General features: G+C 37.1%; 1 protein-coding gene across 3 annotated transcripts; it reads left to right on the forward strand.

Annotated features, from left to right (window-relative positions):
• Positions 1–5,633: 5,633 nt before the first annotated feature.
• ACVR1C (activin A receptor type 1C) lies at positions 5,634–90,348 on the forward strand (the record flags this gene model as incomplete). 3 transcript variants are annotated; one of them, XM_082657949.1, is made up of 9 exons in its annotated part: positions 5,634–5,706; positions 51,049–51,279; positions 72,146–72,385; positions 77,156–77,386; positions 79,975–80,142; positions 81,479–81,635; positions 83,614–83,738; positions 85,898–86,028; positions 90,223–90,348. In XM_082657949.1, the coding sequence occupies 9 exons, from the start codon at positions 5,634–5,636 to the stop codon at positions 90,346–90,348; spliced, it is 1,482 nt and encodes a 493-aa protein (XP_082514075.1). The 3 variants fall into 3 exon arrangements, with proteins under 3 accessions (XP_082514075.1, XP_082514076.1, XP_082514077.1); XM_082657950.1 differs by lacking the exon at positions 72,146–72,385; XM_082657951.1 differs by lacking the exons at positions 72,146–72,385; positions 77,156–77,386.
• Between the last annotated feature and the right edge of the window lie 33,783 nt (positions 90,349–124,131).

Below are 124,131 nucleotides of genomic sequence, written 5' to 3' on the forward strand. Positions count from 1 at the left end.
CTTGGCAGCAGGTTGGTAAAAGCTACTGGGTCACATAGACAATCCAACAGGAAGTAATTGAGTTTGGATTATTTTTGAGATCTCCCAGCATCCTTCGCATCACTCTCAAGTTTACTCCTCTGAAGCTTTGGGCAGTAATGCTTTCTATCATTGTTCTTTTTGGTTTCTTGTCCTGTTAGGTTATAGAAAAATGCCTGATGTCTCAGTTTAGGAACAAGAGTCTCACTCTTAGGGGATAGAAAGTGAGTACTTCTGATAACTATTTTTGGGCTTTTGTCATTGGCAATCTTTTTTACTTTGTGCATTTTATGTTTTACAGCCAAAAGTAAATAAATAAATAAATATTTTTAGAAACCTGATGCTCTGTTCTCAAGCTTTCCTTGGAGCTACAGTTGGGTGAAGAAAGGCACAGCTAGTGTTCAGATGCAGCAGCAGGAGAGATCCTAGCGGAATCATCCACTGTCCGGCCTCAGAGTGTTGATGGCATCAGATGCACTGTCTGTGCCCATTGGGGGACAGGGCAGAGCACTTCAAAGGCCAGTCCCCCTGGGTGCTTATTATGTGCCAAGTTAATTTCAGTTGCCAATGTCAGAACTGCCAGTGTTAGAACTAGCAATACGTCTTAGGTAGCATTCTGTTACATGAACACATTTGTACTATAAAAAGATCCTTCTGGCTGAAGAGTCCATGAGAATAGATCGGAGAGGAGTGAATCTCAAGGAAGGGGGACCAGCTAGGAGGCATATTTGACATTTCAAGTAAAAGAAGATGATGATTTGCGGTAGGATGGTCGCAGTGAGATGGAAAGAAGTGAAAAAATTTGATAGATTTTTAATAAAAGTTAGAATCCATAGAAACTGCTGATTAACTGGATGTAAAAGATGAAACAGAGGGAAGTGATAAGGGGGAAAGAAACAGGGTATTTGTCTGGGGTTAAAAATAACTGTCCTTTTTGAGTGATTTACTCAGGAAGAGATGTATTTGTACTGAGTCATCTAACTCTCTTACCTCCTTGTAACCTCACTCTGGTAGAGTATAATTACAGGCCCATTTTAAGGAAATGATCCAAGTGGTGGAGGCTTGCTTACTTGGAACTGAATCTCTGACCTGCCTTTTATAGATAGAGCCTGTATTGAATGCACCTAATCAGCTTAGCACACTGACATTAGCCAGTGGAAGAGAAAACAGACAAAGTTTGAGTTTGTTGAAAGACCATATTAATAGTATTAAAAGCATACAAAAATCAGTGAAGGGGGTGCAGTCATTTTGGAAGGTGGTGAAAACACCTAGTGTGAATACTTTACAAAGATATTAAGCTTTTAGAAGTGGCAGTCGAGCTAAGAAACTGTTTGATATCCCCCCATTATCCATGTCCACAGAGCGGGGTCATTATTTTTCTTTTTTATGAGACCTGAGCTGTCTCATGAGGTATAGACACTTTGAAGGTATATATTGTAGAATCTCAACAAAGTTCCTAAAACACATGACTATTTTCATGGGATAGAATTAACAACAGACAAGAGAAGAAGAAGAACCGAAGTGAAACTAAAATTTCCCAATGTAAAACTTTCTGGGATTAAGAGATGAGATGAGTGAAGATGAGTTTGTCATGCACTTCTTTAGAGAGAATGTGAGTTTAGGGAAGGAAAAACGCAGTAAAATGAGAAAAGATTAGACCTTGACAGTATATAGCAAATTATCATAGTATGCCTCCTCACCATATGCTTGTTCCATGACAAGTTCATGTTCCAAGATGAAATGAGAAATTAAGATGCATGGCATTCATGATTCTGGAAAGGATAATAATAAAAGAAACCTGTACAATAAAAAAAATCCTAAACAACCACACCCAACCAATAGTCATTTTCAAAGTTCAGTTATTACACATTTACTTGCCTTATTCATTTGGAATGTTATTCTGCAAATGCATCAAATCTTTACAATTTATACCTGTTTCCCTGGTTATGTAAGATTTACTCACCCGAAGTCTGTTTTGCTGATGGGTTATGAACTCCTCAATTATTTGTTGTTTTTGTTTTCCTTTGATGATGAGAATCCAGGAGTCATGATGTAATGTTGCTATGGTAACGAATATGTACAAATAGATGATTAAGGGTGGGGGGAACCTTAAATCTTTAGAAACATATTTGCATGTAAATTTCTTTCCAGTGAAATTTTTTAAAATTTCACATGTAAATTTTTTTCTGTTATGTACAAAAGTATGAAAGAGGTACTATATTATATCATGTCTTGAACAATGCATTTGTGCTGCTTATATTAGTAACAGGAGTCACTCACTATGCTCCAAGGAGTGTTTTCTTAATAATAGTTCATTTTTAAAGATATTGGATTAAAACTGGATTAATTTCCATAGGTGCGTTTATGTGTGTGTGTACAAATAAAGTATACTCTTTTAAGTAAAAATTGGGACACATTATAAGGGTGAAGCTCTTTTCTTCAAGCCTATCAGAAATATTTATAGTTGCCTAAGAATATACTTTGCCAGCCATTGGAACTCAATACATGCTGAGTGGTTAACTTGTTACTTCAGAGCTGCCATAGAACTGATGTTGGAAGAAGACATGAACTTAGGACAGAGGGAAATGGTATTTGGAGATGTAGTTTAATATAATCCTACAAGTTAAGTATTTAGATTTTGACTTATTAACCTTTTTTTTGTTGTATCACAGAACTTTGCACCAAGATATCAAGAGTTGCTGCTTTCTTCATTGGCTGGCCACATGTTGTCTGGCAAGGTACTTAACAACACTTGGCTTTATTATACTGTGCTTAAGACAAAGGTAATGATCTTTTGCCATTTGAGGAGGATTCATTAGACCAGCATTGTCCAATAGAGATAGAATGCGAGCCACACATATAATTTAAAATTTTCTAATAGCTATATTAAAAAGTAAAAACGAAGAGGTGAAATTAATTTTAGTAACATATTTTACTTGACCCAATGTATCCAAAATATTATCATTTCAACATGTAAGCAATATAAAATTATTAATGATACATTTTTACATTCTTATTTTGTAATAAGTCTTTGAAATCCAGCATGCATTTTTTTTTTTTTTGCGTTGCGCGGGCCTCTCACCGTTGTGGCCTCTCCCGTTGCGGAGCACAGGCTCCAGACGCGTAGGCTCAGCGGCATGGCTCACGGGCCCAGCCGCTCCGCGGCATGTGGGATCTTCCAGACGGGGGTACGAACCCGTGTCCCCTGCATCGGCAGGTGGACTCTCAACCACTGCGCCACCAGGGAAGCCCCAGCATGCATTTTATACTTACAGCACATGTCAATTTGGACTAGACACAGTTCAAGTGCTCACTACTCACATGTGGCTGGTGGATAACATAGCAGACAATGCACCATTAGACTAAGAGGAAAGTGTTGAATTTATTTAGAATATTGAAGTTATTCAGTATCAGACTTCTTGGGATAATAACCTTGCTTTCTTAGAAGATGAGAGCTTTCCAACTTGCAGGGAAATTGCTTACTGTATTCAAGAGACAAAATAAATATGTGGAGGGTAAATACCTGACATTAGCATAATGCCTTGGTTTGACAGTATGTTCACATTCACTACCCTTTTTAATCCTGTCGTGGTTCTGAGAAATAGGGAGGAACGAAGTTCCACTTACTTTTGAGGAAGCAGGCCCTGATCTTTAGGCTCCAAGTCTCATGATCCAATGGTAGATCACCATCTAGGGTATAGTTACCAAATAATGAGCAAGCCAAGTCAGCCAAAATATAATGTGTTCTAGCATTTTCTTTTCTTTTTTTAAAAAAAGCATCTGTTTTGTGGGTGTCTGGAAGGGCTCAGGCTTGTCCCAGATCTCCATTTTTTTTTTTTTTGATTTATTTGTTTGCTTGGATCCAGAATGAAATGAGAACAAAGTCTTTTTATGCTTAGGAATGTTTTGATTCATACAAGGTGGTGGTGGTGGGGGTGAGATCCTCAAGACTGTCACTATTATGCATCAAAGTCCGACAAATATCCCACCCCCAATACTGTGACTCTTTGATTAAGTCAACTGCATACAGCATTTCACCATAGGTCTTCCATAGATGTGCTATTTAGAGCTAAAGTAGGTGAAGAGGCAAGTAATATCTCTTACTCCAAAGCAATTCATTTATATGACAATCACTTTTCAAAGAGGCCCCTAACAGCAGCAATAACACCAGCACTGGATTCTTGGCTTTTTGTGTTGTTCAGTTTAAAATAATCCCATTCAGATTGACATATACACACTACTATATATAAAATAGATAACTAATAAGGAGCTACTATATAGCACAGGAAACTCTACTGAATACTCTGTAATGGCTTATATGGGAAAAGAATCTAAAACAGAGTGGATATATGTATATGTATAACTGATTCACTTTGCTGTACACCTGAAACTAACACAACATTGTAAATCAACTGTACTCCAATAAAACTTTTAAAAAATAATTCCATTCACTTTAATGTACAAGCTACATACCTGGATTAAATTTAGGCTAATTTCTATTAATTGGTAATGCTGCCCTTATATTTTCAAACGCAATCCACATGGGAAGCACACTCATTTGATAAGCCCCAGGGATTTAAACACTACTCAAAGTGTCTAGTGCAGTACTTTCAATCATTCTTCACCTCCCCTTAAAGCTTGTGTATGATTCCAACCCGCCCCTCAGTTTTTCAACTGCTGAAATTGTACTTGCTAAGTATTTTGCATAGGACGGGTCCTCTACTTCCTTCTAAACCTGGATTACACATTGCAGACGACCACATCACCTGGTGCAGGTAGTCCAGCTTCGGTCGCCATTCTTGGGGGGGCGGGTCACTTGAAGGCATCAGATTAGAGACGAAGTTTGTTAAGCCAAAACTATAGGTAGCCTAGGAAGTGAGGCACCTGGTTATTTCCAGGGCTGGACAGAGAGGGCGCCCTTCCACAGACGCGCGCACAGCCAGGACGTGGCGGAGTTAGGAGCCAGGAGGAATACCCAGGATGTTTCAGAGCTCAGTCTAGTTAGAAAACCTTTAGGGCACTGGACAACAAATGAGTGTCGAGACCTGGACGCGTGGATCTTCTGTAGGAAACTATAGAGCGGAGCAACAGGAAGCAACTGCTGCAGGGTTTAAGTCTTCCTGAAGTCTCAGTAGGGCTTTCCCTCCTGTCCCGACGCCCTTCTCAGCGTATCCAGTCTTGGGGACTCCGCGCCACCCCACCTGCTTTCTTTGCCTCCCCCTGCGCCCCCCCCGCCCCCACCTCTCTGCGATCTCACTGCTGCTTCTGCGGGCCGCCCTTGCCCGCCAGCCGGGCTGCGGCAGGCCCCGTGCGGCTGCCGGAGGGCCCAGGGGGCGGAGGCGCGGCAGGGGCGGGCTCTGTCGCCCCCCCGCCCCCCTGCCAGCCGGGCTGCCGGGCCAGTGGCTGGAGCGCCGCGCACCGCCAGCCGCGGGGGCGGGGGATGGGGGAGGCAGGGGAGGGGGGCGCCCGCGCTTATTAGAGCCAACCGCACACTTCAAAAGGGTGTCGGGCAGTGCTTCCCTCCTGCGCCCCGGGAACTTCAAAGCGGCCCGCGCTGCCCCGGCCGTCGCGCTCGGCTCCGGGGCCTCGCAGCCCGGGCGCGGCGCCTGGTGGCCATGACCCGAGCGTTCCGCGCCGCGCTTCGCCAGGCTCTCCTGCTGCTCGTCGCGGCCGCCGCGCTCTCGGCAGGTACTACAAGCGACCCTTTCTCCGCGCCCGTGAGGGTGGGCGTCGGGGGCGGTCTGCGGGTGGGCAAGGGGTGGGGAAAGAAAGTGCTCCGAGCGAACTGACCGTCCTCGGGGCGGAGTGCAAAGCGCCAGTTAGATTGAAGGGGCGCGGGATAGGGCGCAGCGTGGGCACCTGAAGTCGGCCAGCAGGGTAGACAGGTGTGTTGGGGATGAAGCCACCAGGAGGGGGAAGAGCTCCAGGGACGTTGGGGTATGGGATTAGGGGTGAGGTGGGTGACACATTTGGGGGCAGATTGTAGCGGAGGGAGTAGGAGAGTGTTTGTGGGTGTGTGCAGGGCTGGGAGTTGGGTGGCACCGTGAGTTCACTCTGCAGGGGCTTGGGGGACGCTCCGTGCTGAGCTCCGGAGAGCTAAGCAAGGATGACGACACGGTGGTGGTGGGAGAGTGGGGAGTGGTGGTGGCGATTCAGTCAGAGTTTTAGGAGATGAGGGATACCTCAAAAGCCGCTGGTGCCAAGCTCTGTAGGCGGGAGTGGGAGCTTAAATCTGCGTGGTTTGCAAGGCACAATGCTTTCGAGGTATGATCTTTACTAAGAGCTGCAGGGAAAAAAAATTCTGGCAAGAGTCCCAGCGTTTATGACAGGTCTGTGCTTTGATAGGCTAAATAGAGCCCTCGGCCCAAGCTAGAAATTAAACATTTCTTCATAATGTTTACTAGAAACTGGGGCAAATGCATATAGTGTGCTATGATGAAGAGCCCTTTAACTCTAAAATTCTTTTCATTATCACATTATTCTGGGTTATGGAGAGAGACCAGGAGCAGATTCCTTGCTAACTCATTCTTTAAACATGTCAATCAGACATTTAAGACATTTGCACGTAAAAACCTGGTGTTTTTCCGTAGGGCTGTACTTTGTCTGAAGCTGATTTTGATGCATTTTTGTTTTCTCCGATGACAGTCTGTTTGACATTAATAGCTATACTCCAGGGTAGGTAGTTTTCCTCTTAGTGACATGTGCACGAGAACGTTTTGAATAGTATGATTGCTGTCACGTGCAGATTCAGTGTTTCAGATGGTCTGAGAGACTCACCAAATACAATATTCAAATGAAAATTTGATTGTTGGAAGTGATCAGTTGATACAATATTAGAATGAAAACATTTCAGTTATCTTTGAAAAGGCACAGCCTTTTAGGAAGCAGTTACCCAGAGACTTGTCAGGAAGATGATGGGATAAAGGGAAGTATTTGCATTCAGAGTTAGTAAATTCATCACTGGGAAGAAGAATGACTATGGGAAGGTCTTTATGAGAAATGGGCAGAAACTCCACTAACTTGGAATACTCAAAGTGCTCTTGATGACTTAGTAGAATTTACACACACAAAGTCTTCTGGAGATCACAGTTTTAACTGGACACCTGTGAAGTTGCCTCTGAAGGCTATCTGTACAAACCCTGTTTATTTCAGGGAGCTAATAGCTTTGTTGCAGACATTTAAAAAAATAGACTCAATTATTTTTTATCTAGCTTGAAAGGTATATTTTGTTGTATGACAGAATCATTAGAAGATTTCAGAGACTCTGGGCATAGCAAAATAGGAAACACATGCCCTGCCTGCTATGTTCTTAAAAAGGCATGGAAACTTTTGACATTGAAATGTACAATAGATCATCCATTCAAATTTGATTGTTTCCTTAAAATTTGAAGGCTAAGAAAAATGCCTGATATGGAAATAATGTGGCAATACAGTAGAGAAGGACTTATCAAAATTGAACTTTAACGATGAACTTTTCTATGTAGAATGCAATCATTCTGAAACCTGTTTAAGAAATTTTACTCCTCTTTGTGTCCCACAGGAAAAAAAAAGTATATTGCAATCTACATTTTTGATTCTTATTTTTTTATACAAATCTTTGATTATTTGATCGAGGGAGTCAAGGTTATTTATTTATTTAATCTTTTAAATTGTTTTCTCATGTGGCTACCTTCATTATCTTTGACCTGGTCACTTTTTTTTTTTTTTGCGTTACTTGGGCCTCTCACTGTTGTGGCCTCTCCCATTGTGGAGCGCAGGCTCAGCGGCCATGGCTCACGGGCCCAGCCACTCCGCGGCATGTGGGACCTTCCCGGACCGGGGCACGAACCCGTGTCCCCTGCATCGGCAGGCGGACTCTCAGCCACTGAGCTGCCAGGGAAACCCTTGACCTGGTCACTTTTACAAATTGCATTGTTAATCATATTTACCATGTTTTGGAGATGTACGTGCCATTGTTGACATGTTATATGATAAGTTGCTATTGACAGTGACATAGCAAAACCACATGACAGAAAACACTACTTTCCAACTTGGCTCTGTTGAGCACCAAGCCTAGGACCTTAAATATCTGAAGATATTGATGAACGAATAAACCCTTTTTGCTTTGGCTGTTCTTCCCCAGCATCTCTAGCACCTTAGGTATGTCAAGCCTTGACAGCAGAGTAGAAATCATTGCTCCTTGGTGAAAATCTCAAAGGGTAACCGCTGGTCTGGTGGAAACTTAGAGAAACTATTTATTGGTCTGGACTGGCTAAAAAAATTAGGCTGCTCTGTGTTGCTCTAATTATCTAGTTTCTGGGTTCCTTGATGTTGATAAGAAAGACCTGACATGACCTCACAACATTTATCATGTGTATTAAACAAAGAATTGCCAGAAAATGCCCTGGAGTTCTCAAATTTGAAGCTGGACTTGGACATTATACAGATTTACACATTGTATATTTTCTACTAATTTCATGAAACTCCTTTGTCTTCTGGCTAGAAAGGATTATTAAGAGTCCAGAAAGCTAGATGCTGTTACTCTAAAGGTGAAAAGATAACTGTTGCATTTAATAACCAGAGTGGGGTAGGGGTTTCAGGTAGTGAGTTTTTTTTTTTCCCCCACTTAACAGCAGTTAGCAGTTCCTACTATACATTTTAAACTGTGCTGGAAGTAAAAGTGAAAGCCTTGGACTGAGTTTATAATGCAAAAGATGGCACCTTTGCCCTTCTTTAAGCATGGTCATTTATTGGTTGATTGACACAAGTGTAGCAAGAGGCTCCCTGGTTCCAAAAAAGAGACTTCTTTGGACTAGGAGAAACTCTGTGCAGAAGTCCTTGGGAGCGTATTTCTTCATTGATTGTACTGCCTGAACCTGTTTTCTAGCCTCAAACTTACAGAAGTATAAAATAGAGAGTTCCTCCGATTTTCTACAATGACGCAAAAATACAGGATTTGAGGTGTGAGAGTAAGAGAGGAGCAAAGGATGACACAAAATTTTGACCCAAGCAATAGAGGAATAGACCATTAAGTAAGGTGAGGCTGACTGCAGGTGGAGCAGGCCTGGGGAGAGGTGGGGCATGGTGGAGGAGAGCTGGAGCTCAGTTTTGGGTATGTTGAGTGTTAAATGTCTCATCGGTACTGGGGTGGAGATGTCATGTGAGCAATTGGTTTTGTGAATCTGGAGTTCAGTCTGACCTGAAGATTAAAAATCTAAAGCCAAGGGCATTTACAGATAATTTTTTTTACTTATTTATTTTTAAATATAATTTATTTATTTGACTGCATTGGGTCTTCATTGCTGGGTGTGGGCTTTCTCTAGTTGTGGCGAGCGGGGGCTACTCTTCGTTGTGGTGCGCGGGCTTCTCATTGTGGTGGCTTCTCTTGTTGCAGACACGGGCTCTGGGCGTGTGGGCTTCAGTATTTGTGGCTCATGGGCTCAGTGGTTGTAGCTCACAGGCTCAGTAGTTGTGGCACACAGGCTTAGTTGCTCTGCGGCATGTGGGATCTTCCTGGACCAGGGATCAAACCCATGTCCCCTGCATTGGCAGGTGGATTTTTAACCACTGCTCCACCGGGGAACTCCCTTTAGATAATTTTAAAAGACACATTAAATACAGTCACAGATTTAGTGAATCACAGCATGCCCAGTTAAATTGAATTTCAGATAAACAATAACAAATAATTTTTTAGTATAAGTAGGTTACAAATATGACATGGGACATATATATATTAAAAATTAATTGCTGTTTAATTCTAGTTTAACTGGGTAGTCTGTACTTTTATCTGGCAGCCCAACATGAAATAAATATTGTGGTGAGATGAACTGCTTCAGATATATGTATTCCCGGCTCTTGCATTAGAGAATACACTTATTTTCTAGTTCTCATCTCTTAAAACTTCTGTTCTAGCTTTGCTGCCATCCCCATGTGTATCTCTGAATAGATCACTTCCAAGTCTTGGCACTGAATGTCCTTCTGAGTCAACAGAGGGGGATACCCAGCCTTTCCTAATCTTACATGAGTACCTTAACATAAAAGGATGTGTGAAAAAGAAACAATACTCTCTAGACTCTCTGCAAATATTTATTGTTACGTGAAAGCAGTTGGTTTTGCCCAAAGTTATGGTCTTTTGAAAGTGATTGTTGCTTTCAAATGCATTTTTAGAGTACAGGGGGACTGGTTCCAGGACCCCCGGGATACTGAAATTTGAAACTTGAGGATGCTCAAGTCCCTTATGTAAAACGGTGTAGTATTTACATATAATCTACGTACATCCTTCCATGTATTGTACTTTAAATCATCTAGATTACTTATAATACTCAATACCGTGTAAACACTATGTAAATAGTTGTAAATATAATGTAAAACCTATGTAAAGAGTTACCAGTGCATGGCAAATTCAACTTTTGCTTTTTCGGAACTCTCTGGAGTTGGTTGGTTATATCTGCAGATGCGGAACCTGTGGCTACAGAGGGCCAACTGTGTTTTCCTTTTGAATAAACATTCATGTGTTTCTCTTTAAAAAACTTCTAGGCAGCAGCTGAGATCCAGGTTGTTGTATTTTTCTTGGCAGAACTTGCATCTCTTATTGTAAATAAGGAAAGGTTAGAAGAGAGGAGAACAACTAGGGTCACACAGGACCTGATAATCTGACAGTTTATGGTTCCAGAGCATCTTCCTAAAAGAATGATCTTGAGTCCTTCAGGAGAGGGACAGGGATACATAAATATCAGCCAGAGGATGTTTAGTTCCTGCTCTAGCTAAGTCTCGACCTGCTACCAAATAATTAGCATTGGCTTCATTTTGAGGTTTGCACGGGAAAAGTGTCCTATAAGTGAACTGTAGGCATGGATCATTAAAAACTCAAACAGATATGTTCACATGAATAGAAAGAGTTTGTTTTAATAAATAAACAATAGGATTAATTTTCAAATATAAATGGAAAACAGAACTAAATAGGAAAAAAAGGAAAAGTTCTAAGCACAGAGTGTGTATTTATCATTCCTTATCTTTTATATCTTTTTCTGGATTTTTTATCGATTGGGATTTCATGTTTAAAAATTTTCACAGCAAATACTAAAAATCTCAAGGTTTATCTTTACATTGTTTAAGAAATTGGGATAGGACTTCCCTGGTGGCACAGTGGTTAAGAATCCGCCTGCCAGTGCAGGGATCACGGATTCGAGCCCTGGTCTGGGAAGATCCCACATGCCACGGAGCAACTAAGCCCGGGCGCCACAACTACTGAGCCTGTGCTCTAGAGCCCGTGAGCCACAGCTACTGAGCCCATGTGCCACAACTACTGAAGCCTGTGTGCCTAGAGCCTGTGCTCTGCAATGAGAAGCCCACACACCACAATGAAAATTAGCCCCTGCTCGCCGCAGCTAGAGAAAGCCCGCGTGCAGCAACAAAGACCCAATGCAGCCAAAAATAAATAAATAAATTTATTAAAAAAAATTGGGATAATATTGGGATATGTTCATAAATGATATAGAAATTCAAGATAGATGCACAACTATATGAATGTACTAAAGCCATCAAATTACATACTTTGACAAATTGTATGGTATATTATTTTATCTCAATAAAGCTGTTAAAAAGTAAATATAATAATAATAAAAAAAAGAAATTACTCTTTTGTTAAGGGACCTAGGAATACCTAAATACTGTCTTGGTTCAGCTGTGCCTCTCCTCCAGTCTAAGATGGCTTACTAAGTGGGGCATCTAGAAAAGGGAGGGAAAATAAGGCAAGGTAGCTTTTTTTTGTTGTTGCCTGGTACTTTGGCTGCAAATTCCATGGCAGAACTCTAATATTCTCCCTTTTTCTAAACTTTGAACAACTAAATAGCCTAGGATAAAGAAAGGGAGGTTATGATAAGTCAGAATCCTGGATCCTGACACTACGCTACCAACAAAAGGTCTTGCAATGCATGGATGAAGCCAGAGTGACAAAGCAGGGGACCTCTATCTCCAGTAGCTCATGGTAGTTCAACCTTCATGGCAGCTCTGACAGGAGTTCTAGGCCATAATCTCAGGGGTGACTGCTAAGTGGGGAAAGATGGAGTGTCTGTGGAGTTAGGTGGCTGGTTCTCTTCTATGAGGAAGCAGGTCCTGCCCTTCCCACGCTTGCTATGAAAAGAAGTAGGAGACAGGGACATGACCATGAGCCCTGTGCCTTTCATGTTCTTTGAAAGCTGGATCCCTGAAGCGCGTGGGTCTCTCGGTTCCCTGGAACCTGAACAATACAGATCACTACTCCTCTCACTTAGGGATCCAGCAAAAAGTAAAAGAGAGGGAGGAGGTGAGTAGGAGTGTGAAAGAGACAAGGAAGACTTTATTTTCATAGAAGCCAATACTCCATTATTTTTCACTCTTTTGCCTTATCATGTGGCTCTTGAATTCATCTGCTCTGATTGGCCAACCAGGCTAACAAGGTTCTATTCTGTCCTGATGCTTCCCTTTTTCTCCTCTAGAATAATTTCCCATTTCTGTTGTTCTCTTCTGGTTTTTTTAGAGTAGGTATGTGAAGATGCTGTTTCTTCGGAACTGTTTTAAATTAATCCCCTCAAGAATTCATGGGTGAATCATTCCGTATGACTCAAGAGCTTGGCTTATTAGTTTTTTTAAAACAATTTAAATTTGCCAGTGACTTAAGCATCCCAAATTAGATCAGTCTACTTTTTCATTAAACTTTTCACGTCAAGAAAATGATTAGGTTCTCTAATTTTGAAAGTGAAACACATATATTTTCTTCTAATCTGTTTTATCATTCTTGTCTCATGCTAAAGTAAAATGACAGAGATAGATGCTACATCTCTGTATGCTGATTAAGTTCCTTATACATTTTTCATTCAGTGCCATGATTGAATTAATACTTTGGTCAAAAACCAGATTAGAAAAAAATCTAATCCATCAGGATCTGGACAATCATCATTTTAACGCAAAATGTTTAGTTTCATAAGTGCATGCTTATCTTAGAGATGTTAACTCAGAGGGTGGTAATCCAGATTAACACAGCTTTCAGGAGCCAGATTGTTTTCAAACAGAGCCAAAATATATTAAAGAATATTAACTCATCACATCTCATAACTTTATCTGATGACATTTTCCTGGCCTGATCCCCTAGAAATGTGTTTTTTCCTTCTTTCCATTCCCATTATTTCTCTTCAAGAGTAAAGATCTACACTGTGAACCTTTGCCTCTCTAAAATCATAGTGAGACTGCATTCTCACTCAAATTCCACTTGGAATCAAGAGTGTGTATTTCCAGGAAATAGACAATACACTCTAAATTTGAAACACTGAAAAAAGAATAATTATATGATTAGCAGAAGATTCCTTACAGAATAATAAATGCATAGTTGAATGAACCTCTCTCCCTTTTATAGCTGTTCTCTAGATACAGCTGTTCTCTAGATATATTAGCTATATTATATTAAAAGGCATTGCTTTTTTGCACATAGAAGAAAGTTGACTTTGTTAAAACAGCTGGACCTCTTTAAAAGGATTGAGAGTTACTGTGACAAATCAAGATGAGATGCTCCTTTAGAGTTAGTTTTCCTGAACTCTCCTTTGGATATTGTCTTTATCATAGTTTTTCATAATATTTCCTTATTACCTTTTTAATACCTATAGTATTTGTAGTGCTGTCCCTTCTTATATTCTTGACATTGAGAATTTTTTTTTTTTTTTTTTTTTTTTGCGGTATGCGGGCCTTTCACTGCTGTGGCCTCTCCAGTTGCAGAGCACAGTCATCCAGACGCGCAGGCTCAGCGGCCATGGCCCACGGGCCCAGCCGCTCCGCGGCATATGGGGTCTTCCCAGACCGGGGCACGAACCCGCGTCCCCTGCGTCGGCAGGCGGAATCCCAACCACTGCGCCACCAGGGAAGCCCGACATTGAGAATTTGAATATTCTTTCTTTTTCCCTTGATCAGTCTAGCTGGAGGTTTATCGATTTTATTGATTTCTTTCAAATAAAAAACTTTTGGTTTTATTGATTTTCTTTGTTGTTTTTTTCCTTCAATTGTTTTCTGCTCTTATCATCACTGTTTCTTTTCTCTACTTACTTTGAATTTATTCTTTTTTATTCTATCTTCTTAAGTTGGTACCTTAGATCAAGAGTTGACAAACTTTTTCTTATAGGGGCAGATAGTACATATTTTACTCTTATGGACCCTACAGTCTCTGCTGCAGCTACTTAATTCTACCATTGTAGTATAAAAGCAGGCATAGACAATACATAAACAGGTGTTGCTGTGTTTCAATAAAATTTTATTTACAAGTGGGACAGCCAGTGGGCCATAGTTTGCTGACTCTTTCTTAAGTCATTCACTTAAGACCTTCCTTCTTTTCTGCTATAAGCATTTAAAGCTCTAAATTTCCTTCTCAGCAGCTGCTTCAGCTCATCCATAAATTGTGCTGTACTGTGTTTTTGTTACCATTGAGTTCAAAATATTTTCTAGTTTTTGTGATTTTTCTGGGACCTGTGGGTTATTTAGATATCTGTTGGTTAATTTCCAAATATTTTGGGAATTTCCAGATCATATTATTATTGACTTCTAATTTAAATCCATTGGGGATGAAAATACATCAGCTGTATGATTTCAGTTTTTTAAATTTCATTTTTATTTGTTTCAGAACCTAGCATGTGTCTGACCTGGTGAATGTACCACATGTACTTGAAAATAATATGTATTCTGTTGTTGTAGGGTGGAGTGTTCTATAAATGTTATTCAGGTCAAGTTGCTTCACATGTTATTCAAGTCATCTATATCTTTACTGATATTCTGTCTTCTTATTTTATCAATCACTGAGAGAGGATTGTTGACATCTTCAACTTACATTTGAATTCAGCTATTCTTCTTTTTAGTTTTTCCAATTTTTGCTTTATGTATTTGAAAAGTTTGTTAATGGGTACATACACATTAAGATTATTATGTCCTCTTGATGTATATTCAGCATTAGGAAACCACTTGCTTTATCCCTGATAATATTTATTATCATGACATGTCTTTCTTTATCACTGGCAGTATTCTTTGCTTTAAAGTCTACTCTGTCAAAATTAATATAGACATCCCCGCTATGCTTAATATTTGTATATCTATCCTTTTTTTACTATTAATATAGCTATTCCAGCTATCTTGTGCTGAATGTCTGCATGTTATAGATTTCCCATCCTCATATTTTTAACTTTATGTGTACATACATACATTTATACATGTACATATACGTAATATATACATATGTATATATGTATGTGTGTGTTTATGTATGTGTATAGATGGTTACTTGAAGAGAGCAAATGGTTAGGTATTGTTTTTCATCCAGTCTTCCATACTTGTCTTTTAAATGCAGTGTTTAGACCATATACATTTAATGCATTTATCAATGTGGTTATGTTTAAATCTGTCATCTTATTATGTTTATATCTCTCCTTCTCTTTCTTCCTTTTTTTGCCTTCATTTAATTGACTAAATGTTAGTATTCTATATTATTTCTTTTTTAAAAATTAATTAATTAATTAATGGCTATGTTGGGTCTTCATTTCTGTGCGAGGGCTTTCTCTAGTTGTGGCAAGCGGGGGCCACTCTTCATCGCGGTGCGTGGGCCTCTCACTATCGCAGCCTCTCTTGTTGCGGAGCACAGGCTCCAGGCGCGCAGGCACAGTAATTGTGTCTCACAGGCCCAGTTGCTCTGCGGCATGTGGGATCTTCCCAGACCAGGGCTCAAACCCGCGTCCCCTGCATTAGCAGGCAGACTCTCAACCACTGCGCCACCAGGGAAGCCCTTATATTATTTCTAATACTAGTTTATAAGCTACATCTCTTTGTTTTTAGTGATTACTACAAGATTTATAACATCCATCTTTAAATTATCAGAGTTTAATCTAAGAACATTATTATCATATTCTTCCATTTCTGTCTTCTTGTCCTTTGTGCTATTAATCTCATATATTTTACTTCTAAATATTTTATAAACCATGGGACAAGTTATTATTTTGGCTTTAAATATTTAATTTTATTTATTTGTTTTTAGTTTTATTAACTTTTCCATTGAAGTATAGTTGATGTAATTACCTTTAAGTGAATTAAAAAATGAATGTGGGGGCTTCCCTCGTGGTTCAGTGGTTAAGAATCTGCCTGCCAATGCAGGGGACACAGGTTTGATCCCTGGTCCAGGAAGATCCCACATGCCACGGGGCAACAAAGCCCGTGCATCAAAACTACTGAGCCTGAGCTCTAGAGCCTGTGAACCACAACTACTGAGCCCTCACGCCACAACTACTGTAGCTCGGGTGCCTTAGAGCCCGCAGGCCGCAACTACTGAGCCCACGTGCTACAACTACTGAAGCCCGTGCACCTAGAGCCTGTGCTCCGCAACAAGAGAAGCAATGAGAAGCCTGCACACCACAATGAAGAGTAGCCCCTGCTTGCCACAACTAGAGAAAGCCCACACGCAGCAACAAAGACCCAACGCAGCCCCAAAAAAATAGAAGAAAAAAATGAATGTGGTATTTTGCGTTTACCCACCTATTTATCATTTCCATTTATTGCTCTTCATTATTTTGTGTGGATCTGAATTTACAACTGGTGTCACTTTCTTTCAGCCTGAAGAACTTCTTTTAACATTTCTTGTAGCTCAGTTCTGATGACAATACATTTATTTTATTTTATTTTATTGGAGTAGATAATAATGTGTTAGTTTCTGCTCTACAGCAAATTGAATCAGTTATACATATGTATTCACCCTTTTTAGATTCTTTTCCCATATAGGTCATGGCAGAGTATTGAGTAGAGTTCCCTGTGCTATACAGTAGGTCCTTATTAGTTATCTATTTTATATATAGTCGTGTGTATATGTCAATCCCAATCTCTCAGTTTGTCCCTCCCTCCCCTTTCCCCTCTGGTAACTATATGTTAGTTTTCTACATCTTTGACTCAACTTCTGTTTTGTAAATAAGTTCATTTGTACCATTTTTTTTTAGATTACACATATAAGTGATATCATGTGATATTTGTCTTTCTCTGTCTGACTTACTTCACTTCGTATGGCAATCTCTAGATCCATCCATGTTGCTGCAAAATTATTTTGTTCCTTTTTATGGCTGAGTAATATTCCATTGTATATGTATACCACATCTTCTTTATCCATTTCTAATCTATTTTTGTTTTCTGGAAAAGCTTTTATTTTCATTTTTCTCAAAATTTTATTATTAAGCTTTTCATACACTGGAATTGAAAGAATTTTATAGTTACTACTGATACATTCACCAACTAGATTATATTTGCTTTGTCCATATACATCCATTTATCTCTCTATTCATTAATACATATTATTTTTGATGCATTTTTAAATAAATTACAAATAGCAGTACACTATTCTCTAAGTACCTCAGCATGCATGTTATTACACAAATTCAATATTTGCAAACACTTGCAAACACAACACTATCCTCTTTTGATGAAACATTTACATATAATGACATTCACAAGTCTTATGTGGGCATTCTTGGTGTTGAGAAATGCAGTCACTTAATCTTCTTCAAGATGTTAATGTTAAACGTCACCACAATGAGTTTACTCATGTCCTTACCCAGTCATTTCTCAATGCCATACTCCCAAAAGCATTTGCTGTTCTTATTTTTTTCACTGTAGATTAGTTTTGGCTGCTGAGTGTGTTGCTTTGTAAATGCCAATTAGGTAAAGTTTGTTGATAGTGTTGTTCACATCATCACATTTTTACTGAGAGGGGAGTGTTAAAAATCTCCTACTGTACTTGTGGATTTGTCTCTCTCTCCCTTTATTTCTGTCGGTTTTTATTTCATGTGTTTTGAAACTCTCTTATTAGACACATACACATTTAGAGTTGTCTGTCTACCTGATGCAATGACTATTTAATTACTATAAAGTCTCTCTCTTCATCTCAGTAATACTTCTTGTCTTGAGTCTATTCTCTCTGATATTATTATAACCATGCTTCATATTTGCATGTATATTTTCCCCATCCTTTTACTTACAACCCATCTGTATCTTTATATTTGAAGTGCACCCTTTGTATATAATGTTCAGTTGGTTCTTGATTTTTATCCTTTAACGATATGACAATATCTGCATTTAATTTGGTGCAGATATTGCATCAAATTAAATGGCTAGTCCATTAACATTTAGTGTAATAATTGATATGGATTTAAGCCTACCATCTTGCTATTTGTCTCTCTTTCTATTGTTCCTCTGTTTCTTCTCTTTTGCCTTCTTTTCGTTTGATCATTTTTGGGGCATATTCCATTTATTTCCTTTATGGATTTATTTACACTCTGTTTTAATTATTGTTATTTTTAGTGTATCTAGAGTAACCTAAAATTAATAATAATAAATTAGGTTACTCTAGACCTAACTGTATTCTTTCTTAACTTAATGTTTACTTTGAGTCAATATTGTACTATTTCATACTTCACTCTTTATACCTGACACTTCATTCTTCCTACTTTACTCCCCTCTTTATCCCATGACATCTCCTACTTTAATGTAAAGACCATATAATAATATGATTACATTTACCAATAGTATGATTATACTTGACACCAACCAAAAATTATTAGAAACACAAATAATCAAGGAAAAAACCTTACTGTCCGGAGACAGGGCACTCAATAGAACCTAGTTTAGATGTGATGCAGATATTGGAACTATCATACAGGGAATTAAAAATAACTGTGATTAAAAGCTGTGTGGAAAAGGTGAAAAATATGCATGAACATCATTTGCACTCTGAGTGCCATCCCAAGTGAAAGAAAATTGACAGAGTGAGGCACCTTTATCGATAAAGGCTTGTTTTTTCAAAGGATTAAAGCTTAAATGACAGAGCTTGGTTTATGAGTCCTAAATGGAAAAGGCTTCCCAAACAGGTGTTGAATTCCTCCCTATTCACAACTTGCTCAGCTTAATACATGCTTCTTGTGCTCCCTGAAGTGCCTGAAAGTTTTTATTTTTAATTTAGTCTTTTTGCTTTGAAACAGGTTTCATTTACTGTGTGCTTTTGGCATTATTTATTCTTTTCAATTTTATTTTCTAAAATACTGTTGTCCTAGATTCTACTCTACCCTGGAGCCCATTTTTATGTTTTAAAACTGATTAGGTGGTTTATTTCATTTGTTTGCTTCTGTTTCCTGATTTTATGTTTAGTAGAAATAAAGCACCATGTTACGCTATGCCTGATGAGAAAAAAATATGCCTGAACAGATGTGGCATTTTAGCAGAAAGATAGAGTGTAAGAAAATGTCAAATGGAAATGCTAGATGTGAAACATGAGAGGAAGAATGTTCTTGATGTGCTTATCAGTAGACTTAACGCAGCCGAAGAAAGAATCATGAACTTGAAGATGGAACAATAGAAATTACCTTACAATTATGTAATTTTACTATTATAAAGTCATTACACAAAAGTGGAAGGTGTCAGGAGTTAAAGACGGAAGAATGAAAAGAACAAAAACAGGGCATCCAAGAGGTGTAATACAATATCAAGTGGCATAACATATGTGTAAATGGAATCAGGTGGAAAAGAGAATGGGATAGAAGAAATATTTGAAGAGATTGATGAATAATTTTCCAAATATAATGAAAGATATCAAATCATCAATCACAGAGACTCAAAGAAGCCCAAGCAGGATAAATATTTCTCCTTCCAAACCCCACACTATTAGACATATCATATACAAATTGATCAGATTCAAAGATAGAGAGTAAATCTTGAAGGAAGCCCAAATAAAATAGACCTATAACATACAAAGGAACAAAGTTAAGAATTAAAGCAGATGTCTCATCAGAAGCTATGCAAATCAGAAAACAATAAAGTGACAACTTTAAAGTACAGTATAAAACTGTCAACTCAGTATTCCATACCACATAAAGTTATCCTTTAAAATGGAGGAGAAACAGACATTTTCAGTCAAATAAAAACTGAGAATTTATTACCACAAGACCTGCATTACAAGAAATGTTAAAGTAACTTTATCAGACAGAATGAATACAACATCAGAGACTTGTATCCACAGAGTGAAGTAAAGATCTCTGGAAATGGCTAAAATGAAGATAAATATAAAATAAATTTTTCTTTAACTTTAATCACTCTAAAAGATGATTGACTCTCTGAAACAAAAATAGTAGCAATTCTCTGTGATTTTATAGCATATGTATGGATAAAATGTATGACAGCTTCAGCACAAAGGATGGGAAGGAGGAAATGGGAATATACAATTGTTAAGTTTCTCATATGTGAAGGGTTATATAGTATTATTTGAAGTTATACTATAATTAATTAAAGATGTATATTTTACAATCAAGGGCAATGCCTAAAATAGTAAAGTATAAATTAAAATATTAAGGTATAAATAAGAAACAAGTACTGTACATAAAATAAAATGAAAAATTTTAAATCCCAAAACATGATGACAAAATGGCAAAGGCACCAAACATAGATGGAACAAATAGAAAGAAACTAGCAAGTTGGTAGATTTTAATTCAACCATATCCATAATCACATTAAATGCAAGTGGTTTAAATACAGTAATTAAAAAGATGAGACTATCAAATTGAAAAAACAAACAAGAACTAACTATATGCTGGCTATAAAAAACTCACTTTCAATATGAGAAATGCACTTTAACTATAAAGACACAAATAGGTTAAATGTAAAAGAATGAGAAAAGTGGTACCATGCAAACAATAATCATAAGAAAACCGGAGTGACTATCTTAATTACAAAATTGACTTCAGAAAATGGAATGTTGAAAGGGATGTTCCATAATGATAAAGGAGATAACTAACCAAGAAGATATGATAATCTTAAATGCGTATGCACCTAAATACAGAGCTTCAAAATTCGTGTAACAACAATTGATAGAACTGAAAGGAGAAAAGACAAATCCGTAATTAAATTTTGAGTCTTCAACACTCCCCTCTCATAATTGATAAAATAAGCAGACCAAAAATTAGTAAGAATATATAAGGTCTGAAAAATACTTTTAACCAACTTGACTTAATTGACATTTGTGTAACATTCCTATCAACAACAGAATATACATCATTTTAAAGTGCACATAGAATGTTAATCCACATAGATCGATTGTGGGTCATAGAACAAACCTAATAAATTTAAAAGAACTTAAAATATACAGGGTATTTTCTTTGAACATAATGGAAGTAAACTAGAAATCAACAACAGGAGCCTACCTGGAAAATCCCCAAATATTTGGAAATTAAGCAATAAACTTCTGAATACTCATGGATCAAAGTAAAAGTCAAAAGAAAAATTAGATATTTTTAATGGAAGGAAATGAAAACACAACATATCAAAAACTGTGGGCTATACCCAAAGCAGTGATTAGAGTGAAATTTATAGGAACAGCAAATAAAGCAAACAGAAGGAAGGAAATAAAGGTAAGAAGAGAAGCCAAGGAAGTTAGAAATAGAAAAAACGTTAAAGAAAATCAAGGAAACCAAAAACTTTGTTTTTAAAGATCAATATAATTGGTTTACCTCTATCTAGATTTACCAAGGAAAAGGGCAATACACAAATTACCAATGTCAGAAGTGAAAGACGACATCACTATAGACCCTACATACATAAAAATAAGGGAATATTTCAAACATTTTTATGCTCACAATTAGGATATTTAGATAAATGAACACATTTCTTTTTTTTGATTTTTTTTATTGGAGTATAGTTGATTTATAATGTTGTGTTAGTTTCTGCTGTACAGCAAAGTGAATTAGTTATACATATGTATATATCCATTCTTTTTTAGAGTCTTTTCCCATATACGTCATTACAGAGTATTGAGTAGAGCTCCCTGTGCTGTACACTAGGTTTTTATTAGTTATCTATTTTATATGTACTAGTGTGTATATGCCAGTTCCAATCTCCCAATTTATCCCTTCCCACTTTTCCCCCTTGGTAACCATAAGTTTGTTTTCTACATCCATGACTCAGTTCCTGCTTTGGAAATAGGTTCATTTGTACCATTTTTTGGTTCCACATATAAGTGATATCATATGATATTTGTCTTTCTCTGTCTGACTGACTTCACTTCACTGACAGACTCTAGGTCCATCAACCTCAGTACAAATGGCATTATTTCATTCTTTTTTATGGCTGAGTAATATTCCATTGTATATATATGTACCACATCTTCTTTATCTATTCCTCCATCAATGGACATTTAGGTTGCTTCCATGTCCTGGCTATTGTAAATAGTGCTGCAATGAACACTGGGGTGCATGTATCCTTTTGAATTATGGTTTTCTCTGGTTATATGCCCAGGAGTGAGATTTCTGGATCGTATAGATCCAGCTGGATCATATGATAATATCTCTATTTTTATCGATAGTGTTTTTAAGGAATCTCCATACTGTTCTCCATAGTGGCTGTACCAACTTGCATTCCCACCAACAGTGTAGGAGGGTTATGAACACATTTCTTAAAAAGTACAAACTACCAAGTTTACTCAAGAAGTAACTGAATAGTCAGAGGGATTTATTTCATAGCTCAAAGCTTGAAAGCTTTTATCAAAGAAGTATCCAGTCCCAGATGGCTTAACTGGAGAATTCTATAAAACATTTTAAGAAGAATAATGTCTATTTCCACAAATTCTTTCAGAATATGGAAGTAGAGTGAACACTTTTCAGTTCGTTTTATAAGACCAGCATTACACTGAGACCAAAACTAGGTAAAGACATCTCAATGAAAAAAACCTACAGACCAGTATCTCTCATAGAGATGCAAAAACTTCAACAAAATATCAAATTGAATCCAACAATATAATAACAGGGTAATACATCATGATCAAGTGGGGTTTTACCTGGGTATACAAGACTTTCGACATTCAGAAATCTGTTATTACAATTCACCATTTCAGTAGCCCAAAGAAAATAAAAATATGACAATATCAATAGATGCACAAAACCCAGATGACAGCACTCACATCTATAATAAAAACTCTCGGGCTTCCCTGGTGGCGCAGTGGTTGAGAGTCTGCCTGCCGATGCAGGGGACGCGGGTTCGTGCCCCGGTCCGGGAAGATCCCACATGCCGCAGAGCGGCTGGGCCCATGAGCCATGGCCGCTGACCCTACGCGTCCGGAGCCTGTGTTCCACAACGAGAGAGGCCACAGCAGTGAGAGGCCCGCGTACCGCAAAAAAAAAAAAAAAAAAAGTGTAATTAAAAACTCTCACCAAACTAAGAATAGAAGGTGAACTTTCTTAACATGAGAAAGAGCTTTTTCAGAAAACTTACGGCTAACATTGTACTTAGCTGTGAAAGACTGGATGCGTCTCACTAAGTGTGGGAACAAGGCAAGGATGTCTGTTCTTACTACTTCTAATAAATACCAAATGTAAAGTCCTAGCCAATGCATTAAGGTAAGAAAACTGTATAAAAGTCATATGGATTAGACAGGAATAAACAAAAATTCTTTATTCACAGATGATTTGATTTTATATATTAAAATACTAAAGAATCTCCAAAAAATTATTAGAACCAATAAGTTCTTGTTTAAGTTCAAGGTTGCATGATACACAGTATAAAAACATCAATTGTCTTTTTATGTAGTAGCAATGAAAAATTAGAAATTGGAAAAAAGGAACCATTTACAGTAGCATTTAAAAATCCATGTAATATTTAGGTATCAATCTAACAAAATATGTGGAGAATCTGTATTTTGGAAACTGTAAAACACAGTTGAAAGATTCAAAGACCTAAATAAATGGAATGATATACTATATTTACAGAATTGAAGGCTCAATGTTGTTAATAAGTCAGCTATCTACAAATAAGTCTGTAGATTCAGTGTAATCACAGTCAACATCCCAATCAAAATTCCAGCAGGGAGTTTTGCAGAATTCACCAAACTTTAAAAAAAAATTACTATATATGGAAAGGCAAATGAGCTAAAAGAACCAATCAGTTTTGAAAAAGAAGAACAAAGTTGGAACCTCACAATGCCTGATTCAAGGCTTATAAATCTACAATAATTAAGACAGTGCATTACTGGCAAAAGGAGAGAGGAATATTGGTTAATGGAATAGAATAAAGAAATGAGAAATAGATCCACACATTATGATCAATTGATTTTTTACAAAAGTATAAAGGCAACTCAGTAGAGAAAGGACAATCTTTTCAACAAATGATGCTAGAAAAATAGGCAAAAAAAAAGAATAAAGAACCTCAAAACATGACTGACATGGTTATAATTGTTAAGTCAGAATGGGTAATACATGTAAAAATAACATCTAAAACTATAAAAACTTCTAATAGAAAACATAGAAGAAAATCTTGTGATCTTGGGTTAGGCAACATTTTTTAGATGAGAGCACCAAAACCATGATCCATAAAAGAAAATATTGATAAATTGGACTTTATCAAAATTTAAAACTTTTATTCCTTGAAAGGTGCTGCTAAGAGAATGAAAAGACAAGCTGAAAGCCGGGAGATAATATTTGCAAGACACATGTTTGATAAAGCACTTGAATCAGAATATATGAAGAATTCTCAGGACTCAATAACAGGGAAACAAAGAACCCAATAAGAAGTGGGCAAAAGACCTGAACAGGTATAAGGAAGATATCTGAATGGAAATAAGCACACCAAAAAATGAGGAAACGCTTATTAAAACCACGACATGCTGCCACACACCTGTTCCAGTGGTGAAAAAACCAAAATAAAACAAAACAACAAACAAAAAACAAGATAAAAATACCAAGTGCTGTCAGGAAGGCTAAATACCTAGAACTCTCATACATTACCAGTGGGAATATAAATGGTACAGCCACTTTGAAAAACACTGGTAACTTTCTATAAAGTTAAACATACACTTTCTGTAAAATGTACTAATCCCACTCCTAGATATTTAGAGAAGAGAAATGAAACATTTCATATAAAAATCTGTATATTAATGTTTATTACAGACTTGTTCCAAATCAGCAAAAACTTGGGAAATACGTCCTTTAACTAGTGAATGGATCAACAAACTCTTGAGCATTCATTCAATGAACTTTAAACATTTTTTAAAAAATTTTTATTGGAGTATAGTTGATTTACAATGTTGTGTTAGTTTCTGCTGTACAGCAAAGTGAATCAGTTATACATACAGTTTTAGATCCTTTTCCCACATAGGTCATTATAGAGTATTGAGTAGTGTTCCCTGTGCTATACAGGAGGTCCTTATTAGTTATCTATTTTATACATAATAGTATGTATATGTCAATCCCAATCTCCTAATTTATCCCTCCCACCCTCTTTCCCCCCGGTAACCATAAGTTTGTTTTCTACATCTGTGACTCAATTTCTGTTTTGTAAATAACTTCATTTGTATCATATTTTTTTGATTCTGCCTATAAGTGATATCATATGATATTTGTCTTTCTCTCTCTGACTTACTTCACTTAGTATGATAATCTCTAGATCCATCCTCATTCAATGAACTTTGGTTGTATGCAACAACATGAATGAATCTCAAATGCCTTCAGGCAAATGGCAGAAGCCAGACTCAAAAGGCAACATTCATTTGACATTCTAGAGAAGGCAAATGTATAACAGAAAACAACATTGTTTGCTATGGGCTGGGGTAGCAGGAGGAGTTGTCTAACAAGCTGTATAGGGAATTTGGGGGGAAATTTGAACTGCAGTTGTCAAAACTCATAAAACTGTATACTAAAAAGGATGAATGTTACCATATGTAAATTACACCTCAATAAACTGGACCCTGCTTCCCAAATTGGAATGCATGTGTATGAACTAGGGAGTCTTAATATAAATCAGGAAGTCAGCAGATAGTTGTTCAAATTGGTTAATCAAGAACAGCACTCTATTTTTAGAGTTAATGCCCTAAGACAGTATCCTAAAAACAAGAACAAAAATAGTTAAAAATGGGTGCCTCTGGGAAGTGAGACTGGACAGATTCTTTTCATTTTAATTCTTCCTATACTACTTTTTTTTTTATCATGTGCATTTGTAACATTGATTAAACAAACAAAAAATTAAAAATTACAAGTAATTGATTTACTTTTGTTATATAACTTCCATGTAAGTAAGGGATGTCTATACATATTAAAATGTTTTTTTGTGTGTATCATCTTCAATCTGTAAAATAGCATAAGGTAGACAGAAATGAAATCAAATTAGGGTACATAAGGCTGTGTTTCATTCATTAGCGGGGAGTAGTGATTTCTTCTCTTAGCAAAGGAAATTGCAACTGAGGGTTGTTATCCATACACAGATAAAGCCCGTTGTAAATGTGGCATTGCTCACCTGCTTTTTTAGGTGAAAGCATTTGGTTCAACTTGAAAGGTCATTTATCACCTACAAGAGAGCACTTATGGGCTGCTTTGGCTCTTTTTGTTGGTTTACTATAGCATTAAGCTTGCTTATGGAGAATTTTGCTTACATCTGCAGTCTATACACAGACCCATTAATGCATTAACAAACCTTATTTTGCTGAGTCAGGTTAGAGGTACCCCTTGTTTAATACAGTGTCATGCACATAGTGGGCAGTCAGCATTTTCTTGATTGTCTTCTACACAGTCAGAGAAAGTCACCTTGCTGGTTTTGACACTCTTCTAAGACAAATTAAAAGATGAGAGGAAATGTTGTAGAAAGATCATCAGGCTACACTAGTGTGTTGGTTTATGTCCTCGAGATCAGGTAAGATTCCAGTGTAGAGTGGGAGTCATTATGTGATATTCATATATCTGAATTTTCAGGGATAGCCCTGCTTTCAAATATGCTAGCCTATTTTCAGAGCACAAATTACCATTTTTGGACTTGAAAATAGAGTTGCTGTAAGCAATGGGGTAACATGGCAGCACACATGTGGGTGAATGCCAGACTCTGCCATCAGTGTTATTTTAAAGGCATAGGCAGAAGAGCTGACTGAAGATATCCCTATGATATCCTCAGGCACTCCCTATGAACTAAATATTTTAACAGAGCAAAAAGTGATTTTAACAAAACTTTTTTGTTAGTTTCTGATCATAGCATTAATATGTGTTCATTATAGGAAATTAGGGAAAAGTGTTCAAAAATGTAAAAATCATCTTTAGTTTGATACCTCAGAGATAACCACTATTACTATTTTGTTTTCTTTCCTCCTAATCTTTATTTCTATGTAAATTAAGATCATATCCTAGATGTTTTATGACTCTACTTTTCATTTAATATCTATAGTGAGCTACTCTAATTAAATATTATTAAAAACAGAGTATTATGCTGTCATATGTATTATCAAAATTTATTTAAACATTTTGATTTGGGGATATTTAGGTTATTTCCAGTTTTCACTTTTGTGAATAATAATTCCGCAATGGAAATTTTAAATAAAATTTTTTTTTTGATTATTTCATATAGAGGAAGTGGAAATGCAACCGCAAAGATGATAAACATTTTTAGGACTCTTGAGACAGATATGTCAGATTGTACTCCCAAGTTTGTACCAAATGATACTCCATCAACTGTGTGTAAAGGTGAAATTAATTGATCCCCTCTTGTCATTTCTGGTTGTTATAATTTACAAAATAATTTTAAATAAAAATTATGTCTTTGTATTAATTTCCTGTTTTGATTATTAATGAGATTAAAGCTTTTCATGTTTATTGAAAGTTTTTCTTTCTCTGTTCATCTTCTTTGTTCATTTTTCTATTGACATATTTGTCATTTTCAAATTTATTTGTCAAACTCAAGAAATCATTGATTGATATGTGGGAAAAAAATAAGTGTAGCAACCAATATGAGAGTTAACATTCTAGATACTTCTACTCTTTGATCATGCTCAGATGTCAAAGCTTTGGGGTTTTCTTAAGACAAAAAAAGTCTATTTCGAGTTACAGCTGCTGATTTTATCACCTTAGTGGAGCAGTTTCACTACCAAAGAAAAAATTAATCAAAGCCAGAAAGAGTTGTCAGAAACACTCACAGTTATATTCAGGGAGTATGGTTTGGGCTTTGAATGTTGAGCTCTGAACAGCTTATAACTTATAACAGCAGGAACTTAATTTTTAGGTTTTTTGTTTTAACCTCTGTGCGTCAAATGTTTTATATAAAATATCTCTTTTAATCACAAAAACCTTGTGAGATTGGAATTATTATCCCTGCTTCCCCAGTGCGTAGTCACATTTAGAGAGGTGAAGAAACTTCCCGGGCTGTGCAGCTGGTCTAGCAGTGGCTCAGGATTTCAGCTACAGATGTGGAGTCTTCTGAAGCACAGGATGCTTTCCCTACACCTTACTGAATTCCCACAATGTTAAACTTAAACGAACAGAGCTAGAAAGATAAGGGTTGTTTTTATTATTTTGCTACAGTTTTTGTTTTGTACTGTTTTATACTGGCTTATCACGACTGTAGCAGCAAAACTCAGGACTACCTGCCTTAGACTTTCCTTTTCTTTTGGCTTAATATGAATTCTTTGAGGTTTCTGAGGTCCTCTAATTTCTTATATTTCTTCACTTTTATGTCTTGAAATATATTTGCATAGCTGAAAAAGCAAGCAGTTATTTTGTTTAATAATGCTTTGATAAACAAAAGGAAGACATAATTCCAGGGAAAGCCATGTAACCTACCTTCTGTAGCAGCTATGATAATCCCTAGAGGTCTGAGAATTACATATGTTTTAAAAATTATGAATTTAAAAATGTCATCTCCCACTCATCCGCTCCCACTCCTACCCATCTTCTTTGAATAGAGGAAGGTAATGCTGCCCATTTCATGCTTGTACAATGTAAGTTCTTCACAGTATCCAAGCTAAACCTTTGAGTTTTGGGGTCAGTGTTGGAAAGAGGCCCAGTGGGATCAGCCTTAGAGAAAACTTTCCTTTTAAATCACTTGCCCTCCTCTTCCCCTTTCAACTCTTCACTTGCCACTCTATTTTTAGTTAGAGTAGGTTCTTACTTTGTATAGTTTCCTTTTATTTCTAGATTGAGAATTATCTATTCCTTACCATATCTGATCGTAGAAATGAAGAACTGTGGATTGTGATAAAAATTTCTGACAAGTGAGCCCTTAAGAACGCTGAAGACTTTAATTTTTCAATTTTATTTGCCACTTTCATTCTAAACTTGCTACCATTTTGTCTCTTTTTCTATCTGTGTATTCTTTTAGTCCTGTTGTTTGACTATTATTAGTTACATTTTTCTTTATTGATTATTTTAATTGCCTCCTTTAAATAAGTCAGAACCTCCTTAGCTTTTAAAAGTTTATCTTTGTATCAACTTTCTGTATTTTTTTTTTTTTTTTTTTTTTGCTGTACTTGGGCCTCTCACTGTTGTGGCATCGCCCGTTGCGGAGCACAAGCTCCGGACGCGCAGGCTCAGCGGCCATGGCTCACGGGCCCAGCCGCTCCGCGGCATGTGGGATCTTCCCAGACCGGGGCACGAACCCATGTCCCCTACATCGACAGGTGGACGCTCAACCACTGCACCACCAGGGAAGCCCCAACTTTCTGTATTTTGTTCCATTTTTTATAAATAGATGAAATATTTCACACGTTCGTATTCTCCTTTCATCACCAAATTCTCTGTGTTCCTCTCCCACTTGGTTTCTATCTTCTCTACTTCATAGAGATTGAAAAGACAACACTAGCTTTCTATGACTCAGTGGACTTCCAAAGTATGAACTCTGATTATACACTTCAATCTTCAGCAGAACGATGCAATAGTCTCCTGAACAGGTTTCTTCGAGAACTAAGATTCTAGGACAATGACTTCTTTGTTCTCTGGGTATGCAATCACTCACATTGCTCTATCTCATACTGCATGGTGACCATCTATGCATTCACCTCTTGGAGTCATAGATCTTTAGAACTGGGAAGGACATTAGAGGTCATCTAATTGAATTCTTTCTTGGATGGATCAGTTTAGGTCGCAGAAGTCTCAAAGGCCATGTTACTAGAACTAGGATTAACACGCTGCCTCCAAAATACACTGAACTGAATCAGAATTCCTGGGCCGTTCTTTTCTTTACCTAGGTTCATTTCTCCATGCAACAGAGTAGCAACCTGTGCTCATCACTACAAGATATTGCTGGAAATCATATCCTTCAGGAGGTGGTTATAATTGGTAATAATTTCTCATGGAAACAATGTTAAAATTGTACAGTGTGTTCCTGATTAAGAGCTCATCATCAAGTAAATCACAGATTTGAGAAGCAGTATATTGAACACAGGTCTGTAATAATTTTAAAAATACCTTCCTCCAAGTTCAATAAAATAGACCTAAAAGTACAGGTTGATTAAATACAGTGTTAATATCTGTGCCCCAATACTGGTGGAAGCATTTACAAAGTGAATCTTTGGCAGGTGAGAATTTGCCTAGACTGAGCTCATTGAGTTGAGTCCAGAAGGCCCAGCAGTCTGTTTTCTGAACAAAGAAGTCCCTTGTTAGTCAAACACTGTGCTGTCTCCCACTATTAGCTTTCTTTGTAGCTTGGCGTGCGTGGCTTTTATTATTCAGCTTTATTCAGTTTTTTGGAACGTTCCATATTGAATAAAAATAGCACTGTGGATGGTTGCCTCTTGCATTTAAGAGAACATTTCTATGTGGATTGTGGCCATTGATCATGAACAAAACAAAGTACAGGAACAGGTTGAACACTCAAGTTCCGCTTTCTGATGCACAGTTCATCCCCAGATGAACAATCTGTATCAGAAAAAGACAAAAGAAATGTAACATGATAAAATACAATTATGTTTTACAACATCTGAAAATTTTAAAAGATATCCTTGATCTTATTAAGGTCTGTCCTTAAACCTGGGATTTATGTCCTTCCTTACTTCATTGGTATTGTAATTCCCTTTCTTTTTTGAAATGATGCTAATAGAGTGTGCTTTTTTCTTCTTTTTTTAATGTTCTTCCTTGGGAAAGCAAAAATTTAGTTCAACCCTTGACTGAGTCTCAAAATTATTTTCGAAATTTTACGGGTGGGCGATATCCCCAAATCTGGTAACCATTACTATCAAGTGTGATTTTATGTGAACATCAACATAGCAGCTCTATGGGCAATGGGATCTAAATGAATATGCAAATAATAAGTATTAAAGACTTAATTATCTATTTTTCTTTTATTCATTTTATTTCCAATGTCAAATAATAGAAAACTAAGGGTGTCAGATTTTTATGTTTAGTTAAAAGAAATACGGGTTTTAAAAATGCTTGAGAGGGACTTGCCTGGTGGCACAGTGGTTGAGAATCCGCCTGCCAGTGCAGGGGACACGGGTTCAAGCCATGGTCCAGGAAGATCCCACATGCCATGGAGCAACTAAGCCCATGCGCCACAACTACTGAGCCTGCACTCTAGAGACCGTATGCCACAACTACTGAAGCCCGCGCACCTAGAGCCTGTGCTCTGTAGCAAGAGAAGCCACCACAATGAGAAACCTGCGTACCGCAACAAAGAGTAGCCCCTGCTCGCCACAACTAGAGAAAGCCCGTGCGCAGCAACAAAGACCCAACGCAGCCAAAAATAAATAAATAAATTTATTAAAAAAAAAAAAGGCTTGAGAAACGATACTCGGGAGTGGAGGTTATTCTGTAAAAAGTAGCCCGCGTCCTCTCTATGCTGCCACTAGATGGTACCCAGGATCACTGGGAAGGCATCTCTGGAGTGAGACTCTCTCTGGGCAGGCAGGGGGTGAAGCCAGCCGGAGCTGACTGGGTCCGGAATTCACTCATGCCAAAGCCCGGCTGACATCCTGGGGATCTGGGCAACCCGAGGGAGGACCTGCAAACCGTTCAGGTGAAGAGGAGGTAGAAGTCCCCAGGCCCTGTACAGGGGGAGGGCTCTGAGCCCCAACCTGCAACTCCAGGGAAGGTGACTGAACCTTCCCAGTCAGTGCCAGAAGAGTCGAGGGGCCCTTGGGAGGGTGGTGCCCAGGACACTGAGATGCTTGGACTGGGAATGTAGTTCCATCTGGGGAATGGGTGTGACAAGAATATATTGGCAAAGTGGGGACAAGTTAGCGCCCATATATTTCAGCCCCATAACAGGAGCTATTTCCTCACTGTCCAGTGGGTGAGGACTGCCATGCTTTCCCCAGGCTGGTGGGGCTGGCTGGAGGGTCTTTGGGGACTGCTGAGAGTGTGGGGTAGGACTGGTACTCTGAATGGGGGAGGAGAGGAGACTGGGGATGGTGAAGAACAATTGTGCTTCTCAAGACTCACCTCAAAGGAACCTTCCCTATCCACCCCTGCCCCCTCCCCAGCTGAATTAAGCAGCACTCAGCCTCTGTGTCCTAACACACTGTGTACACATCTCTGGCTCCGTTTTCCACATTATAGTACTGTCCTTTAACACTGCAATTTCTTTAGGAAATGACCTTTTTGCTTTCCTCCCTACCTCCTTTCCTTAGCTCTTACCATGGTGTTTGACACATAATAAATACTTGTGATGGTTAATTTTATGAGTCAACTAGACAAGACCATGGTACCCAGTTTTTGATCACCAGTGTGGATTTTGTTGTGAAGTTATTCTTAAGATGAGATTAACATTTAAATCAATAGTCTTAGAGTAAAGCAGATTACCCTCCATAATTGGGTGGGCCTCATCATATCAGTTAAAGAGCTTTTGAGGAAAATTAAGGTCCCAGAAGAAGGAATTCTGCCTCCAAACCATTTTTAGACTTGAGTTGCAACATCAACTCTTCCCTAGGTCTCCATTCTCCTGGCCTATTCTGCAGATTTGGAATTGTTAACCTCTACAATCCAGTGACCAATTCCTTAGAATAAATTTCTCTTTCTCTCTGTAGGTACAGATGTATAGATATATATATATACACACATACGCGCATGTGTGTGTACACATCCTACTGGTTCTGTATCTTTGGAAAACCCTAACTCGTACAATATCCTTTTTGTTAAAGTCTAGTTTATATTTATCACCATATACTATCACAAGATTTTAATTTTCAGATTCTACATATAAGTGAAATCATATGATGTTTGTCTTTCTCTGTCTGACTTATTTCACTTGTCATGATGCCCTCAAGGTCCAGACATATTGTCACAAATGGCAAGACTTCATCCCTTTTTATGGCTGAATAATATTCCAGTGTGTGTGTGTTGTGTGTGTGTGTATACCATATTTTCTTTATCTATTCATCTGTTGATGGACACTTAGGTTCCATATCTTGGCAATTGTAAATAATGTTGCAGTGAACATTATTTACATATATAATGTTCATATACCTTTTCAAGTTTGTGTTTTTGTTTTCTGTGAATAAATATTCAGGAGTGGAATTGCTGATTATATGATAGTTCTATTTAAAATTTTTTTAGGGACCTCCTTTTCCAGAGTGGCTGCACCAATTTATATCCCCATGAACAGTGTACAAGGTTTCCCTTTTCTGCACATCCTCACCACCTCACTTGTTTGTTCTTTCCTTCTTTCTTTTTCTTTTTTTTTTTCTTTTTTTTGCGGTACGCGGGCCTCTCACTGTTGGGGCCTCTCCCGTTGTGGATCACAGCCTCCGGACACGCAGGCTCAGCGGCCATGGCTCACGGGCCCAGCCACTCCGCGGCACGTGGGATTTTCCCGGACTGGGGCACGAACCCGTGTCCCCTGCATCGGCAGGTGGACTCTCAACCGCTGGGCCACCTGGGAAGCCCCCTTTTTCTTTTTTTTTTTTGATAATAGCCATTCTAACGGTATAAGATGATATCTTCTTGTGGTTTTGATTACACTTCCCTGATACAAATTCTTAAAAATTGCAATATTCTTTTAATAATGTTTTAAAAAACATTTTTAACATCTGGGAACTTGGCATAAAATAATTCACTTATCACCTTCCCTGGTGGCGCAGTGGTTAAGAATCTGCCTGCCAATGCAGGGGACATGGGTTCGAGCCCTGGTCCAGGAAGATCCCACATGCCGCGCTGCAACTAAGCCCATGCGCCACAACTACCAAGCCTGTGCTCTAGAGCCCGTGAGCCACGACTACTGAGCCCACGTGCCATAACTACTGAAGCCCACATGCTTAGAGCCCATGCTCCGCAACAAGAGAAGCCACTGCAATGAGAAGCCTGTGCACTGCAACGAAGAGTAGCTCCCGCTCTCCACAACTAGAGAAAGCCTGTATGCAGCAACGAAGACCCAACGCAGCCAAAAATGAATAAATAAATAAGTTTAAAAAATAAACAAAAAAGATTTATGTATTTTTTCATACCACAATCAAATTCCACATGAATTTAATGGTTAGTGTATAAAAAATCATTAGGTGGAATAAAATATTGAACATTTAGAAAACATCTGGATGGGAGATTTTTCAAGCTTGAAGGCAAAGGAGGAAAGTGCCAAGTAAAAGACTGGTAATCCAGAGGAAATATATATATTTTTCAAAACAATGAAGATGGTGCATTAGGAAAAAAGCAAATAAAATGAAAGTGGGAAAGGTTATATGTGACACATATGACAAAGGATTTCTATCTTTATAGACAGCTCTTTTAAACTGAGAAGTTTCAAGATTTATCCAAGAGATAAACGGCATGGACAAAAAATCACCTAAGAGAAAGTCCAGAGGAAATATTAAAAAAAATTTCAACCCCATTAGGAGGGAAAAGCAGATTAAAATGAGATGCAACTTCCACCTGTCATATTATTAAGTTTTTAGTGAGAATATCTAATGCTGAAAAATGTATTGTGAAATAGGTACTTTCATAAGGGCCAATGGAAATCTTAATTAGTACAACTTTTCTGGAAAGCTGTTTGACAATTCTATCAAGAATGTCAGATGTTGTAATTTTGGGGGCTCTAGATTAGGAAATTAAATTTGGTTAAAAATTAATCCACAAAGATGTTCAATAGTGTTATTTAATTGCAAAAATTAGAAACAACTGAAACGCCTAAAAGTAAGGAAATGCTATATGCCATCCATTTACATTAATAATAGGTCTATCAATACCATCGAATTACCATAAAGAAGATATTATAAAGCTCATGATATAATGCTGACAGGCTTAAAAAGCAGCACTTAAAATTGTGTTTATAGGTAGAATTCAACTGTGAAAAACTCTTACGGAAAAAACTAGAAGAAAATATACCACAATGAGAATATTATAGGGTTTTGAGTTGTGTTATGAATTTAGCTATCTTATATTCTTCTGTACTTTGCAGTTTTCTACAATTTTTAATTTAATACTTGTTAATTGGGTTTTTATCATATGCCATACCGTCTTCTAGTTGTTGGAGAATATGATGGTAGATAAGGCAGGAAAAGATCCCTGTCTTCATGAAGTTTTCATTCTAGTGAGGCTGATATAATAAATAAGCTAATTACAGATTGCAGTTAAGTACCAGAAAGGATGGAGAGCAGATGATCTGGCAAGAGGAGTCTGTGAAGATTTCTCTGAGGTGGTGATGTTTGAGCTGAGATCTGAAGAATTAGAAGGAAAGGAGGAGCATGACAGGCAAAGGGACCAGTCTGAGCAAAGACAATGATGTGGGAAAGAACTTGTTATTTAGAACTATAACAAGGAGACCGGTGTGTCCAGGAGGCTTAGTTATAAGAAATGAGGTTCAAGGATTGAGAAGAATTCAGACTTACTAGGCTCTTAGGTCATAATAATGATTGTGGATTTTGTTTTATCCTAAATGTAATTGGAATCCATTGAAATTCACTCTTCTAGGCAGAAGACAATACAAAATCTCAGGACTTGAAGGAACAGTTTGATAAGGAACCACTTAGGCTGCCAACGTAAGAAAACTTCTCAAATTCAATAAGAAGTATATGGGAGGGTAGCAGAAGACATGTGTCCTGTGATTAGGAACAGCCTTTTCTTTGACATGATGCTTTGAGATGGGAGACCCCAAACAGCGTCAGTCCTTTTCTTCCTTACATGACTACAGTCAAGGTCTAAAGTTGTAATCATGTATATACGGTGATTTAGGGATTAGTCAAGAGTCTGGATGTCAAGATCAATTCAGAGAGGCTTTGAACTTTCCTCTACTTCCCCAAAATGTCATGCTGACATCGAAAAGAACATTAGATTCTCATATGATAAATATAGAGCAAGATAAATCATCTTTAATATTGACTGGAGAAGTTTTGTTGGATTACAAACCTGTAGGATCCACTCACCCACTGAAATATGTGTGTGGATTTGGAGGTACAAACCTGTCCTTCACTGGGTGCTCATATTTCTAACCCAAGCTCTCTATCTATGATAGATCGGGTAACCCCAAAATTACTTATATTGAGATTGTGACCTGAGCTCAGAGCAGAAGAGGGCTATAAAATTGGAGGGGTCTTTAGAAATCGAATCTACTTCCTGACCTTATGATATATCGGATGAGGAGTCTAAGATGCGGAGAGGTTGAGAAATTTGTCTGAAGTCTTAAGTGGTTTATGGTAAAGGTGGGCTGAAACCTCAGGTTTCATTTAGTGCTGCTTTATTTTTTAATATTTATTTATTTTATTCTATTTTACTTACTGATTGATTTTGGCTGCGTCGGGTCTTACTTGCAGCATGCAGGGTCTTCGCTGAAGCATGCAGGATCTTTCACTGCCGTGTGGGCTGTTCGTTGTGGCATGCGGGCTTCTCTCTAGTTGTGGCTCAGGCTTCAGGGCGCGTGGTCTCTGTAGTCTGCGGCATGCGGCTCTCTCATTGAGGCGCGTGAGCTCGGTAGTTGTGGCACGTGGGCTTAGTTGCCCCTTGGCATGTGGGATCTTAGTTCCCCAACCAGGGATTGAACCCGTGTCCCTTGCACTGGAAGGTGGATTCTTTACCACTGGACCACCAGGGAAGTCAATTTAGTGCTGCTTTTGGATTGAGGACGTTCAGAATGGCTAATATTAGAATTCAAGATGTGCTGGACTTTTCCTAAATTGAGCTCTACAACTGGAAGTGAAAGTGGTTCACCTAGATAGCATTCCTCCTGTTAGGGTGGTTCTGCTCCTTCTCAGCCATGAGGATGAGGCCTCCTGGAACAGGGAATACAATTGCCACTTGTACAAAGGAATGGTTTTCCGTTGTGCTGGGTATACATTCCTATATTTTAGGAGTTATGAATTTCTTTGGATACAGCCAGGCAAATATAATTTCTAGAAGTTGAATTTCTGCTTAAAGCTCATTTAGCCAAAAAGTTTGCTTTTATATTGCCCATATTTTATTTCTTTATTTAGCATCTTTATTGTAGTATAATTGCTTTACAAGGTTGTTGTTAGTTTCTGCTGTATAACAAAGTGAATCAGCTATATGTATACATATATCCCCGTAACCCCTCCCTCTTGCATCTCCCTCCCACCCTCCATATCCCACCCCTCTAGGTGGTCACAAAGCAGTGAGCTGATCTCCCTGTGCTATGCAGCTGCTTCCCACTAGCTATCTATTTTACATTTGGTAGTGTATATATGTCAATGCCACTCTCACTTCATCCCAGCTTACCCTTCCCCCTCCCTGTGTCCTCAAGTCCATTCTCTACATCTGCATCTTTATTCCTGTCCTGCCTCTAGGTTCATCAGAACTTTTTTTTTTTTTTTTTAGATTCTCTATATATGTGTTAGCATACAGTATTTGTTTTTCTCTTTCTGACTGACTTCACTCTGTAAGACAGACTCTAGGTCCATCCACCTCAATACAAATAACTTAGTTTCATTTCTTTTTATGGCTGAGTAATATTCCATTGTATATATGTGCCATATCTTCTTTATCCATTCATTTATCAATGGACACTTAGGTTGCTTCCATGTCCTGGCTACTGTAAATAGTGCTGCAATGAACATTGTGGTACATGACTCTTTGAATTATGGTTTTCTCAGGGTATATGCCCAGGAGTGGGATTGCTGGGTCGTATGGTAGTTCTATTTTTAGTTTTTAAAGGAACCTCCATACTGTTCTCCATAGTGGCTGTATCAATTTACATTCCTACCAACAGTGCAGTAGGGTGCCCTTTTCTCCAAACGCTCTCCAGCATTTATTGTTTGTAGATTTTTTGATGATGGCCATTCTGACCGGTGTGAGGTGGTACCTAATTGTAGTTTTGATTTGCATTTTTCTAATGATTAGTGATGTTGAGCATTCTTTCATGTGTTTGTTGGAAATCTGTATATCTTCTTTGGAGAAATGTCTACTTAGGTCCTCTGACCATTTTTGGATTGGGTTGTTTGTTTTTTTGATATTGAGCTGCATGAGCTGCTTGTATATTTTGGAGATTAATCCTTTGTCAGTTGCTTCATTTGAAAATATTTTCTCCCATTCTGAGGGTGTTCTTTTCATCTTGTTTATGGTTTCCTTTGCTATGCAAAAGCTTTTAAGTTTCATTAGGTCCCATTTGTTTATTTTTGTTTTTATTTCTATTCCTCTAGGAGGTGGGTCAAAAAGGATCTTGCTGTGGTTTATGTCATAGAGTGTTCTGCCTATGTTTTCTTCTAAGAGTTTTTATAGTGCCTGGCCTAACATTTAGGTCTTTAATCCATTTTGAGTTTATTTTTGTATAGGGTGTTAGGGAGTGTTCTAATTTCATTCTCTTACATGTAGCTGTCCAGTTTTCCCAGCACCACTTATTGAAAAGGCTGTCTTTTCTCCACGGTATATTCCTGCCTCCTTTATCAAAGATAAGGTAAACATGTGTGTGTGGATTTATCTCTGAGCTTTCTACCCTGTTCCACTGATCTATATTTCTGCTTTTGTGCCAATACCATATTGTCTTGATTACTGTAGCTTTGTAGTATAGTCTGAAGTCCAGGAATCTGATTCCTCCAGCTCCATTTTTCTTTCTCAAGATTGCTTTGGCTATTCAGGGTCTTCTGTGTTTCCATACAAATTGTGAATTTTTTTGTTCTAGTTCTCAGAAAAATGCCTTGGTAGTTTGATAGGGATTGCATTGAATCTGTAGATTGCTTTGGGTAGTATAGTAATTTTCACAATGTTGAATCCTCCAATCCAAGAACATGGTATATCTCTCCATCTGTTTGTATCATCTTCAATTTCTTTCATCAGTGTCTTATAGTTTTCTGCATACAGGTCTTTTGTCTCCTTAGGTAGGTTTATTCCTAGGTATTTTATTCTTTTTGTTGCAATGGTAAATGGGAGTGTTTCCTTAATTTCTCTTTCAGATTTTTCATCATTAGTGTATAGGAATGCAAGAGATTACTGTGCATTAATTTTGTATCCTGCTACTTTTACCAATTTCATTGTTTAGCTCTAATGGTTTTCTGGTAGCATCTTTATGATTCTCTTTGTATAGTATGTCATCTGCAAACAGTGACAGTTTTACTTCTTCACTTCTGATTTGGATTCCTTTTATTTCTTTTTCTTCTCTGATTACTGTGGCTAAAACTTCCAAAACTATTTTAAATAATAGTGGTGAGAGTGGGCATCCTTGTCTTGTTCCTGATGATAGTGGAAATGGTTTCAGTTTTTCACCATTGAGAATGATGTTGGCTGTGGATTTGTCAACATGATCTTTATTACGTTGAGGTAAACCCCCTTTCCAGAGGGTTTTTGTCATAAATGCGTGTTGAATTTTGTCAAAATCTTTTTCTGCATCTATTGAGATGATCATGTGGTGTTTCTCCTTCAATTTGTTAATAAGGTGTATCACATTGACTGATTTGCATATATTGAAAAATCCTTGCATTCTTGGGATAAACCCCACTTGATCATGGTGTATGATCCTTTTAATGTGCTGTTGGATTCTGTTTGCTAGCATTTTGTTAAGGATTTTTGCATCTATGTTCATCAGTGATATTGGCCTGTTGTTTTCTTTTTTTGTGGCATCTTTGTCCGGTTTTGGTATCAGGGTGATGGTGGCCTTGTAGAATGAGTTTGGGAGTATTCCTCCCTCTGCTATATTTTAGAAGAGTTTGAGAAGGATAGGTGTTAGCTCTTCTCTAACCGTTTGATAGAATTTGCCTGTGAAGCCATCTGGTCCTGGGCTTTTGTTTGTTGGAAGATTTTTAATCAGAGTCTCAATTTCAGTGCTTGTGTTTGGTCTGTTTATATTTTCCATTTCTTCCTGGTTCAGCCTTGGAAGGTTGTGCTTTCTAAGAATTTGTCCATTTCTTCCAGGTTGTCCATTTTATTGGCATAGAGTTGCTTGTAGTAATCTCTCATTATCCTTTGTATTTCTGCAATGTCAGTTGTTACTTCCCTTTTTTCATTTCTAGTTCTATTGATTTGAGTCTTCTCCCTTTTTTTCTTGATGAATCTGGCTAATGGTTTATCAATTTTGTTTATCTTCTCAGAGAACGAGCTTTTAGTTTTATTGATCTTTCCTATTGTTTCCTTCATTTCGTTTTCATTTATTTCTGATCTGATCTTTATGATTTCTTTCCTTCTGCTGACTTTGGGGTATTTTTGTTCTTCTTTCTCTAATTGCTTTAGGTGTGAGGTTAGGTTGTTTATTTGAGATGTTTCTTGTTTCTTGAGGTAAGATTGTATTGCTATAAACTTCCCTCTTAGAACTGTTTTTGCTGCATCCCATAGGTTTTGGGTTGTCGTGTTTTCATTGTCATTTGTTTCTAGGTATTTTTTGATTTCCTCTTCTATTTCTTCAGTGATCTCTTGGTTATAAGTAGTGTATTGTTTAGCCTCCATGTGTTTGTAGTTTTTGCAGGTTTTTTTCCTATAATTGCTATCTAGTCTCATAGCGTTGTGGTCAGAGAAGATACTTGATATGATTTCAATTTTCTTAAATTAACCAAGGCTTGATTTGTGACCCAAGATATGGTCTCTCCTGGAGAATGTTCCATAAGCACTTGAGAAGAAAGTGTATTCTGGTTTTTTTTGGATGGACTGTCCTATAAATATGAATTAAGTCCATCTTGTTTAATGTGTCATTTAAAGCTTGTGTTTCCTTATTTATTTTCAATTTGGACGATCTGTCCATTGGTGAAAGTGGGTTGTTAAAGTCCCCTACTATGATTGTGTTGCTGTCAATTTCCCCTTTTACGGCTGTTAGCATTTGCCGTATGTATTGAGGTGCTCCTATGTTGGGTGCATAAATATTTACAATTGTTATATGTTCTTCTTTGATTGATCCCTTGATCATTATGCAGTGTCCTTCTTTGTTTCTTGTAATAGTCTTTATTTTAAAGTCTATTTTGTCTGATATGATAATTGCTACTCCAGCTTTCTTTTGATTTCCATTTGCATGGAATACCTTTTTCCATCCCCTCACTTTCAGTCTGTATGTGTCCCTAGGTCTGATGTGGGTCACTTGTAGACAGCATATATATGTGTCTTGTTTTGTATCCATTCAGCCAGTTTATGTCTTTTGGTTGGAGCATTTAATCTATTTACATTTAAGGTAATTATCAATATGTATGTTCCCATTACCATTTTCTTAATTGGTTTGGGTTTGTTTTTGTAAGTCTCTGTTTCCTGCCTAGAGAAGTTCCTTTAGCGTTTTTGTCAAAGCTGGTTTGTTGGTGCTGAATTCTCTTAGCTTTTGCTTGTCTGTAAAGGTTTTAATTTCTCTGTTGAATCTGAATGAGATCCTTACTGGGTAGAGTATTCTTGGTTGTAGGTTTTTCCCCTTCATCACTTTAAATATGTCCTGCCTGTCCCTTCTGGCTTGCAGAGTTTCTGCTGAAAGATCAGCTGTTAATCTTACGGAGAGCCCCTTGTATGTTATTTGTTCCTTTTCTATTGCTGCTTTTAATATGTTTTCTTTGTATCTAATTTTTGATAGTTTTTTTGTTTGTTTTTGTTTTGCGGTACACAGGCCTCTCACTGTTGTGGCCTTTCCCGTTGTGGAGCACAGGCTCTGGACGCGCAGGCTCAGTGGCCATGGCTCACAGGCCCAGCCGCTCCACGGCATGTGGGATCTTCCTCGACCGGGGCATGAACCTGCGTCCCCTGCATCAGCAGGCGGACTCTCAACCACTGCGCCACCAGGGAAGCCCGATAGTTTGATTAATATGTGTCTTGGCGTGTTTCTCCTTGTATTTATCCTGTTTGGGACTCTCTGCACTTCCTAGACTTGATTGACCATTTCCTTTCCCATATTAGGGAAGTTTTCAAGTATAATCTCCTCAATTATTTTCTCAGACTCTTTCTTTTTCTATTCCCCTTTGGGACCCCTATAATTCAAATATTGGTGAGTTTAATGTCCCAGAGGTCTCTGAGACTGTCCTCAATTCTTTTCATTCTTTTTTCTTTATTCTTCTCTTTGGTAGTTATTTCCACTATTTTATCTTCTAGGTCACTTATCCGTTCTTCTGCCTCCGTTTTTCTGCTCTTGATTTTTTCTAGAGAATTTTTAATTTCATTTCTTGTGTTGTTCATAATTGTTTGTTTGCTCTTTCGTTCTTCTAGGTCCTTGTTAAACGTTTCTTGTATTTATTCTATTTCCAAGATTTTGGACCATCTTTACTATCCATACTCTGAATTCTTTTTCACGTAGACAGCCTATTTCTCTTCATTTGTTTGGTCTGGTTTTACCCCTTGCTCCTTCATGTACTGTGTATTTCTCTGTCTTCTCATTTTGCTTAACTTACTGTGTTTGGGGTCTCCTTTTCACAGGCTGCAGGTTCACAGTTCCCATTGTTTTTGGTGTCTTCCCTCAGTGGCTAGGTTTGGTTAAGTGGTTTGTGTAGGCTTCCTGGTGGAGGGTACTGGTGCCTGTGTTCTGGTGGATGAGGCTGGATCTTGTGTTTCTGGTGGGCAGGACTGCACCTGGTGGTGTGTTTTGGAATGTTTGTGAACTTACTATGATTTTAGGCAGCCTCTCTGCTAATGAGTGGGGTTGTGTTCCTGTCTTGCTAGTTGTTTGTCATGGCATGTCCAGCACTGTAGCTTGCTTGTCATTGAGTGGAGCTGGGTCTTAGCATTGAGACGGGGATCTCTGGGAGAGCTCTTGCCAATTGGTATAACATGGGTTCCGGAGGTCTCTGGTGGACCAATGTCCTGAACTAGGCTCTCTCACCTCAGGGGCTCAGGCATGACACCCGGACGGAGCATGAAGACCCTGTCAGCCACACGGCTCAGAATAAAAGGTAGAAAAGAAAGAAAGAAAGAAAAATAAATAAATAAAGTTATTAAAATAAAAAAAACTAAAAATAAAAGAAGAGAGCAACCAAACCGATAAACAAATCCACCAATGATAACAAGCGCTAAAAACTATACTAAAAAGAAAAACAGACTGACAGAACCCTAGGACAAATGGTAAAAGCAACCCTATACAGACAAAATCACACAAAGAAGCATACACATACACAGTCACAAAAAGAGAAAAAGAAAAGAAAAAATATATATATAAAAAGAAAGAGAGCAACCAAATCAATAAAAGAATCTATCAGTGATAATAAGCTCTAAATACTTAACTAAGATAAACATAAAACCAGAAACAAATTAGATGCAGAAAGCAAACCCGAAGTCTACAGTTGATCCCAAAGTCCACCGCCTCAATTTTGGGATGATTCATTGTCTATTCAGATATTCCACAGATGCAGGGTACAACAAGTCGATCGTGGAGATTTAATCTGCTGCTCCTGAGGCTGCAGGGAGAGATTTCCCTTTCTCTTCTTTCTTTGCACAGCTCCCGGGGTTCAGCTTTGGATTTGGCCCCGCCTCTGCATGTAGGTCGCCTGATGGCATCTGTTCTTCGCCCAGACAGGAGGGGGTTAAAGGAGTGTCTGATTCAGGGGCTCTGGCTCACTCAGGCCGTGGGAAGGGAGAGGTACTGAATGTGGGGCGAGCCTGCAGCGGCAGAGGCCAGCGTGACCTTGCAACAGCCGGAGGTGCGCCGTGTGTTCTCCTGGGGAAGTTCTCCCTGGATTACGGTACCCTGGCCGTGGCGGGCTGCACAGGCTCCTGGGAGGGAAGGTGTGGATAGTGACCTGTGTTTGCACACAGGATTCTTGGTGGCTGCAGCAGCAGCCTTAGTGTTTTATGCCCATCTCTGGTGTCCGCACTGATAGCCGTGGCTCATGCCCATCTCTGGAGCTCTTTTAGGTGGTGCTCTGAATCTCCTCTCCTCACGCACTCTGAAACAATGTTCTCTTGACTCTTAGGCAGTTCCAGACTTTTTCCCTGACTCCCTCCCAGCTAGCTGTGGTGCACTAGCCCCCTTCAGGTTGTGTTCATGCAGCTAACCCCAGAGATCCCAACCTCTCCCTGAGATCTGACCTCCAAAGCCCGAACCTCAGCTCCCAGCCCCCACTCTCCCCAGTGGGTGAGCAGACAAGCGTCTCAGGCTGATGAGTGCTGGTTGGCAGCGATCCTCTGTGAGGGGATCTCTCTGCTTTGCTCTCTGCACCCCTGCTGCTGCACTCTCCTCCATGGCTCTGAAGGTTCCTCCCACCCCGCCCCAGCCCGTCTCCACCAGTGAAGGGGCTTCCTAGTGTGTGGAAACTTTTCGTCCTTCACAGCTCCCTCCCAGAGGTGCAGGTCCCATCCCTATTCTTTTGTCTCTGTTTTTACTTTTTTTCTTTTGCCCTACCCAGATACGTGGGGAGTTTCTTGCCTTTGGGGAGGTCTGAGGTCTTCTGCCAGCATTCAGTAGGTTTTCTGTAAGAGTTGTTCCACATGTAGATTTTTTTTTTTTTTTTTTTTGCGGTACACGGGCCTCTCACTGTTGTGGCCTCTCCCGTTGTGGAGCACAGGCTCTGGACATGCAGGCTCAGTGGCCATGGCTTACGGGCCTAGCCGCTCCACGGCATGTGGGATCTTCCCAGACCGGGGCACAAACCCGTGTTCCCTGCATCGGCAGGTGGACTCTCAACCACTGCGCCACCAGGGCAGCCCTAGATGTATTTTTGATGTATTTGTGGGGAGGCAGGTGATCTCCACATCTTACTCCTCTGCCATCTTAAGGTCCTCTGCCCATATTTTATTAAAGCTACTTTCTTTTTCTATTCTATTTTTCCTTACCATTAAGAAAGGAAAATGTTTTGAAATGACCATATGACAAGAAAATAAAATTTTGAAAAGGAATACAAAGGGTCAAAGAATTTCCATTGCCCTGTCTAGCTTTACTTCACAGACAGTAGTGCCAGTTGTCCCGGCTCCTTTCCTGTTGCTGTCCTTTTCATATTCAAAACACTGATGAGCTTGAGTTGTTCTTTTTTTAACTCAGAAGTCTGCAAATGATGAAAGGCAGCAGGTCAAACCTGAGAGTTTTCTGAATTAAAAAAATATTTTGCATTTTATGTCCTGCTCCCAAATTAGGGAAATTGAATCACCTAATTTTTGGAAAAGAGGAAAAGGTATGTGTCAGAAATTTATGTAAGGCACTGGCTAATAAATGTTTTAGCATATAACCCCCAATTGTAGGAAACCAGTTTATTGAAAATAGTATCTAATTCAAAACACTAATATTTCCCAACCAAATATTAGTAAGAATAGCACACAGACACAAGTGATAATTGGGTTCTTTTTTGTAGTCTTATGGTCTTTACATTTCTAGACACCAGGGTGTGCTTGCCACCACATGAAAATATGGATGAACATTTATTTTCTGGTTGATTAGAAATATGCACATCCTTTGGTTTCATGTGGGTAACAGATGTCTTGGCTTTTATAGACTAATTGGCAAAAAGGGGGAAGAAGAGGATAATTAAAAGGGTAGGAGGAGACACAAGAAAAATGCAATCTTCCTTGTGGGGAAAATCTAATAGACCTCCTTATTACGGGTAATTACCTCCTTCTTCTACTTCATTTGCTATCCCTTTCCATATGACTCAAGTACAGTATAATGGGAAAGTATAAAATAAAGAAATGTAAGTCTGACCTGTTGTCTGCTAACAACCAGTTTTATCCTGTCATAGAATATTCTAGTGTAATTGACTCAATAACATAATTTTTTTTAAAAAACAAAATATGAATGCATGTCTCGTCTCTAATGGCAACCTATGTTTTAATTGGTAACACTAGGGATCTATGTTCAGTCTTGCATTTTTCATTTCCCACCAATCCACTATGTGCAAGACTGAATACGTTTGTAGGTTGTGTCTTAGATATACATCTTAGGTTCGTTTTAGTTTGCTGTTTGTTCTCTGTCAGTGCTACAGTACAGCCAATTGACCTGGAATAAATGAGGACATTTAGCAATTGTTTGAAGCCATTATCATCAACAAATCCTCAGTTTTGTCAGTGTTTTCCAGCATGCAAGATTTAAAGTAAATGTGTCACTTAACTATGTCTTAACTGTATCACTTTGGTCTGTATTATTCTTCTGATTGGTACCTTTTACTTTAAATTGAAGGAGTTTTTTTTTTTTGCAGTACACAGGCCTCTAACTGTTGTGGCCTCTCCCGTTGCGGAGCACAGGCTCTGGACTCACAGGCTCAGTGGCCATGGCTCACGGGCCAGCCGCTCCGTGGCATGTGGGATCTTCCCGGACCGGGGCACGAACCCGTGTCCCCTGCATTGGCAGGTGGACTCTCAACCACTGCGCCACCAGGGAAGCCCTGTAATCATTTTTATAAGGAGCTAGTAATGCTTCCAAGAGAAAGTATCAGATTATGTACTTAGAAACTTACACTTAATACAAAACTTAAACAAACTGAAAGGTAAGATTATTTATACTAGATATTAGGCACAGGATATTGACTTTTATTTGACCACTTGTCTCAGAAAATATGTAGGCAGAATTTGTTTAAAAAGATAATTAGGACAATAAAGATCAAAATATCAATTGTCCATTGTTAAGTAATTATTAATTTCTTTTTGCTGTATTAGAATTAAATTTAATTCTAAAAATAAAATATTTTCTGTATATAAAATATAAATTTTATAATAAGTTATATTTTATTCACCATTGCTAGAAACTGGTGAGGTGTGAGGATGGTTTCTGTACCCATCTTTTTTTTTTTTTAATATCAGCTTTGGTAGGATAGAGACAACATTGTTTGAGTAGTCTGATGACTGCCACATAAATTCAGTCACTTGATCTTTTTGAGCCTCATTTCATTATCTGTAAAATGGAGAGAGTGGCAACTAATTCCCATGGTTGCACTGGGAATTATACGCAACGATAAGCACACATGAAACTAACATATGTTTAGTTATTGAGTACTTTATGGTTGTCTCCACTCATTGGACCCATATCCCTTAGTTACTTGCCTTGATTTCCAGGCTAGGCTTCTCATGGAAATAGAAAATTCAAGGAGACTCTGATGAAGAGTCTAGTAACAAATGGTTTGAGACTATGTGTCAGGAGAGTTATTCTTCCCAACTTCAGCCCCTTAAAATATGAGATTGAAGAATAACCACAGTGGGGTAGGTTTTTTAATTGTAAAAGAATTTTCCATATTTTTAAATTTCCGTAAGTTGTAAATTCATAAAATTGTAAAATGTTGGCACTCTATGAGACTTCAGGATTTCTAGACCCACTGCCCTTCCCCTGGTTAATTTCCCATTTTTCAGAGGAAGGCACTGAAGCCCTATAAGGTTAAATATCTTCTCCAAAGCCAATCAACAAGTGAGTGACAGAGCCAGGACTGGAAACTTGGTGTTTTCCTGAAATCTTTATCTGTACTATCACAAGACCACCCTTCTTTGTGACCACTGGGGATCTAGCCTGGACCATTAAAAGAATAAGAGCTTTCAACTCACTCAGCCATGCAGAAAGAGATGCATTTCTTTGTTATGCTTTTTTATTTTTATTCTTTATTGGAGTATAATTGCTTTACAATGTTGTGTCAGTTTCTGCTGTACAATGAAGTGAATCAGCTATATGTATACATATATCCTCTCCCTCTTGGATCTCCCTCCCATCACCTCCCCCATCCCATCCATCTAGGTCATCACAGAGCACCAAGCTGAGCTTCCTGTTCTTTATAGCATGTTCCTGTTAGCTATCTGTTTTATGTAAGGTAGTGTATATATGTCAATCCTAATCTCTCAATTCGTCCCACCCTCCCCTTCCCCCACTGTGTCCACTTGTCCATTCTCTACATCTACGTCTCTATTCCTGCCCTGCAAATAGGTTCATCTGTACCATTTTTCTAGATTCCACATATATGCATTAATATCTGGTATTTGTTTTTCTCTTTCTGGCTTACTTCACTGTATGACAGACTCTAGGTCCATCCACATCTCTCCAAAGACCCAATTTCGTTCCTTCAAATGGCTGAGTAATATTCCATTGTATATATGTACCACATCTTCTTTATCCATTCATCTATCATTGGACATTTAGGTTGTTTCCATGTCCTGGCTATTGTAAATAGTGCTGCAATGAACATTGGGTACATGTGTCATTTTTAATTATGGTTTTCTCAGGGTATATGCCCAGTAGTGGGATTGCTGGGTCATATGGTAGTTCTATTTTTAGTTTTTTAAGGAACCTCCATACTCTTCTCCATAGTGGCTGTATCAATTTACATTCCCACCAACAGTGCAAAAGGGTTCCCTTTTCTCCACACCCTCTCCAGCATTTATTGTTTGTAGATTTTTTGATGACGGCCATTCTGACCCATGTGAGGTGATACCTTATTGTAGTTTTGATTTGCATTTCTGTAACAATTAGTGATATTGAGCATCTTTTCATGTGCCTCTTGGCCAACTGTGTGTCTTCTTTGGTGAAATGTCTATTTAGGTCTTCTGGCCATTTTTTAATTGGGTTGTTTGTTTTTTGATATTGAGCTCCATGAGCTGTTTGTATATTTTGGAGATTAATCCTTTGTCCATTGCTTCATTTGCAAATATTTTCTCCCATTCTGAGGGTTGTCTTTTCATCTTGTTTATGGTTTCCTTTGCTGTGCAAAAGCTTTTAAGTTTCATTAGGTCCCATTTGTTTATTTTTGTTTCTATTTTCATTACTCTAGGAGGTGGGTCAAAAAAGATCTTGCTGTGGTTTATGTCAAAGAGTGTTTTTCCTATGTTTTCCTCTAAGAGTTTTAAACCCAGAGATAAACCCACACACATATGGTCACCTAATTTATGACAAAGGAAGCAAGAATATACAATGGAGAAAGGACAGCCTCTTCAATAAGTGGCTCTGGGAAAACTGGACAGCTGCATGTAAAAAATGAAATTATAACACTAGCTAACACCATACACAAAAATAAGCTCAAAATGGATTAAAGACCTAAGTTTAAGACTAGACACTGTAAAACTCTTAGAGGAAAACATAGGAAAAACACTCTTTGTTATGCTTTTTAAATGGTCTGTGCACATTAGTTCATTCAGTCTTTCTTTATGGATTACAAATGTATTTTGATTGTTTCATAGGACCACCAGCTTTAACTCCTCCAGTAAAAGAAGACAGAGTCACTAATATTTACATAGTAATTCCTATGAGCCAGGCATTATTCTTAGGACTTTATGTAGATTAACTATTTTATTCTCCATAATGACACCGTGAGGAGGTATATCTCACCTTTCATATAAGGGTGTGGAAGCACAGAGGAGCCAAGTAATAGCCAAGATTATTACCAGGATTTGAAGGCTTTTGTCAGATTTGAATCAGAAGATGCTAGAGAGAGGGAGATTCCACTGTCAGAAGATGCCTGGGTGGATGGATCTTTATTATATGAGCTCTCTTTTATGCAAGGAGAGTGACTTAAAACATTTCCAAATTACCTAGATTTTATATATCTAACTCTCCTGAGTCCCAATCAGTCTACATTATTAGGTTCTACCATAGCACATTAATATCAACAAAAGATTATATTTATTTATATTGATAACCACTAGAATAAATAGAAGAGTAAGCTATTATACTTGATCCAATGTTGATTAAAAAAAAGGTATTTTATTTCATGATTGTAAGTCCCTTAGCATGTAGTAATAAAAATGTTTGTAGGGATGGTATTTTGCTGTTCAAGAACAATTATCAAAAGAAGAGGTAATTTCTATTGATCACTATGTGGTTTGTTCTTTCTTACACATGCAGTTATATAGGAATATTATCTATATTGCTTACATTGGTATTTGAAGTTGAGTATAAAAATGGCCATTTCTGTATCAAATATTTTACAGGTATAAAATCAGCTCCAATTTGAGTAATTAGCAATTTAAAGACTTTAATTTGAGAAAAAAGTGATTGTATGGAAAAACGTTGGACATTCAGAAATTGCAGGGTGCTGTTACGATTTAACAAAACCTTCATTAAAGTAATGATACAAAAGGCTTATTCAGCATTGTTCTATTTAAAAATAATTTAAATAAAATTTGAATAAATTACTCACAACCACTGGATTATTCCAGTGGTTGACGTGATGACAGATATTTAACGTCAGAACAGAAGTGCTCTACCACTTTGAACATGTGAGTTAACGTGGGGTGTGTGTGTATATGTGTGTGTGTGTTTATTAAGTAGGGAATGTTGAGAAAACTTGAGAAGAAAACAGATTAATTTAGCAAAGTCTAATTTTTGAAAGTTTTATTGATGCGAATATATTAAATTCTATGATTGATTTGTTTTGCTCTACTGAATAGATGTGTTCATTAAAGAAAATTGCCTGAGGGTCATGGTCTATGTTCAAATGACTCTCGTTCTGAGATGTATTCTTTAGTGAAGAGGGGGAAGTATAATGGCTCATCAATGCCTTAAATGTAACTGTGACAATACAATAATGTTAAAGAATCACAGAATATAAATGTGAAGAGTCACACTATTTTTTAAAGCTGTAAATATCTATGGTTAGGTTTGTGTTTAGCACATTCACTTAACAATTTAAAGGAGAAATTGTAAATGAACAGAATACACTGGACTGTTCAGTTACTCATCTCCTGTAACAACACTTATGTTCTACAAGTGATGCTGGACAGCGCCCCTAGGTTGCTGTGTTACTGTATCCTAGCATTTCATAGGAGCTATTGATTTAGGAAAGAGCTGGTTGAGCTTAAAAAGGAGGGATTTACACCATGGATTAGAAAATTGTTTCAAAATATAGTAGCAACTGAATAAATTGCTTGTAAAAATATAAGCAATAGTAAATGATGATTGGGCAACCCTTTTGATAAAACACATTGCCGAGAGGGAGTAACAGCTTTAGCATGTGTGTCTATCTAGTACTATTTAAACCCTCTCTCAATCTTCATAAAGATTGAATTTCGCTATTCAAGTATTATGAAATAAATTTGCATTATAGCTTCCTAAAGCTTTTTGCCTTACCTTTTCCAGGTTTGAAGTGTGTTTGTCTTTTGTGTGACTCTTCAAACTTTACCTGCCAAACAGAAGGAGCATGTTGGGCTTCCGTTATGTTAACCAACGGAAAGGAACAGGTGATCAAGTCCTGTGTCTCTCTCCCAGAATTAAATGCGCAAGTCTTCTGTCATAGTTCCAACAATGTTACCAAAACGGAATGCTGCTTCACAGATTTTTGCAACAACATAACTCTGCACCTTCCGACAGGTAAAGGGTTTATCTTTGTTCATGCCAAATTTAATTGTACTCTTGGAAAGTTATATACACATGATAGAAATCAAACTGTTTTATGTTTCTTTAAATAAGAAAATCTGTTTTACAGTTCTCTCTCTCCCTTTTTTTGTTTTTGGTAAAATTCTCTAGAGCCTAGTTGAGATTGATTTTTTAAAAATTGCGCAAGACTGTCAAAACATTGACAACAGCATAACAATTTTGAAGAAATCTGTACACGAGTTGTATTTTTTGAAGTGATTAATGAACCTAAAGTAAAATATAAATTTTTATGGATTCTCTTAAAGGAAAGAAATTAAAATGTATACCAAGAAAAAGAAGAGAAAAAAGAGCAAAACAAAAATAGTAGATTGCCAACTTTTATGGAGACAGAATCTTTTTTTCATAGGTAACTTCTGCATATCTTCTTTGCCCACACTCAAGTGAGAGCACTCATTAACAGAAGACAGATAGAATGGAATTTGACCCTTCATTATTGTGCAAATATATTCTTGCCTTTCCCCCAATTTCATGGAGTTTTATCCTAATTTACAAGGTACAAAAATCTTAATCTGGCCTTTTATCAATAATCTGGAGTCTGAAATTTTGGGGGCTAGTAAGGGGCAAGTAATTCAAATTAAAAACTAATTTATGACATGAAAATGTCCTGCTTGTAGATTTTCTTTAGTACGTTAATACCTATACACAAATACATATTCTTCCTCACAAATGAACATTTACATGTACTGTTATCCAATCTCAGATGTTCATATATCACCATATTCTAATATAGTATTTTTAACCTATTATTATTATTATTTTTAATAAATTAACTGCTCTCCCCCTTTTTTACTGGAGAACATTTACTTTATGCAAAAACTTGACATTACTTCTACAAATGAAAAACCAATTTACTTGCCATAAATAAAAGGTAACTACGTAAATAAACAAATGTACTGACTGCATTACAGTTAGGTATTTTGTATTTTCTTTTTGTTTAAAAGAGAAGACAGTGGTGTTAAAGACATACTAACATGAAATGAGTGCTTTTGATACATAATCAGAAAAACTAAGAGAACTAGAGGAGAAATTCTTGTGTGATTCAATGTTATTTAGTATCATGTTGGTTTACCACTCCAATTAATCTCAAGAACCCTTAAAAATCATTTCATGAACCACCCCTAATACTTGTCCCATTCTTTGAGAAACACTACTCTGAAGCATTATCCTATATGTTACGACCTCAGAAGTCATACTTGGCATATTTCATCCCCCAAAGCTACTAGGAGTCTTTGATTTTAGACCACAGTTATTTTGTCTCAGATTCCATAGACTTCCTTGGTTTGATAGTGATCTGGTATCTATTCTGATACCAGAATTTTTCTTTCCTTATATATTCTCCCCTGATTTTGGTGGACCAGAGAACCCTAAAATGAAGGTCCCCTATATTTGATGCTGGTCTTCCCATGACAAGATCCAAAAGATTAAGGAGGGGAAGGAAAGTCTCCATATTAGGCTGTGGCAGTGACCTCTTTAATGTGTCTTCTTAATAAAGAATTATCCATAAGACCATGTTCTGCCAGTCAGTATGGGTACAAGACAGTACTTTGACTGCAACAAAAGGTCTTGGAGGACAAAATGGTTCACACGCAGTTGGGCAAATTAAAGGTGCTTAACGCAGCTAGGATGTGGGTCCTTCCCAGCCCAACTCTAAACTGTCTAACTACTGAGATGCCTATGATCTACCTTTAAGTCCACTTGGGAACCAGACTTTCTTTTTAAAAAATCAGTTTTATTGAGGTATAATTTGGATATAATAAAATGCACACATCTTAAGTGCACAGTTTGATGTGTCTTGACACATACATTTGTGTAACTGCCACAACATTTCCGTTACCTCAAAATGTTCTCAGTCAATCGCCACTTTCACCAGGGCCGGGAAACTCATCTATTTTCTAATAGCTGTAGATTAATTTTTACTGGAGTTTCACATAAAAGGAGTCCTATGGAAGATATAATTTTGCACTTGGCTTCTTTCACTCAGCATGTTTTTGAGATTTATTCATGAAGTTGGGTATATCAGCAGCTTGTTTCCTTTTTACTGCTGGGTAATATCCCACTGTATGTTTTGTTATTTTTACGTTTTCATCCACAATGGGTATTCAGGTTGTTTTCATTTGGGGGCTGTTATCAACAAAGCTGCAATGAACAATTGAGTACAAGTCTTTGGAGATATGTTACCTTTCTCTTGAGAAAATACCTAAGAGTGGAATTGAATGGTCAAATAATAACTATATGTTTAATTTATAAATCTAATCTCCCAAATAGTTTTCACACTGCTTATACCATTTTATGTTCCCAATAGAAATGTATGATAGTTCCATTTGATCCATATTTTTGTCAGCACTTGGTATAATCAGCCTTTTTAATTTTGGCCATTCAAGTGATTGTATAGTGGTATTTCATTGTGGTTTTAATTTGCATTTCCCTAATGATGATCAATTATTTTTTTCTTGTGCACATTGGACATTTGTGTTTCTTTCTTTATAAAGTGTCAAATATTTTACATATTAAAAAAACTGGGTTATCTTCTTATGGTTGAATTTAAGAGTTCTTTATATATTCTGAATACAAGCCCTTTATCAGATATGTATATTATGCCTATTTTCTCTCATTCTGTGGATTGACATTTTGCTTCCTTGAAGGTGTCTTTTGCAGAGTAGAAGATCAAAATTTGATGAAGTATATTTTATCTTATTAAAAATTATTAATGGTTCACATATTTCATGTCCTGAGAAGTCTTTATCTATCCAAAGGTCATAAATATTTTCTTTTATGTTTTCTTGTAGAAATTTTAACATTTCAGCTTTTACATTTAGGTCTATGTTCAATTTAAATTTAATTTTTGTTATTATGTGAGGTTAGGTGGAGTTTTATTTTTTCTACATGTATATGAAGTTGTTCCTAGCATCATTTGTGGAAAAATCTATCCTTTCAATTACTTTGACCCTTTGAATTAAAATAAAGTGACCATGTATATGTGGGTATATTTCTGGCCTCTATATGTCTATACTTATGTCACTATCAAACTTTCTTGATTATTGTAGGCTTATAGTAAGTATTAAAATCAGGTCGTATGACCCCTCCAACTTTGTTCTTTTTCAAAATTGATTTGACTATTCTAAGTCCTTTGAATTTCCATTTAAATTTTGGAATTGGTTTGACAATTTTCACAAAAATATGATGATGAAATTTTTATTAGATTGAGTTGAGTATGGATTATTTGGAGAAAATAGTCATGTTAATAATATTAACTCTTTTGATCCATGAACATAGTATGTTTTTCCATTTATTTAGTTTTTCTTCAGTTACTCTTAGTGTATTGTAGCTATCAGAAAACAGGTCTTATACATATTTCCTTGAATTTATCCCTAAGTATTGCATGTTTTTAGATGCTACTATAAATGGTATTTTTAATATATCAATTTCTAAATGTTAACTGCCAGTATATGAAAATAAAATTAATTTTGTATATTGACCTTATATCCTGTAAGCTTGTGAAAATAGCATATTAGTTCTAATAGCTTTTTAAAAAATTCTTTGGCATTTTCTACATACAGAATAATCTGTGAGTACAGACAGTTTTACATCTTCCATTCTGATCTCTATACATTTTATTTCTTTTTCTTGTTTTTTTGCACTGGCTAGGATCACTAATATGATGATGAGTAGGCGTGGTTAAAGATCCTTGCCTTTTTCCTGGTTCTAGGAGGAGTGCATTCACTCTTTTACCATTAAATATGAAGGTTTTTTTGTAGATCCCTGTTATCAACTGAGGAAATTTGCTTTTATTGCTAGTTTTGGGAAAGTCTTTTTTAAAATCATGAATGGATATTAACATTTTTCAAGTATTTTCATGGATTTATTGAGATTATAGCATGACTTTTCTTCTTTAGTCTACTGATATGATGGATTATCTTAATTGGCTTTCAAAGATTACTTATAACAGGGAAGGTATGTATTATCTAGCCAGTTAATTAATATGTCTACAAAAAATGTTATGTGACATTTAATTGATATCAAATTTCTTTACATAAACTAAAAATTTGTTTCTTTTAGTGACATGGGTATGGTAAATTGACATTGAATTGAGTAGGATTGCATATGCAGTCATCTTGTGTTAGGTTGTTCTCTCTGTGAGGCAGCACTGAATGGTTATTAGCTGTGTTTGGAACAGCAGCTGTTGGAGAGGAGTTGGGAACCTCTAGGTTGAGCTGTGATATAGCCAGTGCCAAGAACTCTGCTGTTTTTGTGTCATCAGGTGAGTGTGATTGATATCCCCTGCTCTGCCTAGTAAGAATTTATCAATTTCAATTGTGATCACATGTATATGAAATATATAAAAGCACGCTGAAAAGTAGACAGTGTGATATTTCCACAGTACTTAATCCTCTGCATCACATTCATGGGTAAAATGATAGAAGAAAAGGTTGAGAGGTGACCAGAACAGGTTGGAGAAACTCTGGGACTTCCCTTTTCAGTTTCAGCTGAAAGCTAAGTGGATCCTTCCCTTTTGGCTCTTTCATTCATCACCCCAGATTGTGGTGTCATTTCTGGCTAACTGACTTCATATAGGTACAGTTACCCACTCTTGTCATGTTTCAGCTGGCTCTTTTCCGTCCGTAAGTCCTGTTTGTGATGATTGGGCTCTTGCTTTGTTTCTTTGTGACAAACTTCCTACCTTGAATACATCTCGTGACTTTTTTCTCCCCCCTTCCTCTCCCTGATGGTGTCCTAGTAACTCAGCAACTGGAGATCTGTAGGCAGAAACTCTTGCCCTCCTAAAAATCCTCTTAAGTGTTTGATTCTAATTCTTAAAACTTTAGACCAGTGGCTTTCATACAGCTTTCCATTGTGGCACACAGAAAGAAATACATTTTATATAATTTCCCCCAACCCACATGCACACACATCTGAAACAAGAATTTCACAAAATATTCTTACCCATAAAATGTACAAGGTACTCTGTGCTCTTTCATTAAGTAAAAATGCTGATCAGACCCCATAAATTGTTTACATATTTACAGTTGAAGAGAGACTGCTTTAGTTGATATTTAAAATGTGGTAATTTTAAATGCAACAAGGACATTTATTATTTTAATTAACTAGCTCAACAAACTATTAAGAATCTGGTTACTATTTTAATTTACAATGTTTTTCTTTTAAGTGGCCTTTTAAAACCTTCTTACCCATTCATTTATAATACTAAATTGGATTAAAGTTGAATTAATTCAGATCATTGTAAGCAGGATTTGATTTAGATCACATTAAATTTGATCACTTGCCCTTAAAAAAAAGTACTTCCTTGCTTCACATTGCATGTGGGTTTAATTTTCAGGAGTTAATTTTTTTGATAGAAGTAATTTTATAGTTTAGTAGAAATATAACATTAGAAAAATTGCTCGTTTCCCTGAAGCTTATTGTAGTGGATATCTTTGATGTCACTGGAGTGACCTTCCAAGTTCAACTATTATCACAAATATTTAGAGGGCTTTTTTCTAAGTAAACTTGAAAGGTGAAAACCATTTCCAAAACCAGGCATGTATTTGACTAGTGCTTGGAGCTCATGTCTCTACTAATAGTAAATATGTTATTTTCATTATACGAACATACTGAATATTTAAATAATACAATTAATATAGGCTATGCAAATCAGTTAAGCAAGAGAAACATATGTATTTTATGTAGTGTAACCTAATTTCTTATTACTGTTTATTTCTAGACCAGATAAAAATAGCTCTTTTAAACTCCAAAAATATCTGCCCACCTTTCTGGATTCTACTTGTCTTTCCCTGACTCCAGTGACTTTAGATCTAGTACTCTCAGGCTTCAGTACATTTCCTGCACAGTAACTCATGCAGATTGACCACTCACAGCTTCCTCTGAAATTAGGAGAGAAGCCACTTTGGTGGGAAAAATTCACCTCAAAAATAAATGATGTTTTCTTAGCTCTTCAAGAGCATTTCCATTTCAATAAAAAAAGGACTTATTTACCCAAATTAGTGCGTACTTTTGGGGTGGAGGATGGGGAGGGGGATTGTTTTCAGGGTAAACAAACAAATAATAAGTGAAAAAGTTCCATTCTTTTGGAAAATGTTCCAAAAGATGTTTGGGGTGTGTGTCCCTATAATGGGTTCTGTCTGTGAGCCCTCTAATAAGTTCTCACAGTTTCTTTACTGGTTTTGTGTAAGTTGGGCCTTCTGTATCTATTCTTCAAGCTTCTTAAACTGTTTTCCCTATATTTTCTAATATTTGAGTCTCTGATAATTAATTAATAATATCTACAGCTTCTATGAGTTTGAATCTGCTGACTCATATTCTGCGTGGCTACTTTCCTTGCGTGTTTTTTAATTTTTGATTGTGAGTTCATGTTTTGAGAATCATATCTGGAGGAAACTTTTGATGCCTGTATTTAAAATATGTTCCTCCAGAGGAGATTTATATTAGCTACTGCCAGGTATCTGGAAGTGCTACCAACTCCAACTCATTCAGTGTTTTGATTACGTTTTTTTGGCCAACATATAGCATGAATTCTGGCTCTAAGCCTGCCTATATAGATGCACACTTATGGTGAGGACCTCTCAGAGAGGTTTTTTTTTGCTCTACCCAAAGTCAAGGTTGAGACAGACAAATAGATGAATATACACCCTGTCTCTCTCTGCAGAAATTTTCTATTTTGTTTTATTTTCAATGTAATGCCATTCATATTTGACTGATTTATACCAGGATCTCTGATCTGACCTTTCACAATTTCAGGAACCATGTTTTATTTCCTGATCTTGTTATACAATCTGATAAACTAAGCACTGAACTACCAAGAACTGGCAGATGCCTCCAGGGTAAATGGCAGTCCCAGTGCTCAGATACCTCCTGGGATTTGCATTTTATTTTTGGCTGCTGAGCAATTCATTTATTTTCCTCCCAGGTTAATCATATAATAGAAAAAAGAGTTTTTCATTTATATTTTATTCAGCATTTTTGTGTGTGCTGTACTAAGAAGGGCTCTGTGGACATCTAAAGTGTAACTTGGCAGAAGTGGAAACTCCAGGATGGTTTATTTTTGAAATGATGCTGGCATAATTATCTATCCATCTGGAAGAAAACAGGGCTGTACCACAGTGTCATACCATATACAAAAATAAATTACAGCTTGATTAAATATCTAATTGTGAAACATAAAACAATTTAAATGTCAGAGGAAAATTTAGGAAAAAAAGGGTTTTTATGACTTTACAGTATGGAAGCTGTTTTTAAGTAAGACAGGAAATCCAATTGCTGTAAAAGGAAAAGACAGATATAATTGACTACATGCAAACTAAAATAAAAATGAATAATAAAAGATAACATAAATAAAACCAAGATAATGAAATATGGGATAGAAATATTTGTAGCATATATGACTGGAAAAAAAATAACTATTTAAAAGATAAAGAGCCTCTGTGTATGTGTGTGTGTGTGCATGTGCACATGCCTGTGTACATGGCAAGGGAGAGAGTGGAAAGAGAGAGAAGGAGAGGGGGTGCTAAATGAAAAAATGGGCAAAAAACACACATGGAAATTTTACAGAAGAGAATCTTCAAAGTGGTAAAGTATTGAAAAGATGTTCAACAAAACTAATAGCTGGGGAGATGCAAATTTAAACAACATACTATTACTTTCCACCCACTGGATTGGTAAAAGGTAAAGGAGGATGTTTTCAACTAAAAGTATCAGAAACTTAGATAATATCTTAACTAGTGAGGGAGTTCACAGCCTCAGCATGACAAGAAATCTGGAAGTAGGTTCTTTCTATGATTTGTTAACAAAGAGACTCAACAGTGTCAACAGCCTACTTCCAGTTTTCTTTTTATGTGAATTGGTGAACACCATTATTGTTTAAGACATTATTATCTAACTTTCTGATGCTCTTATCTGGTACATTTTTTTCCTCATGTGTATCTGCTTTTTCTAACAAGGGAAATGTTGGGTTTTGCTATTAACAATTTGAAGATTCAGGGAAGACAAAAGTAAAACATCAAGTAAAAACATCAAGATTCAGGGAAAACAAAAGTAAAACATCATGACAAAAGCTCAGATTGGGTCGTCTAATAGAAACTGCCATGTTTAGCAGAATTATCAAAGGTCTCTTTCCTTATTGCAAGTTTAAACCAGACGTAAATACATCTCCTTCTAACCTCAGGGAGGAGGCTTGGGTTTATTACTAAGCAGAACAGGGGAAAAAAAGAAATAATGACAAGCAACAACTTTAAAACAAACCAAAAACCTTATTCTTGAGAAGCTGTGGACATAGCATAGCCATCACATGGATTTTAAACCTGAGTTTCCATTGTCTGAGTGGTACTCTCCAGAAGAAAAACTTTTTTAAAGTATACCCAGACTAATAGTGTCCCCAGTTGCCTGCCAGAAGAAAGTTCAAACTCTCTGGAGAAAGGCACTTTAATATTAGGTCTCAAAGAGACACAACAAACACTTTTTCAAGAACATGAGAAGTACATAATGAAGAACAAGGACTCCAAGCTTACAGGGGTTCAGAACAGCATGAGCATGAGCCAATAGAAGAGAGCACAAAGTTTCATATATTGGAATTATCAGACAATAATTATAGAGTAGCTATTCTATGTTTAAAGAAACAAAAGGCAAATTTGAAAACATTTGTTAGGGAATAGGAAATTATAAAACAATGACCTAGCAGATTTGAACAATATTGAAAAAAACTTTTTAAAATTAAAGATACAATAACAAAAATTAGAAACTTAATGTATAGGTTTAACAACAATTTGTATAACAACAACTGAAGAGAGAATTAGGGATCTGAAATAAGGGTCCGAAGAAACTATTTTGTATTCAGTAATAAAGAAAATACATAATGGAAAATATGGAAGAGAGGGTGACAAATAGAGGAAAGTATAAGAAGGTTTGATATGTGCTTTTACATATACCATGCATAGATTACATTAATAAAAATGTTGACATATTACTAGCAGGCAAAATTAACTTCAATGAAAAAAATTACTAGAGTTAAAAAGTTCACTTTTTAATGATTAAAGTTTCAATTTACCAGGGATTCTTTTTTTTTTTAAATTATTTTAAATTTATTTTTGGCTGCATCAGCTCTAGTTGCGGTACTCAGGATCTTCGTTGAGGCACACAGGATCTTTCATTGTGGTGCGTGGGCTCCTCACTGTGGCACACAGGCTTCTCTCCAGTTATGGCATGCAGGTTTTCTCTTCTCTAGTTGTGGCGCATGGGCTCTGTGGCGCGAGGATTCCAGAGTGTGTGGGCTCTGTAGTTTGCGGCATGCAGGCTCTCTAGTTGAGGTGCGTGAGCTCAGTAGTTGTGGCACGCGGACTTAGTTGTCCCGCAGCACGTGGGATCTTAGTTCCCTCACCAGGGATCAAACCTGTGTCCCCTGCATTGCAAGGCAGATTCTTTACCACTGGACCACCAGGGGAAGTCCCTGCCAGGGATTCTTAATAAATTTAAATTTCTGTGTACTTAAGAATATGGTCTCAGACTTTCCTGGTGGCACGGTGGTTAAAAATACACCTGCCAATGCAGGGGACACAGGTTTGATCCCTGGTCCAGGAAGACCGCACATGACGTGGAGCAACTAAGCCTGTGCACCACAGCTACTGAACCTGTGCTCTAGAGCCTGTGAGCCACAACTACTGAGCCCATGCGCCAAACTACTGAAGCCCGCATGATCTAGGGCCCGCGTGCCACAACTACTAAGCCTGCGTGCTGCAACTACTGAAGCCCACGTGCCTAGAGCCCATGCTTTGCAACAAGAGAAGCCACCACGATGAGAAGCCTGCACACCACAAGGAATAGTAGTCCCCACTCGCCGCAACTAGAGAAAGCCCGTGTGTGGCAACGAAGACCCAATGCAGCCAAAAAAAAAAAAAAAAAAGAAAAAAGAATATGGCCTCAAAAATAAAGCAAATATTTACAGATCTATAAGGAGAAATAAAGAAGTCCATGATCTCAGAAGGAGATTCACCACTGTCTTGGTAATTGATAGAATAAGTAGATTTTTTTAAAAAACCAGTGAGACTACATAAGGTTGAAACAACATGATTTATGAGCAACCTAATTTTTAGAAAATTATAATGTAAATTGTAATAGTCTTATGACGTATCTGTAAGGAAAATTTCAAAGCCCAAGACGTTCTACCACAAAATTCTGCTAAATTTCCAGGAACAGATAACTGTGTAACTGTTACACAAACTCTTCCAAAACATGGACAAAGAAGAAACACTCCTTAACCTATTTTATGCATAACCTTGGTATCAAAACCCAACAAAGACAGTATGTAAAAAAGAAATTACAAGCCATTCTCATTTATGAGCACATATGTAAGTATCCCAACTTTAACCTGTAACAATACAGGAAAAGGGATTCTGGGAAGCACAGTACAAGGAGAAATGATTATTTGCCAAATCAGGATAATGATTACCCTGGAGGTTGGGAAAGGATATGATCATGTTGGGTGTCTCCGAGTGGGGGAACAGGTAGTGGGTAAGGGGGCTGGTGATCCATGGGGGTTTATAATTATTTTTATGCTCAGTGTATATGTTGTATGCACTTTTCTGTATATTTATTATATTTCACAACAAAAGGAAAACAAAACATCAAGTTTCAAAGTAACTTTTTTTGGCCACACCGCGCGGCACGAGGGATCTTAGCTCCCCGACCAAAGATCAAACCCGCACCCCCTGCGTTAGAAACACAGAGTCTTAACAGCTGCACCACCAGGGAACTCCCAAAGTAACTTTTGAGTATGGGTAAATTTATGAAAATTACACATTCTCTTAACATCCGGAGTTGATATCGGAGAGCTAACCGGCTGAGGACATTATTTAATTCTTTCTTTATAAATTTTCATACTGTTTGTTTTGTTGCAAATGTGTTCTTTTTCTAATGAAAAAATCTAATGGATCAAAGTTTGCTAAGACTATAAATGTTTCAAAGACATCTAGTTTCCTCCAATACCCATTTAGTAGCAGAACCTAGACTTAGCTAGGTGTATGGCTCTCCTACCAACTGACAGTATTTTCAGCTACTCTTACTGGTAGGTGTGGCGTAAGTTGTGGCTAATGAGTTGACTGGCAGTGTTTTGGAGAACTTCTGAGAAGACCCATTTAAAACAGAACTGGCACCTTATATGCCATCCTCCATCATGCTGCCTGGATGTAAAGGATGGAGTTTAGCAGCTGCCTTGGACTACATGATAGGGATGGAAACAAGGGAGATGAAAGGACCCTGACCAAAAACTACATGGAACCAACCTGCTGACATTGGACTATACATCTTCAAATTTCTTTTACGTGAAAGAGAAAATGAAACTTCTGTATAGTTTCCTCTGTCATTAGTAGCTAAATCTAATTCTAATGAACATAGAAACAGCAAAACAAGTCATTGAGAGTTCTACCTGCTTATTGGTTGTACCTCACCCACAGACAGGTTTCATTTGATCTACGTAGTTTCTGGGAGAAAAGAGTGAGTTTCTTTATAATGTTAAACATTGAGTCAGTATAAAACTCCAGACATCTGGCTTATCTTGAAAAAATCAGAAGCTTTGGCATTCTTGAAGTTGGCTGTAGCAGAAGTGACTGATTTCCTTATTGGGCATGAGCTTTCCTTGTTCATTCATTCACTCATTCAATACCTATTGAACTTATATCCACTGGCCTAGAGTTCCTACTATCAGTAGTTTAGTCTATTTTCTATTTTAATATAGTTGAGTTATTCTGTTTAATATAATTTTATGTCTGACTTTCCTTTCTTATTATTAAAACATGTCTTTCCTATGTGAAGGAATCACATTTTGTTGCTTGTTTCTTTCATAGTGGGTTGCATTGTGATTTGTAACAAATGATTTCTGGTGACTCTAGGTGACATCGGAGACATGCTCCAAGAAATAGTGGTGATGTCAAATAGCATCAAGAACATTCTAAAATTGTCTATGAAAGTTCATCAAGGATAAGGTCAGGAAACCTGGGCTAGAGAAGCCTCTTATTTATAGGGTTAATTTTTATAGGAACTGCTATTTGGTTTATGCGTGCACTAATTACCACCCTTCATATGGAAATAGAGTATTCAATAAAAACATTCATGTTCTGGGTATCTTTGTTCCCATTTTGCTACCAAAACATACAGTGACTGAAAGGGTAAGTGTAATAATAATTTCTGATTTTTCCTCTTGGAGTTCAATACACTATTTTAATACTATCGTATTTTTGACTAATTCAAATAATTAGTTTCAATAAAGAAAATACATGCACAACATTAAGATGTGGGTACTTTCCTAATTAACCTCAGTACAATTTTCACCTTCCTGTTCTCAATTGTGTAAAGAAAAAAAGAACAATTTACTATTTATATCAGCTAGGGTAGATTAACAATGCATATTGTTAGGCACATGTCTAAATTAGACTTTAAGGCAAACTGAAGGATTACATTTGAAGGAAGATAAAATGTGAAAACATTAGAATTGAATTTATCAAAATTAATCATTTTAAAGCGTGCTATAATTATAAAAATTTGCAGGCTCAGATAGTGAATATTATTCTTTGGGGAGCTGAAAAGTCTTGCTATCTTAATCCCTTTAAAAAATCCATTGTTGTCTCAACTTTTATGGTTTTCTATTTTAAATGTAAATTTATTGCTCTAGGCAGTGTAAGGTGATATCAACATGCTGAGAAATACTCATGGGACCCCTTGTGGAATTGTTCTGCCACCACATGAACAAATCCATTTGTAGCTCATTCTCTGAGGATTCCCCACACACCTGACAGGTGTGCCAGACAGGGATTTTTTTTCCCCATAAGCTGAAAGATGCTATGATTTTTACATTTTGGAAAGTCTATGAAATATAAGCATACAAAAAGTCAAACTTGTACTTTAAATGTTTAATATAGGAAGCATTTCTTGTCTCAAGGAACAAGTACACTGATTTTAATTATGAAATTTTGTTCATAGGAATTAATAGGAAATTGAAAGTAAAATTTATAACCAATTCTAAATTGAGGATTTTACACTATGTAAGCCCTACTCTTCTCAGTTACATAAATACTATTACCTGTTTACTCAGATATTTTTCATGTGATTATCATATACAGGATGTTGAACTGGGTCAAAATATCATCATCTCATGTCAGTCTTTTCCAAATGGACAAGCTGCTTTGTGTGAATGTGTTAGCTGAGGGAGAAATTCTATTAGCGTGAACTTTAGGACAGAGAAGTGTAACTTTTCCTTGTCACCAATATTTTTAAGTGCCTTCTTTGAACAGCGCCCTCAGCTATGAGATAGGGTGCTTCTTCCAAGGAACTTTGATTTTTCGTAAGTAAAAGTTTGGCTTAAAAAAAAATTAAAATATTCTTTGAGTAATTACTATCTAATTTCTTTATAGATATGTATCATTCAAGAATACACACTACTATATATAAAATAGATAATCAACAAAGACCTACTGTATAGCACAGGGAACTCTACTCACTACTCTGTAATAACCTGTATGGGAAAAGAATCTGAAAAAGAATAGATATATGAGTATGTATAACTAAATCACTTTGCTGTACACCTGAAACTAACACAACATGGTAAATCAACTCTACTCCAATATAAAATAAAAAATTAAATAAATAAAAAAAAAGATATGTGTTTTGATGACAGATTAAGAAACTGATCTCTGGTGCGTGCCCTAAAATTAAGAAAAACTGCGAAGCCGATTTGAATTCTTCCTACATTGTATTAATCTCACCTCTGCTTGAGTCAGAGTTCTTCCTACCCCTTATGCCAAAGATTATACTCTTCAATCTAACATTCTTATTTCCTTAATATATAAAATCATTGTTATTTTTAAATTCATGTGCTGGTGGACAAAAGAAGATTTGAGGCTTTTCAGTGTTCCTCCCAGAAAACTGGCAGCACAAGGGGAACTAGCTAGGAAATATTTTGATGTGGGGTGCTCTCTGCCTGTTACACATGCATGAACTCAGGCCAGATGTAGACCTTGTATACTAGTAGCCATTTATAGATTGATCACTGAATGACGGAATGGCCCATCAATACCTCATCTGATATGGTTAAAAGGCAGAAGTAATTCTCATGTTATTTCTGTCACTGTCATGGCTCAGTTGAATCTCTAGATTAGAAAATATTCTGCCATTGTTCAGTACTTGAGGTTCATGTTGATCAGAAACAACCTGTTTGACATGATTATTCTCACTCTGTGAAGAAGGGGGACCATTTGCTTCCCCCTATAGTGAAGCATGTTGGAGGGATCTAATCAAATTAACTTCTAACTGCATTTTTCTTGGTGACATTTATAAATATAAGGGTCACTGTGAAGAAGTAGGAGGCTAGGACAAGCTCTCGTGGGTGGTGGTGGAGGGCTCCCTGTAATCAGGAGTAAAGAATTACATGGAAATGTTAGACAAATAAAACTGCATTTGTGACTTAACTCCTTGGACCCGTTCTACATCCCATGTGTGTGCTTCACACATGTAAAGTTTTAGTTACATATTCTTTATACTAGACTGATTCATCATGAATGGAACTCTTCATCATGATCCTTTTCTTATCTGCCACATCTCTCGCTCCTACATAAAGTTTTCTCCGTATTTTTACCAGCCGAATTGCTTTGGAATTGTACCCTAGATAGTAGATTTTAAATTCCACAAAGATGTGGACTCTGCTCCACTCTCTGCTCCCCATCCCAGAGAGTTGTTCTCAGTGCAGTATTATACACATCAATCCATTTGGTTCCAGGTTTTGAACCAATTTAGTAAAGCAACCAATTAGAAATGTATTTTCATTACCATCAGGCAAACGTTTGAGATAATGGCACCCATATTTCTGGGTGCTTTGAAATGGCAGGTAAAGGAGAAGATTTGGGAGATTTCTTGCTGCTTAACATGTCACTCTGTTTTTGACAAAAGAAATCATTCCTGTTGAGCTAATTAGCAAGGTAGCTTTGAATATCTTAGAGGTAATGTATTTCTTTTTCCTGTTCCAGCTGCACTTATTACTTCCACACTTTCCCCCCAGAAACCTTTGAACTAAACAAAAGGCTCTTTAACTGAAGTCAGAGGTCATAGAAGTTTATAGGGTAGGTAGATGGACTGTACATCACCATGTCATTCAGTTCTTCCTAGTGGCATTTCTTCTGGTGCCAGGACAGAAACAGACCTATCAGAAAGCATCTCGAGCTACACTGTCTTTTTGGTTCCTTTATTCTGAGAACATTTCAAAGCCACAAGCTGAAGAAACAAATGCTTCCCTTTTCCTGGGGTGGGCGGGGGGCGGGCGGCTGGTAGGGAGGCAGTTGAAGACTTGATATTTATACGTTCATGGATTCAACCTTGCAATAATAGCATCTTTTCGCTTGGGGAAAACTTTTGATAAAAGGAATAGGAGTGGTTCAATGCTAAATTAGTTTGTGGTTTCTTTAGGGGTGCTTTGGACCCTCTTAAATTTAGGTAGCTACTTGCTATAGCAACTTTTGGGAAGGAAGCACTAACCTTGAAATGATTCATAAAAATTCACTTCGTCTGGATGAAGACCTCTGTTTTCTTTGCTCAGATTTGTTTTTAAACAGCTGTCCAGCCAGTATATATCTTTTCAGTCACTATATCCTCATTTTCTGTACATCGCTCCATTGTAATATATCAGTTTCTAGTCAGTTGAACGCCATTCAAATACAGTGAAGAAATATACCTTTAAGTTGAACACGAATATACTACAGAATTTTTGTGTTATTTGAAGGCACTGATCAAGTCCACATCTCTCCGCAGTTCTAAGGCATCTCCTCCTATTAGCATATACTAAAGAAATACAAATTAATTAATATGAAGGTCATATAAATCTCATAAACATCAATAATTTTTCATACTTTTAATAAAGAAAGATAAAAGGTCAGCAGGGGAAGAAACATGGAGATCATGCCCACATTTTCTCATCTTTTTCTTTTCATCTTGAGAAGTTTGCCCCCCTAAAGCCAGAAATAGGAGGTGGCGAGGAGGTAACAGGAACTGTCCTGGGAGAAGCTGAGGCATCTAAACTGGTTCTGAACTTTATTTGGGCAGGAGTAACCACCACTGCTTTCACAATCACCAGTTCCACTCCTGTCTCTAGGGAAAGCTGCAAATTCACAAAAATAGTTTAAAAACATTTCTCCTTTCTTTCCTTTTTTCTTCCTTCCTTCCTCCCTCCTTCCTTCCTCCTTTTTTCCTCTCCCTTTTTTTGTTCTTACCTTCTTATAATCTTTTGCCTTTTGTATGATTCCCTCCAGCTGCCCAGAATCTTCCACCTCATACATTCCCTTCTTCCTGGCTTGTTAATACCTCCTTCCCCTGCGTCATCTTGGTTTAATGGACTGCAGAACTTATATAGGGGAGACTTTTGTAAGCTAGACTCTCATCCATGTGGGCTAGTGTTTGTCTCCTTTTTCCCAACCTCTTCTATTTAATTTACTAGAGAGTGAAATAACTAGAGTTAGCAATGCAGCACTCCCAGACCTCACTTTTGGGATTAACATATGCCACCATGGAGCTGTTTATTCCATGGAGATATCACCTCAGTTGACATGGTCTCAAAATTTGGAAATTATCAAATAATAAAAGTTCTCCTGGGACTTCCCTGGCAGTGCAGTGGTTAAGAATCCGCCTGCCAATGTAGGGGACATGGGTTTGATCCCTGGTCCAGGAAGATCCCACATGCCACAGAGCAACTAAGCCCGTGCACCACAACTAAGCCTGTGCTCTAGAGCCTGTGAGCCACAACTACTGAGCACACATGCTGCAACTACTGAAACCCGCATGCCTAGAGCCCTGCTCTGCAACAAGAGTAGCCACTGCAATGAGAAGCCCACGCACCACAATTAAGAGTAGCCCCTGCTTGCTGCAACTAGAGAAAACCTGTGCACAGCAATGAAGACCCAATGCAGACAAAAAAATAAAAATAAATAAAATAAAATTATAGAAATGGAAAAAATATTTAAAAAAGCAAAAAACAAAGAAAAGAGTTTTCCTATGATCAAGAATGTAAAATCTGGGGCTTCCCTGGTGGCGCAGTGGTTGAGAGTCCGCCTGCCGATGCAGGGGACATGGGTTCGTGCCCTGGTCTGGGAAGATCCCACATGCCGCGGAGCGGCTAGGCCCGTGAGCCATGGCTGCTGAGCCTGCGCATCTGGAGCCTGTGCTCCGCAACGGGAGAGGCCACAACGGTGAGAGGCCCGTATACCGCAAAAACAAAAACAAACAAAACAAAAAAGAATGTAAAATCTGTTGGGAAAATTAATATTTTCATCCGAGATAACTTATTAAAATGTATTCTTAACTGCACTACTGTCTTTTTCTACCATGACTTATTGGGTGTAGACCACAGTTTTCTTCATTTGTCTCCTGTAGAGATTACAATCAACGTTTGGTTTAGAAGATAGTTTTACAAATGTTTGCCTTAAAAATTGCTCAGTGCTTAAGGAGCTCTTTCTGGATGGTGTTGCTAGCCTTTTTCTAGCCGAGTCATCTTTTTTTTTCTTACTAACTCGTTTCAGTAAATTGTTCACAAAAGTAGAAACATTGTCCATCTGTAATAAACATCCCTGAGAGCAGTAGCCATCACCAGAGCTGTGCACTTTTATAGATATTATTCTATTTTCAGGCTTGCTGACCTTTCGCCTCTTTATTGGTTGCCATAGTGATGATCTGAGCTCTGCTTAATAGAGCTTTACTAAAATGAAGACAGTCAATAAGCTTTTTAACAGTAATGTTTATATTAATAGTTCCTAATAACATGTATCAAAATAAAATTTAGCCATATAAATGTATCCAATAGTGGAGTTTTATTTTTAAAAACATGTTTAGGTACATGTTTATGTAAGTTGCAAATGGTTAAGTACATTCTGTGGCTTTCTTAGAATTCCTGGAATACCTTTGTGAGGAAATAAAAATATGGATGCAACTTGAAATGTAGATTTGAAAGATTATTATGAAGTGGATTATAAAACTTTTTTATAACAGCAAACTTCAGAAGTGCAACTTCCATGGTTAATGATTTCTCATTCAAAGTCAAGTCTGAGATCTCTTGTAGCACCTTGTCCTAAGAACACTCAAGGCCAAGCTGTCCTCATATGCACCTGTACAACTTCTAATGATTTCAGAGGAATCCTGCAACACTCAGAAGAAGGAAAGTTGGTGATCTGCCAAAATTCACCTGGCAAAGTAGAAGAGCATGAAATATATTTGTTTCCAAAGTTCACTTAACAGTTTTAAATATTTTACTCATTGGTAGTAGATAGACTACTATTTTTAGGCTTATAGTGAAACTTTTATGAACACATCTTTGAGGAATTTGATTCTTTTTCCTTTAGAATTAAATAATATTTGTTTTCAAATTATGTTCACATATTCTGGTTAACATGTTGTAAGTAAAATTCAAGTACATTTAGTATAATAAGCTCTCCTGGGTTGTCATTACCAAGAAGGAAGTCTGACTTAATTCCTCCTCTCATTAAGAACTAGCATATGTTTTTTGGAAGAAATCAGATAATAAATAAGTGAATCTATGATGTGCCAGGTGGTGATAAGATCCAGGAAGTTAAATAAAACAGGACAAGTGTATAGAGAGTAAACGGGGAGTGAGAAGGAAGTACTATTTTAGATAGAGTTGTCAGCCAAAACCATCATCTCTGCCTGCATTATTGCATCAGGCTTCTAATTGGGTTGTAAGTATTTTCCAGGTAAACATCCTCGCCACAAACATTTTTGCAGCTAACAGTTTTTGCCGTATAACTAATTGGCCGTAAGGTAATTTTGCCATGAAAGATGAAATAACTGGTTGACAGTCTGGTTTCATTTCTCCATTGATGGAGTACTCCTATTTTTATATTAGATAAATCTTAGCCCTCATAATGGTCTCTACAGTGATGAGTAGATGTGGTGATCTTAAAATACTGGATGATAACAATTATATCGACTTGATAGAAAAGACAGTAGTAAATTACTGGAAGTGTGAAATAAGAGAATGTAAAGCCAGATTGCATACGATACTAGAAAATGATAACATATTGGTTTGCAAATCCTTCGGTGATTTGAAGGTGCAGAGTTGAACCCACATTTCCCATGCAACTTTGGAATGTCTATCAGTAGACGTGTGACAATTTGCCAAGAACAAACAACAGCATAGAGGTTTTCGTGAAGCAATACAAAGCTCAGTTACAAGTATGCATCCGGACATTTGGAAACTGATACCTCTCTTAATTAAGGAAGAAATTTTAGCGAAAAGGTGTGATGCTGAATGAGGAGACGAATCAACAAGCAAAAACAAAAGGTATAAAATACTATGAACGAAAGACTTGGAAGACAAGTACTTAGGTACAACTCATTAAATAAAATGAGTTATTTATGCCGTATCACCATGAATCTCTTACACATTTTACATGTATTCAAATATTTTGTATTTCACTATAAAGTCTTTTAAATTTTGTTATTCATTTTTCACTGTTTCATTGTTTCCTTTTTTTTTTTTTTTTTGCGGTACGCGGGCCTCTCACTGTTGTGACCTCTCCCGTTGTGGAGCAACAGGCTCCGGACGCACAGTCTCAGCGGCCATGGCTCACGGGCCCAGCCGCTCTGAGGCATATGGGATCTTCCCGGACCGGGGCACGAACCCATGTCCCCTGCATCGGCAGGCGGACTCTCAACCACTGCGCCACCAGGGAAGCCCCATTGTTTCCTTTTTAATGTCACTTTTATTTTTTGTTATTTTATCTTTTACAGCAGAATTGCCTTATGGCCAAGTAGTTATTCAGCAAAAATGTTTGCGGCAAAAATGCTTACCATGAAAATACCAGATACATTGTAATTGGTTTCTTAGCTTTTACTTTGTGCCCCTAGTGTCTGTTCACACAGTGGTCACTCAAGATATGTTAGATCCTATCTTTTGTCTGTTCAGAACCCTGTGCCAGCTTCCACTTGGAATACAATTCACAGTCCTTTTAGCCTTCAAGACCCCACATGATCTTTTTCTTTTTGACCTCCCTGACCCCATTTCCTTCTACCTTTCTCCTCATTTACTGCACTTGAGGCAAAGATTGTTCCCGAACACTCCAAGTAGGTCTCCACCTCAGGGCACCTTGCACTTGCTTTCCTTCTGCTGGGAACATGCTTCCCTGAGATACTTCTCTTGTAGCTCCCTGCCCCCTCCTCAGAGTGGCCTTCTGTGACCAGTCTCTCTAATGTAGTGTCCCACCATCACTTTGTCTCTTTGTTCTGTTTTCTTTTTCTTCATAGCACTTATGATCTCTTGCTTTTGTATTACATACCCATCTGTGGTTGTATGAGAACATAAGCACCACAGAGCAAGGATTTGGGCTCTCTCACTCACTGCTATATTTCCATCACCTGGAATAGTGGCAGCATATTGCAAGAGCTCAGTAATTATCTGTGGCTAAAAGAATGAATGTGCCTTAAGGATGGATTGCTGAAAAATGGGGAGAAAATAGTAATAAAATGTCAAATGGTTTGGAGGTTTTAAAAAGGATCGCAGGTGCTAGTGCTTTCCATGATCCTAATTCTATCTTCCATTGTCACCTAGCAGAACGGAACTACAACTGCATCCTCACCTCAACTCCCTTTCCCCGCCTTTGCTTTTATCATAGAGAGTCTTCACCAACTAACATGAGTGCATACTGTGTAGCTGCACATTATAGATGTAAAATTTTGGTGATCGCATTTCCGATTTCTATATTACTTAACGTGGGTTAACATATGGTCCTGTTCTTTCTTTTTTTGATTACAGCATCACCAAATGCCCCAAAACTCGGACCCATGGAGCTGACCATTATTATTACTGTGCCAGTTTGCCTCCTGTCCATAGCTTCACTGCTGACAGTATGGGCATGCCAAGGTCGACTGTGCACCTACAGAAAGAAAAAGAGACCAAACGTGGAGGAGCCCCTTTCTGAGTGCAATCTGGTCAATGCTGGGAAAACTCTAAAAGATCTGATTTACGATGTGACTGCCTCTGGCTCTGGCTCTGGTATGTGCCTATTGTTCATTTTTCAATAAGAAAAACTCTACTTAAAACTAACACCCATTTTAACAAGAAAGGGCCCAAATATTCTTAATTCCATTGTTTAAAATGCTTGATATGGTACATTCTGGCATGGAAACTCCTTTCAGGATTTGATGAAGAATAAAAACTGTCCTGGCCTAAAGAATGAAGTCTTATCAATTGCTTTTTGTGCCTTTAGGTGTTCAGATTCTCATTTCCACATGCCTTCAGAATTTATTTCTGAAGCCAGAAAGAGTTTTTTTTCTCTGCCCTCTCCCACATTATGGTTAGTAATAATCATGGTTGCCGTCTTGGTCACGTTTCATGGGCACAAAATAGTTACGGGGCTTAAGCAGTTGAGTTCTGGGGAAAACATATTAGTTATGCAAAGTAGTGTTCTTTGCTTGTGATTATAAAGGTCTTTGGAATCGGTCCCCCGGGATCAAGAATGTGGTCTTAAAGCATAGAAACGGAAGATGAAAGGGAGCAGCACAGCGTTCCTGGGCTGGCTTGTGCTCCTAAGGTTATATGACAACTCTTTCCCTCTTTAATGGAACTTCAGAACCCCTGATGAAGCAGTTCAAAATACCAGGCTGTATTATGGCTTAAATGAGCCTTTCTCATAGCACAAAGCAGCTGAGGGCCTTTTGTGTTTCCGGTGACAGAAGAGCGTTGACCCCCGACCCACATCCCGTAATAACAAACTCCCTAAAATGGCAGGGGACTCCCAACTTTCATGTATAATTCCAGAAATCCTGTCAGCATGTGGTGTTGCAGAAACATGAACGAGGGTAAGCCTAATTGAGTCATTTCAGGCACCCCTGCATCCCATCTTGCTTTGGAAAGATCATTAAGGATGATTACCCCAAACAGATTTTGAGGAACTCCCTTGCCCATGGCCTTTGGGAGTGTCCAGGCAGGCATAATTAGCAAGGGCAGGTGACAGAGGGTTGGTAGCATCTATGTGGGCATCCATATTTAGCAAGAAGCAGCTTTGGACTCAGAAGTATTTATCAGAAAAGAGAGGCCTAGGGCTTCCCTGGTGGCGCAGTGGTTGAGAGTCCACCTGCCGATGCAGGGGACATGGTTTCGTGCCCCGGTCCAGGAAGATTCCACGTGCCGCGGAGCGGCTGGGCCCATGAACCATGGCCGCTGAGCCTGCGCGTCCGGAGCCTGTGCTCCGCAACGGGAGAGGCCACAACAGGGAGAGGCCACAACAGTGAGAGACCCGCGTACCACAAAAAAAAAAAAGAAAAAAAGAAAAGAAAAGAGAGGCCTAATTATGTCATCCAGAAAGCCCAGATAGTTGGCTGCTTCTGGGTTCAAGATCGCTTGCTCACTGACCAAAGCCTCAATGTTTACAACATCACTGCACAAATCAGGCGGCATGTTTTCAAAGGAGGAATACTGGAAAGAGTATCTCCAAACTGCGAAGTTTATAAAACTGAAATCCAGATTAAATTGTTGGATAGAAAGTTGACATTTTTTCTTTAAAAGTAAAACTTACTAGGATTTAATACTCTTTCCTTCCTTGAGTGTTACCTTTTGGGGCCCACTGCTCCCTAACTTCCTGAGCCCTGGCAACGTTCTAGGCTCAGAATATAGGCACAGAAAGCTCTGATTTGTGCCAAATTCCTTGAAACCTTATACAATTTATTAAAAGGTTCAAGTGATTAAATAACCATCTATTTAATCCCCACCAAACCTTTCAGTTCGTATGAAGAGGTAAGGCAGAAATATGTGTTTTGGAGCTACTTCTTGACTATACTTAAGATTGACCAAGGATTTCCCTTTCAAATAAAAGTAATGAAGATTTTATAACTGGAGACTGGATATTTAGTTTAAGAAAGCGGTTGTGAGCCAGGGCATAAAATCAAAAATTAACGTTAAGTTTTTTGGTATTTTTGTGCATCTTGAAACCTAAATCTGGACTTATTGACTGCTGGACCCTTTCCTCTTTAGATTATTCTAAGTTCTCTCTTAAAAGAGAGCCGTGAATATACCCAAGCATGGATGATTTCTTTAATGATCAACTTAAAATAGTTCTAGGCACTTTTCTCCAAAGCCAGCTGCATATGTTTGCCAGTGACCACTGGCTAACAGTAATGGATGGCCATACTGCCTTTGATCATCAGGGAGAACGGGTCCATGTGTAGCAAGGCTTCTGTCACAAAAGCTCACCCATAGGAAGGAAATCAGTTCTGCTTCTCCTCCGCTTCTCTTCCCTGGACAGCGACCTTAAGCAAGAAGCAGCTTTGTCAGATGTTGAGAGACAAAAATTATGAAGCATATCCCGACCTGGTCAGGGACAGATTTCGAAGAGATATAATGTTCGCAAGAGAGGAAAATGGACTGGTGTTTGACGGGATGGTCTTTGAGAGATCATGGTGTCTCAGGTGGCTTCTAAGAGGCTTGGTAGGTTTCTGCTTTCCTGTCGTGATATAACACTACTGAAGGATGGTGACATTTCCATAAGTCAGGCATCAGCTTCTACAGCCCCTGGTAAAAAAGAGTAACATAGCAGGGAGAGCCAAAGTCCATGTGTCTTCAAAGGAAAGCTCTAAGTGTGTAACACAAAAATTACTCAGATTATTTTTGGCTTTGAAAGATGCTGAAGCAATTTTCATTGTTTTACCTCCTCAACTTAATTGCTGTGCTCAGTACCATAGATGAAATCCTTCTTTGTCCCTGGTCTGAGGCATTGATTATGTGCCTGATCCATTTGCAGTTTGAAAACATTGGCTTATCTAGTTCTCTAGCCAATTGTTGTTGTTGTATTGTTGGTATTGTTGTCGTTGTCATTGTTGTTGTGACTGGTCGTGGTGATGCTTTTGTGAGTTTGTGTGTGTGCAAGACGAGGGGAGGGAAGAGAGAGAGATTGAAATTGTACTTTGGCTTAATAATTGTTAGTACAACTTTCATTGTGTGGCAAGTAGTGAAACTGACTACGGCTGACAAAAATATCCTGGATAGTTTGCTGCTAGAAATCTTTCCAGCTGGGGAGGACTGTAGTCATATCCCCTGAATGGTGAGAGCATAAGAATTTGGATTGAAAAACAGTGTTTTAGTTGTAGGTCTGACTTCCACTTATTCCTGGGCAAGTTTTTGACTACCACACAGCCCCAATTTTCTCATCTCTAAATGATAAAGTTGAACCAGATGATCTCAGAAGAACTTTCTGGCTGTGAGGCTTTGTGACTAATTGTTGAGATCCATAATAGCAAATTTATAGTCTGTGCTTATTTAGTCATGGTGGGTGGTTCTCATGCACATGAGAACATCTGAATAAACTGGCTCATTTCAGGAGTAGAGGTCGAAGCCTACAGGAGCTTACAGGGTTGTTGCCATAAGGGTTTCCCAGCCATCTGAGTACAATGACAACTAAACATGACTTTCCCAAATAAATTATACTGTGACCTCTTTAGCTATTTTCCTTCTAATTATAAGAGTAATAAATATTTATGGACTATTGTGGACATTAAGCAAATGTAAAGAATTAGAAAGGAGAATATCACAATTTGCTTCACCCTGATTCCACTAAATAGAAATACCCATCATAGCATTTAGCATATATTCTTTTCAGTCGTTTTCCCGTGAATATTTTCAATAGCTAGATACACTTATCTAGATGGGTAGAATTTGCTATGCTATTTGTCTTTAACAAAAGTATTTTTTCACTTAACAAGGTATGGTTTTTATTATAGCAGAAGTACTTTCCTATGTCATTAAGAAATAACTCTTCATAAACAGCACCATTATTTTTGGCTCTAAGTAATCCATCCTTAGACATAATGTTAAGGGCAAACCATTATTGAGCATGTAATAGGCCAGATACTGTGCTAGGTGCTTAACATGCTTATTAATTCTCAAAGTATCCCTATGATATAGGTAATATTATTGCCCACAGGTTTTCAGGCAAGGAAGCTGAAACTCAGAGAAGTTCAATAATTTGCCCATGATTACCATGTGGCACAGATGAAATCTGAACCCAAGCCTTTCTTATCTGTGGTCTCAACCTCTGCACTGTACTTAACAATTTTTCCATTATCAGACACTTTTCCTTACTTTTTCTATAAGTAATAATATATTAAATATCTTGACATAAATTTTTCTGCATTTTTCATTAAATCTTTAGAATAGAATTCTAGAGGTAAAGCTATTGGTTCAAAAGAACCTAAACATTTTACATACATTCAGAATATATTTTCTTTGACTTTCTTTTATTCCACAGAAAATATCCATTTGATATTTTCTATGACTGTACCTTGCTTTCAGTGTAACATGATTGCCTCACTTCATCATTGAATTCAATTCTTCACTTTCCAATTTTAACTTGGTTTTTAAAAAAATTCATAAAGCATTCTCTGTTGTACTAGGAATCATATTTTATTTTAGAGGCTAAAAACTTATGCTTTTTAACCTTTGTGTATTTAGCAAACTGACTGGCTTCAATGTGCAAATCAGAGAGATTTGCAACAATTTTGGAAAATTAGATATCTGCAGTGGCAGGCTATATTCAAGAAATTTTTATTTGTTAATATGAGAAGAGAAATCATAGTAAGAATTTGGAGTGCTTTTTGAGCATGCTTTGACTAAATTAAAGTTTGGTATAATGGTGCTTATTTCTTCGAAATCAGTAAAATTACTAAAGTGGTTAAATGTTTGCTTTTTTATGTGAAAATAATGGTCATCACGACAGTTATTTTCTGGCAATTACTTGTTTTTAATCATCGATTTCATCTTTTCTTTGGTTAGGTCTGCCTCTGTTGGTTCAAAGAACAATTGCAAGGACGATTGTACTTCAGGAAATAGTAGGAAAAGGTAGATTTGGTGAGGTCTGGCACGGAAGATGGTGCGGGGAAGATGTGGCTGTGAAAATATTCTCCTCTAGAGATGAAAGATCTTGGTTTCGAGAGGCAGAAATTTATCAGACCGTTATGCTGAGACATGAAAACATCCTTGGTTTCATTGCTGCTGACAACAAAGGTATTTTCAATCTAATTGGGTCCAGCAAATAAGATATTATGTCTACTATCAGAGGAGAATAAATAATCTCTTTGTTTTAATAAAATCTACGTAAAAGTCTGATTTCTTTTTTGAGGAAAGAAAATGCTTTCCTCTTCTCCACAGATAAATGTGCAATAAATGTAAAATAAAGCAGGGCAGACGAGTGATATGAAGTCATGATGACGCTATAGCCAGCTTGATACTTAAAATATTTGATGACTGGTCTGGCACAGGAGCTAACCAACCGGAACAGAAGCTTCAACTGGAACAGAGTTTTGGGAGAACCCTGCCATGCTAGGTTTTATCCCTTTAGTTGCTGGGTCATAAAAAGATCTGGAGGCATCTTGAGGGTTCAGGAGTTGCTTTGGGTGTCTAGGGCAAAGGAATACCATTGGAAGTTTTGAATAGCAGCTGTTAATTAAACAGGACAGAAATATTTCAATATTTTGATAACTGGTACAAAGATACCAATGAATGATAGTTGAATATTCATCTTTGTTAGGATTATACTTTCATCTGTACAGCAGACCTCAACTCCAGGACTCTAGTTTTCTATGAACATTATTAGAATGGTGGCAAGCAAGACACTTTTAGTGAAATTAATGTACTTTGAGTATGGTTTATATCGTGAGGTTTAACATTAACAACCCCAAATAACACTGCTTTATGAGATTTGTGGAATAAGACAGACCATCAACTTTTTGGTATTTAAATCAATAGTCACAAAATTTTGTGTATATGCCCAGTAATCAGGGACTAGATATAGAGTTTGTGGATTACCTATGCTCTCTTTCTTCTTTTTGCATAGCTTTTACTCACTTAGCTATGTAACAATTCCCTTAAAGGGAAACAGGGAACAAAGGTGAGCAAAACTTGATCCAGTCAATTATTTTTTATTTGTATCAGTTATACTCATGAAGAACTTTGGAGAGGTGGAGATTATAACATCAATCTAGCCACAAATTATCTGTGGCTATCAGAAACCTACCATTACCTAGGAAAATTTTAAATCTATGGTTATTTCTATTTAATATAAGCTTGATCATGAAAGTATTTATGATTCATTAGATGGCCAAAGGGAAGTTTAGTGTTATTATACATTTTGGCCATAGTTATGTTTGCTGATGATTTGTCTTTTCTGATTTGCCAGGGAGAAACTGAATAAAGCCAAGTCAAGCCAGGGAGAAACTGAGCTTAAAAAAGGAAAAGGTTCTTTCCAAATTCTTAACTATACTATTGAAAATGAAACATTTCTTATTAAGCTGTTAAGAACTTTTACTTTTTCTTCGTAACATTGAGCTAAACTATCTACTGGTTAGCTTCATTCGCAATGTTATGAAAGCAGTAATGACTACCGTTATATGGATCATCCTGATAGAGCTAATTTAATCATGACATTTATTGGATTATAAAACAATATGCACAACAAAGATCACCCTTGATTGTCTCTTCTTCAGTTTAACTGGTCTACCTGTGTCAATGGCTTACTTGTCAGTGGCTTTGATTCCAAGTGGTCTCTAACATCACTTTCATTTTCATGCATTTCTATATCTTTTGCAACATTTACAGTTTCACTCTTTAGTTTAGTCAACTGTCTGACAAAGACATTGATACGAGAGGGCAAAGATAGCCGCTGGTGTTAAGCAGGGAGAGAGGTGTAAGTGTTAGTTTTATATGTGGTCAGTTTATTAGTGAACTTTATCATGTTATGTTGATTTTTGCATCCCTAGGAAATGTTATCACTACCTGGATTTGGAAATTAAATACTTGGATAACCAGGAGCTCTTGTACATAAAGCACTAAGTACAAAAATTCCTTAGCAAATGTTCTTTAATTATAGTTCCCTTTCACTGAGGATCAAAACTGGTCAGGACTTCCCAGGGCTATTGTAGACATCTGATTCTGAAAGCTAAAGCTAAGTCTAGGGACTCTAATACCTAGAGAAATTTTAGGCTAATTTCTCGTCTGCTAAAAATCTTTTATAAACTGGATTAGCTTTGGTTAAATAAGGTAAATTATTTGAAAAGGTCTAGTAATTGTGTTTGGCACTTATATTAAGCTTTGAGGGAAATCATAAATTTCATATTTTGAAAGATGAATAATATGACCATCCTTGGAATGTTAGAGTTTTATGATAGTAATAATACTTTGTGTAAATTTGTTATATTTCTGTTTTTATTGGTACAATCTTTCTTAAAAGCTCAAGAATAATTTATAACACAACGCTGAACCTAAATGCATCTCTCAGTAGTTTCTGCCATAATGTGGTTGCTATTACCAGCAGGTATTGATATAGAGGGAATAAGAAAGGAGTAGTTCAGTTGGTAGAATCACTGCCTCACAGCTTCCTATAGCAATGGTGGGTACATGTAACAGGTTCTAATATGTCAATAGGAATTCATTGAGAATTTTCACCCTACTAACTTGGACTGTAAGTATTATCACGGAAGGAGTTAACTTTGCTTTGTTAACAACACAGATTTGCTTTAAACACTGACATTTGTTAAAAGCTTTTGGCTTCTTTCTCAACATAAACTTACAGCAACAAAATAACTTTTTCCTGTTAGATAATGGAACTTGGACTCAACTTTGGCTTGTCTCTGAATATCATGAACAGGGCTCCTTATATGACTATTTGAATAGAAACATAGTGACAGTGGCTGGAATGATCAAACTGGCACTTTCAATAGCTAGTGGTCTGGCCCACCTTCATATGGAGATTGTTGGTACACAAGGTATGTATTTTCTTTCTAATTTTTTTTCTCCTTGAATATGAAGATAGAAACACTAAGTTGTATTTTAGTGTTCAGCTGTGTTTTAGTTTATTACAATTATCAAATGTAAAGAAACACTAAAGGTATTTTATAAAGCTGAAGGTTTTGTCATGATATAGCCAACTCTCATCTACATACTTGTCATTTTGTATACTATCCATAATAATATTTTTATTCCTAGTGGCTCTATCTTTGCTATTTACAATATGTACCTGAGAGATCTTGCTTTGGTGGCAAATGCTCTATTTTCAGAGAATACAAATGATTTAACTCTTTACCTTTGATAATTAAAATAATTAGAAAGAGTTATTCTGACCTTAAAAAAATACTTATATATCATGTACTTGAACTCCAAATAATACACACTGTCTCGTCTGTTTATTGAGTTAATAGAGAATTGGCTCTAGAAAGTCAGTCTCGTCACCGTAGTGCTTCTCAGATTTGGATTCATGATCCCTTTAAACTCTTAAAGATTATTGAGGACCCCAAAAGTTTGTATATTTGGGTTATATCTATTAATATTTACTATATTAGAAACTAAAATTGAGAAATTTTAAAGTATTTATTAATTTACTTTAAGTATAATAATTAACCAATTAAATATTAAAATAAATAACATAATTTTTAAAAGTTACATAATTTTTGTAGTACAAAAGCCAATCTAGCTAAAATAATGCCATTTTACACTTTTGCAAATCTCCTTAATGTCTGGATTTTCATACCTGTTCTTCATTTAGTCTGTCCCAGTATGTTGTTTTTGGTTGAAGTATGTGAAGAAAATGTGACATCACACAGATATGTAGTTGGAAAAGAGCCTTAAGGACCCCCAGGGATCTTTGGGCCGCATTTGAGAACTGCTGGTGTAGGGTGGTAGAAGTTTGAAACTTGTTTTGTAAGAGAATATTTGCTATGTTCTTATGTGGACATAGCAATGCTAATACTTTCCCTACTTATTCAGCAAATATTTACCAGTGGTTACTAAATGTCACCTAGTGTTCTAAGCATTGGAGGCACGGTGATGAGTAAGACATAGCCACTGCCCTTAGGTAGCCTACAGTCTAGTTGGGAGGGACAGATAATGCATATGAATGAGTAAGGTAATTTAGATAGTGATAAGGGCTATGAAGAAGGCAAAATGGGATAGTCTGATGGAGAATGACTTGGAATGTAGAATGGGGGTCAGGGAAGACCTTTCTTAGAAGATAACATTTGAGCCAAGTCTTCAAGATGACGCCTTTCAGAGAGGTTCAATCTCCAGTAATGAAAAAAGTGAATATGTTTACCTTATGCTTCATAGGTAAACCTGCTATTGCTCATCGAGATATAAAATCAAAGAATATCTTAGTGAAAAAATGTGAAACTTGTGCCATAGCAGACTTAGGGTTGGCTGTGAAGCATGATTCAATACTGAACACTATTGACATACCTCAGAATCCTAAAGTAGGAACCAAAAGGTAAGATAACTTACTTTGGTAGCATACTGAGACTTATGACTGCCCATAAACATGAATGCCTGGGATATGTGTATAGGGAGGTGGGTGGAAATCCAAAGTTGGAAACCATTAGGCCCAAGAAAGCAAGAAGTCTTCTCTGGGTCACCGAGAAATCAGTGGCACAATGGTTATAAAGCAAGAAGCGTTGGCATTTGGTCATATAGAAAGTAGCTATTTGTGTGGGGAGTCCAGTGGAAAGGAATGGTGGAAGTGATGGTGATATATTATTTTTAGCGTGCCACATCTGAGAATAGTTTTCCTACAGAGAGGAGGAAAAAAATGTTAGCAGTGTATAGCTCCTCCAAAGCCTTTATATCAATCCTTCAATGCCTCGTAAATGAACTGAAACTCAGGGCTAGTTCTATACATTCAGGTCCTAACAACAGATATAGAATCAATACACTGAACTAGATAGGTGATATAATATATATATATCTATATAATATAGGTTATATAGATATATATCTATATAATATTCTCTCAATATTTAAAAATATTATGTAACATATTTACCTATAGTTGTACTTATCCATAAGTCTCCCTAGTTGATGTGTATTAAGGTAATATGAGTTGGACACAATTCCCACTTTCAAGGAACAGAATCTCTGAAAGTTAAGAACAAGCATGATTTATATAGAGCATACCACACGTATGTCAGGACAGACCCATTAGTAATGGGATTCCTGGTGTTTTCTTATTATAGCCAGACTGTGGCCATATGGCCAGCATACTTCTGTTTCCTTTCATTTGAATTTCAGGATCTGTGCTACTTTGGCATAATTCCAGGTTTCTTGACCTTGAAATCAGAAATAACCAAAACACTTTCCTGGAGTTGTTAAAGGCCCTTGAGAGTAGAGAATTTCTAAGCTGGTATAGTTAGCCTACAAGCCATATTTGAGATTCCAGGCCAGTCCCTCTGAGTCCTTCACTTTGTTCCCTGGGAGACTTTAATGGGGCCCCAGAAACACTTCAGGACAATTTATTCAGACTGGGCAGCCCTAAGGGACCTCTTCTTTTTTCCCTTTAAAAAGCAAGTTTTAACTTGTCCGTCAGGGAAGTCTGGGATGCTGGATTCCTTCAGAGAATCTAAAACTTTTAAAATATTGGGGAGAGTGTTGCATCCTCACCTCAATATTCTGAGAAATCCTCGAAATATCCCTAAGACAGCTGGGCTCAGTCAGGTCCCAGGGACTGTAGAATTTTTGATTTAGTCCTATTCAAGCAAGGCTGTAATTTTATTGGAGCCAATATATAATATGAATATATGTCTTGGAGCCAATGTATAATAACATTGTTCATTCAGAGCAGGTATTTGTGGAATGATGCTGAGCACTGTGTTGGAGTACTGGGCCCACCATGATGAATAGAACATACTCCTTGCCCTCAAGGAGCTTTCTTGGCTACAAACTACTGGAAATTGAGTTCCATCTTTCCTATTGAGTGCTTTCCAAGTATTTGGCTCCTGGCCCACAGGCTTTAACACTAGGATGATCTCTAGTTCTATTTAAAATGTTTTTAAAATTATCGTTCAATAACTAAATAAATTTATAAATAAATAAAACACACAATTATGTCAATAGATGCAGTAAAAACATTTAACTAAATTTAATCTCCATTATTGATAAACACTCCCAACAAACTAGAAATGAAAGGAAACTTTCTTAATCTTATAAAGGACTCCTACAAAAAACTTACAGTTAGCATCACACTTAGTGAACCCTGGCCCCCTGCATTGGGAACGCGGAGTCTAAACCACTGCGCCACCAGGGAAGTCCAGTTAGCATCATACTTAATTTTATTCTGTTATAGTGGCTCAGATCAACCTGTAAATTTGATGTAAACTGCCTTAACATATTGTATATCAGGATTTATTAACATTGTGTTTTACTGGACTGCTATAAACTCATACACAGAATCTGAAGTGTGCATGTTTTTGAAGGTACATGGCTCCTGAAATGCTTGATGATACAATAAATGTGAATATCTTCGAGTCCTTCAAACGAGCTGACATCTATTCTGTTGGTCTGGTTTACTGGGAAATAGCCCGGAGGTGTTCAGTTGGAGGTAAGATTTTGGAAATATTCTTTGTGTCTGCCTTTCCTTGATGCTCTAATTCAATGCACTATATTGAATCGTTTCTAAATATTTAAGAGATTACCTTTTGGTGATATCTTTCCAGTGGCAAAAGTGGAGCATTTTGAACAGAACGGAGATTTTAGGTTGTGATTACCGCTTAGTTTTCCTGATAATTCTGATTCCCATAATAATACTTTGCAAAGCACTTGAAAATTTTCTTCTTTGAGCTGTATTCCTATTTTATATCAGAAATTAAACCCAAGGAAGCTAAATGACTTGCCAAGGCCGCAGGACTTAAATAGAAGTCTTCTGGTTCTCGGGCTTTTCTTGTTCATTTCTTTCCGGTGATGATGTATGTGTGGGGATTAAAGTGGAGGACAGAGGTAAGCAAAGACTAACTTCCTGACTCTACTTCTCCCAGCAGTTTAGAGATTAATAATGAGAGGAAGAATTTGGGAAGATGAAACCCTGTAAATGCAGTCTGATGAAGTTGTTTCATCAGTGGAGAAAAGTTAAATCCTGGTAGAAAATGATTTAGATTTTTCAGTTTCAAGTGAGACAGACTTAGTCCTAAACCTTGGTTTAGCAAGTCCTAAACCTTGGTTTAGCAACTTCCTGAACTTTAGGTGAGTTATATGGTCTCACTTTCCTCATCTGTAAAACGAAGATAATAAAACTGACCTCTTGGGCTTTAAGGATTTAATGGACTAATTCAATTAATTCATGTGAAGCTTTTTGTATAGAGCCTGCTCATAGTAAACATTCAATGAAAGAACTGTCATTATTAAACCACTGTCAGTTTTTGCATTTTGTATTGATGTCATTTTGCCTTACATAAATCTCATATTTAAAAAAATGAAAAGCTTAAAAGTTTAAAATTATATTTGAATGAGAAAACATGCTTTCCCCCTTTTATTCCTAGGTTAGATAATAAAATATTCAGGAAGATGAAACTGTTCACAGAAGCAATAGACTTAGAGTGGTGCAGAAACAGTACATGGACACTGGAATCCCCAAGCCTGGGATCGAGTTCCAGATCTGCCACTTACTAGCTATGTGACCTTGAGAAAATTCATGACACTCTTTGTGCCTCAGTTTCCTGATTCTGTAAAAATGGGATACTATGTACTTTCTTTAGTCAGTGCTTTTGAGGAATAATTAGTTAAAACATGTAAAGGGCTTAGGAAGGTGCTTGGTAAATAGCAAGATTCAAACATGTTACTATTTTTTTTAATTTCATACTGATATTTGTCTAGATTTGCTTTTAGATTTTTGTCCTTAAATTTTCTTCAACAGTTGAAATGGTAATTTAGTTAACATGATTTGAATTTCATTTTCTAAATTATGCCAATCTTAAATATTTAAATTAAAAGAACTATAGTTTAATTCAATTGATTCTGTAAGGATATTCTTGAGCTCAGGTAACATTCTGATAATTAAAGTCAAATCTTTGTCTATTATTTGAGACTCTTTAAATATTAACCTTCACGTTGAACTGTTCATCTTCAAATACCTTTGGCCATTTCTCTGGAACATTCTCAGATCTAGTAGCTGTAAAATCCAAATGTAAAAAACTCAGCTCTTAAAAGATTGCCTAACAATTTTCAAAAAGAGAAAGCTATTGTGTTTTGAAAAGGAGAAATATACTTCATTCATGGAGAAATATACGTCATTCACAGATCAGTGAGGCTTGCTGTAAATTTTGTAATTAGATATTACTTCTGAATTGCACAATGGCATTTTATGAAAATCAAAATTTACATAATTTTCATAATATAAAATTATATTTTTATAATTATTAAGTTATGTAAATGTAACATGATATTTTATATAAAATATATGTATAATTATATAAAATTATATATTTTATACAGTAATTACATATACTTTTGCCTCATATAACTTGTTTAATTATCAAAATTATATAAATTTTCATAGTATAAAATTTCATAAACTTATATAACTATTCAACTTAGTGCTTTAAACTTATATCTTTGGTTTTACAATGATACATAATTTTAATAAACCTGATTTTCCAGTTTTCCAGGGTACCACTTGTGCCTAGAAAACTTAATTGGTATTATTTTGAAGTAAACATCTTTGTTTATTATTCACACTGGGAAATTTATTACGCAACTTTTTTATAGGAATTGTTGAGGAGTACCAGTTGCCTTATTATGACATGGTGCCTTCAGATCCCTCAATAGAGGAAATGAGGAAGGTTGTCTGTGACCAGAAGTTCCGACCAAGTATTCCAAACCAGTGGCAAAGCTGTGAAGTAAGGCTATGTTCTTATGTATATTTTTCCCATTATAATTTTGAGGTAAGTATCAGGGTGGATTTTCAGAGGCCATAGTCCTCTTTATCTAGGCATCCAATTCATTTCATGTATGTAGGTATATGTCTTCATATAAGCTTCAGAAGAATTTTATTCCCTTTAGCTGTCAGTATCATAAGGCTAAGTTATGTGTCAGGAACAACCTTGACATCCCAGTGACTTCACACAAGACTTTATTTCTTGCTATGCCAAGTCCCCTGTAGGTTAGGCAGCTTTCATTGGAATCTGTGCTCCCTGTGGTGATTCAGTAATCCAGGTGACTTTGATCTTGTGATGCTGCTATCTAAACACATAGTTTCCAGAGGTCTAGGTCAGGAGAAGAGAGGAGCTGGAGGGTCACACACTGGCTCTCTAATACTTTGGCTCAAGTGACACATTTCATTTCCACTCATGGTTCATAGACCAGAACGAGTCACACGGTCCCATCCAGCTGGAAGGGAGCTGGGAATGTCGGGAACACAGGCATATTCGGTGGGTAGTCAATGTCTGTGCTACACAGAGTATTACAATTTCAGTCATCCTTAGAGTCAATAAATTATTCCTAATCCCTAACTTGCTGAAGTTTGAGTTTATTCTCTTCCATCAGAAAAGCTTCCCCATGGCAGGGACCATTGTTGTTTAGCTCCTCATCTTGTACCACACATGTAGTAACCATCATAGAGCAGACATATTGCAATGCTTGTTCTGCCTGTGTGAAGAGAGAGACTTCTCTAGCTCCCACAGGAAGTAAAAGGGAAGGTGGAGGAAAGACTATAAATCATCTAACTAGTTCCACAACTATTTTAATGCTTTAATCTCCCCCATCCCAATTATGACTGTTTGTCTTCTGCCATATTTAAATGTAATGCTTGAGGCGATTTTTTTGGTGACATCTTTTAGTTTTGGCTCTGTCATATCTTATACGGTTACGTTTTTCCTCATTTTTCCTCTCCTTCATGTTTCGCTCAACTCATTTCCTATTTAAGGCAAGATTTATGTCCTGATATTTCTATTTTGTGTAGATAGCTTACCTATATACTCATTTGAGAAGCAGAATTTGAGGCATTTATAAGCAAATTGAAATTAAATTAAAATTTTTTCTGATATTAACCATTTCATGCATATGAGAGGATATTAACATATATGTAAAGTTATATGTAAAGATAATAGAATTCATGACCAAGTTTAAAGAATAGGACACTTCCAATACCTTTGAAGATTCCTCACCCCTCTGAGAGGCTACTATTATAACTAATCATTTTATTATTGCCTTGCTTTGCTTTAAAATTTAGCCATACATATATATATATATATATATATGTACGTGTATATGGCTAACTTTTGTTTATTTGTGAAATATATTGACACTTACTATAGATATTCTTCTTAATTTTTTTTACTTTACCTTATATATGTATAGCTATAATCTGTTTATTTTCATATCTGTGTAGTATTCCATTGTATGTATCTAATTTCTTTTTTTCACTCTACTGTTGATTGTCACATGTGTGATTTTTAGTTTCTTTTAAAACAATACTGCTGTGTGTGTGTGTAAAAATTATTTCTTTAGGGTATAAAACTATAGATTCTTTTGGGGTGCCTACATAGATGATCATATCCCCAAATAATGAGAGTCCGGGGCCTCATACCTTTCTTATTGCAGTTTCTAGGATTTCCAGTATAATGTTGTGTGAAAGTTATGATAGTTTTGCCCCTTAAAACTTTTCATGTCTTACCTTTTACACCTTTTTTTATATTAGTTTTGTTTTTTATTGTTTGTTTTGGGGTTTTTGTTTTCTTTTTAAAATTTTCTTTGTTTCTTGTTCTGATTCTGTAAAAATGCCATTTATTTGTTTTGTTTTGTTTTAAATATACTTTTGCTTTTTACTTATGTTTAGACTTTTCTCTTTGCTTTTTAAAATGTACTTTATTTTTTAAATATTTTATATCATTTAATTCTAGCATCTAATGTTTTGATAGGTTTGATTTTCCTGTTTGTTGTTTTGACTAACTCTTGCTTGTGATACTTTATTTCCTCATCTTCTTGTGAATTTTCACTATGAGCTCAGGCTTACTGCAACATTTTAAGGCTAAGGTTTGATTTTTTCTTTACCAAGATCAAAGATTTAGACAATTTTCTTCACAAAGTTCCTTCTAAGACCAATTCATCCTTACAGTCTGGACTTTGTAAATGTCTTGATCTGACACCTTCTGTGTGCTTTGGGCTGTATTTCCTGTCTTTCACATATTGTCCATCAATTCTGAAATTCTAGGCTGTGAGATCAGCACATGCCATCAGAGCAACGCCTTGCTTCAGTGATTTCTTACGCCTCTCTGGATTCACGCATTCTCATTGTTTTCCCCTCTGAGTATTTATCTTATTTATTTACCAGTTCACTTATACTGATTTTTTTTAATTCAAAATTTTTGATATTAGTATTTAGATCATTATTTTATTGTGGCATAATTTACATATGATAAAATGAATAAATCTTAGTATATAGTTTGATGACTTAAAAAAAATGTATATGTGTGTACTTACCATCCAGAGCAACACAGGGAATTTCCAACCCATCCCTTATCCATTTTTGTCTTTCATGTCCTTTCTTAGAATAGTTTAAAAGATAGTCATTCTACCATATTCCCAGAATTTTCAATTAAAAGAGGATTAATAGCCTCCCTCTATAGGATTAATATCTGTGTTTTGACAGGATTTTTAAAAATATTTTAATTCCACTACAAAGATTTTAAAGAAAGTTTACATATTCTGAAAGCTCAAGGGCAGAAATTGTTAGCTTTTTTATATATAACATATATAATTTCTTAATTGAAAGCATTTTATTTTCATGCAGCTTGAAATAAGAGGAAAATTTTCATAAAATGCATACATAAAATGCATAAAACGATTAATCGTTTCAAAGATTATTGATCATCTCAAGAAGATAAAGCTATTCAATTGATTTCACTTACTCTAAAAGGATGTTGTGTAAGGTGGCCATATTCTCTTTCCTAAAATTACATCCAACAGAGTAGGTGGAAGACAAATAAACAACTAATCACTAAACAGAAAAGACTAAAACAAATGAAACTGGTCCATCATTTCACATTATGCTAATCAAACATGACCTTAAAAATGATAGTGTAATTCCATAAACCAAAATGCCACTGAGCAAAGGCTCCCTATCATCTCCTATAGCTACCTTCAAGGTCCACAAATGATGGCTTCAAATCATCTAGCAGATCAGTGGGCCCTGTGCCTCTGCCTGAAGCCAGAGGAGATCGCCTGGCCCCTTTCTGAGAGGAGACACCTGGCCTGTCTGAGAGAAGACACCCTGGTCTCCCTAGGAGAGGAGGTGCCCTGATCTCTGTTTGAGGGGAGACAGCCTGGGCTCTGTCTGAGGGGAGAACCCTGGTCTTTCTATGCTAGAAGTTGACCTGGTCTCTGTCTGAGGGGAGAAACTTTTTTTCTCTGTTTGAAGGGAGAGCCTGGTCTTTTTCTGAGAGAAGTCACCTTTGTCTCTGTCCATGGGGAGACATTCTGGTCCCTCTCAGGGGAGATGCCTTAGTCCTTGTCTGAGGGGAGACAGTCTGGTCCCTTTCTGAGAGGAAATATCCTAGTCCTGGTCTGAGGGTAGATGTCCTGGTCTCTGAGAAGAGACACTCTAGTCTTTTTCTGAGAGAAGTCACCTTGGTCTCTTTCTGTGGGGAGATGCTCTGGTCCCTCTGAGGGGAGATGACCTGGTCTCTGTCAGTGGGGAAATACCCTGGTCCCTTTCTGAGAGAAGTCACCCTGGTCTCTGAGAGGAGACGCTCTGGTCTTTTTCTGAGAGAAGTCACCCTTGTCTCTGTCTGGGAGGAGAAGCCACGGTCCTTGCCTGAGGGTTGATGCCCTGGTCCGCGTCTGAGGGGAGATGCTCTGGTCCTTGTCTGAGTGGAGACGCCCTGGTCTGTGTCTGGGGGGAGATGCCCTGTTCCTTGTCTTAGGGGAGACACCCTTGACAGGATTTTTGAAGTGATTTGGCCCTGATCTCCTTCTCATATTGATTTAAGTTTACTATTTCTGTATCAGAGCTTAGCATCGATTCCTGTGTTTGTGGCTTTTCTTCTCTCGTACTGTGTTTTGTGCTAAAGACTTTGATATTTTCTCTCTTAAAGGCACTCCGAGTCATGGGGAGAATAATGCGTGAGTGTTGGTATGCCAATGGGGCAGCCCGCCTAACCGCCCTCCGGATTAAGAAGACTATTTCTCAACTTTGTGTCAAAGAAGACTGCAAAGCCTGATGATGAGAATTGTGTTAAAAAGAAACCTCTCACATCTTTCTTTCTCATTTTTCCTTTTTATGTGAATTTTTTGGCCTTTGTTTTGTCATCGTTGCTGTTGTTCTACCTCAAAGATAATGCAGTGCAGTATTTAAGTGCCCAAAGGCACCATGAAAAAATAACTAAAGTCAAGTATGGGCTGGAGTTGACTTCATCCACTCCCCATGTTGTCTTTAATTTTATTTTGAAAAGCAACACATCAACTCATCTTTTTATTTAAGAAACATATTACAAAAGTATAAAATAAGCTATATGAAATAATGAAAGTTATTAAGGTTTTATTTTACTTGAATCAGGAGCACATGAATGAATAGAAAAGAAAATATAAAAGCCCATTGTTTTTTCCTGAGATGAAAACACGTTTATTAAAAATGTGGCCTGGAGGATGTTATATCTAAACAAAACTTTAGATCATAGAATCTGTGGTTTTCTCTTTAAACAGGATCTTTTAAAAATTAAATATTGCTCTGAACTTTAGTATACAAAACATGTAAAAGTAGTGCTGCTCAGGTGGAAGATGGAAGGGAGATCAGATCACTTCCCTGGTTTCTCCTTCGCTGTTCTCCTCTTCATAATCCACCACCACACCAGCCCCTGAGGCAAACAGTTGGGAAGTCACAAGGTTGTTACTTTCTCTTATTTTCAAATGAGACACCTGACACCTTGAGACATTGACAGATGTCCCAAAGTCACATAGCTAGTGATAGAGCTGGCACTAGGTCCAAATCTTATGATAATCCACATGATAGTTAGCTAGCTTCCTACTTTCCCTTTAATTCCTATAGTATTTTTTTCTCCCTATGTAGAAACAACATCTTTCATGACGGAATTTGTGGTTTAGTCAAACGGAAGACAAATTAAGTTATTTTGCAGAATCATAATGGATCTGTATGAACTCTCAGGACAATATCCACTGACATTTTCCTCATAGAAATTCCATAGTCACCCTATTTGTTAGATGAGTTTTAATGTTCTCTGAATACTTCCAGACATTAATCAGTCATAAGGTCATAAATTGTCAGAGATGTCTTTAAGATGTATTGCAGAGGTCCCTACCACTTTTGTACATATACATTTAGAAAGAGAAGAACAGAAAAGGAAGAGGCTACTAGGGGATATTTTGAGGAAAAATTAAGAAAACTCTTAAATGAAATATGATAACCAAACCCAAGCAAGGGTTATCAGTAAAGAGATATTCCCTTACCCTTTCAAAATGAGCAATGGGTACAGAAGGCTCATGATAACTTTGCTTTTATTCTATTTCCTGTGGAGACAAAAGTGATGCATTCTGAATAATACATGGAACATTAAATTTTTCCTTCAAATCTATAATTCTGCTTTGGTGAAGCAAGATTTAACATGGTATTGTTTATTGTTCTAAAACATTGTTTCCTAAACTCTGTTCCTTAGAATGCTCTTCTGAGATGATCAAAGACCAAAAGTGTTCTTTGATAGATTTTTAGAAAGTGATACTGCATATTAGTATATTATGTGCTTTGAGGAGTCTAGCAGTAAAAAAATGTTACTTGAATTTCTTTAACTGGATTTTCCAAATTATTTGACCAATGGAACTCTTTTATAAAAAACGGGAAACCTTTCACTAGCCCACATTTTAGTTTCTACAAAGCATGACTTGGGTAACAATGTTCTATAGGATATGCCTGTGTATTATCACATAGAGTACAATCTAGTGATTACACTTCATTCCACTATGGAAATGTGTTACTAAACCCATCTTCATTTGACTAGGATGAGATATCAAAAGCAAAAATCTGACAGCTGTGGTTTACATATACCTTCATTCTCATTCATGCAATTATCCATTCATTACAAAATGTGGGGCACTGCATATCTTCCTTGCCACAATTTTGGGTTCAACAGGGAAATTAAAAGGTGGATAGGTTCTGCCCTCAGGGATTTTAAAGTCTAATTTGGGAATGGGAACAGGGATGTGGGTGTGTAGGGGGAGTAAATTGACAAATGTGAGGATGTCTTGAATTCTATATGACCGTGGGTTTCAAAAATTGCTCTCAATTTGCAGCACATGTAGGAAGTATCTTTATTGGTTATTCGAGACAATCTAAATTATGTAATCAATTTTTTAAAGTGCATATGGGAAGGAATTCTAAAAAGAGCTTCTGTGAAGGAGTAATCTTGCTTGTGCTTGTTACCTTGGTTTCTCATAGATTGTTTCTGCATATATGAGAATGAAATTATTTATTTACTATGATTGTACTATAGTTTCATAAAAACAAGAGTAATATTTCCTCTTTTATTCACATATGATGGGTGAATATACTTATTTAATTTTTGAGAGAAGGTGTTTTATAATCTCCCATTTTCCTTGACATTATGTTTTATAATCTATTTGAAGGTGTCCAAATATAATTCCATATTTTTATTGAGTCAACTTCCACTGTAGAGAAATCTGTACATTTTGAGATATTTTTCTTGTTTTTGTGTTTGTTAACTATAACTCCTAAATGAATAGTCTTATATTTCAATTTCCAAATGCATTTTTAAAGAAAGAGGGTAGGTTAACATAAACTATAAGAAAAAGTTAAAAGTTTTAATTTTTCCTTAACTTTCAGAATGATTATAAATAGAAAATGCTCATTTACAGAAATATGATCCAGTTTAGAGCATTAGGCAAATTTACTGTATATAACCTATGCTGTTAAACTTTACATTATTTCTTTTTAATGGAGTCATTGTGTAATATTTATTTCTTTTGAATTGTGTTACAAGCAAAAAATATTCTTCTTAGGCTCAAAGTGTCAGTGTTCTTTGCTCCTTTCAAATATTTTGGCTTTGGGTATAACGTGAAGCTTGGGAAAATGCTATTTATGAAATTTCAGTACTGTATAAAGTGGTGATGGGATTTATATGCAGCATCACTTCCTTAAACTAAGGGAAGCATCATTTGTTGTCAATATTTCAGCATGAACTTGTTGCCTTATAAGCTAAGCATTTAAGTGTGTAATTGGTACAGATTCTGTTGTGTGCTTTCTTCTGTCTAAAATATTTGGCATGTCACATCTAGAATTCTTAATTTATGTTCTGACTTGAAAGTTAAGTGAAACATGACTGTGTCGTGCACTATTTTAGGTATAGCACTTGCTTCTCATCTTTATACTTTCAATTAACTTTGCATTTTAAATTTCCATGATTATATGAAAATAGTAACCTGATTGCAGTGTCTGAAGACTTCAAAATCAGCTTTTATTTTAAAATGAAAATCTACAATAGATTCACTAGGTTAGACGTTCCATAAAAGTTTATTATTTGTAATATTTCTACCTTAGTAGAATTATTAAATAAAACAAAAGAAAACTACTTCTACTATGCTGGATTTTTGCCACCATGTGACTTATTGGGGCAGAGAAAACTCAGGGCTATCTTAGAATTTACGCAAAAGTACCAGGGAAACTACTTAGCAAATCATCTGAAGACAGGGAGCTCACATTTGCCATTATATAAAGTTCAACTTAAAATTACTTAGCAGGGAATAGTTTCTGATTAATTATTTAAAATAAATACGTAAATGTAATTCATTTACAAAAATTTATTTAAAGTCTGGACATTTTATTTCCCACCAGGAAATTAAGAAAGTAAAAATAGCAAATGAGTGAAGGTGATGGTAGTTGATGTCTTCAATAATTGTTCCTTTAAATAAATTTACAAGTACAACATTTTAAGTTATTTGGAAATGTTTAAGAATTAGTATCTTAAAGTGGTGTCATTGTGGTTTCTGAAGAGATTCTAAATATTTTTTCTTTTGTGAAACATATTCTTCTGTGTTTGATAATGTTTTGTATTAGCTCCCTCCACAAGCTAATACCTACATGGACTTGATGCATTATTTAGTGAAGACAGTAATCCCTTTGCTCCTGAGGGCTTCTTCTAAACAGAAAAAATGTCAGTTGGAATACAAAAATTTCATTAAAATGTTAATATTAAATAGAATTTCTATAGTATAGACAATTTTTCAAAGTCTTTTAATACAAATTTTCAGATATTTGGCTTTCTTTTCTCCCTCTAGCTTTTCTTTTATGCTTCATTATTTTTCTCACCTCCTTTTAAAATATTCCCTCACTGTCTCCCAAAATTATCTTTAGTCTCTAATTAAAAAAAAAACAAAAACTAGCTACTATTTACCTTAATCATTTTACTATTTAGCCTTCTAATAAAGGGAGAATCCCTTGGTGGTCTAAATTAGTTTAGTGGTGTCACAGACAAAAACCAAACCCAGTATTTGGGAACTGTAAAGGATGTAAGAAATTTTATAATTCAATTCCCATATTTTGTTAGATGAAGAAACTGAAGATCAGAGATTAAATGACCGCTAGTTATTAGCAGAACTAATGTGAGAAACCAGTGGTGACACCTACCACACTGCCCTGCCACATCCAACATTTAATAATTAAAAAATAATTAGCATCCATGTACACCTACGTTGAATGTAAACTAACATGCCATTTAATGGTGATGATCAAATCCCCCTTCTCTTTTTATTTCTGCTAAAATATTCTGCTCACTCATGGTGAGATCAGTGAGTAAAACTAAAATAATCTAAGGAAGAGTTGTAAAATAGTTGTCCAGCTAGGTAGGTGACCACTGGAGTGCTGAATAAAATTTAGAAATTGTGAGAATATAGAATTTCTTAGTGCAAGTAGTGATAAGAGATGCTTCATGACTTCTTTCTATAAGGATTGTTCTTTATATGCACTGGAGTGGGAGTGAAAGATGATTTGGTAGTTGAACGTGGGACCATGTGTAAGTAGCACATTATCTTACTTCTTTCTTAGTTTCTCATTAGTTCATCCTCGGCATTCACATTCTTTCAGTGCATTAAAAAATATCTTTGCTAGGTTTCATCAATTCCAATCACTGTTCTTTTAGTATTCTAGCTCCTGTTCAGATTACTACACACTGAACCTCTTAACAAGATTTTAATCTCCCGTATCCACATATGAGAGCTTTCATCTCATGCCTTCTGGTACTTTTTCATTAGCATTATGAAGAGTGTATTTGTTAACGGCAGAGAAGACTTTCTTTTAAATTTTAAAAAGACTAAGCAGTCTAGGTATATTCTAGCTTTTAGCTAACATACAAGGGATGTCTACTTTTGCCTTAATGATAAATTCCACCTAAGACGTAGATTGGACAGAGAATGTGAAATATATGTCCCATAATGTGATTGCTAAATTTCTTTCTGCTATATTTCATACTATTGCTTTGTTTTGCTTTGACTGTCTTAAAATTAAGCCATTATGCTATATGGTTTGGAATATATTATATTGATGTTAGGTAATAATCCCCATTTAAAAAGTCCCTCTATTAATATAACTTCCAGGATACTTCTTTTTTTTTTTTTGCGGTACGCGGGCCTCTCACTGCTGTGGCCTCTCCCGTTGTGGAGCACAGGCTCTGGACGCGCAGGCTCAGCGGCCATGGCTCACGGGCCCAGCTGCTCCGCGGCATGTGGGATCTTCCCGGACCGGGGCACGAACCCGTGTCCACTGCATCGGCAGGTGGACTCTCAACCACTGCGCCACCAGGGAAGCCCTAGGATACTTCTTAATTAAGTTGTAGATTAATACAACATTTGGGAGAATATGAGCTCTATCTAATCCTAGATTTTAATATTTTCAGATATGACTAATTTTTTTTTTATCATTGGTCAATGTTATCCTACAAGAAGTTTTTCTCTCCATAACTAACAGTTTTAACTGCTAGATTTTTACTCTGGGCTACATGAACATGAATACTAGCATAGCCACTAAGAATCCAACTGTATTAGGGAAATTAACCTTATGCTGAGTGTCACCAGATCCAGCTGGGCGTGTGCTTTGCTAGAATCCTCTCAGGTGAGGGGTAGGTAGGGGCTGAACTCCAACCTGCAATTGCAGAAATATTTTTATAGTTTGCAGAAAAGCACCGTATTAGCTTATATAGCTTTAGAAACGGGCCTGCTTACACATCTTCAGAAAATGAGAACTAAAACTTCAAAATGGTTCCTGATATCTGCAAGTTGAGAACTTGGGAAAAAAAATACTTTAGATTTTCATCCTACATTCCCAAGAGAGCAAAAGAGATTGCATGTTTATCTTGTTGATTTAATTTTTCAACCCAGACAATAGGTAGCAAGACACATGGACCCTAATTTTTATATCTCCATAGAGTTTTTAATTCCACACCCAAACCTATTTGCTGACTTTGCCTTTAAAAAGGCAATTATGTGCCTAAATTCTAACTAATGCAGGATTAGAGTGATATTTACCAATATCTCCATTTCCTCCAGTAGGCTAAATACAAGTAGTTAAATATTTTTGAAAATCCAACTCTTTTTTCTCTTTATATAAAGGAAGGTTATTTTAGCCAACATACTAAATTCTAGTTCATTTCCACAATGACTAGTGTTCAGCTTTTGTACTCTTCTGATCCTAGACTGGAGAAAATTATTCAAACTTAATCTGTGTTTCAGATTTTAAAATATCCTAAAAACAGAAAATTAGATTCAGATCTCGAAAAAAGTAATTTTGGATTGACTTTCAAAGTACTAATACTAATTATACTTTTCTTTTGGTAGTGTGACTTTTCTTATACCTAAGAACATATTACAAATGTCAAAACCATTGCATTTTGACATTGCAAAGCATGCCTTGAACTCTTGAACTACTGTGAAAAGAATCACTGTTGTAAAGACATTGTAAGCTAGCTGAAATTCTTAAGAATGTAAAAAGATATTACCTTTCAACAGACAGGCACAAATGAATGTATATAAGAAATATGAAGAAATAAATTAGGTTTTAAAATGAGAAATAGGCAATAAATTGTATAAAATATATGTAGATGGAAATTTTAGTAGTTGCAATTTAATCATTGATGCTGAAGAGAATTCCAAATTCCAAAGAGAAATGAATGACATTCAGAGGTTTCATTAATTTCTAGCTGGTGGAAATATGCATTTTATAGTAATATATGTATACTTATTTTGTTTAAAAATAACAGTATTTTAGAATTTAGTATGAACTCAGTGATAGCCTTCATACCAAATGTTTAACTTTACCAAAAGCAAGTCATAAAAGTATTTATTTTAAAGCTTTTAAAAATATTATTGCATAACTTTCAGTTGCCTCCAGATGTAAATAGGTATCTGCCTGAATGTTATATTTTTATGTATGCATTTTCCAAAAAAGTATTGTTTTGTAAAGTGGCAAAAATAATAAATTAAGCACTCCTTGAACTTGTTTCTGTGAAGCATATAGAGCTCTATTTTAAATAAAAAGAAAAAGTGTCATATTCCAGTTTCTATACAATTATGTTCTATTATTTTAAAGTCGTATTTATATTTGCATGCAGTATATGGAGGGGGTTTTGGGAATTTAAATGCTGCCTCCATGGGCACTGGAATTTTCCTTCCTTCCTTCCTGGAAGTGACACTTGCTTCTTCAACAGCTGTTTCTCTACATGAGACTTAGGACAATAGCCTTTGTTTTACTTTTCCTGTAGAGTAACAGGAAAAATATTTGAGCTGGGTTGTCCTGCTTTCAAGCCTAAAATAGCTTCCTTCACACTTAAAATAAAAGCCTAACACTCACGAGGTCTACAAGCACCTTGGGGATATGGACTCTGACAACCTCTCTGCCTTTATTTCCGGTATCCTCTTATCTCCAGCCCCAGCTGTTCTGGAGATGCCTGATCTGGCTGTTCCTTGAACTTGCCCTACACATACCTGTCCAAGGGATTTGCTCTATTTCCTCTGCCTGTTCCTTCTCTAGACATTTGTATGGCTTAAGTTTCTGTGCGAAAACCATCACACCAAATAGACCTTTCTTGCCACCCTTTATAGAGCAGCACCCTTTGTCATTCTATCCACTCGGTCTGTCTTATTTTTCTTTATGGCATTCTGCATTAGCTGGCATTATATTATATCATGTGTCTTGTAGTATATAGAACCATGGTGACTAAATCCTTGAGCACTAGAATTAGGGGTAATTTCAGCTAAGTTTGAAGATGTAGGTTTTTAAAATTTATTTTGTATTTTAAAAATTTTTTATACAGCAGGTTCTTATTAGTTATCCATTTTATACATATTAGTGTATATATGTCAATCACAACCTCCCAATTCATCACATACTTTAGATGGACATTTAATTCCTGAGTGGTTACCTTAAGCTATCATTTTTCTCTCTCAAATTGTTTGATAGAGAACACTTGGTAGCACGTGTGACTCTTGGAAATAAGAACCTTAAAACATGAAATTTTGTATTACAGGTTTTTTTTTTTAACATCTTTATTGGAGTATAATTGCTTTACAATGGTGTGTTACTTTCTGCTTTATAACAAAGTGAATCAGTTATACGTATACATATGTTCCCATATCTCTTCCCTCTTGCATCTCCCTCCCTCCCACCCTCCCTATCCCACCCCTCCAGGCGGTCACAAAGCACCGAGCTCACCTCCCTGTGCTATGTTGCTGCTTCCCACTAGCTGTCTACCTTACATTTGGTAGTATATATATATCCATGCCTCTCTCTCGCTTTGTCACAGCTACCCTTCTCCCTCCCCATATCCTCAGGTCCATTCTCTAGTATGTCTGTGTCTTTATTCCTGTCTTACCCCTAGGTTCTTCATGACATTTTTTTCCCTTAAATTCCATATATATGTGTTAGCATACGGTATTTGTCTTTCCCTTTCTGACTTGCTTCACTCTGTATGACAGACTCTAGGTCTATCCACCTCATTACAAATAGCTCAATTTCGTTTCTTTTTATGGCTGAGTAATATTCCATTGTATATATGTGCCACATTTTCTTTATCCATTCATCCGATGATGGACACTTAGGTTGTTTTCATCTCTGGGCTATTGTAAACAGAGCTGCAATGAACATTTTGGTACATGACTCTTTTTGAATTATGGTTTTCTCAGGGTATATGCCCAGTAGTGGGATTGTTGGGTCATATGGTAGTTCTATTTGTAGTTTTTTAAGGAACCTCTATACTGTTCTCCATATGGCTGTACCAATTCACATTCCCACCAGCAGTGCAAGACTGTTCCCTTTTCTCCACACCCTCTCCAGCATTTATTGTTTCTAGATTTTTTGATGATGGCCATTCTGACTCGTGTGAGATGATATCTCATTGTAGTTTTGATTTGCATTTCTCTAATGATTAATGATGTTGAGCATTCTTTCATGTGTTTGTTAGCAGTCTGTATATCTTCTTTGGAGAAATGTCTATTTAGGTCTTCTGCCCATTTATGGATTGGGTTGTTTGTTTTTTTGTTATTAAGCTGCATGGGCTGCTTATAAATTTTGGAGATGAATCCTTTGTCAGTTGCTTCATTTGCAAATATTGTCTCGCATTCTGAGGGTTGTCTTTTCGTCTTGTTTATGGTTTCCTTTGCTGTGCAAAAGCTTTGAAGTTTCATTAGGTCCCATTTGTTTATTTTTGTTTTTATTTCCATTTCTCTAGGAGGTGGGTCAAAAAGCATCTTGCTGTGATTTATGTCATAGAGTGTTCTGCCTATGTTTTCCTTTAAGAGTTTTATAGTTTCTGGCCTTACATTTAGGTCTTTAATCCATTTTGAACTCATTTTTGTGTATGGTGTTAAGGAGTGATCTAGTCTCATACTTTTACATGTACCTGTCCAGTTTTCCCAGCACCACTTATTGAAGAGGCTGTCCTTTCTCCACTCTACATTCCTGCCTCCTTTATCAAAGATAAGGTGATCATATGTGTGTGGGTTTATCTCTGGGCTTTCTATCCTGTTCCATTGATCTATTTTTCTGTTTTTGTGCCAGTACCATACTGTCTTGATTACTGTAGCTTTGTGGTATAGTCTGAAGTTAGGGAGCCTGATTCCTTCAGCTCCATTTTTCGTTCTCAAGATTGCTTTGGCTATTCGGGGTCTTTTGTGTTTCCATACAAATTGAGAAATTTTTTGTTCTAGTTCTGTGAAAAAAGCCAGTGGTCATTTGATAGTGATTGCATTGAATCTGTAGATTGCTTTGGGTAGTAGAGTCATTTTCACAATGTTGATTCTTCCAATCCAAGAACATGGTATATCTCTCCATCTATTTGTATCATCTTTAATTTCTTTCATCAGTGTCTTATAATTTTCTGCATACAGGTCTTTTGTCTCCTTAGGTAGGTTTATTCCTAGATATTTTATTCTTTTTGTTGCAGTGGTAAATGGGAGTGTTCACTTGATTTCACTTTCAGATTTTTCATCATTAGTGTATAGGAATGCCAGAGATCTCTGTGCATTAATTTTGAATCCTGCTACTTTACCAAATTCATTGATTAGCTCTAGCAGTTTTCTGGTAGCATCTTTAGGATTCTCTATGTATAGTATCATGTCCTCTTCAAACAGTGACAGCTTTACTTCTTTTCCGATTTGGATTCCTTTTATTTCCTTTTCTTCTCTGATTGCTGTGGCTAAAACTTCCAAAACTATGTTGAATAAGAGTGGTGAGAGTGGGCAAGTTTGTCTTGTTCCTGATCTTAGTGGAAATGCTTTCAGTTTTTCACCATTGAGGACAATGTTGGCTGTGGGTTTGTCATATATGGCCTTTATTATGTTGAGGAAAGTTCCCTCTATGCCTACTTTCTGCAGGGCTTTTATCAAGAATGGGTGTTGAATTTTGTCGAAAGCTTTCTCTGCATCTATTGAGATGATCCTATGGTTTTTCTCCTTCAATATGTTAATATGGTGTATCACATTGATTATTTTGCATATATTGAAGAATCCTTGCATTCCTGGAACAAACCCCACTTGATCATGGTGTATGATCCTTTTAATGTGCGGTTGGATTCTGTTTGCTAGTATTTTGTTTAGGATTTTTGCATCTATGTTCATCAGTGATATTGGCCTGTAGTTTTCTTTCTTTGTGACATCCTTGTCTGGTCTTGGTATCAAGTTGATGGTGGCCTTGTAGAATGAGTTTGGGAGTGTTCCTCCCTCTGCTATATTTTGGAAGAGTTTGAGAAGGATAGGTGTTAGCTCTTCTCTAAATGTTTGATAGAATTTACCTGTGAACCCAACTGGTCCTGGGCTTTTGTTTGTTGGAAGATTATTAACCACAGTTTCAATTTCAGAGCTTGTGATTGGTCTGTTCATATTTTCTATTTCTTCCTGATTCAGTCTCGGAAGGTTGTGCTTTTCTAAGAATTTGTCCATTTCTTCCAGGTTGTCCATTTTATTGGCATAGAGTTGCTTGTAGTAATCTCTCATGATCTTTTTTATTTCTGCAGTGTCAGTTGTTACTTCTCCTTTTTCATTTCTAGTTCTATTGATTTGAGTCTTCTCCCTTTTTTTCTTGATGAGTCTGGCTAATGGTTGATCAATTTTGTTTATCTTCTCAAAGAACCAGCTTTTAGTTTTATTGATCTTTGCTATTGTTTCCTTCATTTCTTTTTCATTTATTTCTGATCTGATTTTTATGATTTCTTTCCTTCTGCTAACTTTGGGGTTTTTTTGTTCTTATTTCTCTAATTGCTTTAGGTGCAAGGTTAGGTTGTTTATTCGAGATGTTTCCTGTTTCTTAAGGTAGGATTGTATTGCTATAAACTTCCCTCTTAGAACTGTTTTTGCTGCATCCCATATGTTTTGGGTCGTCATGTCTCCATTGTCATTTGTTTTTAGGTATTTTTTAATTTCCTCTTCGATTTCTTCAGTGATCACTTCGTTATTAAGTAGTGTATTGTTTAGCCTCCATGTGTTTGTATTTTTTACAGATCTTTTCCTGTAATTGATATCTACTCTCATAGCGTTGTGGTCGGAAAACATACTTGATACAATTTCAATTTTCTTAAATTTACCAACGCTTGTTTTGTGACCCAAGATATGATTTATCCTGGAGAATATTCCATTAGCACTTGAGAAAAATGTGTATTCTGTTGTTTTTGGATGGAATGTCCTACAAATATCAATTAAATCCATCTTGTTTAATGTATCATTTAAAGCTTGTGTTTCCTTATTTATTTTCATTTTGGATGATCTGTCCATTGGTGAAAGTGGGGTGTTAAAGTCCCCTACTATGAATGTGTTACTGTCGATTTCCGCTTTTACGGCTGTTAGTATTTGCCTTATGTATTGAGGTGCTCCTATGTTGGGTGCATAAATATTTACAATTGTTTTATCTTCCTCTTGGACTGACCCCTTGATCATTATGTAGTGTCCTTCTTTGTCTCTTCTAATAGTCTTTATTTTAAAGTCTATTTTGTCTGATATGAGAATTGCTACTCCAGCTTTCTTTTGGTTTCCATTTGCATGGAATATCTTTTTCCATCCCCTTACTTTCATTCTGTATGTGTTTCTAGGTCTGAAGTGGGTCTCTTGTAGACAGCATATATATGGGTCTTGTTTTTGTATCCATTCAGCTAATCTGTGTCTTTTGGTGGGAGCATTTAGTCCATTTACATTTAAGGTAATTATCGATATGTATGTTCCTATTCCCATTTTCTTAATTGTTTTGGGTTCGTTATTGTAGGTCTTTTCCTTCTCTTGTGTGTCTTGCCTAGAGAAGTTCCTTTAGCATTTGTTGTAAAGCTGGTTTGGTGGTGCTGAACTCTCTCAGCTTTTGCTTGTCTGTAAAGGTTTTAATTTCTCCATCAAATCTGAATGAGACCCTTGCTGGGTAGAGTAATCTTTGTTGCAGGTTTTTCTCCTTCATCACTTTAAGTATGTCCTGCCAATCCTTTCTGGCTTGCAGAGTTTCTGCTGAAAGATCTGCTGTTAACCTTATGGGGATTCCCTTGTGTGTTATTTGTCGTTTTTCCCGTGCTGCTTTTAATATGTTTTCTTTGTATTTAATTTTTGACAGTTTGATTAATATGTGTCTTGGCGTATTTATTCTTGGATTTATCCTGTATGGGACTCTCTGTGCTTCCTGGACTTGATTAACTATTTCCTTTCCCATATTAGGGAAGTTTTCAACTATAATCTCTTCACATATTTTCTCAGTCCGTTTCTTTTTCTCTTCTTCTTCTGGAACCCCTATAATTCGAATGTTGGTGCTTTAATGTTGTCCCAGAGGTCTCTGAGACTGTCCTCAGTTCTTTTCATTCTTTTTTCTTTATTCTGCTCTGCAGTAGTTATTTCCACTATTTTATCTTCCAGGTCACTTATCCGCTCTTCTGCCTCACTTATTCTGCTATTGATCCCATGTAGAGTATTTTTAATTTCATTTATTGTGTTGTTCATCGTTGTTTGTTTCATCTTTAGTTCTTCTAGGTCCTTGTTAATGTTTCTTGCATTTTGTCTTCTATTTCCAAGATTTTGGATCATCTTTACTATCATTATTCTGAATTCTTTTTCAGGTAGACTGCCTATTTCCTCTTCATTTGTTAGGTCTGGTGGGTTTTTAACTTGCTCCTTCATCTGCTGTGTGCTTTTCTGTCTTCTCATTTTGCTTATCTTACTGTGTTTGGGGTCTCCTTTTTGCAGGCTGCAGGTTCATAGTTCCCATTGTTTTTGGTGTCTATCCCCAGTGGCTAAGTTTGGTTCGGTGGGTTGTGTAGGCTTCCTGGTGGAGGGGACTAATGCCTGTGTTCTGGTGGATGAGGCTGGATCTTGTCTTTCTGGTGGGCAGGTCCACGTCTGCTGCTTTGTTTTGGGGTGTCTGTGGCCTTATTATGATTTTAGGCAGCCTCTCTGCTAATGGGTGTTGTTGTGTTCCTGTCTTGCTAGTTGTTTGGCATAGGGTGTCCAGCACTGTAGCTTGCTGGTCGTTGAGTGAAGCTGAGTGCTGGTGTTGAGATGGAGATCTCTGGGAGATTTTCACCATTTGATATTATGTGGAGCTGGGAGGTCTCTTGTGGACCAGTGTCCTGAAGTTGGCTCTCCCACCTCAGAGGCACAGCACTGACTCCTGGCTTTAGCACCAAGAGCCTTTCATCAATACGGCTCAGAATAAAAGGGAGAAAAATTAGAAAGAATTAGTATAAGAAGAAAGAAAGAAAGAAAGAAAGAAAGAAAGAAAGAAAGAAAGAAAGAAAGAAAGAAAGAAAGAAAGAAGGAAGGAAAGGAAGAAGGGAGGGAGGGAGGAAGGAAGGAAGGAAAAAAAGAAAGAAGATAAAGTAAAATAAAATAAGATAAAATATATTAAAGTTATTAAAATAAAAAGTAATTATTAAGGAAAAAACAAAACAAAACAACCCGGATGGATAGAACCCTAGGACAAATGGTGGAAGCAAAGCTATACAGACAAAACCTCACACAGAAGCATACACATACACACTCACAAAAAGAGGAAAAGGGGGAAAAATCATAAATCTTGCTCTCAAAGTCCACCTCCTTAATTTGGGATGATGGTTGTCTATTCATGTATTCCACAGATGCAGGGTACATTAAGTTGATTGTGGAGCTTTAATCCTCTGCTTCTGAGGCTGCTGGGAGAGATTTCCCTTTCTCTTCTTTGTTCGCACAGCTCCCAGGGGCTCAGCTTTGGATTTGGCCCCGCCTCTGCGTGTAGGTCGCTGGAGGGCATCTGTTCTTCGCTCAGACAGGACGGGGTTAAAGGAGCCGCTGATTCGGGGGCTGTGGCTCACTCAGGCCCGGGGGAGGAGGGAGGGGCACGGCGTGCGGGGCGGGCCTGCGGCGGCAGAGGCCGGCGTGACGTTGCAGCAGCCTGAGGCGCGCCGTGCGTTCTCCCGGGGAAGTTGTTCCTGGATCCCGGGACCCTGGCAGTGGCGGGCTGCACAGGCTCCCCGGAAGATGGGTGTGGATAGTGACCTGTGCTCGGACACAGGCTTCTTGGGGGCGGCAGCAGCAGCCTTAGCGTCTCATGCCCGTCTCTGGGGTCCGCGCTTTTAGCCGCGGCTCGCGCCCGTCTCTGGAGCTCCTTTAAGCAGCGCTCTTAATCCCCTCTCCTCGCGCACCAGGAAACAAAGAGGTAAGAAAAAGTCTCTTGCCTCTTCGGCAGGTCCAGACTTTTTCCTGGACTCCCTCCCGGCTAGCCGTGGCACACTAACCCCCTGCAGGCTGTGTTCACGCCGCCAACCCCAGTCCTCTCCCAGCACTCCGACCGAAGCCCGAGCCTCAACTCCCAGCCCCGCCCGCCCCGCCGGGTGAGCAGACAAGCCTCTCGGGCTGCTGAGTGCCGGTCGGCACCGATCCTCTGTGCAGGAATCTCTCTGCTTTGTCCTCCGCACCCCTGTTGCTGTGCTCTCCTCCGCGGCTCCGAAGCTTTCCCCTCCGCCACCCGCAGCCTCCGCCCGCGAAGGGGCTTCCTAGTGTATGGAAACTTTTCCTCCTTCACAGCTCCCTCCCACTGGTGCAGGTCCCGTCCCTATTCTTTTGTCTCTGTTTATTCTTTTGCCCTACCCAGGTACGTGGGGGGTTTCTTGCCTTTTGGGAGGTCTGAGGTCTTCTGCCAGCGTTCAGTAGGTGTTCTGTAGAAGTTGTTCCACGTGTAGATGTATTTCTGGTGTATCTGTGGGGAGGAAGGTGATCTCCGCGTCTTACTCTTCCGCCATCGGGTGTTTTTTGAAGATGTAGTTTTAAAACATTAAGACTAATATATTGTTTTGCACAGTGAGTAATACTTTATGGAATGCATTAACTCCCCCCTCCCCCAGAAATGTCTGTAGTAAAACCCAATCAAGAATAGTTTAGCCAAATTCATAGTGGCTGTTCCAGACTGACATTATGAGAAAATTAGGTTGTTTGGTTTATATTTCCAGCCCTACAAAGATTTTTCTAGGACTTAGCATAAGAGAAGCAGAACCCTGCGTGGGTTTTATTTTTGGTGTGGGTTCTGAAGTTTTTTGCTTCTTCATTTTTTTTCCATTTGGGGGGCAGTTTTGTTGATGTGTCCTCGTCTTGCATTAAGTGGGTACTAGCCAGATTTACAAGCCAAATATTCTTGCTCAACAATCATTAAATCAGGTTCTCATCTGGCTTCATCATTAGCTTCTTCTTGGAGTTGAGGAGAAAGGCAGAATATATTTATTTTACATCAACCTAGGTTGTGAAACCTATGCAATAAATAAAACAAGTGGTTTAGTTTCAGCAGCACTAGTGTTAGTATTTTATCCTCAGCTCTAATTTTGTAATAACTTTTTAGCATTTGATTTTTTAGCACTAATGTGTGCAAAAGTTGAACATTCATGCTGATGAAATGATTTACCTAATGAGTGAACTTAACAAATGAAGAGTTACCTTCCTTCCCTTAGGATGGATTCCTGGAGATCAGGGAATTACTAAATCAAGGCTGTTTTATGGGATGTTTTGGAAGAGATTGATGACTTTTATGACTTTTAGAGGAAATAAATGTATGTTCAGTTAAGGAGGGTTATGAAAACTTTAATTTGAATAGTTTCTTTAAAATTATTTAATGAGAAACATTTTTCTATAGTTTTTTTAATGCTATATCTAACAGTGTTGTAATTACAAGTTCTATAATTAAAAGTTAAAATTATTTTCCTCTCATATATTAGTCAACAAATCTTTATCAAATATTGCTGCGGCATAGTATCATAAGAGTCATTGTAGGTGGTGCTAAGAAACCAGTAAGCTCCTGCGCTTAAGAAGATAATCTATTAAGGAAGACAAAGCATGTACATGAATTGCTATCTAGCCTTAGAAGCTAGTAATACAGAGATGTCATAAGGAAGAAAATTATTAAGGCTGAGTGTGGGTACAGGTAAAAAATGATAACAAAGACAAAGAAATGAGGTATGAGTTAAGCTGTAAGAGGCAAGAAAATTACTGAGTTGATACTGTAAGATGGGAAGGATCTGTATAAGTGGAATAAACAGAGAAGTCCTTGGTAGGAAAAAATATCTGAAAGTCAGGAATGCCCATGGCAGTGAGTAACCACGGAACTAGAATGGAGGGTCTGATGAGGTTCAACATTTAAACTTGATTCTGCCTTTGAGGAAGACTGAAGGGTTTAAAGCAGCAAAGATAATGGGACGTTGATATTTAATAAAGGCAGTAAAAGAGTTATCTTCTTAGGAGATTTATCAAAGTAACCTGAAAATCCTGCCATTACCTTTCTTCCCTAATTGGTCAATATTTAGAGAGAGCAGACAGGTGAAGAATTTCAAGATAAGCTGTACGGTTGGTGTCATGTAGGTGTTTTTATATGGTACTTTTTTCTTACTTTTTACTGTGCCTTAAAAGAAAAGCAAATTTTATTCACAAGGAAGAGAAAAATTAAATGAAAAATTATTAAAGATAATTAAAGATTTCAACTTTAGTAATTTAGTTTTATCACAAATATGACCCAGGGTATTTTAAAACACAAATATGACCCAGGGTATTTTAAAACACACACACACACACACACACACACACACACACACACAAACAATCATCTTAAATAGTCTTTCTTGTAATTTTATCTATGCATGAAGAAATTTCCAGGTGCCACTGAACTGTGTGCAGTAAATTTCAAATATAATCAAATTCGGTTTAGAAATACTAATGGTGATTTCATAGAAGAACACTTGCTTCAACAACTTAGGAAATTACACTTGATTTTCTTTTGAGTGTTACTCAGTTGTGCTTGAAATTGTTCATTTGAACTCTTCTAAACAAGAAGCAGGTGGTTAAATGTGGGCGCTGTTTAACATTTACACAAAACATTCCAAGCACAATGCACTTTTGCCATTTGAATCTCAACCAGCTCTCGCTTCTCTCTCACAACCTGTCCTTCCTAGGCCATTTGATTTGACCTCACTACATCCCTGAAAGGAGAGTTTGTTCAAAAGTAGTTACCTGCTAGGAAGCATTAGCCTATTTTTACAATCTTCCAGCTAAAGCTTTTAATGTGGCAACTGCTGGTTACTGAAGCAGTTTAGGAAAAAAGGAACTGCTGAGTTTGCCTTTTATTTTCAAATGGAGAAACACAAGGTGACACAATCACGAGATACAAGTGAACCAGAAACAAGGAAATACAGCCTAGTTTTCTTCACAGAGCAAAAACAAGACTTTCAATTCTATACCGCAATCTGGATCTTTGCTTTTATATAATATGTGAACTAGTTTATAAAATGTGCTTTTCTCTAAGTCAGCTTTTCCTTTATCAGAAAATGCATGGGTGATATCATGAACCTCTTACTGAGAAGCCATTTGCTGAAGAGTACTTATTAAATAGCCCAAATTTATAATCAGGTAGGAAGATTACATTCACAGAAATTCATAGAAATACATAGACGTAGCTATTTCTTTATGTCTTCTTTCCTTTCTGAAACAAACTTCTGTAGGATATATTCTCTGTCCCCATCTCCCCTCTCATCCATTCCTCAGTCCACTGTAATAGACCTTTTTTCTCATTGCTCCTCTAAAATATCCTTCTCTATGCTCAGGAATGACCGTATATAGCCTAGTGCAGAAAACACTTTACCCTTTTCTTTCTTAGTCCTTCTAGGATCTTTGACACAGAATGTCCTCTCCCAGAATTATTTTTCCTTATTTTCTGAAATATCATTTTCTTCTGGTTCTCCTCCTACTACCTCTTTTTCTCTTTTTCAGTGTTCTCCACAAAGTTTTTTTTCTCTGTGTATCCCTAAAATGCTAATATTTACCCAGGATTCTGGCTTTGGTTCTTCTCAGCCTAAAAATTCCCTTTTGGTGATCTCATCTGCTCTTTTTCTTTAACAAACCTACATGTTTGTTCCAGACTTCTCTTCTAAGATCCAGTCCTAATTTTTAGTTGCTTCCTGATGTAGCCACTCTGATGTGCTACAGTTACTTGACTCAAATGTCCTTTTTGTATCTGACTTCCTCTGCTTAGCATAATGTATTTGAGAATTGTTCATGTTGTTAGATGTATCTGCAGCTTGTTCTTTTGTATTGCTGGATACAATTCTGTTGTATTAACATATCACAATTTGTTTATCCAGTTACCTTTGGGCATTTGGGTTTTCCAGTTTGGAGCTATTATGAATAAGTCTGCTATGAACATTCATGCAAAAGTTTTATTGTGGATATGTATTTTCATTTCTCTTGGGTAAATACCTAGGAGTGTAATTTCTGGATCAAATGATAAGTGAAAACCATTGTCCAAAGTATTTGTACCATTTTATACTCTCACTGTCAATGTATGAGGTAATAGTTGCTCCCAACTTTTTCATTTTAGCCTTTCTAGTGACAATGCAGTAGTATCTCCTTGTTATTTTTTAAAATTTAATTATTTTATTTTTGGCTGCATTGGGTCTTCATTGCTGGGCACGGGCTTTCTCTAGTTGCGGTGAGCGGGGGCTACTCTTCGTTGTGGTGCGCGGGCTTCTCATTGCAGTGGCTTCTCTTGTTGCGGAGCACGGGCTCTAGGCACACGGGCTTCAGTAGTTGTGGCACACGGGCTTAGTTGTTCTGCAGCATGTGGGATCTTCCCCGGCCAGGGCTTGAACCCATAACCCTTGCATTGGCAGGCGGATTCTTAACCACTGCACCACCAGGGAAGCCCTCTTTGTTATTTTAAATTGCAATTTTGTGATGGCTAATGATATTTAGCTTCATTTCCTGTGAGTATTGACTCCTATATTGGGAGGTATGTTAAAATAGTTTGCCCATTTTAAAATCGGTTGTTTGTTTTCTTATTGTTGAGTTGTGAATGTTCTTTATATAGACTAGATACAAATATTTTGTCAAAATGAACTCATTTTCTTCATGACAAACCTGTGCTCTTGACTATGATTCTCTTGTTCCACCCAGTAACCAAGTCCTATTGTTTCTAGTTCCTTAGTGTGACTATTCCTCCTCTTCATCTTTATGCCACTACTGTTTTAGCTCATTTCTACTCTTTATGTTTCCCCCTTTACAGATAACATTAGCAATAGTTCTAAAACATAAGTATGATGGCTCTAAGTCATAAAAAATAGGGGGCAAAATCTCATTCTCCTTCTTTCTACTTATCAAATAGGAATAAGCAAGTTCTATATACTTTGACCAACAGATTCTTGGAAAAAAGAACATCTTTCCAGAAGTTGGCAGTATTCCCCCTTTGCAGATGACATGTTGTCCTTGCTAGTGGAATCAGTCTTCTGAGCCCAAATCTAGTTTACTGATAGTTTTGTCCTGAGTTGTCCATACTCCAAATGGTTTCTATCCTTTTTAACTTATTATTCAGTGTATTGTTTTATGGTCTGGAATATGGTTTATCTTGGTGAGTACTCTGTGTGCACTTGAAAACAATATGAATTCTGTAGTTTTGTGTATAGCGTTCTATAATAGTAAATAAAGACACATTACTTGATAGAGTTTTCAAGTCTTTTTAAACTATCTGATTTCTATTTTCTGTCAGTTACTGAAAGAAAGATGTTGAAAACTCCAAATATAATTGTGGATTTGTTGGTTTCTGCTTTCACTCAGTCAGTTTTTGTTTATGTATCTTGAAGCTGGTTTTAGGTGCATTCACATTTAGTTTTATGTCTTCTTGTTAATGAATCCCTTTATTATTATGAGATATCTCTTTTGAAATCTCATAATATTCTTATTCTGAAATATGCTTTGTATGATATTAATATAGCCAATGCAGCTTTCCTGTAGATTGTATTTAAAGTGGATTTCTTGTAGACAGCATATAGTTGGGTCTTACATTTTTAGCCAGTCTGATAACCTCTGACTTTACAAAATTGGAGTGTGTAGACCATTTATATTTAATATAATTATCAATATATTTAATTTTAATTTATTACCTTGCTATTTTTTTGTAGTTTTCTCATCTGTTTTTTTTATTTTACTTTTATTCTTCTTATTTTATTTTGAACTAGTTCACTACTTTTACTGTTCTAATTTATTTCCTCTATAACTTAGTGACATCTCTTTTTTTTTTAAGGGATCACTGTAGGTTTTACAATATGCAACTTTAATTAATTTATCCTAATCTTCCTTCAAATACTGTCATATCAGTTTATGTATAATGTAAGAATTTTACAAAATATATTTCCATTTTCTTCCTCCTTTGTGTTTTTACTGTTGTACAATTTACTTCTCTGTATGTTATAATTTCACAATTTATTGACTTAATTTTCACTTTAAATGGTCGGTTTTGTTTTAAATAAATGAAAAATCCTTAAATGAGCACTATTTTTTCATCATATTTACTATATCTGATGCTCTTGATTTCTTTGTGTAGATTTGAGTTTTAATCTGAGGTTGTTTTCTTCAGTCAGAAGATTTTCCTTTAACATTTCTTATATAGCACCAAGTTCTCTCAGCTTTTGTTAATCTGAAAATACCTTTCATTTTTGAAGAATGTTTTCACTGGACATAGAAATCTAAATTGCTTTGTTTTGTTTGTCAGCACTTTAAAGATGTTGTTGTGTTATCTTCTAGTTTGCATTATTTCTGATACAAAGGTCAGTGGTAATTCTTGTCTTCTTCTGTATTATGATCTTTTTTTGCTTTTTTCTTCAAATAGGAGGCTTCAAGTATGTTTATATTAGACAACCTCATGTTGTTCCATTGGTAGCTGAGGTTCTAATCATCTTTTTTCTGCTGCTGCTTTTCTGTGCTTCAGTTTGATTCATTTCTATTGCTTATGATTTAAAGTTTATTGTCTCTTTCTTTTGCATTTTCCAATCTGCTTATATACCTTTCTAGGGAAATTTTCATTTCTGATATTATGCTTGTTTCAGCTCTAGAAGTATTGTTTGGATTTTTTATACACCTTTTCTTTTCTCACTATTTTCATATGTACTTTTATGTGTCCTTGAGCATACTTATAGTAGCTGTTTTAAAATCTTTGTCTTCCTTTGGGTCTATTTCTTTTAACTGCTTTTTCTCTTGTTTGTAGATTATATTTTTCTTCCTCTTTGCATGTCTAATAATTTTTTATTAGAAGCTGAACATTGTAAAGGCTACATTTAGTGAGTGTCTGGATTTTACTGTCATCCTTTTAGGAGAGTTGAAGTTTGATTTAGAAGACATTTTAGGGGCTTGGAGAATAGTTTTATCCTTTCAAATCTTGTTTTCAAGATTGTTTTGTTAATCTAGCTACTTTTGTTAAAGTAGCCTAACTCTAGGGCTAGTTTAACACTATTACAAAGGTGTGACCCTCCTGGGGTTTCAACTGAATGCCCCAGGTTTCAGTAAGCTCTCTATACACTGCCTGGTCAGTACTCAAACATTTCCCAGTCCTGTGTGAGCTCTGGGAATTGTTCAGTTTACAACTTCTTGATAATTGTTCTTTGCCTTTTCTCATTAAGATTCATCTAAGCATGCACTGTACTCTATTTGGCAAAAGACTCAAGGGTACCTTACTGCAGACATTTGAAGCTATTTCTCTGTGAAGCTCCCTCCTGTTCTGCCAGTATGAGTTATCTTAGCCTTCTCAAACTCCAAACTCCATCTCCTCAATTTAATGAGCTTGGTTCCTCCTCTCTCCTCACAATCCTCCGGGAAGTGCCTCTAGGAATATATCCTGGGCAATGGTGGGGCTGCCTGTTTCATGTGTTTCCCTCATTTTAGCAATTATAATCCTGTGCTTCCTATTGTTGGATGTCTGAAATATATATATGTAAATATATTATATATAATATGAAATATATAATACTGCATGTATAGTTGACCCTTGAGCAATGTTGGGGTTAGGGGTGCCAACTTTTCATGCAGTTGAAAATCCGCATATAACTTATAATCAGTCCTTCATATATGCAGTTCCTCCCTATCTGCTGTTTGGCATTCAGGGATTCCAACAACCACAGATGGTGTAGTCCTGTAATATTTACTAGTGAAAAAAATCCTCATCTAATGAAGCCACACAGTTCAAACCAGTGTTGTTCAAGGGTCAACTGTATATTACACAAGTATATTTGCATATCTATTTCACATATATATTGTGCATATATTTCATTCATTTCAGATTTTTAACTCTTTATGGCAGGGGGAGGCAATTATAGCACCAGATGGTCTGTCATGGATGGAAGCAGAAGTATCTACTTTTATTTTTTAAGTTTTTGATGTATTAAATGTGTTTTTCAAATTACTTATCAATAAGCTTGTCTATTCTGTGGACTAGGTCTTTTGAAACTGAATCAAGTAGAGTAACTACAATAAAATTTTGGACAGGTACAATTCATTAAGCCGTGTTTATACTAAAGGGGACAGGAACAGGGAATGAGAGAGACAGAGAAAGATCACAAAGGCTTCACAATCATTTGTTCATATTGAGGAGTTAGTATAGACAGATGGTGGGAGGTGGTGAATAATAACTTTGAGGTACAGACTACTTGTAAGCAGGCAAGCATTTCCAAAATTGTCTCTGCAATGTTCAATTTCGTTGTAGAAATAGCTTGAAAATAATATTTTCTAGCATGCCTATGTTACTTGGATCTTTAGTTTTAGATCGCTATGAAATTTGCAGTTTTTACAGAATGCTAGAACAAAACTATTGATTATTATTCTAAATGAATGTAGGTAATTATATATACTTTTGACACTTCCATCTTATTTCTGACAGTTACAAGTTTTTCTTCTCTGGAATTGGGGGTTGGAGTGGCAAGTGCCTGACGTCCTTCCTAATATAACACTTATATTCCTCTTTCTTACTACCACTTTTTCTCCTTTTCCTTTCTGATTATGTGTATTTTTCCATTTCCCGCTCTAGTTACTCAAGAAGCAGTAGATAATAGGAATTATAGTGGTGAGGACTGGTTTAGAAGGGGAAAAGAATTTTGCTTAATTACTTCCTCCTTCACATGGCTTGGTCACCTTTGAATCATGACCCATGTGAATCTAACTTAATGTCTTTTGAGGCTAGATTCATGAAACCAGAGCTTGTTATCGAAATTTGAGAACAAACAACTCTAGGGGCAGGTTGACACAGTCCCCAGTGACTTTCAGTACTATCATAATGTATGTTCTTTGATGCCCACTCTAAAGAAATAGTAATGCTGAATTACTGCAAATTGATTCTGGTTTCAGTTGAGAGAGCTTATTTAACACATAAAGAGATAATATGTGTTTGCTTAAGACTATATAATACATATCATTTAGATTAAAAAAATGATAGGAAATTTAACTTTTTTGTACCAATGCTCCTTTTTCCTTCTGTTAATTTCTCTGAATGAAACACCTGTAAAACTGACTTCAGCATTACAGGAAATAGGTCCCTTTTCCAAAAATGCAATTTAAAAATATTGTACTCTATAATACAGATCATAGCAATAGTTCTTAATTGTATTTGTTTCTGGTCAATGATATTTTAAGAATGTGATGAGTTCTCCCCATATAAAAATTTTTACACACACAAACACTCACAAGATTGTGCATTCAATCCAAGGTGTCTTTAAAGACCATGAATATATCCCATGTTAAGGCAGTATTCTGCATGAAGGTAGAAGAGAAGTGTAGGTTTTGCTTGAGACAGAGAATTGATATGTGTTGAACATTTACTTTTTTAATGTAAATTATTTCATTTATCTCCTTTGAGGCAGACGGTATTTTCCGAAAATGGCAATAATATTTTTTTTGGTCTCACGTACCCTTCCAGAACATTGCTACTGTCCCTTCTATGGAAGCTATTTCTCTTCCACTTGAAGAGTGGGGCCTGTGTGACTGTCTCAATGAAAAGAATGTAGCAGAAGTGACATCCATGACATCCATCTGTGTCATACAAGGTAATACATCTTCTTATTGGCTTACTATTTCTCTAAAAATGTTCACTCTTGCAATCCAACCACCTTGTTGTAATGAAGCTCAGGACACATGGAAAGATTACATGTAGGTGTTCTGGCTAACAGCCCCAGTAAAGATTTAAGCCAACAGTCAATATCAACCAGCAGGCATGTGAGTTAACAAGCCTTAAGGTTATTCCAGGCCCCAGCCTACAAATCATTTGCAAGATTTTAGTCTACCAGCTGACGTCCCAAACATCATGGAGCAGAGATAAAATGTGAATTCAGTCATCAGCCTTTAAGCTGCCCCTGCTAAGGCTGAGTTGACCAGAGATGAGCAATCCCCACAGAGTTTTTCTCTAATTGCAGATTCCTGAGCAAAATAAATGTCATTCTTTTAGGTCATTGAGTTTTAGGGTGGTTTTACAGGCAGGAGTAAACAGTTGGAACACATTTGGGTTTCAGGAAGTAACATACAGCCAAAACTAAAGCAAATATATGTGGAAATAGATTTAAGACTAGGACTCAGGCAGAAATGAGAAGCATCCTTATGACAGTGTTAGTGCAATCTTAAAGGGGTCAAGGAAATGAGTAAAGGAAGCCTCATGGATCTTAAAAAGGCTTTCAGTGAAGACTTAAAGGAAGAGGAAAATGCTGGAAGCTGGAGGAAAAGATACTCTTGTTATGTAGTGAAAGAAAGTTTAGCAACAATGTCTCCTGCAATAAGGTGGAAAATAAGAAGTATACCTATTTTCTAGCTAAGAAGAATTGCTGAAAGAGGGTTGAATGTACTTTGCCTCTTGTCTGCTTCTAGCTGCCTGCAGTAAAATGCAAGGAAGAAAGATGAGCTAAAGAAAGAACTGTTATATATAAAGTCTCTAGGACTTGCTGGGTTGGAAAAGAAAACTGTTTCTCATTCCCAGCCTCTCCAGATGGCAAATGATGCTAAAATTAAGATGTGGCTTCTGAGCAGAGATCAAATCCAGGGTGCTGTCAGGAAAATGTGGTCTAAATATAAAACCTTTTGTTAAAGCCTCATAAAGGTTTTAGATAGTGCCTTATAGACCATTTCAAACAGACAAAAGGCCCTCTAGGGATCTTGGTAGGTGCTTCACAGATTCATTCTATAAAAACAATAAGCTTTTTAAGAATCTTAAAGGAGGTGGCCTTAAAGAGAGCTCAAGTCAGAAAAAGGCTTATCCCAGTGAGATTTGGACATATTTCTATTCTCTAATGGGGTGGATTATAAATTGATTCATAAGAAACCCACAGAGTGTTTAAAGGAATTTTATCTCCTTGTACTGAAAATGATAGAGATAGTACAACATGAAAAGATATATTTGGACCCCTCAAAATCTATGGACAGGAAGCAGATTAAAAAACCACTCAACTGTAAAGGTAACCTATATTTTAGGGAATAGAAAGATGAGTCAGTGTTTGGAAAGAGCCCAAAAAGCAGAGCAAAGAGTCATGGAGAATTCCTGGTAGTAGGACTGAGCACTAATTAGGGAACTGGTAACATGTACCTGGCTGTATTTCAGAATTGTTATGAACCAGTGACTACTGTATTTCATCTATTTTACCTTTTTTGACTATGAGTACATTTAATGGTTTTCCTCTGTCTAACACATCATTGTGTCTCAGGTGTACGTGGAGTTGATGAATCATGTGTTTAGTTCACAGATCTGCAGATCAAGAGGAATGGCACTCAAGGTGCTTAACCCAAGGAACCACACCCAAAACACTTGATGAAATTTAGATGACAAGATCCTAAACCTCAAGTCTAAGCTTGATGAGCTTGGGAGAGAGGTCTTGGGGAAGAAAGTGAGTGTATTTTGCTTGAGGAAGAGATGTGAATTGGTATGGCCTGAAAGTTAATCATGGCATATTTTAGTTTTCAAGAGTAGCCTCTACTCTATTTTTGGCCCCAAGTGATCTTCCAGAACATTGCCACTCCCCCATTAATGGACCGTATATCCCATTCCCTAAAACCTGGCGGACCTTAGTGGCTACCTCAAAGAATAGATTGCTATAAAAAGTATTGCTGTGTGGCTTCTGAGGCTAGCGCACAAAAAGAAATAGAGCTTCCACCTAACAGCTCTTTCTCTTGGAATGCTTATCTTTGGAACCCCACGTTGTGAGGAAGCCCAAGCTACCGGGAGATGTAGATGTTCTGACTGACTGCACCAGCTAAGGGATCAGACCACAGCCAGAATCAATTTCCAGACTTGTGAGTAACAAAGCCTTTTCATGATTCTAGCCCTAGCCTTCAAGCTGCCCCAGCTGATGCTAAGTAGAGCAGAGATGAGCTATCCCTACCAGACTCTGATCATATCACAGAATTATTAACAGAATAAATATCATTTTTAAGCCACTAAATTGTGAGGTGGTTTGTAATGCAGCAATAGGTAACTCAAATAACCACCAAGAATACTGTAAACTAGGTATGATCATCAATTTTTACAGACAAGGAAATACGCTGACAGCCACATAGCACATAAATGGAAGAGCTGAGTTGTGGATCCCAGGGTGCCTAAATCCACAGTTTGAGTTCCTTCCACTCTTTGAAACCCTTCTGTAAAAGGGCATAGGTTGACCAGAAAGACATTGAGTTGAACTCGATTGAGCTCTAGACTGAGAAGATTGAGCCCAGCGGAAGGAAGATGAGATTTGTAGCCTGCTAAATGTAGAGGCCTTCCTTGAAGACAGGATACATTTTGCTGTCAAAAAATTTATAGTCAAATTCTGTTCTTACATTTATGAGTTTTTGTGTGACCGCAAACATGCTATATAACTTCCCTGTGTGCAAGTTTCCTCAATCAGGAAATGGTGATATAATATCTGTCTTGTAAAATTGTTCTAAGAATTATTATTTTTATATGAAAATAAGAGAAACTATTATTATTAGTCTGACTATCTTACTGTAGTCCTCTGAAAGTCCTGTGGGAATATGAGTGTCATACATCCACTGCTCATTGACCTTTGATCAAAATGTCAGCACTGAACCTGGCCATTGTCCCTTTCTCTTTGGAAACACTGCCATCTCTTTCCCTAGTTTCAGATACTCACTGCCCTCTGGGGCTCTAGCTATCAGAAGTCTGCCACTTCCCCTAATCCTCAGAAAGTTTCTTCATATCTCCTTCCCCTACCACAAACTTTTCTGCCTTGAATTTTAGCTAAAATAGATTATTTATTTAATGACATTCAGGTGCAAGTGAGGCTTAACCCTATAAGACCTTTGCACTTTAAAAGAACAGCTCATTAACTACTATGAGTCTCTACTTGGTAGAATTAGTGGGAGAAACAACTTTTGTTCCCAGAGCTCTTGGCCTACTCTCTCTTTCCTCCCACAATAAGCAAAAAATATTCCTGAAAGTTACTTTGTAACCTCTCTGCACTCCTTTTGTAAAACACTTTATATCCCAACAGGGCCCAATAGAAATGAATTTGTTGCCAACAGGGCCCAAGAGAAATAAATCTGTTGCCTGAGGAGGGAATCGAGGTTGGCAGTAAGAACACAAATGAACTTTATTTTAAAATTACAGTTTCTTTACTACCTTTCACCCTCCTCACATAGTGGATGGAGTTAGTTGGGGGAGGAGGCTACCATTTATTGACCGCCTTGAAGTACTTGATGTAGCTCTCAGTTTATTCCATTGTTTGCTTGTGTATTTACTGTCTGGATTAGCCAAACCTTATTTTCTTAAAAATATGTTCATTATTAGTGATTATTTGAATCCTATGGGGGGGGCAGGAGAAAGGGAGATTTATGTTGTTCCTATGACTCTGGAAAGGTGACTTCACTCCATTTTGTTTGACACTGAACACAAAGCACTACTGTATGCGATGCTGTAGAGGCTCATGAGGTAGACATTACAGAGAACAAAGTGTATAATTAGAAGTTCTTTGGAACAGGCATTTGGTTCATTCTTTAGGAACTACGCAAGAGAGGTTTTTACAGTGCAGGCCAATGAGGGAGATGAAGAAAGAGAATAAGAGTAGATAGAGCTTGTATTATACCATACATATTTTTGTCAATTCATACTCTCCCCAGTATACATAAAATACAACTTGTAATTCATTATAATTTAATCAAGATATAAAAAAATGTGTCCTAAACAGTATTGAACAGCCCCCATCCAAATCTCTAGCTTCATTTCTAGTCAGTGTAAAGTTGTCCACTTCATTACATTCCCTTTGGATTTATTACTTTGAGGTTTCATTTTGTTCAAGTGCTCTGTCTTATAATAATTAAACCCACAATTTTATTATGGTAACCTTCCATTTTCTTTAGCATCAATCTTGTTCCCTTTGATCATGGATCCCTCTGTCCAGGGCTCTTGCTCCATTAATGCCACTATATGGTGCTGGTACCTCTTCTAGTCTCAAAGGCTGGCTGTGTATCAGACTTTCCTGAGGAGTTTTGAAAATTATAGATTTCTAAGGCCCATCCAGAGCTACTGCATCATAATGCTTTTCATATCTGTTCCTTCTTTTTCATTCTCATTACCACCCAAGTCCAAATCTTCATTTGCTGGGTTGTTGCAATTATTTATGAATTGTTGCCTCCAACTAGTCTCTTGTCTCCCCAAGAATGCCTTTGCCAGATTAATCTTCCTAAAATAGTGCATCACACATATTGTCCCAATGTTCAGTAATTCTTAATGTATCCCTCAGGAATATAATCAATTATCTTTAGGGTGGCATTGAAAACTGATACAATTTAGCTTCTACATACCTTTTCAATGTACTTATTCAGTCCTTATCTGACTTGACTTCCCACCAGTACATGTCTGATGAATCTTTCTGTCTTAGTTTAGACTCCTATAACACAATACCATAGAGTGAGTAGCTTCTTAAAAAACAAATATGTATTTTTCACAGTTCTGGATGCTGGGGAGTCTAATATCAAGGTACTGGCAGATTCAGTGTCTGGCGGGATCACTCTTCCTTGTTTGTAGGTGGCTGCCTTCTTGCTGTATCCTCACATGGCAGAGAAGGGAGCTCTGGTTTCCCTTCCTGTTCTTATAATTGTGCTGATCCCATCATTGGAACTCTACTCTCATGACCTTATCTAAACCTTCCCAAAGGCCCCACCTCCTAAGACCATCACATTGGGTGTTAGGGCTTCAACATATGAATTTTGGGAACATGAAAAGATTCAGTCCAGGAATTCCCTGGTGGTCTAGTGGTTAGGACTCAGTGCTTTCACTGTCATGGCCTTAGGTTTGATTCTTGGTCAGGGAACTAAGACCTTGCAAGTCATGTGGCATGGCCAAAAAACATTCAGTCCATAACACCTTCCTTCTTACTAAAAGACTTTCTTCCTATGATTTCTTTCATATCATAAATTCTTTCTTAAATTTTATGTTGAAATAATTTCAGACTTTCAGAAAAGTTGCTAGTATAAACACTTCCTTATTACCCTTCACTCAGATTCTCCGTGTTAACATTTTACTATATTTGCTATAACATTTTCTGTCTCTCTTTCATCCATATATATATAGCAGACATGATGCTACTTTACTTCTACCTGCTTCAGTATGTATCTCCTAAACACAAGGGCATTCTCTTAGATAACCACAGTAGTATAATGATCAAAATAGGAAATTAACATTGATACACTATTATTATCTGATCTACAGAAAATGTGGATTAAGCAAGGCACAAATGAAAGAACATTTTTCAAAATATACGTATATGAAAAAGTCTTACCTTGAGAATATAAAAAGAACTCTTATAATTCAATTATAAAAAGATAAATGCTCCCTTCCCCACTGGGACAAAGACTGGGACCTCCCAAAAGAAGACTGACAAATGGTCAAAAAGCACATGAGCAGGCGCTCAGTATTAGAATGCAAGTTAAAACCACAATGAGAGACTACCGCACACTGAGTAAAATGCCTAAAAACATAAAGACAATAGAAAACCCCAAATGTTATGAAAACATGGAGCAACTGGAGCCATCATGCATTACTTTTGGATATAAAATTATTCAATCACTTTGAAAAACTGGCAATTTCTTATAAAGGTAAACAGGTTTTCCTTATGACTCACCACTTCCACTCCTCTTTAATTATCTAAGAAAAATGAAAACATATGCCCACAAAAATACTGTAGAGGAATACTCGTAATATCTTTATGTATAAAAACCAATAATTAGAAACCACTTAAATGTCTATGACTAGAAGAAGAGATCATTAATAGTATATTTATGCAATGGAATAACATTCACAGTAAAAGGAGACATACCACAGATAAAACTATGTGATGAATCTCATAGATGTGATGTTGAGAGCAAAAAGCAAGAATAAAAATTAAAAATTTAATTTACGGAAGTTCAAAATATATGGTGACAGAAATCAGAACAGTGTCTGCTGTGGCAGAGAATGTACCGACTGGAAGGGGTCATGAGAAAACGTTCTGATGTGATGGAAATGTTGTATGTTTTAATTCGAATGTGGGATTTTTAGGAGTATACATTTGTCAAAGTTGATTGGCTCATGTACATTTCACTGTGTCTCACTTATATTTTAATAATAAATGTAAAACAGAACTTGTGAGTGGGGTGCAGTCGAACTACAGGGATATGCTGGAACACAGGTCTGCTAGCAGTGGAGCTACTAACATCTCTAGATGGAAGGCCTGGGTGAAAGCAGAGATTTCCAAAATTCAGAAGAAGGGTGAATTCCCTACAACAGGCCAGTGAACTGACTTCAGTTAGGGACATGGACAAACTTTGGTGAATTGCAGGGATGGAACCAGTGAAATAAATAATCAGAACTCTATTATCCTCTATCCCTTCTGTTTCTGCTAGGACTTGCCATTGGTTGTACATCTGAAAGCAGAGGGCATGAGAACACTGTAGATATAGTACTTACAGGTCAGCTTCCCAGGGGATCGAGTGGGGAGGAGAAGGAAAGAGATTAAATCTTAAGGGAAAAACAAGATACCTGGCGTATGGCTTATTTTTACACAACTTCAAAGGGCATCATTTAATTATCATAATGGTGGCTTGGCCAAGAGGTTCTACAGACTGAGAGACATCTGAGTGAGTTGAGAGTATATGAAAGAGAGTAATTGCAACAATTGATTCTGGAATTTAATCTTTTTAGTAATAATGAAAGTGAGCATACGATGGGATGAGGGACAGTGCAACCATGGTAGAATCAATGGAATACGGGACCATGTAGGGTAAAAAAATTATTGGAGTTGTAGTACTACGAGGAGTTTTTGCTAATGAGACTATGGAGGGATTTCAGTTAATAGTGGTGAAAGGTCAGGCATATGTCTATGGAAATCTGTGGCTAAGGTAACAGAATACAAAATGATTGAAGGAGAGGAAATCAAGGAACTAAGCCACCAGGAAAATGGAAGGATTTTCTGCACATATATTGAAATAATCAAGAATTATCACAGGATGGAGAAAACAACAGAGAACTAGGAGCTAAAAGTTTAGAAAGAATGATGAGGACCAGAGATGATTGCAATAAGGAGAAGTGGGTGGTATGGTCTGTTAGCCTGAGTCATCCTCAATGCTTTTCTCTCAGCCCCCAGAGTCAACCAGTCATTAAATCCTGTCAGTCTATTGCTTTTCTCAATATTAGCACCACTCCAGTCACCCACTGGGTTTTTTAAAAAATCATTTCTCCCTGTTTCAAAGCATTAGTTTTCTAAATGAGGTTCCACTAGCTACTTTGGCCAGTCTGTTTTCTTTGCTGCAATCAGTGAACTTTTCTTAGTAAATATTGTCATGTCATGCAATTCCCCCCCCTATCTTCCTCTAATCCAGCACGTATATTTTTTTCAGTGGGACTCCACTGCTTTTAAGATTAGGAGCAAATTCTTTCAGGTTTCTAATGAGCCCAGATGATCTGGCTTCAGGTCTATTTGTCTAGTCTTATCTAGCAACATATTCCCCCATCATCTCTCTGTGCACCAGTCACACTAGCCTTCCTGTTCTATCCCCCTGCAGGGTCTTTGCATATATATGCATCTTGCTTTGCCTGGGGTGTGTCCTCCTTCACCTCCCTGTGTTTCACCAGGTTAATTAGCAGTCTTCAGTTAAAGCTCTGTTCAAATATCACCTACCTAAGGAAACCATTTCAACATCTCCCAGACTGAGTCTGTAGCTACACCCTTTATATAAGGAACAGTATGAGTGCTTCTTAAGGGAGACGTTCAAAGGAGTACCTCATATGGGAGACATTTAAAATTTATGTTGCCTTCTCCTTTGTTAGGGTTGTACTCAGCTAGTTGCCGAGATAGAAGGAACGGATTGGCGTGAAAAAGAGAATATCCTTAAAGAAGTCACAAATGAAGTCTAGTTTAATGACATGGTTTCAGCATATGAGTCTAGTGGAGAACTGGTTTGGACAAGTGTGTAACTTTTGCTGGAAACTCCCTCAAATGCAGCCTTTGTAGCTTAGGGATTTTGATTCCACTTTGAAGAAGGAAAACGGATTTTGAGCTGCAGTTTGTTCAATGTGAAACAGGTTCCATTGGATCTAAACCAGCAGGGACACTGTAGTGTAGGAAAAGCCTGTGCCTCCAAGTAACAGATGGGTCTTTAATAGCGACACTCTGTGGTAGCAAAAACACCAACAGTAGTGGGCCTGTTTAGTGGTCTTAAATTCTTGATTGTCATTAGAATCATTAGGAAGCTTTGAAAAGATACCAACAGTGGTGATGTTTGAACAAATCTATAAATTTACTTTAAAAATTATTTAATTGTGCACTTAGAGTATGTGGATTTATAGTGTAAATTATGCCTTGATAAAGTGGTAGAAAGTATTAAAAAATGATACTGTTGCTTGGCTGCACTCTTCAATTATACAAGAACCTCTGGGGGTAGGGCTTGGACATTAATAGGTATTAAAACTCCCCAGGAAAATTTAGCAATCTTTAACAAAGGTACATATGCTTTTACTTTTTGACTCAGTTCTGTTTCTAGGAATTTATTTTGGAGACCTATCTCTAGCAATACAATGCACAATATTATTCATTTGAGCATTGTGTATAAAGGCAAAATATGGGAAACCATCTAAATGTACTATGATACATCCATACAATAGAGAGCATTATGCAGCTATAAAAAAAGAATGAGGAATACCACTTCGAACCAACACGTAGTGATATCCGGGATATGCTTTCATATGAAAAAAAGCA

The sequence above is a fragment of the Grampus griseus genome (assembly GCF_964374135.1).
Source record: "Grampus griseus genome assembly, chromosome: 7".
Classification (NCBI taxonomy): Eukaryota; Metazoa; Chordata; class Mammalia; order Artiodactyla; family Delphinidae; genus Grampus; species Grampus griseus.